Raw genomic sequence first — 144,179 nt, forward strand, 5'->3', positions numbered from 1 at the left:
TTGTAACTATTTCTCCTTAATCTGAACCTGCCATCCTATTTCCATTATCCTTTAATATCTCCTTTCCTCAAGGAAGATTTGGCAATTACTTCTGGATTTTCTAGGTTCACTTGACTAGTTTAGTTCCATTAATTTCACTTCTGCTGTGTTCATTTGCAAGAGGGAAAGATTAGTCTATATGTACCTTGTAAATATATCAATCACATCCCATAAGCATTCTCATCTCCAAGGAGTATATCCACATTTAAACAGTGATACATTGATTCACCATGGACATCTTCTCTGATGGTATTGGTATTGGTTTAATATTGTCACTTGTACAGAGGTACAGTGAAAAACTTGTCTTGCATATTGTTCGTACAGATCAATTCATTACACAGTGCATTGAGGTAGTACAGGGTAAAAACAATAACACAATACAGAGTAAAGTGTCACAGCTACAGAGAAGTGCATTGCAGGTAGACAAAAAGGTGCAAGACCATAACTAGGTAGATAGTGAGGTCAAGAGTCCATCTCATCATATAAGGGAACCATTCAATAGTCTTATCACGGTGGGATAGAAGCTGTCCTTGAGCCTGGTGGTATGTGCCCTCAGGCTCCTGTATCTCCTACCTGATGAAGAGAGAATGACCCAGGTGGGTGGGATCTTTGATTATGCTGGTTGCTTCACCAAGGCAGCGAGAGGTATAGACAGAGTCCATGGAGGGGAGGTTGGTTTCCATGATGTGCTGAGCTGTGTCCACAACTCTCTGCAGTTTCTTGCGGTCCTGGGCAGAGCAGTTGCTATACTAAGCCATGATGCATCCAGATAGGATGCTTTCTATGGTGCATCGATAAAAGTTGGTGAGTGCCAAAGAGGAGTGCCTAAGCCTTCTTCAAGCAGGATGGCCAAACCTGAAGGCACTGCTCTAAATACATCTGTCCGGAGCTCTGTACAACTGCATTTTTCATTTACCTACACAGTTCACATACTTACAATTTTTGCCAGTTAGTCCTTCAGCATTTGAAACTCTTCAATCTTGGCATTGGTGAAAGTGATTATACTTGATTCAGCAAATAAGTCTTGATGCTGCAGTAATTTTTAGAGCAGAATGGAGGTTTACTTTAGCAAATTACACTCTGGGAAGAGGTCACTTTTGTAGACAGGAAACAGAAAACTGCAGACTTTGGAAATCTGAAACAAAAACAGAAGCTGCTGGAAACCCTCAGCAGGTCAGGCAGCATCTGTGAAGAAAGAAATAAAGTTCTGGCAAAATGTCTTCAAGCTGAACAGTTAACTCTGTTTCGCTTACCACAGGTGCTACCTGACCTGCTGACTGTTTCAAGCATTTTCAGATTTTATTTCACTTTTGCATACTCTCACACCCTTTACCTCTTTATTCTGGCTCAGCTGCTGGGTGTGCAGTGAATTCTGACGACAATCCAAACTTGCATTACTCCAGGATCTCAATTTTATACCCACAATATAATACAATGACAATGTAGCCCTATTTCATAAACTATTAATTTTGCATTTAGCCTCACATCACCCAATACCATACGATTCATGTTAGTCTTGTCCTGTCCTGGTCCAGCCATGCAGATGCTATGGCCAAGAAAGCACACCATAACCTCTCCTTCCTCAGAACGGCAAGGAAATTCAGCATGTCCCGAATGACTGTCACCAATTTTCACAGATGCACCATCAAAAGCATCCTATCCAGATGCACTACAACCTGCTCTTATTTATTTTTGTGTTAAGGTTCTTAGAGTCTCTTATTCTGCAAAGATATCAGTTCACTCTCCCGTGCACTCATTCCATGAAGATTGACTGGATGAGCACAGCTACCTTCATCTCAGTTAACAACTCGGCTTTTAATTAATTTCATTTTCTTTTATCTTCCCTTTCCCATCTTTTGCACCATAAATCAGAAGCCATCTGGGTGGCCTAAAGGTTTCTGATACCCTGCACACGTAAGATTAAGTAAAATGTGGTTATCGAAATGTTCTCAAGGTGGATTCCTCTTAAGGCCAGCATTTATTGTCCCTCCCTATTTACCCTTGAGAAGGTAGTTGGGAGGCTGTCTTCCAGAACTGCTGTAGTTCTCCCTTGCATTGAATTATAACTGCACTGATTTTTTTTAATTATGCATAATCAACAGAAAATCAGGGGGGAAAAAAAGGATAATGCAAATTCTTAGGATTCTACACAATGAAGCCCTGAATTCCATTAGTCTTCTTGATAATTTTCTGTTGACTAGCTTTGAATGGCTCTGCATACAGAATTTCTTGAGTATCAAGCATATCACGGATATCAGCTGAATATCAAAAAGCTTGGGTTTTATATGCTCTGAAATTAAACCAGCCAGATTTATTTCAGAGATATCTTTATCCTCAGATTCCCAAAGGTAGAGTGAATTAAAGATAGAGTTGTGTCAAAGGAAAAATCCAGGTCAAAGTTTGCTGTTGCACTGAGAACACAGGGATGTAACTTGTTCTACCATATATGGCTCTGTGGTTGGATGAATTAAGCATACAGGTAAAAGCTATTAGACAACCTCGACCCATTTTCATAGATCAATCTTGCCTGTCCACCTTCTTATCAGAGTCCTCAATCTGCACCCCCCTCTGGAGATCCAATTGTTCATGTAATAACCTCACAAAAGTCATTGTGTAAAGTGCTTGGAGATGTTCCAAAGATGAAAAATTAATGCAAACACTCCTTTCTGCAAGTTCCATCCCCAAATGACAATGTAATATTTGAAAGATCCCCCCGGTGATTTATTCCAGAACTTTACTTTCTCTTCAGTGAAAAAGTTCTAGTTGATTTGCCTTCCGAACCTTCTTTGTAACTTACATACTTGAACTTTGCACAATATGCTCTGAAGAACTCAGTCAGAGTCGCATTGATACGGCTTGGCAACACACCCTTTGGTCCATCAAGGTCATTGTTAACTATCAAACACCACTGTTACACAAATCCCACCCTAACCCATTTTATGGTCTCCACATTCCCATCAACACACTTCCACATTCTATCACTCTTCTTCATAGTAGGGGAAATTTACAGTGGCAAATTACAGTGATAAACCTGTGCATTTTTAGGATGTACAAGGAACTGGACCATCTGAAGGAAACCCACATGGTCAAAGAGATAATGTGCAAATTCCACACTGACAGGACCAGAGGTCACAACTGAATTCTGAACACTGGAGTTGTGAGGAAACAACTCTATCAACTGCACCATTGTGTCCTCCTATACTGGTACCAAATGTATTGGTTGCCTTCAATTAACCAATATTTGCTAGTTCCCATTCATCTACAGGAAATTAGTTGAGCATATGAGGAAAAAAGAAAGAGAAGATGTTGATAGCATAAGATGTGAGGAGACCCATGTTGTGCAGTGTTGTATGGTTCTCATGTTTCTCGTATGTTTTGTGTATGATTGGTGCAGATAGTTATCCACTATTACTTGAAACAATGCAGAAACAACTAATAGTGCATGCACATGCAATAAGAACAGGCTACTGGGAGTAGGCTGCAAGCTTTGTGACAGCAGTGGTGGGTATGTGGAATGTACTGCTGGCAGAGGTTGGGGGGGGCAGATACATTAGGGACATTTAAGAGAATCCCAGATAACCACTTGAATGATAGAAAAATGGAGGGCTATGTGGGAGGGAAGGGTTAGATAGATATTAGAGCAGGATAAAATGTCAGCACAACATTGTGGGCTGAAGGGCCTGTACTGTGCTGTAATGTTCTATGCTCTATGTTCTATGTTCTAATATGTCAACTGTGGATAGATAAATTGGGACATGAGTAAGTCAGAGGAGAATGGGTGTATTTGTAAGATAAGATGGTCAAAGGATTGATCTGTTGGAATGGACTGAAGAAGAGTGAAGTGGTTGTAGTGCTGTCTAATTATTACATCATTGCTCTCATCCTCCCAGACTATCAGGAAAACCAGCCTCCCCTTCATTGACCCTGTCTACACTTCCTGCTGCATCAGGAAAGCAGCCAACATAATCAAGGACCCCTCCTACCTTAGACATTTTCTCTTCTCCCATCAGGCAGAAGATCTAGGCTCAAAGCTCCCACCAGGTTCAAGGACTGCATCTATCCCACTGTTATAAGACTCTTGAATGGACCTCTTGTACAACAAAGATGAACTCTTGATCTCACAATCTACTTCGTCATGGCCCTCGCACCTTATTTGTCCAGCTTGTCTGCACTTTCTCTGCAACTGCAACACTATATTCTGCATTCTGTTATTGTCTTTCCTTTTGCCCTACCTTGATGTACTTACGTATGGAATGATCTGTACGGATGGCACGCAAACAAAGTTTTTCACTGTATCTCGGTACACGTGACAATAATAAACTAATTATCTTGTTTAGGTCATTGAATTTCTTCCTGCATTAAATCCAAGGGTGCAGTAGCATGTGCCTGCGACATACTCCACAAACAACATCCAATCACAGTTTCTCAGCAGGCTTCATCCTTATGGAACCAGGGAATGTTATCTTCCTCTTGGACCTATGGTCCCCAGTAACACATTCAGGAAGAAATAGCTGAAGAGGTATGCACCTTTTGTCCTGAACAAGTCTTTTGTCTGTTCATGGCAGCACCAGCTTCTTCAACTTACATGTTTTTGGGTACCCCTTTAAATATTGGGGTTGTGAACACATAATAGGGTCATCAACACTAACCATTGCTGACTGGAGGGATGCAAAATGATAATGATCTGACAAGCCACTGAGGAGACACAATGTACTCCTGGTTTCCCATTTGCCCACCTCCTTCTTGCTCCAATGCTTCTGTGAGTTAAAATCTAGCTCTGACATTACTTACTTTGATTTGTTTTATCTGACTGCACAAACCACAAAGAAAGATGGCTGCTTGTATGTATTAAGCAGGTTTAATACAGAATGCATCTCTAAGGCAAAAATAAAACAGAAATATTTGTAAAATAAAGCATCCTGGAATGCATGGCCACAAACCCCAAAAGAGGGGCAGAAGAGGTGAATAATAACTGGTGAAGTCCTAACAGGGCATACAATCCTTCACTGGCTAAGCCATAAAGTATAAGAGTAGACATGTCAAACTAGAATGACATCAGGCTGTGATTAGGATACTGCTGCAGACTGTTCTGACTGCCATATTACAGGAAGGAGGTGATCGTATTGGAGAGAAGCACCCAGTGTATGCATACCAATGACAATAAAGTTGAACTTGAGGAAATTTAAGAGGATGTTGCAGAACTGGATAATTTCAGCAATGCAAAAACATTGGTTGGGTTGGAGTATTTTTTTTCAGGATTTGGGCTTCATTGGCAAGGCCCATTCCTAACTACTCCTGCACAAAGTGATGTGATTGGTTAATTAAGAGTCAATCGCATTGGTGTGGACCTGGGGTCACATATAGATCTGATTGGGGAGGAATGGCAGATATATTCTCTTCAAGTTCCATTTTTGTTATTTTCTGGTATAATTCAATTTGAGATTTCCATGACAATAATTTGATCATGTGTTTAATCCTTTCACCACAGATTGATTAAGTTGAAATGGCTGAAACATTTCTACAATGGAATCACTTCATACCCAACCCCCACCATCTAGAGAACTTTACTGAACCAAAGAAGCTTGCTCAACAATAAAAAGGGTTTTGCGAGATCAATTGCTTGAATTTACATTGTGTGTCTGAGATAACAGGAAATCAGATTCAGGCTAAAATCTCAAGGTCATTTTGGGCATAAAAAGCAGTGAGAGTAAAATTAACCAGAGGGGATAAACATACTTTCTTATCTTGGATTTTCCAACTTCTAAAGCTGTCACCGTCAGCAATTAAAACATTCCGCTCTCTGTCATTTCAGGATAAGTGATCAATGGTTCTCTAACTCAAGTAGGGCCAAGGCTAACTCATTACAAGCAGTATTGGCAGAAAATCAGCATTAAATCACTACACATTTTCACAGTTAACGTCGCATGAGAAAACAACTCCAACATTTCACTGCAAACCAAGCCTGATCTAATGGGTATTAGTGAGCTGTGATTCTGCATTCATTTCATTTCTTTCCTCTACTTTTTCACATTTTCAGTTGTTTCCTTTGTCACTCTCAGCAGTTGGTGAGAGTCACCAACATATGCTAGCAGCAACTTCAATTTGGCCCAGAATTGACCAATTAAGTTAGGACCTCATCAATCATCCAAGAAACAAGTCAATCAACTTGAATTGGTGAGTTTTTATACTGTGAAAAGAAGTCCAGCTTTTTGACCTTACCAAAGACATTTATAACAGATGCAGTGTGTTGGTTGGTGATAAAGTTATGACACTACTATTCAGAAGTCTGGGCCTTTGATCCAGAGCAATCAGGTCAGTTCAAGTCAAAGCAGCAGGGATTTACTTTAGGAGCTAAATAAATCTGTTATTTTTAATGCTAGTCTGAGTAATGAGTACTATGAGACAACTGGATTGTTGTGAAAGGGATTTGGTTCATAAATGGCCTTCAGTGAAGTAAATCTTTTATCCTTACCTGATCTGGGTAATGCATGACTACATTTAAGTCCATAAATGTAGATAATTCCTCAAGGTCGGGGACATGGATATGTACAAAAGTGACAACAATGTCCATACCCGATATAAAAATATTATGAACTGACCAAAATGAAATCCTGAATAAGCAAAATTAATGTCATTTTTTCCAGAATTCTGGTTCTGGTGTCCAAAACAATGCAATTGGATGAACCTTTGCAAATATTTACCACACTGTTATATAAAAAAAGAGTAGATTTATCCATCCCTAATGCAATATCTGGTCATTAATCCATTGTTGTGTTGAAATATTTGACAAATATCCGATATTACAATTGTGACATCTGAACGTGCATCAGAACATCCCCAGCTCATGGATGGAGTTATAAAAATGTAAATCCAGGATTCCCTAGCAATGTTCAACATAACAGAGAGCACACTTCGTAAGTACTTTCTGGTTTTGAGAAATCCTGACACTATGAAGGGCACTGCATAAATATTCTCTTTGTAATTTACCTGTTCTCTGTTTTCCTTGTCTTTCCCATGCCTTCTTTGAGTTGCAGATTAAAACCCCAAATACTTGGCACTTATTGTATAGTCCATGTATCTTGGTTATTTCTATTGGTCTTTTACAAAAGTTTGCATGATAAATTCAATGATTTGGATGCAGAGGGAGGTGGTCATTAAAAATATTGTTGGGTCTAAAACATATTGCAAACAAATTCAGTCTGCAGCTAACAATAGTTCTCTGTCCCTGAAGGACTCTTCAATGTTCCTCCATAAACACTGATCCATTATGTTCCTTTGGTGGGCAGCTCCCTATCAATACCCAGAATACTTTAAAGCACTAGAGAGACAAAGGACTGCAGATGCTGGAATCTAGATGAAAAACATGATGATGTTGGAGGAACTCAGCAGGACAGGCAGAATCCATAGAGAAAAGCAGTCCTGAAGAAGGGTCCTGACTCAAAACGTTGACTGCCTGCTTTTCTCTATGGATGCTACCTGGCCTGCTGAGTTCCTCCAATATCATTGTGTTTTTCATACTTTGAAGCACGTTGGTGAATTCTAGCTTTCTGCTTCCACTCACCAACTGCAAATGGAGTCAGCAAAGGATGAACATTGACTTCCAATTGCCCAGAAAATGTATCACAGCATTTATGGGGTGTTAATTCACTGTACAGTAGCAGCTGTAGGAGATGGACCAATCATACTGTCTGGTATTCCATCCCAGGCACTGACTGGCCAGTCACACCCTCTGGTGTCCTGTGTTACCAGCCTAACATTAACCTACCAGCATGTCTTTGGGATGTGGCAGGAAACCCATGCAGTTGCAGGGAGAATGTGCAAACTCCTCACAGCCCCTGAAGTAAATCTGGGTCTCTGGAGCTGTGAAGTAGCAGCTCTATCAGCTATGCACTGCGCTGTCTGTGATAACAAAGATCCCGCATGCGATAACGGGAAGGATGTGTAAACTCTATACAGATAGCACCCAAATCCAGGATTGAACCTGCGTTGCTGGAACCATGAGGCAGCTGCACTACCTACTGTGCCGTTGTGTCATCCATTGCTCTTGCCTACCCTTTTTTTATTTATTCATTTTTTCGGAATCAGGGAGTACTGGCATGGCCATCATTTATTGCCTGCACCTAATTGCCCTTGAGAAGTTGGTGGTGAGCCATCTCCCTGATAAGATGGTCTGTACTTCCTGAGAAAGAGTTCCATCTGATCAAGTCATTTTGTAGAATAGTTACGTTGGTTTAGTGAACGCAGCAGCATTAAGCCAATTGTTTTTGCAGCTGATAGTAATGGGCTGTCTTCTAAGTGAAGTATCTGGGCAGCTTCCTGAGCCAATTCACAGGGTAATTTATAATCAAGGTACAATCATGGTAAGGACACTATAATTCCTTCCCCAAGGAGCATTTGTAATATGTTTGTTTTTAGCTAATAGCATTTTTAAATAAAATTTAAAGAAAGATTATCATTGTCTGTTGCCTTACAAAATGTACAATATGGCATTGACTGCTTGCTGTAATCTAAAAATTGATTCATTGTCTCAATGGCAGTGAAGTATTCTCCTACATGAAGTATTTACATCAGAATATAAATGATAAGAGTAGGAGTAGATACTATGACATTTCAAGCCTTTTTCACTATTCAATAAGATCATGGCTGATCTAATGTTGGACTCATCTTTCTTCCCTGCTCCCACAATCTTTGACTCCCCATAGTCCAAAAATCCATTTACCTTAGTTCTGAATATATTCAATCATTCATCCTCTACAGCACTTGGACAGAAGAATGAGTCTGGCCCAAACTGGTCAATACTTTTTTCAAAGGACAATCCTTTCATCTCAGGGATTAACCTAGTGAACTTTCATTGAGCGACCTACAAGTATATCCCTCTTTAACAGTAGACAATAGTCCAAATGTGGTCTGTACAGTTGTAGCATGAAGTGACTGACAAAAAATTTCTACCCGTGGTGAACTCAAATTCTGCAGCTGTCATACCTGTAACTTGTAGAGTCATGGAGTCATACAGCATGGAAACAGGCCCTTCGGCCCAAATGGTCCATGCCAACCAAGATTCCCATATAAGCTAGTCGCATTTGCCTGCATTTGACCCATATCTTCTAAACCTTTCCTGTCCATGTACTTGTCCAAGTACCTTTTAAAAGTGGTTAATGTACCTGCCTCAAACGCTTCCTCTGGCAGCTCATTCCATTATACTGACACTCTCTGAATGTAAAAGTTCCCCCTTCAGGTTCCTACTAAATCTTTCTCCTCTTACTTTAAACCATTCTAGTTCTTCATTCCCCGACCCTGGGAAAAAGAGACTGTATGCATTCACCCTATCTATGCCCCTTATGATTTTATACACCTCTATAAGATCACCCCACATTTTGCTACACTCCAATGAAAAAAGTCCCAACCTGCTCAACCTCTCTCCTTGACTCAGTCCCTCGAGTCCCGGCAACATCTTCGTAAATCTCCACTGCACTCTTTCCAGCTTAATGGCATCTTTCCTATTGGAGGGTGACCAAAACTGAACACAATATTCTGAATGTAGCCTAACCGGCGTCTTTTACATCTGCCGCATAACATCTCAACTTCTATGCTCAGTGCCCTGACTGATGAAGGCCAGCGTGCCAAAAGCCTTCTTCATCGCCTTGTCTAGCTGCGACACCACTTTCAGGAAACCATGTACTTGTACTCTGAGGTCCATTTGTTCTACAACACTCCCCAGGGTCTTACCATTCACTGTGAAAGTCCTACCCTCATTCGTCTTCCCAAAATACAACACCTCGCTCTTATCTGAATTAAGCTCCATTTACCATTCTTCAACCCACTTATCTGGCTGATCAAGATCCCTCTGTAAATCCTGATAACCACCTTCACTGTCAATGACACCACCTACTTTACTGTCATCTGCAAACTTACTAACGATGCCTTGTACATTCTCATCCAAATCATTGAAAAGATAACAGATAGCAATGGGTTCAGCACCAAGCCTTGGTGCCAAGGCACTAGTCACGGGCCTCCAGTCCAAAATACAACCTTCCACCATCAGCCTCTGCTTCCTACCATCAAGCCAATTCTTTATCTAATTAACCAGCTCTCCCTGGATCCCATGCGATCCAATTTTCCATAGCAGCCTACCATGTAGACCCTTACAAAGGCCTTTCAGGTCTATATAGACCACTTCATCAACCTCCTTGGTTACTTATTCAAGAACCTCAAACAAATTTGTGAGACATGATCTCCCATGCACAAAGCCGTGCTGACTATCCCTAATCAACCCCTTTCTTTCTGTACTCACACTTTCTCCATTATTAGTGTAGATCCCGTAACATAAAAATGACAGAAGTTTGCTGGCAAGTACATGAGATTATGTGCTGTTGACTCTGAGGCACTTTAAACAAAGCTGAAGGAGTAGTAAACAGGTAGGAGGTACATCTGACCTCCTGCTCGTACCTGGACTCAACATTGAACCCAGTGCTAGTTCTATAACGTACTGAGCTGAGGCATCAGAAACATTTCATATCATCTTTCAGCTATCACCAGTATAAGGTTCTTTTGAGGGAGGAGGTCAGCTCCCCTAATTAAAAAATGAAGTGAATGTAAGGTTTTTTTTTTACTTAATGTTGGATTATCTTCTTATTTTTTTAGGTGAATGTGGTTTAAAATGAATTCCTTAATTTCCAATATATTTTATTATTAAATAATCCATCCCAAAGTCACATTCCAAAGATGTATGAGTTAGGAAGTTGTGGGCATGCCATGTTGGTGCCGGAAGCGTGGCGACACTTGCGGGCTGCCCCCAGAACACTCTACACAAAAAGATGCATTTCACTGTGTGGTTCAATGTACATGTAACTAATAAAGATATCGTATCTTATTTTAAATTATTGAAATGCATCTGAATGTTTTTGATTACCTGAGCAAAGACATTTTTCCTCGGTTTATTCCTAAGTGATAAACTAACAGCTAGTGTTGCAACAGGAAGGCTAACAGTATCGTCAGGGATGCCTGCCACCCTGGCCATTTCCTTTTCTCTCTTCTACTTTCTGGGAGAAGATACAGGAGCTTGAAAGCTCGGATGACCAGACTCAAGAACAGCTTCTTCCCCACTGCTATCAGACTTCTGAACTAATCACCTCTTTCACATCCCCTTCCCAGTGGTGCTGAACATTCTCAAACCCTGAACTCTTCCTCTTCCGTTATTGTCACTGTGGCATTTCTTTTGACACAACTTCAGATTGCACAACTATACTTTGCACCATTCCATTGTTTTGCGCTTATTGCTGTATCTATTGTTGTATTTATTATTACCATGTGCACTGTTTATGCTGTGAGCTTCATGTGAGCAAGTAATTTCATTGCACCCTGGTGTATATAACAATAAACTAATCTGAATCTGAATCTGATGGCTCCATGGAGGAGAAAATCTGTCAAAAAGTGGTCAAGGTAGCTTTGGTTAGCCTGGTTGCCACAGATGAAAGGTCATTGACCCGACATGTTAACTTTGCTCTGACTCTGCAGGTGTTGCCTGAGTTTCCAACATTTTCTTCTCTTACTTTTAAATGAGTTTTTACAGTGAGTTTTAACCTCTCTGACTGGTAATTCTCATCGGCAGTGGACACCAATCTTGCAGATGTTCACCAGAAAGATGGCAGGCAGCAATGGGATTAGTGAGAGTTGAATGAGGTAAATCAATATTTAAGAAAAAGATACCTGAATAGATGGAGCCCTTCTTCAGGGAAGAAAAACTCCAAATCCATTACTATTGCAGCATTAGCAGTACACTATTACTGGACTGATAAAAAATGGCACAGGTTGTTACTGACTGTTTGATTTGGATAGATGGACATGCAGGGCAGGAATTGAGAGTGCAGCTAATCCTTCCTCTTACTAACTTGCCTATCTCTTTTCCAAAGCCTTAATCCCTCCAATAGAAACTCTGAGATGTAGGAAACCAGATGATAACATTTTCTTTTTAATTAAGAATCCTGGGTTAAGGTGAAAACTTCTATAACCGAGGAAGAAGAGACAACTGCAGAGGACGAGGCACCAGGTTATTCTGTATTACACGTGGACTTTCCTGGCTGGGGTATACTGAAGCCTGATGCTCTGCAATCAACTTGAGAAGCATCTGTGACACAAAGGAGACACAAGAGACTGCAGATGTTGGAATCTGGAACAACAAACAATCTGCTGGAGGAGCTCAGCAGGTCGAGCAGCATCTGTGGGAGGATGCAGCATTTTGACCTGTAACGTCGACCGGTCCTGATGAAAGGTTTCAACCTCAAACATCTACATTTCCTTTCCCCCCACTGTTTGATCCTGTTGAGTTCCTGCAGCAGATTATTTGATGCTCCTGTGACATGTAGGAAGCCAAAGCTTCAAAAGAGCAACAAAGTCAAGCGATATCTCTGCATATGTTAATTTCGTGGGCATACCCGCACCTCAAAGACTGCAGCAGTTCATGAAGGCAGCTTACTACCACATTCTCAAGGGCAGCTAGGGATGTGCAGTTAAATGCTGGTTCAGCCTGTGAAACCCACATGCCCTGAATAAATATTAATATCAAGGAACCCTGAGCCCTATCACTTAGCCTGGAGAAGCTAGATGGAGGTTGATGTAATCATTGTGAGAAACCAGGAGAGAGCACAATCTGAGGCCCACAAGTAAGCCAGGAAACAGAGTACAAACTCTACCTAACTTTGGGCCTCAGGAGCACAGTGGCAAGGTTTACTGTTCATGGACAGTGTATTTCTCCAGCAACACTGCCAAGAACTATTGATTAACTTTGTTGTGTCTTCTTTCATCGGTCAGAATGTTAGATTAAGGAATCATAGAAAATTAAAGGCACAGGAGGAGCCCATCATGTCCTCATGAGTGAAAAAAAGAGTAATCCAGCCCAATCCCACTTCCTAACACTTGGTTTATAGCCATGCAAGTCATGGATTTTCATGTTGGCATCCATGTATCTCTTCCATATTATAAGGGTTTCTGCCTTTACCACCCTTCCAAACAGTGAGTTTCAGATTCCTGCCATTCACTAGCTATTTTTTTTCCATCTCTTTTTTAAGTTTTCTACAACTACTTCTAGAACATAGAACAGTACAACACAGGAACAGGCCCTTTGGCCCATGACGTTGTACCAAACTAATTAAGCTAATGATACCTAATCCCTTCTCCCTCCATTCTCTACATATTCATGTGTCTGTCTAAGAACCTCATTAACGCCTCTGTCGTATCTGCCTCTACCACAACCCCTGGCAACACATTCTGGGTACCCATCACTCTCTGTTATTGCGCCTCCCCAGAAACATTATCTCACTCTTCACCAGGTTGAATTCCATTTGCCAGTTTTCTGCCAAACTGACAAGACTCTCTTTGCCTTCTTACAGTCCACAGCTTCTGTCTTCACTGTTCAACACCTGGCCATTTTTTTCTCTAACTGCAAACTTCTTTATCATATCCTCTTTAATTAACTCTGCTCCATTAATACATAATGCAAAAAGCAAGGGGCCAAGTACTGATCCCTGTGAACCCCCACTGGGAACAGTCTTCCAGTCACAAAAATACTAGTCTAACATTATTCTTTCCTTCCTGGGACTGAACCAGTTGTGTTTCCATCTTGCCATTCTCACTTGGATGTTATGCTATCTGGGACCTTGTCAAAAGCCATGAGTCCATGTTAAATGCACTTCCCTCATCAACCCTTCTCACTATCCACTCAAAAACTCATTTCCAGCATAAACCATGACCTTCCCTTAACATAATCCGTGATGACCTTCCCTGATTAATCTCTGTCTTTCTACAAGAGGTTTTACATTTTCCCTCAGAATTGATTCCAGTAATTTGTCTGCCACTAACTGGCCTGTGTTTATTACTTACCTTTTTAAACAGAACAACAGGGATTATTTAAGAAGATTCTTGAGGTTCAGTGCAAAGCAGTCTCTCAACCCTTTGGCACCAGTCCTGAGGTCAGCCATGAGAGATGTTCAGAGCCTCTATGATTTTCTTTCCTGTTTTGTTTCAGCAGCCTGGGATATATTTCATCCAGGCAGGAATTTATCCACCTTCAATTATTCTAAGTACCATAACACTTCCTCTGTTAACAAGCATGGTTACCCTCTTTTATTGTCTAGTTTGATCCATATAGCTTCATTTGATGAGGTTTCTGACAAATGATTTCTTTTCAGAGCTGTGATTGTTTCTGTAACCAATATTACCACCCTTCCGCCTCTTCCACTGACCTCTTTTTTTATCCTCACTTGTCTCTTCCAGAAAGCTCTGTATCTAGTAACAGTAACCTGCTATCCTTGGTCCTCTTGAAGCCATTTTTCATGAATAGTTTAAATATCATACTTCCTATTGTCTATCAACACCTTCAGCCCATCTGTCTTGTTCTATATACTCCTTGCTCTGAAAGTCAGAATCCTTTTTGTCTATGTTCCAAACATTGATTGCTCTGCCTTCCAAACTCACACTACATTTTTTTTCTGCCTTCTGTTTCCAGTCCTACTTTTTTTCCTTCTGAATTATTTCTCAGTTTCCCATTCCTGAACCAAGCAAGTTTAATATGCCTTCTAACAGGTAAGGATGAAGGTTATTCAGTCCCTCGGCATTGTTCCCTCACTCATTGAAATCATGGCTGATTGGAAGCCAGATACAACCCTAAAAGATATTGCAAATGACTGGAGTGACTGAGGATACACAGCGCACTACAGGTTTGAAGTATTGGGGAGTAAGGAGTTCGAGTCACAGAGATTTCTATGGCTTGGACATCACAGTCAGAGACAAATATGACCGTACAGCAAAACCCTGATAATCTGGTATCTGATAGTTCAGAAATCCTGATGGTCCAATGCCTGTATCACTCACCAGTCTGGACTGTGAGCTGGGGCTTTGGACTACCAATGGAGCGTCAGTCAGAGCCAGGATGATGGGGTGGTAAAAAAGGTGTTTGGCATGCTTGCCTTTATTAGTCGAGGCACTGAGTTCAAGAGTCAGGAAGTTATGCTGCAGCTTTACAACACTGGTTAGGCTGCATATGGAGTATCACATTCAATTCTGGTTGCCTCATTATAGGAAGGATGTGGAGGCTTTGGAGAGGGTGCAGAAGTGGTTTACCAGGATGCTGCCTGGATCAGATGGTATGTGCTATAAGGAGAGGATAGACAAACTAGGGTTCTATGGAGTGGTGGACGCTGAGGGGAGACCTGATAGAAGTTTATAAGATTATGAGAGGCATAGATAGAGTAGACAGCCGGTATCTTTTTCCCAGGGTTGTAATATCTAATACTAGAGGGCATGCATTTGGAGTGAGGGGGGTAAGTTCAAATGAGATGTACAGGGCAAGTTTTTTATACTGAGAGTGATGGATGCCTGGAATGCACTGTCAGGGGTGGTAGTGGAGGCAGATACAATTGAGGCATTTAAGAGGCTCTTAGGTAGGCAGATGAAGATACAGAAAATGGAGGGATATGGACATTGTATAGGCAGAAGAGATTAGTTCAATTAGTCATTTAATTTCTAGTTTAATTAGTTTAGCACAACATCATGAGCCGAAGGGCTTGTTCCTGTGTTCTACTATGGGCTAGGTATGAGGTCAGAACCGATATTGGGATTGGGACCACTGAGAATCAGCAATGTGGGTAGGTTTGTGGCTGGATCAACCTGTCTGGTTTTGACAAGCTGAAACATACAAGCTGAAACTCACTGAGTTCACTGGAAATTTTATTAAACTACAGTGCAACATGTAAAAAAAAGAAATAAAATGTATTGGGGTATAGGAATAACATCCAATAATGCAAAAAATCTCCCTGTCCAGCAGCACCAATGTCCCAGTGGTGTCAGATTATTGGAGTTTTACTGCTTTTGGGATTTAGGTGTAATCTTCAAGGACAACATTACTCCTGATTACAACTGCAAGCATTCATTTCATGACAAGTACTTTCAAATGAGATGCCTAAAATAGAGTTAGCTGTTGTAGTTGTTGACAGTTCAGCAATGTTATACATACAATGAATTGTTTACGGAAACTGAAACACAAAAGAGCTATTAGGAACAGTTTGGGTTTGAGGACATAATCAATAGAACTCTGGTTGTGTTTTACTTATTGTAGGTGAATGTTCCAATTTTATTTTCATCGACTGGGATAACTGGTATGGACTGCATTTATAGCCCATCCCTTGCTGATATAAGGAGCTACCTTCTGAAACTTCTGGAGTCCTCTGAGTAAATGTGTTTCCCACAATCTTACTGGGCAAGCAGTGCTGTAGTTTTGACCCAGAAATTGTGAATCAGTGAGGAAATTGGTATATCGATAGGGTGAATGCACACATTCTTTTTCCCATGGTTGGGAAATCACAAACTAGAGGGCATAGGTTTAAGGTGAGAGGGGATAAATTTAATAGGGATCCGAGGAGCATGCAAAACAAAGTTTTTCACTGTACGTCAGTAAATGTGACAATAATACATCAATTACAATTCACGCAGAGGGTGATCCGTATTTGGAATGAGCTGCCAGAAGAAGGTGTACTAACAACATTTAAAATGAACTTGAACAGGTACAGGGGTAGGAAGGGTTTAGAGTGACATGGGCCAAACACAGGCAAATAGGATGATATCTTGGTCGCCATGGACAAGTTGGGCCATAGGGCTTGCTTCTGTGCTCTGTGACACTCTGATGGAATTCTTGTACACCTGCTGTCTTTTAGAACCTGATTATCTGATCTGTACTCAATGAAACCCACTGAATGTGTTGGGTATCATATTGAATCTTGACAGCTCCTTATAAATGCACTAAGGCTTAGTATTGTGGGACATAGTGGAGCTCCCTGCTCACAAGTAGCTGGGAGATCACATGGAAACAGTTCTTATTTCTCAATGAGTATTTACCTTGCAGCCCCTTCCCCTTCCTTTGTTGAAAGGAGCCAATGATAACTAGCTGGTACTGGGGGAATGGGACCAGCAATGCCCAAATTAACTTCAAACAGTTTGTTAATGTGTCTGAACTGCTCAGCTCCAAGTTACCTGCTCCAAGCTGACAGAAAAATGACACATTGAATCTGTGAAGTACAAAGTATATATGAATAGGCATAATTGGCTAGCCTTTAAAGGGCCCATTGATCCTGAATACAAAACTGTGCAATGTCCACTGTGTTAGTGCCCCAGATCTATTCCACTCTGCATATCGTCTGGGAGTTCGGGAATTCTAGGCCATAGTGTTTCATTCCTTCAAATTATAATTGCTGGGGTTTTAAGAGCAATGCATTTTTGTTCTTCCTTTATCTTTTGTTCATTTCTTTCTGGTTGCTTTAGTTCCTAAAGGGCTTTACAGGGGATTTTTGCTTTGACTAAGAAGTCTCACACCAGGGAGCACAGTTTGAGAATAAGAGAATAAGGGTAGGCTGTTTCAGGCTGTGGTGAGGAAAAAAATCCTTCATTAGAGGGTGATGAACTTTGGAATTTTCGACCCTGGAGGGTCAGTCATTGGGTCCATTCAAAATAAACATAACAGATTTCTGGGCAGTAAGGGAATCAAGGGTTACAGGGAAATGGAACTGAGATACATCAGCTATGATCTTGATGAATGGCACAGAAAGGCTCAAAGGGCTACCTCTGCTCCTGGTTTAGATATGGTGGAGTAGAAATTTATACTTTGTCAGTTGAGCTAAATATATTGGAGGCTGTAAATAGTACTCATCTCCAAAACTGGGCTTCATTGATTTGAATGAAGCTGCATTTTGGAGGCAAAATACAATATTGTGTTTTCAGTACAAGCAACATAAAGCAAACTTCGACCTGTGTGCTTTAGTAAAAATCTTCAGACAGATTGTTTGACACTGTTGCTTGCTCTGTTAACACAAACACAGATCCCCTGTAGAAAACGCCATGCTGTATTAGATTTCTAGTGACCAATAAATACTGAGGATATTCTGTTGGCAACATAAGTAGAGAGCATTTTTTGTTAGGTATTGACAGCAAAGCTTAAGATCAGCGTACATTCTTTTTCATTTACAAGATTAATGACCATCCTTAAATGACCTTGAAAATGTAGTGGTGAGCTGCTTTCTTGAAGCATTGCATTTGTTGTACTGAGGCTACTCACATCGTGCCTTATATAGGGAGTACTAAGGTTAAGAACCAGTGCTGATGAAGGAATAATGACATACTTCCAAATAAGAATGGTGTTGTGTTTAGGAGGAGAAATTGCAGATGGTGGCACTCCCATGCTGAGGGATGTAGAGACTCAGAGATATTTTTGGGAAGAAGAGATTAATGAACTGTCAGACCAGGACTGGAGTGAGTGTGAATGATCTCATTGCAATGAAGTTCATACAATTGTTCTCACGTTTGGACGGAATGTGTTTTCCAGAGTTCAAAGAAAGGTTTAGTTGTAAAAATAAATCTCAAGTGCAGTGGAGTCATACTTCTAAGATTTACAAAGCTTTTTTTCCCTGTGCTAACTTTCTAATATCAATTATATTGATACAGTTATTGTCCTGATGAGGCTTTTCCTTGATTCCTTAGTAGCTCTCCAACTCGGTTGAGAATTCTGATGCTGCTGAAAAAGCAGAATTATTTGTCCAAGGCAGGCTTTATAGAGGCTTTCTCAGTATATAATGCCTCTTTCAAAGATGTAAACTCATAAAGTGTACCTTTCTTTGAGTAGTCCTGGATATTCACCACTGACATTGATCTTTGTACTGACAAATGCAATGGTATTTGTCTCTTCAGTGAATAGTGACAGTGGAATTGGCAGTCAGAAAGCTTCTCAGGGTCAGAACATATGGACTACCTCCATGGCCCCAGCACGTGCCTGATCCAGTGGAGGCAAAAATGCCCAATTCTGCATAATATTTCAATGTTCAATACAAATGAGTGGGTTTCCAGTCATTTCAGAGAATATTGACTATTAACTACATATTGTAAGACTGGAATCATGTGTCAATGGCTCAAAGTTGAATTTATTGTCATATGCACAGATACATATATGCACAGGTGCAATGAAAAACTTACTTGCAGCAACATCACAGGCACATAGCTTTCGAGACACAACACTCACAAGAAAGAAACATAAATTAACTATAAATTATACAAAATTATACAAGAAAGAACACAATTAGAACAAAAAACAAAGTCCATTGTAGTGCAAAGTGCTCTAAATGGTCATAGTTGCTATACTGAGGTAGTGATTAGGGTTGTGCAGGTGTCAGGTGCCAGGTTTTTTTTCTGCAAAGGGTTTGGCAAACGAGTTGCTTTTTTTTAATGGAAATCTAGCAGCATTAATGATCATTATCTGTCAATACCCTACAAAGTACCAGATTTATTGAACACAACTTGCCAACTCATGCTCAACGTTGCAGACCACTGCTATAAACTTTAGACCACCATAACAATGAATGGAAGCCAATAACTTATCCATGGAGAGCATTAGATCCTTTTTATTTAACTACTCAAGTAGCTCATCAATACAACATGAAAGACATACAACTGCCTAATTGAAGCTTACTTCCAATGGATTTCATTAAATTCTATTGCTGTTGCAGTCGCAATTGCTGATAAAGAAATTATGCCTTAGAGCTAAAAGTGGTAATTCAGTGGAATAGCTGTCCATTCACCATTGACCTTAATGGTACTGTCAGGTGAATAAAAAGAGATCAAGAACATAGTACATATGAACACCACTTATGAACACCACTTTTGCGATGATATTTTTTGTTAGAAGTTCAATTTTTTTCCCCATTAACCTGTCTGTTTTATAGCCCTGTCATATGAATAATTTATAGGAATATTCAGTTTATAGCAACATTTTCTGATCGCTATCATCAAACTGTGGCTGTGTACACAAAATGCCATCACTTCCATCCACTGTGAGTAAATTATTTATCAGCTCTGCACATTTGTGCTGCTTCTATAATAAAAAATTTGCTTTTGGTGACAAAGGGATATGTCACCTCATCCCCTCACCATGGATTCCATCTCTCAGCTACTTCCCGTGCCCCCACTCTCCGGAGTGGTATCATCGGTGAGATCTGTGCGGGGATAAAATTTTAAAAATTCGTATATGTTCCCAAACTTGAACAGGACGGTAATAGACTGCAAGAGTCTGTAATAGTAAATAAGCTGGTGGAGACACAGGAGACAGCAGATGCTGGAATCTGGAGCAACAAACAATCCGCTAGAGGAACTCAGTAGATCGAGCAGCATCTGTGGGAGGAAAAGAATTGCTGACACTTCGGGTCAACAGGTTTCGGGTGGAGCCCTGCATCAGGACTCATGACCTGATTAGGACACGTCGCATCAGGACTCGCATAGGTTTAGATTAGATTTTTTAGATTTCTTTATTAATCACACATACATTGAAATACACAGTGAAATGCATCTTTGTGTGGAACGTTCTGGGGGCAGCCCACAAGTGTCACCACATAGCATGCCCACAACTTCCTAACCCGTACGTCTTTGGAATGTGGGAGGAAACCGGAGCACCCAAAGGAAACCCACGCAGACACGGGGAGAACATACAAACTCCTTACAAACAGCGGCCGGAATTGAACCTGGGTCGCTGGCACTGTAATAGCGTTACATTAACCACTACACCACTGTGTTAGTGGAATGGGCACACAGTGCCAGGTGAAGTTTAATGCAATGAAGTATGAAATGATGCACTTTAACAGAGAGAACAATGGGAGAGGATATGAATTAAATGGCACAACTCAAAAGGATTTTGCAGAAACAAAAGGCCCTGAGTGTTTATGCACATCAGCATTTGAAAGCGGCAGGGTATAGTGAGAGACGAATTAATAAATTATACCTGGGAATCATTATGAGAATCATTAACAGAGCTGTTGAGTAGAAAAGCAGAGAGGTGATAAAGAATCATTGCCACACACTGGTTCTGCCACAGCTGGAGTAGTACATCCAGATCAGGTCACCACAATTTAAGGATGATATGAAGGCCTTGGTAAGGTTCAGGAGGGGTTCACCAGAATGGTTTTAGAAATGGGGGATCGTAGCTGCAAAGTTAGACCAATGAAGCTGAGGTTATTCTCACTGGAGCACAGAGGTTCGACAGGAGATGTGAACATAGAACATAGAACAGTGTAGCACAGGAACAGGACCTTCAGTCTACAATGTCTGTGCCAAACATGATGCTGAATTAAACTAAATCTCTTATGCCTGCCCATGATCCATATCACTCCCCATCCCCTGCATATTCATGTGTTTATCTAGCAGCCTCTTAAACACCATAATCATATCTGTTTTCACTACTAACCCTGTTCTAGGCACCCACCACTCTCTGTGTAGAAAAAGCTGCCCTGCACATCACTTTGAAATTTTCCCATCTCACCTTAAATGCACGTCCTCTCGTATTTGACATTTCTACTTTGTGATAAAAATTCTGACTGTCCACCTTATCTATGTCTCTGATAATTTTATACATTTCTATTAGGTCTCCCTTCAGCTTCCAACACTCCAGAGAAAACGACCCAAGTTTGTCCACACTCTCCTTATAGCTCATACCCTCTAATCCAGACAGCATCCTGGTAAACCCCTTTTTCACATCTTTCCCGTAATGGGGTGATCTTTGAAGAAGTTGCTTTTCACCTGATTGTGTTACTGCTTCTCCCCAGGAGTACAATGGGAAGCCGAAGGCATTCTTTGAGACGTAATGTTAGTGACCACTTGTTCCTTAGAAAGAAATAAAGTCTGGTGATGGTCTGTCTCCCAAGTCAGACTGCAACTTAACTTACTTTCCAAAGCCTGAACTGCTGCTATAGCCTATGAGGCTCTTGGTCTTTGGGGCAATTCAGTCCCTGTTTTCTGTCCAGTTACCTCAACTAGAATTACAATGCTTGTGTTAAATATACCACTGCCTAGTGTTATGGAGTTTGAAGCTGCATCTCTGCAACTCCACAAAGACTTCAAAGGAATCAAAGTGATAAAAGAAGAAAATATTCTGTTTCTAAGGTTTTGAGAGCTTATTTGATCATGCCAAGGCATGTGACAACACAGACCTTCAGTATTCTTCAGTATTCAGGTCAGTAGCTCAAATGCTTAGTATTCATGTGACAATTCTTCGACTGTTGTCTTCCAGTCTTTGACTGCTGACCTTCCACAATAAAAGGTGTGAATATCCTGTACAAGGCCAATTATTGTCACACTTGGTCAGCAAGGAGCACCAATGGTGTGAGTGGGGCAGAATCAGGATCAGGTTTGTTATCGCTGTCTTATATGATGTGAAGTTTGTTGTTTTGCGGCAGCAGTACAGTGCTCTGTAAGGAGTTTGTACGTTCTTCCCATGTCTGCGTGGGTTTCCTCCAGGTGCTCTGGTTTCCTCCCACATTCTAAAAGACGTATGGGTTAGGAAGTTGTGGGCATGCTATGTTGGCGCCGGAAGCGTGGCGACACTTGCGGGCTGCCCCCAGAACACTCGATGTACATCTGACTAATAAAGATATCTTATCTTATCTTACCTCCAGACCCAACTATTCCAAGGAACTCCTGCTTCTTGTCTATTCCCCATAAACTTGTGATCATTCCAAGTTGCACCAACTCTCGTTCATCGACCACACCTTTTTTTACCGACTCATGGAAAGCATCTCCTCAATTTTGAAACATTCATCCCAGTTTTTAACCCTCTATTGTTTCTCTCTCTCCATTTCTGTAAACCCCAATAATTCTGCAACCCTCCAAGATATCTGTGCTCCTCCAGTTCTGGGCTCTTGTTCTCTCTGGAATGTAAGGGTTCCGATATTGGTGGCATTACCTTCAGCTATCAAAGCCCTCTGATCAGAATTCCTTTTTTCAATCCCCATATCTCCATCCCTCTCCTTTATGATGTTCCTTAAAGCTAGTGTCTTTGGTCACCAGCTCTAAAATGTTCTTCAGTCGTTCAGCATAAATTTTATTTGAAAATATATCCTGTTTTTTATTTTAATTGTAAAAATGCCATATAAATTAATTAATTGTTGTTCCTGTTCTTCTGATTTCCCATTCCTCTATTAACAGTTAGAGATCTGCTATTTTCTAATTGAATGTGGAGCAGGATTAAGGAGCCATATGGCCTATTCCTGCATCTATAGCTTATGTTTCTATGAATTACATAAACTAACTTACCCACTGTTAGGATAGATGAGCCAATGTTAGTGTCCAATGTAAAGCATATGTCTCCAACATCAAGGCTCTATTCACACTCTCCCAGCACTGATGAGCAAGCCACATTGTTCACACAATAGACACCAGACTCCCAAAGTAACAATCAGCTCTGAGCACTATCAAAGAAAGCAATTCCCTGGCAGATAGGGAAAAAACTTCAACACATCCTCAAAACCCCAAGTTCACATTCAAGTTTATTGTCATGGTCGTGGAAAACTACATCGTCCTCACTGACTCCAGAGACTCACATGCCCAAGAATGAATGGAAAGGCCTGATTCAATGCTGTGTAACTCCATAACTCTATGACTGCCTGAGGTGACAGGGGAACATCTGGGATGGTACCAAGCATTTTAAATTTCTCTGGTGGGTGTATGTGAAGCTCAAGCTCCAGTAGAAGATAAGATATCTTTATTAGTCACATGTACATCGAAACACACAGTGAGATGCATCTTTTTGCGTAGAGTGTTCTGGGGCAGCCCACAAGCGTCACCACGCTTCCGGCGTCAACATAGCATGCCCACAACTTCCTAACTTGTATGTCTTTGGAACGTGGGAGGAAACCGGCGCACCCGGAGGAAACCAACGCAGACGCAGTGAGAACGTACAAACTCCTTACAGACAGTGGCCAGAATTGAACCCGGGTTGCTGACATTGTAAAGCGTTACGCTAACCGCTACACTACCATGCCTGCCCTGCAAGGAGAGTGCAATCCACCCATCCGTCCCATTGAGCTCCACATCCTGTAACAGAGTCTGGGCATCAGTTGGTCACCTCAGAACCCACAGAACCATCCGTGATCCTGATGCACTGCCGACAAAGCCAAAAGAACTTAATGTGGCATTCAGCCATGAACATATCAAAATACAGAGCAGGCTCAAGGGGCTGAATAGCTCCTATTTTTTAAGTTTGCCATTTCAGTGACACTGTCAGATTTTTAAAATGCTTAAATTCCATGCTGTCCTCTGACAACCTGACTCTCAGCTGCCTTGCTCCCCCTCCCACTCCCAGCTGCACAGAATGACAAAATTCTGTGCCATTAGCAGGGAAGATAGAAAGCTTTGAAGGCTTGAGTGACTGTACCACAGCATGCCTCTGCAGCAGAGGTGGCTGTGTATCACGGTTCTCAGAAGCACGGATTTGCATAATGGAGTCACAGAACAAAACAAAAGTACTGTGTCGATTGTTTGCCCCCTGAGGGCCAACTGAAATTGGAGGAGATATTAGTCTAGCTGACTAATGGGCCACCACAGGCGGAGCATATCGGAAAGACAGCAAACAGCAGAGGCTGAGCAAGGTAGAGAAGATCATGGCATCTGAACATTGCTGGTTAACTCAACTCAAAAAGGTATTTTCTCTTGAGCTAATGCTGCCCCAACAAGACCCAATAAGCTTTTCAGATTTTTATCTTATTCAACAGGTAGGAGTCTTAATGAGGCTTAGGCAGCACTGTGGCATGGCTCATAGAGCTTCAGTCTCATAGTGCCAGAGACCACGACCTCAGCTTCTGTCTGTGTGGAGCTTGCAAGTTCTTCCTGTGTGGGTTTCCTCCAGGTGCTCCGGTTTCCTCCCCCATCCCAAGGGGATGCAGATCGGTAGGTTAATTAGCTGCAGTGAATTGTCCCTGGTGTGTAGGTGAGTAGTGGAATCTGGAGGGGAAGCTGATGAGAATGTGGGGAAAATAAAAAAAGAATGGGATTAATGTAGCATCGGGGCAAATGAGTGGTTGGTGATCGGTGTGGAATCAGTGGGCCAAAGGTCAAGTCAAGTCAAGTTTATTGTCATGTGCATAAGTATGGTGAGGTACAGAAATAATGAAAAACTTACTACAGCAGTATCACAGGCACACAGGTGCAGACAACATAGAGAATATAAATGATACATAAAACTATACTACACAACGAGAAAAGGACCTTAGTACAAAAAAAAAACACAATCAAAGAAATATCCATTGTGGTCCATAGTGTTCCATTGCTGAGGTAGGGTTAGGGTTGTGCAGGTAGGTTCAAGAACCTGATGGCTGTAGGAATGGACCTATTTCTATGTTGTACCTAGAACATAGAACATTACAGCACAGTACAGGCCAGCACAGTACAGTACTGCTCTCTATGACTCTGATAAGATGCCTTGCATCATCTTGGGTTTCACAGTGTCATGTATTTTCCTCAAAGCATCAAACTGGTGGCATTACCTTCTTGTCCAAATTTTCTATCAACATTTGCTTTGAGATTTTCTGATTGTGAAGTATTATTTTGACCATGGATGATCAATTCTTCAGTATTCTACAGTACCAATAAAATAAATTATTTAGAATTGTTATTTTGTTTTACTTTTGTGCATCCAACATTCATCCCTCATCCAACGGCACAGATCATCACCTGATTTATTTTTCCAGTCTCATGCTTGTGGGAAATGGTGTACAAACTTTTGTCTCTATGAAGTAATTACTTCACAGGTATACGTTGGATATTTGACACTTTGGGACATCGCAAGGGCCGCAGGATGATGCAGCACTCAATGTCAGAAGGATCCAGGTTCAGTTCTGACCTTGAGCGTTACCTGCCCCTCTGTAACTGTATAGCTTTCCTCCCAGTGCATTGTTTACTCCCACATCTCAAAGACATAGCAGTAATGCTATGTTGGCACCGGAAGAGTGACGACACTTGCGGGCTGCCCCCCAGCACATTCTACGCAAAGATGCATTTCACTGTGTGTTTCGATGTATATGTGACGAATAAAGAAATATTACCTTAACTTAATTAGATATTGCAAAGTACCCTTCATTGTAGGTTAATGATGAGTAAAGGGTGGGGGGAAGCATTGATGGGCATGTGTGAGAGCGAACAAGTTGCAGGGGTACAGGGAAATAAGGAGAGGGGGAATGAGACTAAAGGGACGGCTACCCTGAGAGCAGGCATGGACCCAATGGACCTAATCTGTTTCATTTTATGTATAAGTATATGCAACTAAAATAACTTGTACTGAATGGCCTGAGACTACAAAGATGTCAGAATTATATACGGGGATTAAAAATTTATAAAGAATGATCGTAAATAGAGTCATAGAGTCATACAACATGCCAACAGGTCAGTTGTCCCACCATGTCCGTGCCAACCAGTGGGCATCCATCCATATTAATCCCATTTTCCAGCACTTGGCCCGTAGCCGAGACAATTCTAGTGCATGTTTACACACTTCTCAGCGACTCTGCTTGCACCACTCTCTCAGGCAGTGTATTCCAGTTACTCACCACTCTCTGGGTGAAGAAGGTTCCTCTCAGATCCCCTCTAAATCTCTTCCCCCTTATTCTAACTCAGTGTCTTCTACTTTTATCACGGTAGCATAGTGGTTAGCATAATGCTTTACAGCGCCAGCGACCCAGGTTCAAATCCGGCCGCTGTCTGTAAGGAGTTTGTACGCTCTCCCTGTGTCTGTGTGAGTTTCCTCCAGGTACTCCGGTTTCCTCCCACATTCCAAAGACATACAGGTTAGGAAGTTATGGGCATGCTATGTTGGCACTGGAAACATGGCAACATTGGGGTGACACCCCCAGAACACTCTACTCAAAAGAGATGCATTTCACTGTGTGTTTCGATGTACATGTGATTAATAAATATCTTATCTTATCTTACATTATCTACCTGTGATATGGGGAAAACTTTACTGCACTCTACCCTTTCTACACCCCTTATAATTTTCTATACCTCAATCATCTCCCCTCTTAACCTCCTCCGCTCCAGGGAGACCCAGCCTCTCCAGTCTCTCTTCATAACTGAAGTATTCCATCCCAGGCAACATCCTGGGGGATCTCCTCTGCACCCTCTCCAGCAGTGTCACATCTTTCTGATAGTGTGGCGACCAGAACCGCACACACTACTCCAGCTGAGTTCTGACCAATGTTTTATAAAGTTGGAGCATAATCTCCCTACTCTTGTATTCAATGCCTTAACTAATAAAGGCTAGTATCCCATAAGACTTCTTAACCTAAGATAAGATATCTTTATCAGTTACACGTACATCGAAACACACAGTGAAATACATCTTTTGCGTAGAGTGCTCAGGGGGCAGCCCGCAAGTGTCGCTACGCTTCTGGCGCCAACATAACATGCCCACAACTTCCTAACCTGTATGTCTTTGGAATGCGGGAGGAAACCGGAGCACCTGGAGGAAACCCACGCAGACATGGGAAGAACGTACAAACTCCTTACAGACAGTGGCTGGAATTGAACCTGGGTCGCTGGTGCTGTAATAGCGTTATGCTAACCGCTACACTACCGTGCCTGCCCTTCAAAGATCTTTAGATTTGTGCACCAATGTCCCTCTGTTACCTAATACTCCCCAGGACCCTACCATTCCATGCGTATGTCTTTGCCTCAAAATGTATCACCTCACATTTGCCTGGATTAAACTCCACTCTTCTGCTACTATTCTGTTAGTTTAGTCTGGTCTGTTCATTTACATACAGTAATTTTAACTTTCGCCAACTGTGGGTCTTGTTGCTGAGCTGTGTGCTTGAACAGTGCAATGTTGAACAATGGTTGAATGACTGAGCTACAACTCAATAATGGATGCAAAATAGAGTGTGCAATAACCTGGGCAAACACCCCTTTCCACCTTTCCCTTCTCCCGCCAAAAGCAAAATAATTTAAATTTTTGTTACTTAGGAAGAAAATAGAAAGGAGCACTCTTAGGTACAAGATCTCCCAATCAGCTGTCCACCATTCTTCTTACCTCCAGTAAGGCTGACCAGCAGTCAGAATGGCCACAATGGGCTGGATCACACTATATCTGTCCCATCTCCTGCATTCACTCTGTGCTTTGCTCTTCGCCGTGACCCTATGGAACTGATTGAGTTGGAAGCCTGGATTCCTCTGCCATTCCGTGATGCAGAGTGGGGGTGCAAGGCCTCAGACAGAAGACCTTGTGTCCTGAAAACCAAATCCACGGCTGGCCCTTTGTGGCTGCTGAAGCCTTGCTAACTGTTTTCTGAATGTCTCTTACAATCAGAGACATCTAAAACCTGGAGACACAAGAGACTGCGGATGCTGGAATCTGGAGCAACAAGCAATCTGCCGGAGGAACTCAGTGGGTCGAGCAGCACCTGTTTTGGGTCGAAATTCTGGATCAGGTCTTGAATTGTTGATGTTTCAGGTCAAAACCCTGCATCTGGTCTGGATGCAGGGTCTTGACCTGAAATGTCGACTGTCCATTTCCCACACAGATGCTGCTCGACCCGCTGAGTTCTTCCAGTAGGTTGTTACATCTGAAACCTGTTCAAATAGAATCATATAATCAATAGTAAAAATTATTAAATATGCTTAATGGGATTAGAAAATAACTTTGAAAACCTCGAAAAATAAAATAAACAGCTTAATTAAAGTTGGTACCCCCTTACATCTAAATGACCAAATGAGAAGAGGAGCAACGCACAAAACACTTCAAGAACTCAATGGGTCATCCAGCATCTATGGAGGGAAATGGACAGTTGATGTTTGGGGTCGAGATCCTCATCTGTAGCCTCTTGTGTCTGCAAATGAGAAGTGGACATGTCTTCTCACCTCATCACGTCAGTGTTCTCCCGCTGAATTTAATGGTGATTCCAATGGCAGAGTGGGAATTCAGATCACTTCGCGCAGAAGTCCATGATGAGTTAACCAGTGAGGATATCGCCAGTGACTCTTTGTGGAATTGCTGGTCAGAGGGTAAGTATTTCATTTACTTCCATCTGCACAGGAAAGCAACGCAAGAAATTATGATTGGATGGTTCAGCCTCCACTGTTACTGTGTTTCACAGCCAAGTCAATTAGCTTTAATCAATAACAGAACAAACTCTACAGTCAAGTCCATGATGGTTCTTGACCTTATCACAGAGCAATTATTTATTGTCCAAGATTTTTCTGTGTGATTTTTTTTGAGCTTGACAAGATCTGTTATAATTATTTTCCTTCAAGCCTCTTTATCAGTCAAGGGCTGTGACCACCTCTTAAATATAACTTGCACTGTCTAATTATTACCTTTGCTTGAGTTTATCTGTAGCATGCACTGTTGCAAATATAAAACATTACTGACTTACTGCAACAAAGAAGGAAACCATTCAGCCCATCAGGTCTACGCCAGCTCCCAGCAGAAAAATTCTCTCAGTTCTATTCGTCCTCTTCTTTCATGTCTATTGCCCTGCAGCTTATTCTCTCTCACATGCCTCTTAGCTAATTTTTCTGTCTACACTGAATCTAAGTGCCCGTGATGCTGCTGCAAGCACGTTTTTCATTGTACCTGTAGCTCACTGTGTTTGTGCATACAACAATAAACTTGACTTGACTTGACAAGGGGTCATTTACAACAGTCAATTAACTACAAGCACATCTTTGAGATGTGGGAGAAAAACAGAACATCCAGGAGAAACTCACAGTCACAGGGTGAACATACAAACTCTATACAGACAGCGTCTGAGATCAGAACCAAGCCCAGGTTGTTGGAGCTGTATGGTGGTAGTATTAACTGCTACATCGTGCCGTCATGCATTATAAAAGAGCAAATAGAAGATTTATATAGCTGGTGATTGACCCTGAAACCTTTCAATATCATGAAAGAGGTTGGGAATGCTCTTTAATAACCTTCATCACAGATTTTTGTTTTGGCTAATCCAAGTCATTACATGTCTACCTTTGTGGTGATCAGGACTGGGAAAAGTGTGAAGTGTGTAGTCACGAGGAGGAAAAGAAAGATAATTATTCCAAATAGCACGTTACAAAATCAAAATAATTTTGCACTACTGTTATTGATTAACAAGCCTTCAGCATCCCAGTTTGCACAGCTGGAATACTTTTCACAGGATAGAAATGTCAAACACTAGAGGGCATAGCTTTAAAGTGGGTGGGGGGGGAGTTTAAAGGAGATGTGCGGGGCAGGTTTTTTTATACAGAGAGTGGTGGGTGCCTGGAATGTGCTGCTGGGGTGATGGTGAAAGCAGATACAATACAGGAATTCATGAGGCTTTTAGATAGACACATGAATATGCAGGAAATGGAGGGATATGGATCATGTACAGAAAGAAGGGATTAGTTTAATTTGGCGTCATGATTGGCACAGACACTGTGGGCTGATGGGCCTGTTCCTTTGCTTTATTGTTCCAATTTAATAGTTTCTTGTCTTGTCTCGTGATCCAGTAAAATCATTTCTCATTTTTCCAAACTCCAGTCTTTTCTCAAGAAACCCATTTTATCCCAGGAATCAACTTGGTGAACATTCTTTGAAGTGCCTCCAATGCAAATATATCCTTCCTTAAATAGTGAGACCAAAACTACATTCAACTTATGGATGCCCTCTGCATACGGACGAGCTCCTTTAATATTATTAAATTCAAAAGTCCAACGTATGTAAATGCATTCGTCAGCATAATCAAAGACCCCACCCACCCAGGTCATTCTCTCTTCTCTCCTCTCCCATCAGGCAGAAGATACAGGAGCCTGAGGGCACGTACCACCAGGTTCAAGGACAGCTTCTATCCCACTGTGATAAGACTATTGAACGGTTCCCTTATACGATGAGATGAACTCTGACCTCACGATCTACCTTGTTGTGACCTTGCACCTTATTGCACTGCACTTTCTCTGTAGCTGTGTCACTTTACTCTGTACTGTTATTGTTTTTACCTGTACCACATCAATGCACTCTGTACCAACTCAATGTATCTGCACTGTGTAATGAATTGATCGGTATGAACAGTATGCAAGGCAAGTTTTGCACTGTACCTCGGTACAAATGACAATAATAAATCAATACCAATACCAACACCAATACTGACAGCAAGGTCAGAGTGGGAGTTGAATGGTAAATTAAAGTGACAGGCAACTGGAAACTCAGGGTTACTCCTGTGGTCAAAACGCAGATAAGATAAGATTTCTTTATTGGTCACATGTACATCGAAACACACAGTGAAATGCACCTTTTGCATAGAGTGTTCTGGGGGCACAAGTGTCGCCACGCTTCCGGCGCCAACATAGCATGCTCACGACTTCCTAACCTGTACGTCTTTGGAATGTGGAGGAAACGGAGCACCCGGAGGAAACCCACGCAGACAAGGGGAGAAAACGTACTAACTCCTTACAGACAGTGGCCGGAATTGAACTCGGGTTGCTGGCACTGTAAAGTGTTTCGTTAACCGCTACACTACTGTGCCTGCCATCTAATGACAGAACATGATTAAGGGGCTTAAGCCACTCTTCTACTCTGCAATGTGATCACCCAGTCTGGGTTTGGTTGCTATAGTGTAGAGGAGGCCACGTTGTGAACACCAAATGCAGTTCACTAAGTTGGAAGAAATGCAAGTGATTTGTTGCTTCATCTGGAAAAGCTGCCTGCCCTACGGAGTGTTTCCAGCTTCCTCTGCTTTTATTTCAGACTTCTAGCATGAGTTTCTTTTATGTTTGTTCACTGATGTCAGGCTAACTGCTCTGCAGTTTTCTGGTTTCTTTCTTCTTTCTTAACAACGTTCAAAAGACATTTGGATAAGTATATGGATAGGTGTGGTTAAGAAGGATATGGGCCAAACGTGGGTAAATGCAGTTTGGTGGGCAGCATGGATGAGTTGGGCTGAAGGGCCTGTTTCCATGTTGTATTACTCTATGACTCCATAACCAGATTTGCTGCTCTTCAGTTTGTAGGGGCTATTCTAGAATCTATGGAATTTTGGAAGATGACAACAGGGTATCCAGTCCTGGACTTACAAGGAGTTCATGACCAGACTTGGTGTGTGGTGGGTATAACAGTAAGGAAGTTCAGGACTTTAGAGCACTCTTGCACAGAAGTCCCAAGCCTCCACACAGGAAGCCGAAGGCTAGCAGTGGAACTTTATAGGAGAAATTTCAGATGCTTTTTAGCAAATATGACAGTTTTTCACTTCTTGCTTCCCTGTGATGCCATCATAGTCAATAGCAAATCAAATATAAGTAATGTATGATCTTCTCTGAGACTTTTCCCTTCAGCCATGTGGTGGACAGATGGTGAAAAAAAACTGATTACGATGTGCAGACCCTGTAATGTTCCAACAGTTTGAAAAAAAATGCTTTGCCCTCAAATATTTACTGCAAGATTGACCAAAAGCAACAAAATTGTCCATCTCAGCATTTGTAATCTGTTGAGGACTGCAATATTCAACATTTTCTAGTACAATAGTTTTCATTTACTTGAGGAGACAGCTGTTTCTGCTCTACACAATGAAGAGTCAAGTACCCTCTCTGCCAAGGTGCAGGACAGCAACCCTGAATTAATTAGGTATGCAAAAAAATTCACAATGTTATTTTTCTGATGTGGTGTACTCATAGAATGACTGAAGCTGTAGTTTCATCTGCAGCTGTAGGTTTAACCTTGCTGAAAACACTGTGAATGGGAGAAAGAAATTTTAATGAGTGGGTCAGCACAGTGGTGCAGCTGTGAGTGGATCTCACTGGATCAGAGAGTATAAGCTATAAGGAGAGTTTGGACAAACTTGGGTTGTTTTCTCTGGAGCATCAGAAGCTGAGGGGAGACCTGATAGAAGTTTATAAAATTATGAGAAGCATAGATAGGGTTGACAGTCAATCTTCTTCCCAGGGTAGAAACGTCAAACACTAGAAGGCATGCATTTAAGGTGAGAGGGAAAAAGTTTAAGGGAGATGTGCGGGGCAAATTTTTTACACAGAGAGCGGTGGGCGTCCAGAAAGGGCCGACAGAGGTAATGGTGGAAGCAGATGCAATAGTGGCAATTAAGTGGCTTTTAGATAGACACATGACTATGCAGGGAATTTAGCGATATAGATCATGTGTGGGCAGAAGAGATTTAGTTTAATTTGGCATCGTGTTTGGCACAGACATTCTATGCTGCAGGACCTGTTCCTGTGATGTATTTTTCTATGTTCTATGTTTTATGTTCTCATAGCTCCACTGAACTGGGTTCAATATTGACCTCTGGTGCTGTCTGTTTGGAGTTTACATGTTCTCCCTGTGACCGTGAGGGTTTCTTCCAGACGCTCCAATTCCCTCCTACATTCCAAAAACGTGCTTGCTGGCAGTTTTATCGGCTACTGTAAATTTCCAGCAGTGTGTAGGTGAGTGGTCTAATCTGATGGGAGTTGATGAGGATGTGGGGAGAATAAAGAAATGCAATTTATGTAGGATTAATGTCAATGGATAGTTGATGGTTGGAACAGACTTGATGGGCCGAAGGGCCTATTTTCATGCTGTATGTGATGCAGCAGGTAGTGCTGTTATTTGTGTGGCACTTGCATGTTCTCCCTTGAATACGTGGCTTTCCTCTGGGTGCTTGGTTTCATCCCACGTCCCAAAGATGTGTTGGCTGGGGTTTATAAGCTCATATAGGTTGATGGGTCTGTGAGAGGGAATTGGTTACAGGGTAATGTGGGGAAATGGGATTGATCGGATTGCTCTGAGATCCAGCATAGAATCATTGGGCCAAACAGCCTCCTTCATATGTTGTAAGGAAATTTGAAACATGACAATAATCAATAATCTTATTGAGATCTCATTCTGAGAAACTATAGCTCTAATCACGAAACCTGCATATATGATAAATAGCAAATTCAAGGCAACCCCCCGAGCAACTGTACAAGATAAAACATATAAATGCTCCTTTATACTGGTTAGAGGGAATGCAATGTAATATCTTTAATGACCTTACATAAGTGTTCTAGATCAATGAATTGATACAGAAATATCATATTCTTCCCAATGCACCTCTGGCTTCAAACAATCCTCAGCTCAGCTCAGCACAACCCCATCATTCACCTAACTATCACATCACTCTCTCAATCAGTGCTTGTATTTAACATTCAACATTGCAGAAGGGGGAGTTCAGGATGAAGTCAGACATACTCAGCCTGTTACATTCAGGCTTAGACTACTGCCATCTTAAAGCGGATGTCATTGTTCAAAGGGGTTTGGAGAGTTCATTGCAGTCCAGCAATCAGCACTTCCAGCAGATTACAAGGACTGCTGACTTTCTTTCTTGGTTTACAGCAGTGGCTCTGTGGACCATAAAGCTGCTGTCCTGTCTCAGGATGAGAAGAATTTATGATCCTGCACTCTAACATGCTTAGCCCTGCTGCAATGCTCAGGCACACATCATGTGGCTAGCACAGTGCTCAACCATTGTGGATTAAACCATCTGTACTAACTCACTGCACTATCTAATATAGGACATAGTAGTGCAGAGCCAACATTACCAGGAGCTAAAACAACACAAAGAGTGCCCTAACTTCAGGGAAGAGAGGGTGCTAGCCATGACTGGAATGGCCATAGCCATCATAATACAGCAGTTAATGGGCATTGTTGAGGTGATTAACAGGAATCCTTGGACATAGTCTTCCTAACTAAACCTCACCCTACAAATTTATTCAGCTTGATTGAATTGAACTGTCCAATGCTCTGGTCGTAAATGGAATAAGTGATCTGAACCACAATAGGATTTTGATCCCAGTCAAGTTGCTGAAATGTGACCAATGGGAATCTGTCTATTAATGCTGCTGAAGACAATAAATCAGAAGAGAGGGACCTGATTGAAGTATTGTTACTCAAGACCCAAGTTACTTCAGAGACAACTAAGGATTCCATATAATTGGCATGGGTATATGATGTGGTCCCGTTAAGTCCATTTTTATTCACATGATTACAATAACAGCTAAAAAAAACTAACATTGGATGAAAATAAAAAGATTGGATTTTGGATGGAACTTTGTTTTTTTTCATTTGATCAGGTCAGACATCTGTGGGTGAAGTGGCAACTGGCTTTTACAAGTACATGGTGAAAGTTTGGGTGTACTGCAGTCCAAAGCAAATGTTGCATTATTCTGAACAAGACATTGACCTAAGTCCTTATCAGTGAACATGACACTATTTTGTAAAGAAGACAATGATTACTACTGTTATTTAAGTCAGGTAGATAAAGTATATGTGGTTTGTTCACCTGGTGAGGGCAGATATAGTGATGGCATTATGTGTTGCTTCATGACAACCATGCAGCAGTTCATAGTACTCTTGCGTCTGGTTGTGAATTCAACTCCCACTCAAGTACAAAAATTCTGTGTCAACATCCCAAAATTCTTGAGAACAGTTCAGACTTAGCAACACAAATTGCTTAAAATAAGTCGCTATGAAATGGGCTGGGACCCCTTTTCAGAGATGCACAGAAATTAATAGAAAGTTGCTACATCGAACACAGAATAGTATAGCACAGGAACTTCAGTCCCTGATGTCTGTGTCAACCATGATGCCAAATTAAACTAAACCTCTCTGCCTGCACATATCCATATCTCTCCATTCCCTGCATGTTCATGTGCGATCTAAATGCCTCTTCAATGCCACTATTATGTCTGCTTCCGCCACTATTGTGTCTGCTTCCACCACTACCCCTGGCAGTGTGCTCCAGATACCTACCACTCTCTGTGGAAAAAAAACTTTACTTCATTCATATTAAAGCTATATTTTCTAGTTTTTGACATTTCAACCCTAGGGAAAAAGACTCTATCTACTCATCAATGCCTCTCACAATTTTATAAAATAGCATGATCAAAAGCATTTCAATCAGGTCTCCCCTCAGTCTCCAACATTCCAGGGAAAACAGACCAAGTTTTTCCAACTTCTTCCTATAGCTAATACTCTCTAATCCAGGCAGCCTCCTGGTGAACCTCTTCTGCAGCATCGCCAAAGCCTCCACATCCTTCCTGTAATGTGGAGACCAGAACTGCACACAGTGCTCCAAATTCAATCTAACCAAAGTTTTATACTGCTGCAACATTATTTCCTGACTTCGACCTGGACGAATAACATTACACTAAAATCCAAGAGGAGATTTCAAATATATATGTGACAGCCTAAGAAAGGAAAGTGAAATAAAAAGTCCTGTGGTCCTCCAATTGCTAGAAAGAGTTACCAGTGTTGAGAACCATCACTAAACGTTAAAACATTTATCTCCTTTGTGACCCGATTCATTTATGACAAAGGCTGTGAGAAATTGGATCCACAATTTTGACACTATTTCTCAAATTGCCCTTCAAAGTGCAAGACCACAAAGGCTGATGACAGCAACTGAGAAAGTATCACCATCAGCATTATTTACTCAGCCTTCAAACACAATGGAGAGGTATTCAATGCTAATATTTCTCAAAGTAATAAATGTTCTTGAGGAATTCAATCTTGAAGAACTCCTCAACCGTGTCTGTGTCCTTGACACAAGTTTCCTTGACTCCTTTCCTGAACAAACTATCTGGTCCAGCCTCACTGGCATCTCAGATTGATAAAAGGTCCACATGTCAACTGAAAAAGAACAAGGTCTCAGGACCAGTCAGTTTTCCAACTGAACAGTTGAACCTTGGTGTGTCTTCCTGGGCATCTAACACTTCGGACGATCTGTCCTGGACCCAGCACGTGGATGCAATCTTGAAGAAGGTGCACTATAGCGTAGTAGACACAGCCCAGTCCTTCACAGGCACAGACCTCCCCACCATTGGCAATATCTGCAGGAGCCGCTACCTCAAGAAGGCAGCATCTATTATCAAGGATCCCCACCATCTATAAGTTTGCCAATGACACCACTGCTGTTGGCTGAATCATGGGTAGTTATGCATCAGCACACAGGAGTGGGATAGAACATTTGGTTATGAGGTGCCGCAAGAACAACCTCACATTTAACAAAGAGCTAGTTGTTGACTTTAAAATGGGGAAGTCGAGAAACCATGTGCCAGTTCTCATTGGTGGGTTAGAGGTGGACAGAGTAAGCAGCTTCAAATTTCTGAACATCAACTTCTTGGATGACCTATCCTGGCCCAGCACAAAGATGTAATCATAAAGAAGGTGCAACAGTGCCTCTACTTTCTTAGAAGCTTAAGGAGATTTGGCATGTAACCAAATACTCTTATAAACTTCTACAGATATACTGTTGAAAGTATCCTGACTGGTTGCATTATGGCCTGGTATGGCAATTCCAATACACAGGGATGCAAGAGGCTGGAGAGAGTAGTGGACACAGCCCGGTCCATCTCGGACGTTTCCCTTCCCAGTATTGACAGTATCGACAGGAGCACTGCCTCAAGAAGGTGACGTCAATAATCAAGTATGGCCAACATCCGGATCAAGCTCTCTTTTTGTTGCTACCATCAGGCAGGACATACAGAATTCTGAAGTCCCACATCACCAGGTTCAGGACCAGCTACTTTCCCACAACCATCAGGTTCTTGAACCGACCTGCACAACCCTAACCCTACCTCAGCAATGGAACACTGCAGAGCACCTCTTGCACTACCATGGACTTCTTTATAATTGTGGTTTTTATTTGCACTGAGGTATTGTTTCTGCACAGTCTTTTTTATCTCTCTCACTGTCCTGTATAACGTTCTGAACCTATGTGCTATTGATACTGCTGCAAGCAAGATATTCATTGCACGTGTACCTTACCATAACTGTGCATACGACAATAAACTTGGCTTGAAATTTCAGACAAAAATTTGAAGCCTCCTCTTTTACACCTAGGAAGAAGAGGACACATGGGAGGGAGGGTGGCAGAAGACTGAAGGGCCTGTTTTCATGCTGTATGACTCCATGACATGCCAGCAAAATCAGAAATCAAATCTGATTATGATAATTACAGAGGAGTTTCCCCACTGTAGGGAAAGTCATCATCAGGCTCCTCCTTAACTGCTTCCTATCAGTGACACAAGAGCTGCTCCCTAAATCGCAGTGTATATACCATCCACAAGAGGTGCCTAGAACATAAAACAATACGGCACAGGATCAGGCCCTTCAGCTCATGAAGTTGTGGTGCATTAATTGAGCTAATGATGACTAATTAAATTAATATCTTCTGCCTGCACATGGTCCATATCCCTCCATTCTCTGCTTATTCATGTGCCTATCTAAGAGCCTCTTAATCACCTCTATTGTATTTGCCTCCACTACCACTCCTGGCAGCACATTCTGGGCACCCACCACTCTCTGTGTAAAAAAAAACCTCCCGGTACATCTCCTTTGAACTTACCCCCTCTCACCTTAAATATATGCCCTCTAGTATTAGACATTTCGACCTTGGGGAAAAAGATACTGGCTGTTTATCTATGCCCTTCATAATTTTATGAGCTTCTATCAGGTCTCCCCTCAGCCTCCACCACTCCAGAGAAAACAATCCTTGTGTGTTCAACCTCTCCTTATAGCACATGCCCTCTAATCCAGGCAGCATCCTGGTAAACCATTTCTGTGCCCTCTCCAATTTCTTCCCATAATGGGGTGACCGGAACTGAATGCAAGACTCCAGATGCAGCCCAACCAGAGTTATACAAAGATAAGATAAAATAAGTTAAGATATCTTTATTAGTCACATGTACATCAAAACACACAGTGAAATGCATCTTTTGTGTAGAGTGTTCTGGGGGCAGCCCACAAATGTCATCATGCTTCCAGCGCTAACATAACATTCCTACAATTTTCTAACCCTTATGTCTTTGGAATGTGGGAGGAAACCAGAGCACCTGGAGGAAACCCATGCAGACACAGGGAGAACGTACAAACTCCTTCCTTGCAGACAGCGGCGGGAATTGAACCCGAGTCGCCGGCGCTGTGATAGTGTTACGCTAACCGCTACACTACCATTCCTGACCCTTGAACTCAGTGCCTCGATCATTAAAAGCAAGCATGGCATAAGCCGTCTTTTCTACTCGATCAACTTATGCTGCCACACCTGATTATGCCTGATATGATCTTCAAAAGAAATGCAGGGAGCCACATTACCCACCGTGGAGAATCCTTCTCATTTTTGACTGCCCTCAGTAATTTGCATCCTTCCTCCATCTGTGGCATGATGGTGTCAAGCAAGATAAGGTCATTGCCCCAACATTTTTTCTCACTGTAATTCTGCCTCTCACCTCCAACTGGAGTGGAGTTCATTCACAAGACAAGTGGGGAACTGACATCTCCTCCACTCCAGAATCAAGATTACCCGACTTTAGTCATCCAAGTGTGGTATACAGATGAAGTTTGCTTATATGTCTGATTGGAGACCAAGCTCAGGGTCATTGGAACATAGAACATAGAACATTACAGTACAGTACAGGCCCTTCAGTCCACAATGTTGTGCCAACATTTTATCCTGCTCTAAGATCTAGCTAACCCTTCCCTCCCACATATGCCCCCATTTCTCTATCATTCATGCATCTATCTATGAGTCTCTTAATTGTCCATTCATTTACTGAAACAGGGTCTTAGACTGAATGTCCATAAAATGATGGTCTTCAGCCAGCCAGCTCATCTGTATAATACCGTCCTCTGACAATAATGGTCCTCAATGAAACCCTTGGCCACTTCTCATATCCCAGGAGCCACGCCTCAGTGAAGACAGACATTAGTGGTGGTCACTATCGCTTTCATTGCACCAGCACAGATTTTGGCTTTCTGAAGAAAACAATGTTTGAAGATCAGGACCTCAAACCTGGTACAAAGTTCACGATCTACAGGGCAGGAATGATCCCTATTCTTCTGTGTGCTCCTGCAGCAATGACCATCTTGGAAGCACTTCAAAGCATTGGAGAAGTACCACTGAAACTGTCTGAAAAATCTTCTGAACCCACTGGCAAGTTCAAATTGTAGACTCTGACAATTCCTCATGGTTTAAAGACCCATAGAGTTAAGGATCGCTCACATCACTCCCTCACTTTGCCCAATATAAAGAACCACATAACTATCAGCATATGGCTTTCAATATCCTCAAGAAATGAAATATTCTGATTGAATACTGAAAATTTTGGAATGATCCACTGATTAGTACCTTAATTGAACAAGTTTTTTATGCAAGTGCAATTATATGTTACCAGATATAAATTAATCAGCAATGGTACAAAAGCTTCAACAATTGTATTTGTGTTTTCTTCATGCTCCACTCAATCATAGAACATAGAAACATAGAACATAGAAACATAGAACATAGAAAAGTGCAGCACGGGAACAGGACCTATGACCCACCATTTCTGCATTAACATGATGCCAGATTAAACAATCCCATCTGCCTGCACATGGTCAGTATCCCTTTATTCCTATGTCTATTGTCTCTGTCTATGTGCCAATAATGTGCCTATGCCAGCAAGTTTTGCAATGTACCTGTACCACACTGTACTTGTGCACATGACAATAAATTTGATTCGACTTTGACCTTGATATGAGATAAGGCCTCAGGCAGATCAGCAATGATCAAGTTGAATAGTGAGGCAGGCTTGAGGGGCGGAGTGGCCTACTTCGACTCCTAATCCCTGATGTTCTTCTCATTCTCAACATGAACTGTTAGGAAGGCCCAAATGTCAGAGAGCTGGAAAAGGCTGTTGTTATGAATTCCTGACAAATTCAAAGCTGATTAATGCAAAGATTCAATTGAAGCAGATCATAATGAGCAGTATTGTGGTTCAGCTGTTAATATTGCTTCCTCACAGCTTCAGTGACCTCAGATGCCATCAATGTGAAGTTTGTATGATGTGGGATTGGTGGTGGCAGCTTTAAATTCCTGGTTGTTAACATACTGCATGACCTGTCCTGTTCCCAGCACATAGATGCAATCATTAGAAAAGTGTACCAGTGCCGGTACTTTCTTAGGAGGTTAAAGAGGTTCTGCTTGTCACCGTACACTCCAACAGACTTCTACAGATGTACTGTTGATAGTATCCCGACTGATGGCGTCATGGTTTGGTACAGCAATTAGAATGCACAGGAACATAAGAAGCTGCAGAGAGTAGTGGACTCAGCCCAATACAATATGGGCACGTTCCTCCCCACCATCAGTAGTATCTACAGAAGGTGCTGCCTCAAGAAGGAGACATTCATCATCAAAGATCCCCACCATCCGGGCCATACCATCTTCTCACAGCTACTATCAGGCAGGAGGTACTAAAGCCTGAAGTCCCACACCACCAGGTTCAAGAACAGCTACTTCCCTTCAACCATTTGATCCTTGAACCAACCTGCACAACCCTAATCCAGTTTAACAACATGATGACCATTTTGATGACTTTGCATTAAAATGGACCTTGTTTTCTTTTTCTTTCTTTTATTTCTTTATCTGTCATTGTATTGTTGCAACAACAACACAATGAGATTACGATGGCACTCCCTTGCCTAATAAAAACCAAAACAGTAAATTGATAAGAGCAATTATAACTATAAAATAAAACAAACATACTTACACAAATATAAAGTATATAAAAAATATAAAAAGACAGTGTGCAAATGAACCATGATAATAATAATAATGATAATCATCAGCATATCAATATCAATATATTAAATAACACCATGATGAGTCCAGCCAGTAAAAGGGGGAAGATATAGTATGTGTATGTATGTATGTATGTATAGGAGGTGTCAGTCCATGTTCAACAATTTAACAGCTTTGGGAAAAAAGCTGTGTTTCAGTCTTGTAGTGTGTGCCTGTATTGTCCTGTATTGCCTACCAGAGGGGAGTAGTTTAAAAAGGTAGTGAGCAGGGTGAGCTGGTTCTCGAATGATGTTTAAAGCCCTGCTCTGACATCAAGCCTGATAGATGTCCTCCATTGCTGGTAACTCAGTCCCAATGATGTTTTGGGCCATCTTGATGACCCTCTGCAGAGCCTTCTGCTCCTTCCTAGTGCAGCTGGCATACCAAGCAGTAATGCTGTATGTCAGGATGGTCTCCACCGCACACCGGTAGAAGTTCACCAGAATGTTCTGAGACAGTCTGGCTCTCCTCAATTTCCTCAAAAAACAGAGGTGTTGCTGTGCCTTCCTAATGACAGCTGAGGTGTGTATCGCCCAGGAAAAGTCCTCGGTGATGTATGCCCCCAGGAATTTAAAACTGGAGACTCTCTTGTTCTAATTGTGTTCTTCTTTGTAAAAATTGTGAATAATTTATAGTGGCATGCAAAAGTTTGGGCACCTCTGTTCAAAATTTCTGTTACTGTGAATAGCTAAGCGAGTGAAAGATGACCTGATTTCCAAAAGGCATAAAGTTAAAAATTACTCATTTCTTTAATATTTTAAGCAAGATGACCATGCAGGATGCCCAAACTTTTGCTTTGGGCCCTTTTCCTTTTTTGTTATTTTGAAACTGTAAGGGATGGAAATAAAAAAATAATCTTGCTTAAAATATTAAAGAAATGTGGCATCTTTAACCTTATGCCTTTTGGAAATCAGGTCATCTTTTACTCGCTTAGCTATTCACAGTAACAGAAATTTTGACCAGCGGTGCCCAAACTTTTGCATGCTACTGTATGTTTAATTTATGTTTTTGTTGTGACTGCTGCTTATATGATACTATGTGCCTGTGATGCTGCTGCAAGTAAGTTTTTCACTACACCTGTGCATACATGTACCAGTGCATATGACGACAAACTAAACTTCGACTTTAACTTTGACATTCTCCCTGTGACCACATGGGTTTCCTCTGGGTAGTCCACTCATTCCCACATTCTGAGTATGTGGTTGTGATCAGTTAAATGGCATTTTTAAAATTCTCCAAGCATTGAAATGCGGCAGGAAAATCAGGGGGGAGTTGATGGGCATTTGAGAGAGAATAGGTTACAGGGAAGTATGTGGATGAATGCGATTTGTTTGACAGCTGGCATTTTGAGGGGCTAAATGGCCTTCTTTTCTATCATAAGAAAATATGAGAAATTTAATAAGGATGAATGTGTTCTGCCTTAAGTTCACTGACCTGAAAAGATAACCCTGGTTGACTCTGCACAGACATTGTCAGGCTGTCTGAGCATTTCCAATGTTTTGATTTAACATCATGAATTTAATCTCAGGAGAAATCAGCAAAGCCAGCTCGAATGGTGAAAGTGTGTGATAGAGGCAAGCATCACAACATCGCAGCAAGGTTCACTAACCCTTATGCTGACAATTTGTAAGAAGTCAAAAGGAAGAGTGGACCATCATCCACTCTTGGATAAAGAGAGAGAATGACCAACCCTAAAACAGTAACTCTGTCAACTCTAATCCTGTGGTCACTGCTAATGTATTCAGCTGTAGATCATGGTGACAACAAAACATAATCGACCACATGGTGCAAAGGAAAGAAACCAGACTGTACAGAGCCAGTATAAGAAGAATTTTATTGAATAAAAGTACAATACTTGTCATGTAATCAAATTTTGTTTCCTGTTTGAAGTGTTACGGGAATTGGAGATCAATGTTGTTTTATGTTTTCTTCTGTGCTATGATGAACTGGGGTTGTAAGCCAAGTGTAACTATGCTGTAGTTATTGTAGTTGGCTGATAGTCTAAGATTTAATACAACTAAATTTCTCAATATTTTATTTAAGGGAATAAACTTCCAATTGTTCCTCATAAATTGGCAAATCACTTCCAGCTTCTGCTCCCTTGCCACATGCACTGATTATCACAACATGTAGCTCCGAACACTTAAGAGAATCTGTAACCAGCATGAACATGACAATCATGAGATTAGGGAGCCCTAAATTCATTTGTCAATCTTATTGGGAGAAAAGGGTCTATGCAACACATTAACAATTATGAATTACATAGTTGGATTAATTCAAAGCCTTGATATTTATTCACGAAAGTAACAGCCGAACTGGTGAAGATCTTGAGGCTATACAAAGATATGAGAGCATTGTGTTTATGTCACAGGACTAATAATAGGCAGGTCTGGACTACTGATGCAGAAATTTGAATTCAAGTTCTATTATAGCAGTCTGGGTATTTTAATTAATGACATAACAATAAATCTGGAATGACAATGGTAGTGTTAAGCCCATCCAATTCATTATTGTCCTTCAGGAAGAAAATTTGTATGGTTTATATATGACTCCGTACTTATCAATGTGGTTGACGCTTGACTGTTCTCTGAAATGTCTCAGCAAGCCATTCAGTTCAAGGACAATTAGCAACTGACAATTAATACTGGCCTTGGCAACAGCATCAATGTCCCGAGGAAGAATATAAATAAAGCAAGTGTTAAATGTTATAAGACATGTTACTCAATGTCTGACATCAGGGATTGTTACAAAATATAATTCCAATGGAATCTAACAGAAAAGGCTGAAAGTACTCAGCAGGTCAAGCATCATCTGTGGCCAGGACTCGAGAGCTTAAGTTATAGGGAGAGGTTGGGCAGGATAGGACTTTATTTATTGTAGTTGAGGAGACTAAGGAGTGACCTTATAGTGGTGTCTAAAGTCATGAGGGACATAGATAGGGTGAGTGCGCACAGTCTTTATCCCAGAGAAAGTTAGGGGGGGCATAGGTTTAAGTTGAGAGGGTAAAGATTTAAAAGAGATTTGAGGGGCAACTTAATCATGCTGAGGGTGATGTGGATATGGAACGAGCTACCCGAGGAAGTAGTTGAGGCAAGTAAATAACAACATTTAAAACACTTGAACAGGTACATGGATAAGAAAGGTTTGGCGGGATCTGGGCCAAACATGGGAAAATGGGACTAGCTTAGATCAGCATCTTGGTTGACATGAACATGTTGGGTCTAAGGGCCTGTTGCCATGCTCTATTAATCTATGACTCTCTGACTAACTTTTCTGATTGAGAGACAAGGGTGCCATTAGTGAAGCTACAGCTGAGGTACATTGAAGCAAGCTGCTTGAAGTTCACCCTGCAGAAAGTATATTCTGCAACCTCAATGCACCAGTGGTAGAGCTGAGAACTACCAGCCATAATATGGGGGTGTTTTTCAAGTCAACTATTCCTGTGCCCTCATGCACCTGGTATATTTTCCATACAATTCATACACAATCTTTATGCATCTACTCCATCATATTAGATCACACCCCAGACTTCTTTCCTCCAAGGAAAATGACCCACCTTGCTCATTCTTTCCTGATATGCATACACTTGCATTCTCACTATCAGAAATTCAAGTGCTAATATGCATGAGCAGATGTGGGTGATTTCTTTCACCATGTCCAAAACAGAGGGACACTGAAGCTTATTCCAACATTCAGACTAATGGTCCAGATAATATAAGATGAACAAAGGTCCGAATGAACCACTTCCCATATCTTGAGAGCCACCCCTCAATGAAGGCTGGCACTGATGATGAAATTCCTCATCTTCAGTGCCAGCCCAGCTTTCGGTCATCTGATGAAAAGAATGTTTGAAGATCAAGCCCTCAGACCAGACACAAAGCTCAAATATCAGTGATCCTCTCTCTCCTGTGCACTTCAGGAGAAAGCACTGGAAAGGTGCCACCAATAATGTCTTCACAAAATCTTCAAATAAGAATTCATAGTTAGGTGAATTCATGGATTTTAACTTCTTTCACATTTTAGCATTTGGTTAGATTCCTTATATTAAAACGTTGAAATATTATATATTATAGAAACAGAAAATGCTGGAAATACTCAGCAGTTACACTCACAGTTGGAGAACAAATGAATATTTGATTCAATATTCTCTAAACCCCCAAAATTCCCATGTTAGCCTGTTAAATATGGCCAAGAAACAATCCTCCTGATTACCACCAGTTGTTCTACTTCAAGTAATTTATTCATTCACTGGCAATGTCAGGAATTTTTTCCATCCTTAATTAACCTTAAAATGAGGAGGCAGATAAGAGTCAGCCTCAATAAATTAATCAGTACTCTTCCAATCAATACTCTTCCTTGGGGTGGGAAACCTCAAAATTTGTAACCAAGAGCAACTCCACTGTCCCCAGACAGATTGAGTCACGAAGGGCCTAGTTGATAAACTGGGTTTAAGGTTGGTAATGAAACACCCAGAATAAGTTGATTTGATCATCAACTTTACAAACTTTAATACTTTTTGATTTCCTTTCTTTGCAGTACTGTTCTATTGGATTCATTTTTTTTTCATAAACATCATTCCAGCTACCTCATAACAATGTCAATCAACCTGAAATCTCTGCTTCACCTCCTGGGGAGGAACTTTTTTTTAATCATTGATCTCGAAAATTTTATAGATTTCTTGATTTCTTCAAATATTTGTATGAACTTCCTCACATCCAATGATCGTTACACAAGTTAAATATTTCAATCTATCAGTTGTTATTTTGTGTTCTTTCTCAAATGAAATGAAATCTGTGTGCTTGAACCTTGGCTCAAGATTGAATCCATTGGTTTGCATTGTCCTATTCAACTTTTTCAATCTGATACATCAGCATAGTGACAGCTAGATTAGCAGCTGGAATTCTAGACCATTGAAATCCCTCCATTACAACCAGGAAATGTAAAATCAGGTGATTAAATTGATCTAGAATTTAAAAGAAAGTTTATCTCAGTTTTGGTAGAACAAAGTTACCTCAATGTTGTAAAACCTGTTTAGCATACTAATGTGTAAAGTGGCAACACAAGTAGACAGGAGGCAGAAGGCATCTGGTATGCTTGCCTTCATCGGTCAAGGCATTGAGTACAAGAGTTGGGACTTCACATGTTACAACTGTACAAGTTGTTGGCGAGACCACACTTGGAGTATTGTGTTCAATCAATTCTGGTCACTGAGCTATAAGAAGGATGTCATTAAGCTGAAAAAAGGTGCAGAAAAGATGCACAAGGATGTTATTGGGACTGGAGGGCTTGAGTTATAAAGAGAGAATAGATAGGCTGTTTATTTTATCCCTGGAGTGAAGGAGACTGAGGAGTAATCTTGTATATAAAATCATGAGGGGCATAGATAGGGTGAATGGTCACAGTTTTTGTTTCACCCAGGGTAGGGGAGACTAAAACTAGAGGGCATAGATTTAAGGTGAAAGAGGAAAGATTTAAAGAGGACCCGAGGGACAAGTTTTTCACACAGAGGGTGGCGGATATGTGGAAAGAGCTGCCAGAGCAAGTGGTAGAGGTGGAGACAATTACAATGTTTAAAAGGGGTTTTGACTGGTACATGGATAGGAAAGGTTCAGCGGGACATAGGTCAAACACAGGCAAATGGGACGAGCTCAGGTTGGCAACTTCGTCGGCATGAATGAGTTGGATGGAAAAGTCTGTTTCCCTGCTGTCTAACTCTAATATCCCGCCGGAATGGAAATTCATCATCTTTACCTCTTTTACTTTGTATGTGATTTCAGACCCACCAATGTAGTTAATTCAGCCTCTTCTGTTCAGGGGTAATTAGGAATGGGTAACAAGTACTGGCAATGCTAACACACTGACTGAATAATTTTATTAAAAAGATTCTTTGAAACACACCTTAGTGTTGATAATAGTTTCACTCTGACATGACCTTAGGGAATACTAATCTTACTCAACCCCTTTGCTAATGATGACTGTTTGGTTTCTCCATGTATTACTTGAAATGTCAGGAATCATCTCCATGAACCATCCTAAATCTCTCTCAAGACAATCAGTCCCAGTTCGACTCACATGAGTGTGCATGATTGGGAGGCAGATGTCAAATTGGAATTTTCTTGTAAAGAATCAAACAAAATTGCTGATGCTAAAAATAAGCAATGAACATCAGAAAATTCTGGATGCAAGTAGCAAGTCAGGCAGAATATGTGGAAAGATTAGAATATTAGATACTATTTCAGATTATGATTTCAGGACATTTCAGATCTCAGGACATGGCTTTAGGGTGAAAGGGGAAAGGTTTAGGGGGAACGTTAGAGGGAACTTCTTCACTCAAAGAGTGGTGGGAGTGTGGAATGGGCTGCCATCTGATGTGGTAAATGCGGGATCGCTTTTAACTTTTAAGAGTAAATTGGATAGATACATGGACGAGAGAGGTCTGGAGGGGTATGGGCTGGAGGCAGGTAAATGGGACTAGCCGAATAATGTTTCGGCACAGACTAAAAGGACTGAATGGCCTGTTTTCTGTGCTGTAGTTTTTCTATGGTTTCTATGGTTCTATTGATAAACATCCCAGAATCTTCCTAATTTCCTGGCATGGCACAAAGGTGCATCTAGGTACTGCTGCCAATTTATAGGTCCAGGGTTCAGTCTTGACTTCTGGTGATGTCTGTGTGGAGTTTTCACATTCTCCCTGTGTCCTTGTGAGTTTTTCCTGGATGCTCTGGTTTCCTCATGCATCCCAAAGACATGCAACTTCATAACTTCATTGGCCACTGTAGGTGAGTGGAAGCATTTGGGAGGAATTGATGGGAATGTGGGGAAAATAATAGATTTCTTGATTTGCCACATGTACATCGAAACACACAGTGAAATGCACCTTTTGCGTAGAGTGTTCTGGGGGCAGCCCGCAAGTGTCGCCACGCTTCTGGCACCGACATAGCATGCCCACAACTTCCTAACCCCTACGTCTTTGGAATGTGGAAGGAAACCAGAGCACCCGGAGGAAACCCACGCAGACACAGGGAGAATGTACAAACTCCTTACAGACAACGGCCGGAATTGAACCCGGGTTGCTGGTGCTGTAATAATGTTACGCTAACCGACACATGGAAGGTTGATGTTTGGCATCGACATGGTGGGCCAACACCCTGATTCTGTGCTGTGTGCCTCTATGTCTATGACTCTAATATGTATCCCTTAAGTATGATCACTAATAATAAGGACACTAATTGGAAACATTAAATTTGTTTCTCTCTCTACACTGATTGTTTGAATTATTGAGAACTTCCAGCATTTACTTCATTAATTTCACCAAAAGTAGATGACTAGCCATTATCACATTTGTGTTTGTGGGGCCTCACTTACACAAGTTGATTTGACTGCTGTACTTTTCTACCCTACTGGTTTTTATTTATTTTATCACTTATTTTAGGACAAAACAAATTACTGTAAGGCACTGTGATTGAAAAAATTATTCATTTTATTGTACACAAAATCAAGAAAATCAAGAAGTTCTGATGATGCGCAGTTCAGGTGAGAGGGCTTCCTTGAAACATTTCATTTGCCTTTTCTTTCCACTTGCTAAGTGCTTTCCAAATGTTTTGCTATTATTTTCCAAATCCTCAGGTTTTGCACTAATACACAATTCTATCAGGACATACTGTAAACTTTTGTTAAATCACTCCAGTTGTATGTTTTAACATTCAGCTGACCCAGAATATATTTGAATTACAACTTGGATATTCTTATGTAAATATGTAAGTAAAAATAAATTCTGCAATGTTATGTCTTTGAAATTGACAATGACAGTGTTTCACTCGCTCTACAGACAATAACGGAAAAGATCCATCTATTTTTATCTCAATTACTTCAAGCCCATTTATATTCTTTGCAAATAAATGGTGCGAACTTTTTTAACCGCTGCCTGCACGATCCAATATGTTTCCTTTCATTCAGTACTGTTCTGTGTCTGTTCCTGAAATGTTGAGTCTTTCCAACTGTTCCATTCTTTCAATGCCTTCATGCTACCGTTTGCCTCTGTCCTTTAACAATCTCTGCCTATCTTTGACTTAGACCTTCACAATCCTTCCTGAAATAATTCCAACTTCACAACCTAATTAGAATCAGAATCAGGTTTATTATCACTGACATATGTCGTGAAATTTGTTGTTTTGCAGCAGCAGTACAGTGCAAGACATAAAGACATAAAAATGACTACAAGTTACAAAAATAAATAAATAGTGCAAAAGAGGAATAATGAGGTAGTGTTCATGGGTTCATGGACTGTTCAGAAATCTGATGGTAGAGGGGAAGAAGATGTTCCTGAATTGTTGAGTGTGGGTCTTCAGGCTCCTGTATCTCCTCACCAATGGTAGCAACATGAAGAGGGCATGTCCTGGATGGTGAGGAACCTTAATGATAGATTCTGCCTTCTTGAGGCAATGCCTCTTGAAGATGTCCTCCATGGCAGGGTGGGTTGTGCCCATGATGGAGCTGGCTGAGTCTACAAATTTCTGCAGCCTCTTTTGATCCTATACATTGGAGCCTCCATACCAGGCGGTGATGCAACCAGCCAGAATGCTCTCCACCTATATCTGTAGAAATTTGCAAGAGTCTTTGGTGACAGACCAAATCTCCTCAAACTCCTAATGGAAGTAGAGCCGCTGACGTGCCTTCTTCATGATTGCATTTATGTGTTGGGCCCAAGGTAAATCCTCTGAGATGTTGATGCCCAGGAACTTGAACCTGCTCACCCTTTCCACCGCTGACCCCTCAATGAGGGCTGGTTTGTGTTCTCTCAACTTCCCCTTCCTGAAGTCCACTATCAATTCCTTAGTCTTGCTGACGCTGAGTGCAAGGTTGTTGTTATGACACCACTCAACCAGCCGATCTGTCTCACTCCCGTACACCTCCTCATCGCCATCTGAGATTCTGCCAACAACAGTGGTGTCATCATCGAATTTACAGATGACATTTGAGCTGTGCCTCGCCACACAGCATAAGTGTAGAGACAGTAGAGCAGAACCTAAGTGGCGGAAACCAGAAATGCAATTGTTGAATGGAACTCAACTTAAAGAAAGAAGTATCTTACTTCAAGGGGCAGAATTTGTTGTCAAAGTAAATATGAAGATAATGGTACAGGTACTTGCTGAGGTAAATAGTACAGCAGCTTCAGGTGGGGAGCAAACGAACAGATAAATGTAAATAGCCACAAGTTGCTTCTTAAGTTTCACTGCTTCACCATTTCAGATGAACTGAAACTGCTCAAGGAGAAGCCTCACTGCGCCTTCCCGACAGCATTACAGATAAACATTAACTGCTGACAAGTGGCAGATGGAGTTCAATCTGGAGAAGTGTGAGGTGGTACACTTTGGAAGGACAAACTCCAGGGCAGAGTACAGGGTAAACGGCAAGGTACTTGCCAGTGTGGAGGAGCAGAGGGATCTGGGGGTTCATATTCACAGTTCGTTGAAAGTTGCCTCACAGGTGGAAAGAGCAGTTAAGAAGGCCAATGGGATGTTGGCTTTCATAAGTCATGGGATTGAGTCTAAGAGCTGCGAGGTTATGATTCAGCTTTACAAAACTCTAGTTAGGCCACACTTAGAGTACTGTGTTCAGTTCTGGTTGCCTCATTATAGGAAGGATGTGGAGGCATTGGAGAGGGTGCAGAGGAGATTTACCAGGATGCTGCCTGGATTGGAGGGTATTGAATATGAGGAGAGGCTTAAGGTGCTAGGGCTTTATTCACTGGAAAGGAGGAGGATGAGAGGAGACATGATAGAGGTATATAAAATATTGAGAAGAATAGATAGAGTAGACAGTCAGCGCCTCCTTCCCAGGGCACCAATGCTCAAGACGAGAGGTCATGGCTTTAAGGTTATGGGTGGGAGGTTCAGGGGAGATGTCAGAGGGAGGTTTTTCACCCAAAGAGTGGTTGGTGCATGGAATGCACTGCCTGGGGTGGTGGTGGAGGCAGATACATTGAACAGGTTCAAGAGCTTGTTGGATAGGCATATGCAGGAACGTGAGATAGACGGATATGCGGGAGGAAGGGGTTAGGTAGTGTGAGGGTGGTCTGATGGACGGCACGACATGGTGGGCCGAAGGGCCTTTTTTGTGCTGTATGGTTCTATGGTTCTATGGTTCTATGGTTAAATAAGTCTAACCTTCTGATATTTCATCCATTTCTTTTAGAACATTGCTTTATTTATCTACTATTATCACTGAAACATCACAGAAATTTAAATCTTCTCATTGACAGGTGAAATATCTCTTTAACCCTTTTAACAATGCAATGCATATTAATAAGATAAGATATCTTTATTAGTCACGTGTACATCGAAACACACAGTGAAATGCATTTTTGCGTAGAGTGTTCTGGGGGCAGCCCGTAAATGTCACCATTCTTCCGGCGCCAACATAATATGCCCACAACTTCCTAACCCGTATGTCTTTGGAATGTGGGAGGAAACCGGAGCACCCGGAGGAAACCCATGCAGTCACAGGGAGAACATACAGACTTCTTACAGACAGCGGCTGGAATTGAACCTGAGTCATTTGGCACTGTAATAGCGTTACGCTAACCGCTACATTACCCTGCCTGCCAAATGACAGTCAAACAGCTTCTCTGGCACAAAGAATGAATTATTATGTGTGAAGTTTCATGTTGTGAAGTTTGATACTTTTGGGGGAGTTGTTAATCTGACAAATTATTTATTTTCTTTCCATCAATGTTTTTATTCAATCTCTTCCTGGCATTCTATTTGCTCTTAGTCTTTCCCTCTATCTTGTCTTCTGTATCTAATTCATCATTTAATTCATCCTCTCTTTCAGCACATCCACCATTTATTTCCCACGTTGGGCTCACACCCTGGTCAAGTCCTGGACTATTGCAAACAGCTATTTCAAAGAGTTCTTTCAAACAGCTGTTATAGATATGATGGGTGGGAAGATTTTCCATCCTATCCTGGTGTCCTTCCTGTGATAAAGGCAGCATCTGTGGAGAGAAAAACAGAAAGCAAGAGTTAATGTTTCACTTAATGAACATGACCTCAGCAATTCCAAGGTACTGACGTTGCAAAGCACAATGGTTTTGAAGATGGACAGGGAGGAAATGTGTGCAGAGGAATAAATCTTTGATCTGAAATGTTAACTGTTTCTTTCCCCACAAATGCTGCCTGCCCTGCTGAGTGTTTCTATTTTGTTTAAAATTAGATTTCTAGCATATGCAGTTTTTAAAAAAAAAATCAGAATGTGCAGAATTTCCTGACAATCCTGGGAAATGTCTAAAGTGTGAAAAGCTAGTTTTTAAAGCAAAACACTTCTTATTAATAACAACAAACAATGAACTGGAGGAACTCAGCGGGTCAGGCAGCATCTGTGGAGGGAAATGGACAGTCGATGTTTTGGGTCAAGAGGCTTCATCTTGACTGAAAGATCTGGTCTGGAGGGGAGATAGCCAGCATAGAAAAGTGAAGGGAAGGGTTGGAGCAAGATCTGGCAAGCGATAGGTGGATCCAGGTGAGGATGGGTGATAATCAGATGGAGGAGGGAAGAGTGGAAGTAGTGACAGAGACTGGGAGGTGACAGATGGAGGCAAAAAAGGTGTATAATAGAAACAAAGATGGAGCATGGGACCGAATAAGGGAGGTGGAGTGGGCAGGTGGGAATAGTAGGGGGAGGGGACTCAGTGGGAAGGTAGGCGGATGGAGTGGGTGGAGGGAGGGAAAGAAACAGGGTGATGGGGTTTGGACTGTGTGTAGAAGGAACTGGATAGAGCAGGAGGAGAGAGAAAAGTGACAGAGAGGGAGCAGCTTACCTGAAATTGGAGAATTCAATGTTCATGCCATCGGGTTGTAGACTAACCAGCAAAAGTATGAGGTGCTGTTCTTCCAGTTTGCATTTAGCCTCACCCTGACAGTGGATGAGAGCATACTTCCAAAGTACATGCACCTGTCTACATCAATGGTGCTGAGGTCGAGAGGGCTGAGAGGTTCAAGTTCCTAGGAGTGAACATCACCAATAGCCTGTCCTGGTCCAACCACGTAGATGCCACGGCCATGAAAGCTCACCAGCGCCTCTACTTCCTCAAGAGGCTAAAGAAATTTGGCATGTCCCCTTCGACACTCATTAACTTTTATCAATGCATCATAGAAAGCACCCTATCTGGGTGCATCATGGCTTGGTATGGCAACTGCTCTTCCCAGGACCACAAGAAACTGCAGAGAGTTGTGGACACAACTCAGCACATCATGGAAACCAGCCTCCCCTCCATGGACTCTGTCTGTACCCCTCGCTGCCTTGGTGAAGCAGCCAGCGTAATCAAAGACCCCACCCACCCGGGTCATTCTCTCTTCTCCTCTCTCCCATCAGGCAGAAGATACAGGAGCCTGAGGGCACGTACCACCAGGCTCAAGGACAGCTTCTACCCCACTGTGATAAGACTATTGAATGGTTCCCTTGTACAATGAGATGGACTCCTGAGCTCACAATCTACCTTGTTATGACTTTGCACCTTATTGTCTTGTCTACCTGCAATGCACTTCCCTGTAGCTGTGACACTTTACTCTGTACTCTTTTAGTATTTTTACCTGTACTACTTCAATGCACTCTGTATTAACTCAATGTATCTGCACTGTGTAATGAATTGATCTGTACGAACGATATGCAAGACATGTTTTTCACTGTACCTTGGTACAAGTGACAATAATAAACCAAAACCAATACCAACACCAAGATAGGTTTACAGCTGAAGGGGCAGGGCAGGTTAAGAAAGTAGCTGAAGACCATATGGGATCCTATATTTATAAACAGAGACATAGAGTGCAGGGAAGTCATTAATGGTTCAGCCACGACTGAGTTTCAGTATTGAGCACCACACTTCAGAAAAGATATAAAGGTTTTGCAGAGGAACCCAACAGATCCATTGAAAGAAGGGCTTCAAGTGGATAGACTGGAGAAACTAAGATTTTTCTCTAGGAAGCAGAAGTGTTTGCAGGGGAATTTGATAGAGATATGTAAAATCATGAAGTGTCTGTGCAGAACAGATACAGAGAAGCTCTCCCCACTGGAGAACAGGTCAAAAGCTACAGGACATTCAATGAAGATTATTGGCAAAAGAACCATAAATCATGAGGGAATTTATTTTTAACCAGCAAGTATTTAGAGTCTGGAATACACTCCAGGGATCACTGTGAAGGCAGATTCATTGTTCACATAAACTGGACTGGAACAGTTCGTCCTTTTGAGCTCACTCTGCCATGTATAGGACTGAGGAGCTGAATGGATATCATCCATTTTGTAATTGTTTTGTGATTCCTTGATTCAGTCAAGTGGAATGCTTGCATCCCTTAGAGACTGAACACAAAAATATTTGTCTACTCTCTGCGAATAAACACTTACCTCTTCTGCACACCTCATCCTGCTACACCACACTGCCCACTGACTATAAAGGATCAATGCAATACATGGGAAAAAGTGAAACTTTTCCCTATTCTTCAGAGCCACCTCTCAGCCAACGATGATGAAATTCACCATTGTCCTGAATGTGGAAAAGAGTGCTTGAATATCAAGACCTTAGATGTGGTAGAAAACTCGCAAACATCTGGTCAGCAGTAATCCCTACCTTTCTGTATGTTTTGGAGTCATGGATTACACACAGATGCACTTCAAAACACTGGAAAACTGCCACCAATGCTGTCTCAGCAAAGTCCTCCAAATTCACTGGAAGAACAGGTGAACCAATGTCAACGTCCTCTTCCAGGCCAACATTCCCAGCACTGAGGCCCTAGTTACACACATTTTATTACACTGGGCAGACCACATCACTAGCATGCCTGAATCCAGACCCCTGAAGCTGACATTTAATTCAGAGTTCTGTCATGGGAAGAAATTACAAAGAAGGCAGCGGGAAAGATTCAAGGCTATGCTCAAACCTCCTTGAAGAAATACAACATTCTCACTCTCATTGAACAGTACAACACAGCAACAGGCCCTTCAGCACACAGTCTATGCTGACTCATAGAACATAGAACAGTACCGTGCAGGAAAAGGCCCTTCAGCCCACAATGCTGTGTCAAACCAATTAAGCTAATAGCACCTAGTTAAACTAATTACTTCTGGCTGCACATGGTCCATATCTTTCCATTCTCTGCATATTGGTCTGCCTGTCTAAGATCCTCTTAAATGCCTCCATCATATCTGCCTCCATCACCACCCTGGCAGCTCATTCCAGGCACCCACCACTCTCTGTGTAAAACACCTGCCCCACACTGAACTTTTCTCCTCTCACCTGAAATGCATGCCTTTGAGTATTAGTCACATCTTTATTAGTCACGTGTACATCAAAACACAGAGTGAAATGCATCTTTTGAATAAAATGTTCTGAGGGCAGCCCACAAGTGTAGTCACGCTTCCGGCGCCAACATAGCATGCCCACAACTTCCTAATCCGTACATCTTTGGATTGTGGGAGGAAACCGGAGCACCTGGAGGAAACGCACGCAGACACGGGGAGAACGTACAAACCCCTTATAGACAGCAGCCGGCATTGAACCCAGGTCGCTGGCGCAGTAATAGCGTTACGCTGACCGCTACACTACCATGACATTAGTATTGCCCCTGGGAAAAAGTTACTGACTATCTAGTCTATAGATGCCTCTCATAATTTAAAAAATTATGGCAATCTCCCAGCAAGCTTTGGCCTATCACTGTTGAAAGTGGAGCAAAAGTATTGAGAACTTTGACTCCATGTATTGGGAGCACATGGGAGCCTCATGTTAGCTGCAGAAGGAGAACATCGCCTCTCACTACCCGCCCCATTGGGCATCTCCTGCCCGACCTCTGGAAAAGCCTGTGATTCCTACATTAGCCTCATCTGCCACCTCAGAACCTGTTGAACTGGAGTGGAAGCAGGTCATCCTCGATCCCAAAGAACAGAAGAAGGTGTTCACTCTATCATTGCAGTGATGAAGGCATCACAAAGAGGAGGAAGATGGATGTTTGAGTTTATTATCATGATGGTCAAGGTTGTGGTAGGACAGTTCAAGTCACAAATGATCCTTAAGCTATATATAATCTAGGCTGACAATGTACTGGGCAAACTTATTTGATAAATACAGCAGCAAACAAGTTTCAGGCTACTTGCAAATACAGAGACACTAATTCTTGTTTAAGGATCAAATCATAGAGAGCCCTTTTGATAATTGTAATAAATTTAGTTTGTTAGATGTTAAATGTTCATCCCATGATATCACTCTTCACATTAACCATAAAACACCGACAAGCCTTCAGAACATCTGGAACACGTATATGCAGCTGACACAGACCTTCAAAGCTGCTGAACAAGCCAAACAGGAGATACATTACCTGCATCGTCAGGAGTTCAACAGTAAATAAACATGCCAGTCGAGCCTTTGTGCCAAACGAATACTGGGATCACTGGCCAGGATATTTAATCAAAGTGATAGAACCATATACAAAAAGGACAACCTCCACAGACTAAAGGACTATGACACACCAATCCTGCAAAAGCACAGCTGAAATTATCATTTCTAATTTTCATGCTGAGCTTTTTTTTTAATCACTAATCTTAACTTCACCCACCTTTGTTTTGAATGCTCCTTCATTAAAATTACAGGAAGCTATTACCATGATGATTTGAACAATGTTAAAAAAAACACATTGCACAGAAAAATCAGTAAGCAGCTTTCTATTTTTACATGAGGCTCTAACTGCCTGCAATTCCGAATAACGGTTGTCAGAAACTGGGCTGATGTGCTGATTCAGTTGGCAATGGCAGTGTGTGATTGACGTGAAAAGGTCCCCTCTTTAGGGGTCAGAACAAGGTGGGTGGGGGAAATTAGAATATGGTCCCTTCTTACCACAATGATCGTCCAAAACAAATATATAATGTAAGGTTATGCATGTGAGCAGATATTAATTACATAATAATGAGGATTCCAGTCATAGAGACATACAGCTTGGAAACAGGCCCTTTGGCCCTCTGAGTCAACACTGACCATCGAGCACCCACTGACACTAATTGTACACTATAATCTCAATTTTTATTCTCTCTACATTCCCATTAACTCTCCACAGATTCTACCACTCAGCTACATACTAGGAACAATCACCTACCGAATAGTACAGTACAGTAGTGTAACGGTTAGTGTGACACTATTACAGCATCAGTGACTCAAGTTCAATTCCGGCCACTGTCTGTAAGGAGTTTGTACGTTCTCCCTGTGTCTGCATGGATTTCCTCCGGGTGCTCCGGTTTCCTCCCACATTCCAAAAGACGTAAGGGTTAGGAAGTTGTGGGCATGCTATGTTGGCGCGGGAAGCATGACGACATTTGCGGCCTGCCCCAAAAACACTCTATGCAAAAGGTGCATTTCAATGTGTGTTTCGATGTACATGTGACTAATAAAGATATCTTATCTTATATTGAAAGGCCTGGATAGAGTGGAGGTCAAGAGGATGTTTCCAGTCCTGGGATAGTCTGGGACCAGAGGGCACAGCCTCAGAATTGAAGGACATCCTTTCAGAACAGAGATGAGGATGAATTTCTTTAGCCAGAGGGTGGTGAATCTGTGGAATTCATTGCCACAGAGGGTTGTGGAAGCCAAGTTATTGGGTTCATTTGAAGTGGAGGTTGATAGGTTCTTGATCAGTAATGGTGTCAAAGGTTACAGGGAGAAGGCAGGAGAATGGGGTTGAGAGGGAAAACTAAATCAGCCATGATCGAATGGTGGAGCAGACTCGATGGGCCGAATGGCCTAATTCTGCTCCTACGTCTTATGGTCTCATGGTCTTACTTACAGTGGTCGACTAACGCGCCAACCCACACATGTTTTGGATGTGGGATGAAACTAGAGTGCCTGGAGGAAACACACATGGTCACAGGGAGAACATGGAACCTCCACACAGACAATACTGGAGGTCAGCATTGGTATTGGCTTATTATTGTCACTTGTACTGAGGTACAGTGAAAAGCTTGTCTTATAAACTGATCGTACAGGTCAATTCATTACACAGTGCAGTTACATTGAGTTAGTACAGAGTGCATTGATGTAGTACAGGTAAAAACAATAACAGTACAGAGTAAAGTGTCACAGCTACAGAGAAAGTGCAGTGCAATAAGGCGCAAGGTCACAACAAGGTAGGTCGTGAGGTCAGCGTCCATCTCATTGTATAAGGGAACCATTCAATAGTCTTATCACAGTGGGGTAGAAGCTGTCTTTGAGTTTGGTGGTACGTGCCTTCAGGATCCTGTATCTTCTACCTTATGGAAGAGGAGAGAATGTCCCGGGTGGATGGGGTCTTTGATTATGCTGGCTGCTACACCAAGACAACGAGAGGTAAAGGCAGAGTCCAAGGAGGGGAGGCTGGTGTCCGTGATGCACTGGGCTGTGTCCACAACTCTCTGCAGCTTCTTGTGGTCTTGGGCAGAGCAGTTGCCATACCAGGCTGTGATACATCCAGATAGGATGCTTTCTATGGTGCATTGGTAAAAGTTGGTGAGCATCAAACCTGGATCACTGGAGTTATGAGGCAGCAGCTCTACTAGATGTTCCACTGTGTCCCACCTAAGGCAATTGAATTTAATACCCCGAGCATGTCCATATGTTCTCTCTGGTGATAAGCATGTGTCAATGTTTTGATGACAGTAAGATCTTGCACTGTTCATGGGCCTCTTCGAGGAGCGAGCAGACCAGAAGATGTTGTACGACCTTTTGCTTGCTGCAGTAGTAAGGCTTCGATCTGGTGGACTGTCCTCATTTTGCCATAGTGGCACATGAGCTGCTTTGTTCAAGGCTGAGTCAATTGTTTTAGCTGGAGTGGCAATGAAGATGCTGAGTTACCAACTAACTCATCACATTTGAGTTAAGGTAGCATCAGCTCTGGGCTCTCACTCTTGATCGATCTGACACCTCCTGTTCAAAGTTCACAGCTTCTACTGGGATCAATTTCATAACTGAAAACTGTCCATCCACCTGATCACTCAGGTGAAGGATAAAGATCCCACGGAATTATTTTGAAGAACAGGGAAGATCTCCTGTTACTACACCACAAAGAGTGCTTTAATAGAGAATGATTCCTGGACAAAGATTACATTTTATGATAAGATATTACCAACAAGTATTGAAATCCATGAAGGTTAGAAAGTTGTGGGGAGCTTTGACCATGTTTTCAAGGGAACAGATGGACCAGATATAAACCATTCATTTATTTCAAGAATAGAGGGCAGTCTAAAGCTTAGAGTTAAGTCTTTCAAGAACGATTTCTACTCGCAAAAGGCGGTGAAGTTTAGAAGAAATTCATGTTAAGGTAGATGTTAAATTTATACCTGAATTTGTTTTTTTTTGCTAATCAAAAATACTAAGAAATAAGGGGATACATGGAGTTGGTTCGCAGACAAATCATTGACTGGTAGAGCAGACTAGAGGGACAAAATGACCAGTCCTGTGTCTTGTTTCCCAATGTTGAACCGTCAATCCACTTCAATGTATCTAAGGACATGCGTTTAAGGTGAGCAGGGGGAATGTTTAAAGGTCATGTGTGGGGCAAGTTTTTTGCATAGAGAGTGGTAGGTACCTGGAACGAGCTGGCAGGGGTAGTATGGAAGCAGATACATTGGTGGCTTTTAGAGAGACACATGAATACGCAGGGAATGGAGAGATATGGATCATATACAGTTTAATTTGGCATTGTGTTTGGTGCAGACATCGTGGGCCAAAGGGCCTGTTCCTGTGCTACACTGTTCTATGTTCTCTGTTCCATTAGAACAGTTATCTAATCTTTGTGAGATACCTTGCTTGGTGTAAATTGATTGCAAGAATTTCCTGCTCTCAAGCACTAAGTATGCTGTTGAAATAATTCATTTAATAGAGAGTGCTTGAAGGTATTCTCAGGGTGTGAATGGCTGTGAGGAAGTACAAGTTTCAGCATGGGTAGAGGGGCCACTTCACTGGCAAATGGGCCACTTGTACAAGATACAGAGCTGCAACACAGCCTTAAGGGAAGAAAATGCATGAAGTATAATTAAAAAGGAGCTCATGTTGTTCAAATAATTAATGCATTACCTATCAAGTCAATTTGCAATCTCTTTGTTAGATAATCCTATGTGGAATAAGGATTTGACATTAGGGGAGCTGCAATTAACCTAAGTGGTTGAACTGATAAATGCTTGTTGGGCTCGGAAACTCTAACCTGATATGGGTTCAGCTGATAGGTTCCGGTTCTGTTTCACAAAGGAACCAAGGAGAGGGATGGAGTTAGTGATTCTGGGTCCAAGATGGTGTGTTACTTTTTCGGAAACGTGAAATTATTCTGTGTTCCAAATTACTCCATGAAATTAAATTGTATTGTCACAGCACAGTCTTTCAGCCTAATGATAATGATAATGCAACAAAAAGCATTTTAATTAGTTTATTATTCTTTGAGATTCACTTAAAAATGACAACTCTCCAGAAAGTTCACACAATTAAAATGGAACCAAAAATACCAGGAAGATCCTAAATCTTTTGCTCAGTTCAAAGTTAACAGCTTCTACTGGGATTAACGTCACAGCTGCAAACTGGCCATCTATCTGATCATTCAGGTGAAGGAATAAAGATCCCATGGGATTATGAGAAGAATAGGGAAACATCCCTTGGTGCTACATCAAAGAGAGTGCAAAATATTACCTGAACAAAGATAAGATTTTGAATCAATGCGATTGATACTTGGACCATATCATCGCATTCCACATCTGGATGAAGAGGGGAATTTTTTTCCTGCAGTTCATGTGTATAGATACATACAAACATAGAGTGCATGAGGAGGAGATTCAGTTCAGCAGTGATGACTTTCACAGTTGAATAGGCATTCAACTTTCACAGGCTGTCAATGACGAGCTTCAATCATAAGACAAATCTTGAAATTACAGACTAGCGTAGAAACATATCCAGAAAAGAGGAAGTATAGAAATTGGACAAAAGAGGAAAGCAAATAAATTGAAGTAATAAAATTGGTAGTTGAGAACTCAGTTTTTCCACCGCTGTTATTAAAATGCTGAGAATAAAATGTGTATTTCTGGAGCAGGATTACAATTTTGCTTTTTTTTTGTATTCATCACTATGAGAGATATCAGCACTGGGATATGGAAAACTTGATTGAGAATTCACAAGCCGAAATTATAGGCTGTTATTTTGGTCACAGGTATGGTACATTTGTGACGGTATTATCAAGCAGTTCTGATGTCAGTGTCAAATGTTTCCAGATCTAATGCAAAGTAATTCCACATCAATGTGAGGCCAGCAGCAAAGCTTGGTACCAACCTTTATTCTGGTGATAAGTGTGGTATCTTCCATTTTATGTATTAGTCATTCTTATGGGCACTCAACAAGAACAATTTGTATAGCTGGCCTTTAGTACTGGTATTGGTATTGGTTTATTATTGTCACTTGTACCGAGATACAGTGAAAAGCTTGTCTTACAAACCGATCGTACAGGTCAATTCATTACAGTGTAGTTACATTGAGTTAATACAAAGTGCATTGATATAGTATAGGTAAAAACAGTAACAGTACAGAGTAAAATGTCACAGCTACAGAGAAAGTGCAGTGCAATAAGGTGCAAGGTCACAACAAGGTAGATTGTGAGGTCATAGTCCATCTCATTGTATAAGGAAACTGTTCAATAGTCTTATCACAGTGGGGTAGAAGCTGTCCTTAAGTCTGGTGGTGTGTGCCCTCAGGCTCCTGTATCGATGGAAGAAGATACTGTGATATATCTAAGCCACTTTACATGAGCACAATCAGACTCCAAGTCAAAGAAAAAGATATTAGGGTATGTTTTCTTAATTCATTCAAGGGATGTGGGCTTTGCAAGCTGAGCCAGTATTTAATTGCCCATCCCTCATTGTGCTTGAGAAGGTGGTGGTGAGCTGCCTTCTTGAACCTCTGCGGTCCGTGAGGTGTGGGTATACCCGCAATGCTGTTTGGGAGAGAGTTCCAGGATTTTGACCCAGTGACGGTGAAGAAACGGTGATATATTTCCAAATCAGGATGGTGTGTGGATTGGAGGGCAACTTCACGCTGGTGGTGTTCCCCAGGCTTTTGCTGCCTTTGTTGTTCTAGCTGGTAGAGATCATGGGTCTGGAAGGTGTTGTCTTAGGAGTCCTGATAAGTTGCTGTCGTACATCCTGTAGATGGTACAAACTGCTGCTACTGTGCGTCAGTGGTGGAGTGAGTGAGTGGTTGTAGATGGGGTGTCTATCATGTTGCTGCGATATACTGTACGATGTTGAGTTTCTTGAGTGTTATTGAAGCTGCATTCATCCAGGTAAGTGGAGGGTATTGCATCAACCTCCTGACTTAAGCCTTGTAGATGCTGGACGGACTTTGGGGAGTTAATTGCCACAGGATTCCTAACCCCTTGATGAAGGATCTCAACCTGAAACTTTGACTGTCCATTTCCCTCCATAGATGCTGCCTGACCCATTGAGTCCCTCCAGCTTCTTGTATGTTGTTTGTAGCATATGACTTGCAGCCCCGCTGTATTTGTGGCTACTCCAGTTTTGTTTCTGGTCAGTAGTAACCCCCAAGATATTGGTAGTGGAAGATTGAATGATGGTGATGCTATTGAACGTCCGGGGATGATAACTGGATTTTCTTTTGTTGGATATCATCATTGCTCGGCATGAATGTTACTTGCCACCTCTCAGTCCAGGCCTGGGTATTGTCCAGGTCTTGTTGCATTTGGATGTGGACTGCTTCACTATCTCAGGAGTCATGAATGGTGTTGAACATTGTGCAATCAGCCAACGTCCCTTTTTCTGACTTGTGACTAACAGAATATCTTAAAATGCACCTTAAATATGCAGAAGGCGGCAAGGAGACTTAGGAAGGGAATTACAGAACTCATTTTCTAAATTAAATTTAAAATTTTTTTAAATTTAAATTTTTTTAGAATTTTATTTACAGCATGGCAACAGGACCTTTCGGCCTAACGAGTCCGCGCCGCCCATTTTAAACCCCAAATTAACCTACCTGTACATCTTTAGAATGTGGGAGGAAACCGGAGCACCCGGCGGAAACCCACGCAGACATGGGAGAACGTACAAGCTCCTTACAGACAGTGACGGGAGTCGAACCCTGATCGCTGGCGCTGTAATAACGTCGTGCTAACCGCTACGCTACCGTGCCAAACTCATGGTCTAGATAGATTAAAGAACAACAACCCATGACTGATTGAAATAAGGAGGGTGGTGGGAGAAGGGAAGGGAGCAGTGGGGGGAGTGTTGGTTGATGCAAAGGAGATCAGAAGTAGCAGTGAAGCACAGAGTTCTTGGAGGGTTTAGAGCTGGAAGAGCCATAAAGTCTTTGAGTAATACAGCACAGAACCTTGTTATGACTTTGTACCACTGTCCAGCTGCAATGCACTTCCCTGTAGCTGTGACACGTTACTCTGTATTCTGTTATTGTTTTTACCCTGAACTACCTCAATGCACTGTGTAATGAATAGACCTGTACGAATGGTGCGTAAAACAAGTTTTTCACTGTACGTCGGTACGTGGCAATAATAAACCAACACCAATACAGAAACAGGCCCTTCAACTCACCAAGTCTGTGCCAAACATCTTATATCCCCCTTCTCCCCCCCTTTGTTTTCCCTCATTCCTGTGGCCCCGTCACCCCTTCTCTTTCCCCTTCCCTGCCCTCATGACCTGCCCATCTGTTCCCCACCTTCCCTTTATTCCATGGCCTACTGCCCTTTCTTACTGGATTCCTTCTTCTTCAGCCCTTTGCCTCTTCTACCTATCACCTCTCAGCTTCTTACATCACTTCCTTTCCATCCGCCCTCCCCCACCCACCTACCTTCCCCCTCTCACCTGGACTCACCTATCACCTGCCAGCCTGTGCTCTTCCCCCCTCCCCCAACCTTTTTACTCTGGTTTCTGCCCTTTTCCTTTCCAGTCCTGATGAAGGGTCCTGACCCGAAGAATTAACTGTTTATTTCCCTCCACAGATGCTGTCTGACCTGCTGAGTTCCTCCAGTATTTTGAGTGTGTTGCGCCAAACATCAAGCACTCATTTACACGAATCCTACTTTATTCCATTTTATTCCCCCAAATTCTCATTCATTCTTCCCAGATTCTACCATTCACCTGCACACTGGGGTCAATTTACAGTGCACAATTAATCCTTCAACTCACACGTCTTTGGGACTTGGGAGGAAGCTGGAACGCCCAAGGGAAACCTACATGCTCACAGGGACAATGTGCAAATTCCACATGGACACCACCGGAGGTCAGGATTGAACCTGGATTTCTGGAGCGATAAGGCAGCAGCTCAACTAGCCGTGCCACTGTGCTACTCTAGGATGATACAGAGAGTGGTCCATTGAGGGATTTGAATAGGAAGATAAGATGCAAACATTTGCTGAGGTTTGTCCGAGGAAGGTAGAATGTTAAAAGCAGAATCTATGAGACATGAAGGAAACCAGGTGAACATAACTTTTTAGAAAAAATATATGAAGAGTAAGAAGACACCACAGTATTATGTTTGAGAGCGAAACAGCCTTGTTCTCATTCATGTCTAGATCCATTCCATACTGGAGGAGGAGCGCCTCATCTCCAGTTTAGGTATGCTGAAGACATCAGACTCAATACTGAATTTAACATGGAGGTACAAGAGACTGCAGATAATGAAATCTGGAGCAACAAACAATGTACTGGAGGAACTCGGCGGGTTGATAAACATCTGTGGAGGGGAGGGAGGTGAAGGATTGTTGACATTTCAGGTTAAAACCCTGCATCAGGACTAAGAGAGGAGAGGGAACATAGCCAGTATAAAGAGGAATCCTTTTCATTTTCTCTCTGCATAGAAGTGGTTGTACCTTCCTATTTTAATTTGTTTCTTTTTCTTTCTTTACTCTCTCCAGCTGATAATGTTCCTCTACACCCTATCACAGACATTCCCCTCATCGTCTCCAAGCCTCCCAAGCTCTGCAACTTAACATAAGATATAATAAAGATATCTTAGAACATAGAGCACTACAGCACAGTACAGGCACTTCAGACCACAATGTTGTGCCGATATTTTATCTTGCTCTAAGATCTATCTGACCCTTCCCTCCCACATAGCTCCCCATTTCCTTATCATTCATGTGTCTATCTAAGAGTCTCTTAAATGTCCCTAATGTATCTGCCCCCACAACCTCTGCAGGCAATGCATTCCATGCACCCACCACTCTCTGTGTAAAAAACTTACCTCTGACATCCCCCTTATAACTTCCTCCAATCACCTTTAAATTATGTCCCCTCGTGTTAGCCATTGTCGCTCTGGGAAGAAGTCTGCCTGTCCACTTGATCTATGCCTCTTATCATCTTGTACACCTCTATCAAGTCGCCTCTCATCCTCCTTCTCTCCAAAGAGAAAAGCCCTAGCTCTGTCAACGTATCCTCATAAGACATGCTCTCCAATCCAGGCAGCATCCTGGTAAATCTCCTCTGCACCCCCTCTAAAGCTTCCAAATCCTTCCTATAATTGGGCAACCAGAACTAAACACAATACTCCAAGTGTGGTCTAACCAGAGTTCTACAGAGCTGCAACATCACCTCACAGCTCTTGATCTCAATACCCCATCTAATGAAGGCCAACACTCCATAAGCCTTCTTATCAGCCCTATTGACCTGTGCAGCAACCTTGAGGGATCTATGGATGTGGATCCTGAGATTCCTCTGTTCCTCCACACTGCTAAGAGTCCTGCCATTAACCTTGTATTCTGCCTTCAAATTTGGTCTTCCAAAGTGTATCATTTCACACTTATCCGGGTTGAACTCCATCTGCCAATTCTCAGCCCAGGTCTGCATTCTATGAATATCTTCTTGTAATCTACAGAAACCTTCCACACTATCCACTGCACCACCAACCTTTGTATCATCGGCAAACTTACTAACCCACCCTTCCACATCCTCATCCGAGTCATTTATAAAAATCACAAAGAGCAGGGGTCCCAGAACAGATTCCTGAGGAACACCACTGGTCACCGACCTCTAGGCAGAATATGCTCCATCTGCCACCACCCTCTGTCTTCTATGGGCGAGCCAATTCTGAATCCACACAGCCAAGTTTCCCTGGATCCCATGCCTCCAGACTTTTTGAACGAGCCTTCCATGAGGAACCTTATCAAACGTCTTACTGAAACCCATGTACACCACATCCACTGCTCTACCTTCATCAATATGCTTTGTCACATCCTCAAAGAATATCTTATCTTCTTACATCTTTATTAGTCACATGTACATTGAAACATATAGTGAAATGCACCTTCTGCATTGAGTGTTCTGGGGGCAGCCCACAAGTGTCGCCACACTTCTGGTGCCAACATAACATGCCCACAACTTCCTAACCCATACGTCTTTGGAATGTGGGAAGAAACCAGAGAATCTGGAGAAAGCCCATGCAGACACGAAGAGAACATACCAACTCCTTACAGACAGTGGCCAGAATTGAACCTGGGTCACTGGTGTTTTAATGGTGTTATGCTAACTGCTACACTACCGTGCCTGTTTTCTCATTTTTCCATTTCTGATGAAGGGTCTTTGACACAAAATGATGACTCTTTCTTTCCTCACAGTGGCCGCCTGATCTCCTGAGTTCTTCCAGCATTCTCAGTCTTTGTTTCTGATGTTCAGCGTCAGTAGTTATTTTGGCTCTGATTCATTCAATGTACACAGCTGACACAAAGAAAATACTGTTGGATACAAACCAGTTTCTTGAGGTGAAAGGTAAGTGCATCACAATCCAAATCTTTCTGCAGCATTTTTCTCTCTTTTACTTCGTCATTGCTGAGTCTAAATCCCGGAACTCCCTGCAGAGCAATACTGATGGACTTCATAGAGGCAACACAATTGGTTCAAGAAGGCAGCTGAAAACCACAGTCGCATGGACAATTAGTGGAGAGTGATAAAGGGATTAGGGGAATCAAGAGATATGGGGTAGTGCAGGAATGTGCCAGTGAAGTAAAAATCAGCCATGATCTTATTGAATGGTGGAGCAGGCACAAGGGATCAGATGGTTTACTCCTGCTGCTCTCTTTTTATGTTCTTATAAATACTGGCCTTTCCAGCAATGCCCACATCCATAATGAATATATGAACTGCACTATTCCCACATTGTACAACAGTTATATAAGGCATTTGTGAGACTGCACTTAGAGTTCTGTGTAGAGTTTTGGTCGTCCTGTTATAGTAAAAACATCATTAAACCAGAAAGATTGCAGAGAAGATTTACGAGGATGCTGCCAGGACTTGAGGGACTGAGTTATAGGGAGAGGTTGAGCAGGGTAGGACTTTATTTCTTGGAACGTAGGGGATAGAGGTGTATAAAATCATAAGCGACATAGATAGGGTAAATGCACACAGTCTTTTTCCCTTGGAAAGGGAACTAAAGACTAGAGGGCATAGGTTTAAGGTGAGTGGTGAAAGAGTTAAAATGGGCTTGAGGGTCAACTTCTTCACACAGAGGGTGGTGTGTATATGGAATGAGCTGCCAGAGGAAGTAGTTGAGGCAGGTACAATAACAACATTCAAAAGACATTTGGATAAGTACATGGATATGAGGGGTTTAGAGGGACATAGGCCAAATGCGGGCAAATAAGGTAAGAGATAAGATATCTTTATTAGTAACATGTACATCGAAACACACTGTGAAGTGCATCTTTTGCGCAGAGTGTTCTGGGGGCAGCCTGCAAGTGTCGCCACGTTTCTGGCGTCAACATAGCATGCCCACAACTTCCTAACCTGTATGTCTTTGGAATGTGGGAGGAAACTGGAGCACCCAGAGGAAACCCACGCAGACACAGGGAGAACGTACAAACTCCTTACAGACAGTGGCCGGATTTGAACCTGATTCGCTGGCGCTGTAAAGCGTTATGCTAATCGCTACACTATCGTGCCTGCCCACGGAACTAGCTTGGATGGGCATCATGGAAAAGCTGGGCTGAAGGGCCTGTTTCCATGCTGTATTACACAATGACTCTGTGATTCTATAAATAGGCAATGTTCCAGCTTCCTGGCTAAGAATAACAAATGGAGGCAGCAAATAACCTTGTGATTATTTATTTGTCATGGTTAGAATACCCTGTCAATGAACATCACAGTTTCATTGCCTTAATCAAGCTTCAGTTTAACCCTCCTAATTTAACCTTCTTTGGCATGGCATCCATTTTATTCGACACCGCTGTGACGTAAGTTGGGATGGTTCTCAGTGTAATATAAATGCAAATTTTGTTGTTGTTCAAACAAGATAAAAGAACAGTTTTCACTAAAGGTATAATTAAAATAATGGACATTGAACTAAAGGAAGAAAGATTAGAAGTGCTGATCGATACCTTGTTCAAAGAGATGGGATTTCAAAGGGTCTCTTTAAACAGGAGCAGGGCATGATAAGGTATAATCATAGAATCATGGAATTGTAATGACACTAAAGGAGACCATTGAGTACATGTCACAGCCCTGTAAGTTATTTCACTCAAGTGCCTATCCAATTGCTTTTAGAAAGCCCTGCTTGACTCTACATCCACAGTCTTCATTGGCCATGAGTTTCAGATCATCATCACTCACAGCAAAAAAAGATATTCTATATATCCTTCTTGTCTCTTTTGCCCTTCACTTTGAATCTACATCTACTGGACCTTGAACCATCCACTAAGAGAAACAATTGCTATCAGTTTAACCCATTTCAGTCCATCACGACCTTGTACACCTCAATCAAGGGAGGTTAGTTACAAAGTATAGGACTGTAACAGCCAAACGTGTGGATTATAGTGTCAGAGTGAAGAGATGGATGGACACCCAACAGGTCAGAGCCAGAGGAGAAGAGCTGTAGCATGTAAACACAAGGAAGGATATTTAATGTTTAATTTTGAGGTATTGGGGAACAAAGACATGGAACTGAGGCACAACGTGATTGGTTAGTGGTCAGAACTTGATGTGAGCAGCAGCTTTTTGTTTGTGTTGAGATACGTGGATAGCAAATAAGGAAAGCTGTCAAGAATAGCTGTGCCGGGGGGTGACAGATGAATGAATGATTGTTTTGCCAGGGCTGGAACATTATAGTGATCAGAAGAGACTGTTTAGGCTTTCTTTGGAGCAAAGAAAATTGAGGGGGGATTTCATTAAGGCATATAAAATTGTGAGAGACAGATAAACAGCAAGGACCGAGTTCTCTCAACAGAGAAGTGAGTAATCTGGTAATCTCAGATTGGTGTGAGAGAATTGGTTGAAGAATTTGAGAAAAGTTATATCGCTCAGTGAGCAAAAGGGTGGTAGAACAAAAATACTACATTTTTAAAAAATAGCTGAATGAGGACTTGAGAGCAGTAATCTGCAGGTCAATGGACCAAGAGTTGTCCATGTATATAATGAGCTTGATAGCTTCATTCTATGTCATAACTTTCTGTGACTTTATGAAGACTTTTGCAGAAGTCTGGCTGAGAAAGGTGGTAGGTGATAAAGGTGGTAGGTGGTAGGTACTGCACAGAAATAGGCCCTTTGACCCACCATGTTCATACTGATCATCAAATATCTATCTATACATCCCATTTCCCAACCCTTAGTCCATAGCCTGCTCTGCTCTGGTGATTCAAGTGATCTTATGGACATAAAAGTGAGACATTTTTGTTGTGGCATATGTGATTGAAAGCTCAGTAATAGAGTGAACACATCAGTAAAGCTGAGATCTAGTTATGTCTGAGGTTGTGGGCACGTGGAATATAAAGAAATTGGGTGTGGTTTGTGGGGGTCAAATAGAATCATTGGCAAAGCTGCAGTGCCAGAAACAATGGCTTTGGTGTTTCCCATGTTTATCTGGAGAATCATGATGTTCACCTAATACTGAACGTATGACAAACAATTGGGCAGCACAGAGAGAGGGCTGGTGCTGCTAATTCAGAGCTCTTATGAGAGGCTGACTGAGCTCGGGCTTTTCTCTTTTAGAGAAGGAGGATGAGAGGGGACTTGATAGAGGTGTACAAGATGATAAGAGGCATAGATCGAGTGGACAGTCAGAGACTTTTTCCCAGGGCGAAAATGGCTAACATCAGGGGGCATACTTTGAAGGTGATTGGAGGAAGGTATAAGGGGGATGTCAGAGGTAATTTTTTTACACAGGGAGTGGTGGGTGCGTGAAACACACTGCCAGCAGAGTTTGTGGGGGCAGATACATTAGGGACATTTGAGGGACTCTGAGATAGACACATGAATGATAGAAAAATAGGGGTCTATGTGGGAGGGAAGGGTTAGATAGATCTTAGAGCAGGATAAAATGTTGGCACAACATCATAGGTTGAAGGGCCTGTACTGTGCTGTAATGTTCTGTGTTCTATGTTTACGGGACCTGGGTTCGATCCTGGCCTCAGGTGCTGTCTGTGTGGAATTTACATGTTCTCTCTGTTATCACTTGGGTTTCCTTTTGGTGCTGTGGTTTCCTCTGACATCCCAAAGATATGTAGTAGGTTTATTGACTATTGTAACTTGCACTTCAGTGCAGGCTAATTGTAAAAAGAATCAAGGGGAAGCTAATTGTGAGAGAGAATAAATTGCAGAGAGATAGGGGAAAAGAAGACGAACAGGAAAAAGTGTAAACAGGACTAATAGGATTAGTCTCCTGGGAGTTGGCACAAACTCAATGGGCCAAATAGCCCCCTACTTTGTTGTTATAAGTGAAAAATGTAGAAGCAAGTCCTTGATTGTGAATGTTTTTGCTGAAGGCAACATCTAGAGGAAGGGAAAGGGGAAATCAGGGTGGGACTTATACAGTGAATGGTAGGACCCTGGGGAGTGTTATGGAACAGAGGGATCTAGGAGTGCAAATATGCTGAAAGTGGCATCTAGTTATATATATAGTTTTATATATATAGTTATAGTATATAGTTATATATATATATATATATATATAGATATATAGATATATAGATATATATATAGATATATAGTTATATATATGCAGTTATATATAGGGGCAGGCATGGTAGTGTGGCAGTTAGCATAACGTTATTATAGTGCCACCGACCCAGGTTCAATTCCCACTTCTGTATCTGTAAGGAGTTTGTACGTTCTCCCCGTGTCTGTGTGGGTTTCCTCCGGGTGCTCTGGTTTCCTTCCACATTCCAAAGACATACGGGTTAGGAAGTTGTGGGGATGCTATGTTGGCACTGGAAATGTGGTGGCACCTGTGGGCTGCCCCAGAACACTCTATGCAAAGGATATATTTCACTGCGTGTTTCAATGTACATGTCACGAATAAAGATATCTTATATAAGACTTTGGTGAGGCTGCACTGGGGGTATTGTGTATAGTTTTGGTCACCCTGTTGTGGGAAAAATGTTATTAAACTAGAAAGTGTGCAGAAAAAAATTACCAGGATCTTGCCCGGACATGGGGGGCCTGAGTTACAAGGAGAGATTGTGTAGACCCTGGAACATAAGAGATTGAGGGGTGACCTGGTCGAAGTATATAAGATCATGAGGGGCATAAACAGAGTGAAAGCACATAGTCTTTTTCCCAGGAAGGGGGTGTTAAAAACAAGAAGACATAGTTTAAGATCAGAGGCGAGAGATTTAAAAGGGACATCAGGGGCTGCTTCTTCACGCAAAGGTGGGGGGGGGGGTCGTATTTGGAATGAGCTGCCAAAAATAATGGTTTAAGCTGGCACATTAACAACATTTAAAAGCCATCTAGATAAGTACATGGATAGGAGAGATTCAGAGGCCTATGGGCCAAATGCAGGCAGATGGGACCAGCTCATAGGGCAACACAGTAGGCATGGATGAATTGGGCCAAAGGGCCTGTTTTTCGTGTTGTATGACTTTATGTCAAGTATATGTTCTTGTGGGGATCCAAGGTTAATGGCAGAAAGTCTGGAAGGGAGGACATTGCTGGACATGCTTTGGGGACAACTAGAATTGAACTGTGTCACTTGGCTACATTATAGATGAAGAATATTGAAGGATGATAATTCAATGGCCCATGTTAAATGATTGCAGAGAGGTTGCAGAGAAAATCATTATAATCATGGACATCATAGTTTGTGATTCAGTGATGCAGGAACCCCAACCAGACAGGCGTTTACATGGGAAACAACATGCTCAAGGACTTCACAGATAAGAAGTTGCCTCTGGTTCACAGGGATGGTGGAGGGATTTTGAGTGGGGGGAATGCCAGCAGACCTGAAAAAGAAGGGTAGGAGGAAAGAACTGAAATGTCACCTAGATGAAATGGAGGCAGGGCAGTTGGGTGTACAGCAGTTCAGTTTCACTGGGAGTAGGATAGATGGGATGGGCACAAAGAGATTGAAGTGAGAGAAATGACTGCTCAGAGCTAAGTCAGGAAGCAACACAGGAGAAGATTCAACTTGACAGATGCATAACAAGGTAATCTCCATCTCACTAACAAGTAAATCCATGCGCTCCTCACACCTATTTAAGGTGATGTTGGAGAAACAGAATTACCATTCCGTACTTTGAAGACATGTGGTGCGATAACACTCCATAAATGGGTCATATTGTGTTGATACCTCCATTTGTACAGGTAACATCTTTTAACTTTATTTATACAGCATGGTAACAGGTACTTCCTGCCCAATGAGCCCGCGCTGCCCAATTACACCCATGTTAACCTACTAACCCGTACATCTTTGGAATGTGGGAGGAAACCGGAGCACCCGGAGGAAACCCACACAGTCACGGGGAGAACGTACAATCTCCGTACGGACAGTGGCTGGAATTGAACCCCCGACTGCTGGCGCTGTAATAGCGTTAAGCTAACCACTATGCTACCGTGCCGCCCTGATAACTGAGAGGCCAACAGAACAGCCTTATTACATGAGACTTAGTTGAGAAAGAACTCAACATGATCCAACTTTGAAATTAATACAAGTTATAAATAAGGCATAACTGAAAAAGAACCAGCATGCTTAGAATTTATAAATTAAAATAATTTAACACTACTTGGTTCACAGTTATTCTAACAATCCTAACCTTTGGCTAAACAAATTAAATGCTTCAGAAGATTTTGAAAAACGTTCTCAATCACTGGCACTAAATGCTAAGGTCTGAAAGTTGCCATGGAAACAGAATATAATTTCCCTGGGAGTTACATTCCTGGCCACTATGTAAGTATCTCCCAGCTATGATTGATCAGCAGTGATGTGATAGTTTACCTGAGAATTTTCCAAAATAAGTCTTTATTTTCTTTTTTAAATGTTGCTGCATTTGTGGTCAAAAATTACAATGAATGTTTCAAGTCAGGGTTTAACTACATGTTGATTATGTCTTTTGAAATATCATTTAAATTGCTTTTTCAATAACTCTTACCTAGCAATGGCTGAGGTGAAGTATTTCTCTCAGGATTTGAAAAAAAAACTTCCTTGCCCTGCGTTGTGACTGGGCAGTCAGCTGGATATTGCTGTGTTCAACAAATAAAGGGAGTCTGAAAAGGGAAAACAGCTTTTTTGATATGGTTTTGGGTCCTCTAATGGGATTAAAAATCAAATGATAAGTAGATCTTTTTGTACAGACAATGTTAGGCAGGGTGATATCACAGCCAAGAATGTACTTATTGAGGGCATCACTTGACTGGGTTAGTTACAGTTGTTTGCTCAATCCCCACAATCTTTGTGCAAGTTGATAATGGTGTGAGGAGAAAAGTGGAACTTCTAGGACCTTAGTCAACAGGCAAGAACAACTATCCTTAACCAACCTTACTCACAATCTGTCACTCCCAGGAAACCACAGCAGGTGCAACATCTGCACTTTTAGTTCTCACCATCCAGAGACCCAAACATTCCTTTCAGGGATGATTCACATGCACCTCTCCAAAGTTAGTGCACTGCATTCAGTACTCATGACCACAGTATGAGATGGCAAAACCTGTCAATACATTCTGGGGTGTGAGAGGGGATATAGCTTCAAGATCTGTCACTCGAGGCTGACTCATTGTACAGAGCTACCTCCATCATGCAGATCACCTTCCCAGTACAAACGGTCAAATGGTTAGTGTAACAGTTAACGTAATGCTATTACAGCACCAGTGACCCAGGTTCAATTCCGGCCACTGTCTGTAAGGAGTTTGTGCGTTCTCCCCGTGGCTGCATGAGTTTCCTCCGGGTGCTCTGGTTCCCTCCCACATTCCAAAGACGTATGGGTTAGGAAGTTGTGGGCATGCTATGTTGGTGCCGGAAGCATGGTGACGCTTGCGGGCTGCCCCCAGTACACTCTACGCAGAAGATGTATTTCACTGTGTGTTTTGATGTACATGTGACTAATAAAGATATCTCTTAGCTTATCTCTTTGTATTGACAACAGTCTGGCTGTGATTGGGCACTGTGGCAGTGAGTTCAGACAGTGGAGAGGATTCAGGGCAATCCGGCCCACTGTTTCATTGTGAACCTAGGAAGGAATTGTTCATAGGTTCTTCGGCTCAACTTGTCTGATCAAAGTGCCCATCAAAGCCAGTCCCATTTGCCTGCATTTGGCCCATATCCCTTTAAACCTTTCCTATCCGTGTACGTGTCCAAGTACCTATTAAATGCTGTTAATGTACCTGCCTCAACCACTTCCTCTGGCAGCTCATTCCATTAATCTGACCATCCTCAAGGGTGAAAAAATTGGCCCTCAGATCCATTTTAAATCTCTCCCCTCTCACCTTAAACTTATGCCCTCTATTTTTTGATTCCCCTTCCCTGGACTTGTGTGCATTCACCCTGTCTATGCCCCTCGTGGCACGGTAGTGTAGCGGTTAACATAACGCTATTACAGCGCCAGCGACCCAGGTTCAATTCCGGCCACTGTCTGTAAGGAGTTTGTATGTTCTCCCCGTGTCTGCGTGGGTTTCCTCCGGGTGCTCCGGTTTCCTCCCACATTCCAAAGACATATGGGTTAGGAAGTTGTGGGCATGCTATGTTGGTGCCGGAAGCATGGCAAGCTTTGCAGGCTGCCCCAGAACACTCTACACAAAAGATACAATTCACTGTGTGTTTCGATATACATGTAACTAATAAAGATATCTTATCTTCTCTTATGATTTTATACACCTCTATAAGGTCACCCCTCAGTTTCCTGCACTCCAAGGAAAAAAGGCCTAACCTGCCCAACCTTTCTCTCGACCTCAGGCCCTCGAGTCCTGGTGTTGGCCAGAAAGGAACTAAAATCTGCAAAACAGCTAAGTGGAATGAGCCAAGGACAGTGGAAGCAGACAAACCAAATGGCTTTGTTCTTGTCATGTGATCGAAGGAAAAAAGGCTGCCATTTTGTGAGACTGTTTTGTGAACTGGTTCTTGGCTCAAGGATGGCTTGATCAGTGCAATTGAAAGTGGACAGAATAAGGCCTCTGCCGATGATCTGCGAAACCTGAGATCATTTCCAAATAACAAACTGTTTATTTTGTTAGGTAGAAGTGGTGGGCTTGTGGAATGAACAGCCTGTGACCTGAAGCAACCTGAGCCCAGTGTTTGGCTGACCTAGCTAAACTGGTTTGAACTGGTCTGCCTCAGGGAAAACAAAGAAAGTTACCTGAGGCACAATTCTGGAGGAAGAACAATAAAGTAATTCTGCCTGTAGCCTTGGGCCAGATCGAATGAGAAGCTGATTCAGGCTAGTCAGATGAGCCTGAGCCAATGAAATCAAAACACAACAGTTTGATCTGATAAGAAAGAGGATAAGAATGGAGAATTTTGGGTGTAGAAGCAGCGAAAACTCTGGAGATCAACCATTGAGGAAGTGGATGACCGCCACGACAGAAACGTGGCAATTACGTTGGGATCAAGAGGAACACCTGGCCAGTGTAAACTCCTATTCCTGGGTATTACCTTTTCTATTGATATGACATTCCTCGGCCTCCTCCACTGCCAGGAGAATTCCAAATGCAAACTGGAGGAACAGTGTCTCATTTTCCATATTGGAACCTTGCAGCCTAATGGCAAGTTGAATTCTCCCATTTTAGGTAATCCTGAACCCCCTTCCCCACAAACACCCGCTCCCCCCCACCATGTTTCTTCTCTTCTTCCCTTTCCGAGCCTCTTCTTTTTTCCTCTCACCTTTGACCTATCCCCCGGTGAATCTGCTCTCCCCTCCTTCCCCACACCTGCCTATCACTGTCTCTTACCTGCATCTACCTACCACCACCTTGTGCGCACCCCGCCTCCCCTCTTTTGCCCACCTATTACTGCACTGCATTTTCCTCCTGTATACTGGTCTTCCTCTTTTCCTATCTTCAGTCCTGAAGAAGAGTCCTGACCCAAAACGTTGACCGCCTGCTTTTCTCCACGGATGCTGCCTGGCCTGCTGAGTTCCTCCAGCATCATTGTGCTCTTCACCTTTTCTATTCTTTGACTGTTCAGGGAGAGTCAGCGAAACCTAGTTGGTGTTGTGCACATCTATTTAGTTTTGTCTGACTTGCATGCTTCAGAATCAGAATGAGAATCAGAATACTTGTACAGATTCTCTCTGTGCCTAATTATTGTTGAGGGTAGTTACGAGCAACACTGACATTATTCTCGTAAATCTTCTTTGCACTCTTTGCAGTTTAATGTCGACTTTCCTATAACAGGGTTACCAAAACTGTACACAACAATTCAAGTTTGGCCTCACCAAGGTCTTGTACAACCGAAATACAATGCCCTGACTGATGAAGGCCAATGTGCCAAAAGACTTCTTCACCACCCTATGTACCTGTGATTCTACTTTCAGGGAACTATGTACTTGGAGCCCTACATCCTTCTACAACACTCCCCAGGGCCCTACCATTCACTGTGAAAATCCTATCCTGGTTTAACATCTCAAAGTGCAAAACTTCATCATATCCGGATTGACCATCATTTGCCATTTCTCAGCTCATTAACTGAGCTGGTCAAGATATTTGATTCCTTTTTCACTGTCTCCGATAACACCTGTCTCATGTAAGAAGGTCTCACAAACACAAAGAATTAAATCGCTGTTTTTATGGCACAGGGCAATAGCTAGTGGAGTCACTGCCTCAAAGTGCCAGAGACCCGGTTCAATCCTGACCTCAGGTGCTGTTTTGTGGAGTTTTCACATTCTCCCTGTGACCATGTGGGTTTCCTCTGGGTGCTCCAGTTTCGCACATCCCAAAGATGAGATTTTCTTGTGGTCATATGGGAACACTCATATCGGTGATTTGGATAAGAACTAAGTCAGCATTTTAGCTGAAGTGTAATTCTGATTAGAAGGATTAAATCAAGGGTTCCTGGGTAAGACGGACACCTTCTTGGGATACACAGATTTTGGAGAGAAAATAAAGGTTGAAGAAGAGTGGTTGTTTTGTTCAGTGGAGCCAAAGGATTTATGGGAGAAATTGGTCATGAAGACAGCTATCGTGAACCACCTTCCTAATCCTCTGCAGTGAAAAACACATCTACCTCTTAATTCTTTGGGTTCAGTACATTTAGCAAGTATTTCCCAGCTAGATTTTGTGTCTTCCTGTTGTACAATGACCACACATGGCCCATTGTTTTTAACTTCACTGCCTCAATATGAATGGTTTGCTTCAGGAGGACGTTACACATTGCTCCCAAGTCAAGTTGAATTGTTGCTGGTCACCCTCACATCAACATCTTAACATAAATACTTCCAGCTGATGTTCCTTCCACAGAATTGATTTCAATTTGAACCAGGAATATTGTGCTCAACTTGTACTCCGTATCTGCCACTGTTTCACTCCCTGCACAGCTCATCCCAAACACTCAGTGGATTTTTAATGCCTGCTTCATCATGGAGAAGTAGTTTGCCAATCCACAATGTGTATAGTTTTTTTTCCCATTAGCAGGGCACTTCTTTTGCAATCGTTTATGTTACAATCCACAATATTGGAAACATCTAAGCCACCTTGACACTTTTCCTGTTTTGTCTTTTGTCTTATGTAATGTAATTCCTTCCGTTGGTCATCTATCATTTCCAACCTGTCTCTGGGAAGTTCTGGCCTTTGGCTTCAATACAGAGAGAAAAGTGTTCTCATCACTATTTTTGTTCTTTAGACTGGTTATGTATTGAAATCCAGTAGCTTGGATGTTTCTATTTGTTTCATTGTGTACTCTCTCAACCGAATCACACAGCTTGCTGTTCTCCAGGGGACATCCACATCTTGTCTTAATTGGAAGGTATCATGACTTGTGTTTGACATCCAGATCCAGGCTAAGTCTAAATTTCAAAGCTAACCAAAACTCCAGACATCATGTTTCAGTATCTCTATCTAAGGTATTGGAGGATAGCCGACAATTTAAAGTAATAAAGAATCAGAATCAGGTTTATTATCACTGACCTATGTAACGCGAAATTTGTTGATGTTATTACCGCTCTGTACTGACTGTGGTCTCCCGATGAGGAAGTCGAAAATCAATAAGACAAAGGTATTCACATAGATTAACTTACATTTTGTAAACCAACATTTCTTACAGAAACAATAAGATCCAAGAAACTTCAACGAAGGCAGCTAAACTTTCTATAGGCCTCGAGTCATAGGGTTATAGAGCGCAGGAACCTTTGATCCACTGAGTCTGCACATCATCAAGCATCCATTTATATTGATCCTACGATAATCCCATATATTTTTATTCTCCTCACGCTCCCATCAGTTCCCTATCTCCCACCAGATTATCCTCACACACTAACATGACTTGCACTACAAATCTGCACATGTTTGGGATGTGGGAGAATACAGGATTACCCAGAGGAAAACTGGCTAATGAGAGGGAGAATGTATAAACTGCACACAGAGAACACCAGAGATCAGGACTGAACCCAGATTGCTGGAGCTGTGAGGCAGCAACAGTATTAGTTCTGTCACTGTGCTGCCTCTACACTGAAACAATACCGCAAGTATTGTTACCGCAGTACAAACTGTCACATGCCACAGTTTGTACAAAGTATGTCAACCATTTTTACATATGGTGTACTGAACTTGTACATCTCTATCAAGTTTCCTTTCAATCTACTTTGCTCCAAGGAGAACAACCCCAGTCTCTCCAGTTTAACCTCATAGCTGAAGTCGCTTATCCTGGAACCATAGAACATGGAACAGTACAGCACTGGACAGGCCATTAGGCCCATGATCTTATGCTGATCTTGTGATGAATTTGTGCAATGAATTGATCTGTATGAATGGTATGGAAGCCAAGGTTTTCACTGTACCTTGGTACAAGTGACAATAATAAACCAATTCTAATTCCATTCGAGTTAATCTCTTCTGTACCATCTTGTGGACTTTGCATCCATCTTAAGATGTGGCAACTTAAAGCAGATAAAGCAGATGTGGTCTAACCATTATTTTGTACAGATTCAACATAACTTTCCTGCTATTGTACTCTGTGCCACTATTGATGACTCCAAAGATGCAAGAGCCAAGAAAACTTGGGTTGTTTTCTCTGGAGCATTGGAGCCTGAGGGGAGACCTGACAGAAGTTTATAACATTATGAGAGGCATTTGTAGGGTAGACAGTCAGAATCTTTTTCCCAGGGTAGAAATATCAAGTATTAGAGGGCATGCATTTAAGGTGAGAGGGGGAAAGTTTAAAGGAGCTATGTGGGGCGTTTTTTACACAGAGAGTAGAATGCACTGCCAGGGATGGTGGTGGAGACAAATACAATAGAGGCATTTCAGAAGCTCTTAGATAGTCACATGAATGAAGGGATATGTATATTGTGTAGGCAGAAAGATTAGTTTACTTAGATGTTTAATTACTAGTTTAATTAGTTCAGCACAACATTGTGGGCCCAGAGGGCCTGTTCCTATGCTGATCTGTTCTATGTTCTATGTTCTATATTCTGTTTTCTATGTTCTATATTCCTGCTTTCGCACTCTGTGCCACTATTGATGAATCCTAGAACCCGAGAGCCAAGAAAAGAATTGGGCTTTTAAGTAGTGTTCTGGCAGTAAGGTAGAGAGAGCAGGTGGTAGGACTTACAGGGAATAGGAGCTTGGAGAGAATACGGGGGAGTTGTGAGAGAGAAAGATGCAGGTTTCGGCCAATGCACCATAGAAAACATCCTATCTGGATGCATCACGGATTGGTATGGCAACTGCTCTGCCTGGGACTGCAAGAAACAGCAGAGAGTTGTGAACACGGCCCAGGACATTACGGAAACCAGCCTCCCCTCCATGGACTCTGTCTATACCTCTCACTGCCTTGCTGGAGCAGCCAGCATAATCAAAGACCCCAGCCACTTGGGTCATTCTCTCTTCTCTCTTCTCTCTTCTCCCATCAGGCAGAAGATACAGGAGCCGGAGGGCACATACCACCAGGCTCAAGGACAGCTTCTATCCCACTGTGATGACTATTGAACAGTTCCCTTATACGATGAGATGGACTCTCGACCTCACAATCTACCTTGCTATGATCTTGCACCTTTTTGTCTACCTGCAATGCACTTTCTCAATGACTGTGACACTTTACTCTGTATTCTGTTATTGTTTTTACCCTGTACTACCTGAATGCACTCTGTACTACTCAATGCACTGTGTAATGAATTGATCTGTATGAACGGTATGCAAGACAAGTTTTTCACTGTAAGATAAGATATCTTTATTAGTCACATGCACATCGAAACACACAGTGAAATGCATCTTTTGTGTAGTGTTCTGGGGGCAGCCCGCAAATGTCACCATGCTTCCAGTGCCAACATAGCATGCCCACAACTTCCTAACCTGTACATCTTTGGAATGTGGGAGGAAACTGGAGCACCCGGAGTAAACCCACGCAGACACGGGGAGAATATACAAACTCCATACAGACAGCGGCTGGAATTGAATCCGGATTGCCGGCGCTGTAGTAACATTATGCTAACCGCTACACTATCGTGCCTGCTCCAAGTGTCAGACTGGGTTCTACTTCAGAAGGCTCCCTTTATATTGCACCATGACATAACAAGCAACACCATGAAGAATGGTGTGGCTGTGGTGTCCAGTGACAGGGGAGTTTTAAAATATGGAACTTAATTTCTACTGGCAACCCTCAAAAAGAATGATCTACGATTGGAAGTGCACTGTCAAATTTCTGGAGTGGTACAATTCACTACAGCAATCATTATTATTGCAATCCACTCCAGGAAACATTGATTTCTGGCACGTTCTTCTCAAAAAGGCAGTGCTGTGCAACCAGATTACTAACCGAAGGTTTCTTCAATAGGTGAGGTAAGTCCTTATTATGAAGACATTGCACTAATAACACAGGGTCACAGTTCACATCATGCCATTGCCAGTGGTGAGAGCCAATGAAGTAAATCCGTGGATGTTTGTGAGACGGAACCAGGGAAAATTGACCATGGAGACTGTTGTATTGCTGTAAAACTGTAACTGACAGGCCAATGCCCCTTCTCGAAGTCAGTTTGCCTCCTCTACCCGATCCAGTTGATATACGCCTCAGTTGTTTTTTTATTCTTAATGCCCTCAAGGTGACAAGGGATGGCTAATGTATACTGCCTTCCCACTGGTGTCCTTATCTCAAGAACAAACACAATAAAAGTTCCATACCAGCAGAAATGAATTCTCTCAACGCATTTGATGAAACTCATTGAGAGCAACATTACATTAGAGTAAAAACTCGCACTTACCAACTCTGAGGTGAAAAGCAAACTGATTGACTTGTATGTGGTAAATACTGATCTTTGTTCAGATCAATTTTAGCTTTACTTTCTGCCCTTTTATTGTCTCTGTACCAAACTGCCTATTGTAACTCTGTTCTTTCCTTATTCGTAACTTTCTCTATGACTTCTGACTTCCCAGTAATAATTTGTTGTGACTGAATATTGTTACGTCCCACCCAACTGTTACACATAACCATTAGTAAGTGTAGATAGTGCACAACAATATGCTACTCTCAATGCAAGCATGATTCTGCCCTCAAATGGTTTATCACTCGTCCTCAGCCCAACACCCCTACTTCCCAACACTCCCAATCCCTTGCCTGGAGAAGCCAAGGATAATTATAAGGTCCTCACTATATCTCAGTTAATATTAGGAATCAAATATGGAATAATGGCTGCATGCACATGATTCATCCTTGCAATTATAGAACATAGAATAGTATTGCAGCAGAACAGGCCCTTCGGCCCACAAATTCTGTGCCAACCATATGCCAATTTAAACCGCACATGGTCTTTTTCCCTCAATTCCCTGTAAGTTCATGTGCCTGCTATAAATGCCTCTTACATGTTACTATCACATCTACTCCCCCCATCTCCACTGACAGCATGTTCTGGCTACCTACTGCTCTCTGTGTAAAAACCTTGCCACGTAAATCTCCTTTAAACCTTCCCATGAGGTTATGTTCTCTAGTATTTGCCAGTTCCATCCAGGGAAGAAGACCCTGACTATCTACCTGTCTAGTCCTCTCATAACTTTGTACACCGATCAGGTTACCCCCCTCTGCGTCCAATGCTCCAGAGAAAACAATCCAAGTTTGGCCAACCTCTCCTGGTATGTTAACCAAACAAGTGATCAATTAGATACTCAATAGAAAGACTGACAATCTTCTTTGAATAACGATGAACAATGCAATACCCAATGAATCATGATAAATTAGGCAAAAACAGAATCTGAACTAACTGAAATATATATTCTGCGGGGGCTTGACAGGCTGTGAAGGTGTTTGCCGTGGTGATTGCGCCTAAAACCAGGGGTGACAGAAGAACACGAGAAAGTAGGAGTAGGTGGGCCACTAGGCCCCCCAAGCCTGTCCCACTGATGATGATGGCTGACCTTTGCTGGACTAGTCTTCTGTACCATTCCCCTCTATTCCTCGATCTATCAAATATTTATCTGCTTCACTAAATACTTCAAGTGATCTAGCTTCCATCACTCACCAGGGCAGAGGATTCCAGAGACTCTCAACCTTTTGTTGGAAGAAATATTTAAGTACCTCAGTTTTAAGTGACTGACCCCTTATTTTATAGTTATGTCTCCCAGTAGGAGTGAAAACAAGGTCACAGTTTTCGGGTTTGGAGTCGCTCATTCAAGACCAAAATGAAGAGATATTTCTTCTCTCAGATTATAGTAAATATTTTGGAATTCTCTTCCCAAGATAGCTGTGGAGGCTTGAGATATTGCATGTTTAAGAAAACTCAGCAGCACCTCTGCTTCCTCAGAAGGCTAAGAAAACTTGGCATGTCCCCTTTGACTCTCACCAGTTTTTATCGATGCATTAGAGAAAGCATCCTACCCGGATACATCACAGCTTGGTATGGCAACTGCTCTGCCCGTGACTGTAAGAAACTGTAGAGAGTTCTGGACACAGCTCAGCACATCACAGAAATTAGTCTCCCCTCCATGGATTCTGTCTACATTTCTTGCTACCTCAGTAAAGAAGCCAACATCATCAAAGACCCCACCCACCTCCAACAAAAGCCTGAAAGCAAGTACCACCAGGCTCAAGGGCAGTTGTTATCCTGCTGCTATAAGACTATTGAACGATCCCCTAGTACGATAAGATGGACTCCTGACCTCACAATTTACCTCATTATGACCTTGCACCTTATTGCCTACTTACATGACACTTTCTCTGTAACCGTAACACTTTATTCTGCATTCCATTATTGTTTTCCCTTGTACTACCTAAAAGCACTGTTGTAATGAATTGATCTGTATGAACCGTATTCAAGACAAGTTTTTCACTGTACCTCGGTACATGTGACTAATAAACCAATTTACCAATTTACTAATTTTCTCAAGTGGGAGAGTCCCAAATGAGGGGAACTGTTACAAGGTAAAGGGGTGGTTATTTAAAACTGTGGTGCATAGAGATGAATGTCTGGAATTCTCTATCCTGGAGGATTGTAGAGGTTAGATCACTGGAGGGAATTTAAGGAGATGAATAAATATATATATATAAGATTGGGGAATTGGAGACGATGTGGACCTGGCACAGAAGAGGAATTGAGGCCTAAGGCAGATTAGCCATGATCTTATTGAATGGCAGAGCATGCTTCAAAATCAAAATCAGAATCAGGTTGATTATCACTGACATATATCATGACATTTGTTGTTTTGTGGCAGCAGTACAGTGCAAGACATGAAGACATAAAAACTACTTTCAGTTACCCAATAAATAAATAGTGCAAAAGAGGAATAACGAGGTAGTGTTCATGGGTTCATGGACAGTTCAGAAATCTGATGGGGAAGAAGCTGTTCCTGAAACATTGTGTGGGTCTTCAGGCTCCTGTACCTCCCCACTGATGGTAGTAATGTGAAGAGGGCAGGATGGTGGGGGTTCTTAATGATGGATGCTGCCTTCTCAAAGCATCACCTCTTAAAGATGTCTTCGATGGCGGGGAGGGTTGTGCCAGTGATGGAGCTGGCTGAGTCTACAACCCTCTGAGCCTCTTTCGATCCTGCACATTGGAACCTCCATACCGGGCAGTGATCCAACCAGTCAGAATGCTCTCCGCCGTACATCTATAGAAATTTGCAAGAGTCTTTGGTGTCATTCTAAATCTCCTCAAACTCCTAATGAAGTAGAGCCATTGTCATGCCTTCTCGCATCAATGTGTTGGGCCAAAGACAGTTTCTCTAAGATGTTGATGTCTAGGAACTTGAAGCTGCTCAGCCTTTCCACCACTGACCCCTCAATAAGGACTGGTGTGTCTTCTCCTGACTTACCATTCCTGAAGTCCACAATCAATTCCTTGCTCTTGCTGACATTGAGTGCAACATTGTTGTTGCAGCACCAATCAATCAGCTGATTTATCTCACTCCTGTACACCTCATTGCCTTGAGAGACTGAATGGCCTATTCTTGCTCCAATTTTCTTATGTTCTTGTGTATTCATGATTGCAATAGATCTTTGGAACACAGTTCAATCAATTGTCATGCCAATTAGCCAGGAAAAATAGTGTTGAGGCCAAAGATCAAATCAGCCAACATCTTATTGAATGGTGTAGCAGGCTCGAGGGGCCATATAGACTACATCTGCTTCCATCTATAATGATTTTTATGATTTCATAACAAGCCGGTGAATTTGCAAAGGGATGAGCTACAGTGGAGATAATGGCTTTTCCCCAACTCAACCTCCTTCACCTTCTTGTTTAAGTTCTGACGAAACATCATCAACTTGAAATAGTAATTCTGTAACCGTGGACGTTGAGTTTTCCAATTTTCGGTTTCTCTCCCCTATGGTGGGTTGTTCCCCCTTCCCCCCCTTCTCTCTCTCTCCTGATCCTCCTCCAGTCCTCCCATTTTTTGTCCCCTTTCCCTCAAACACCACACCCCCCCCCCCTCAGCCCCCATCACCCATTTTTGTACCACTCCCCTCCTGGTCCCATCCACCCATCACAGACACACAGTCACCCACAGCTCTTCCCCCTCCTCTATCTAGATTCCAGCATCTGCAGTCCTTTGTTTCTCTGGTTTTGCTCCCGTCTGCCATTCACCTTTCCTTTTACTTTGATAAGGAGATGATAATGGGAGTCCATCACCGGGAGCCCTTTGTGTTCCTGCTTATCTCCCTCCAGCAGTTGTCTCCAATGTTCACCCTCCCCTCCCCTCACATTGCTCCATCTGCCTTTCAAATTTTTCTCTCTGTCTCTTTGCCTCCATCTATTATCCACCTACCACTGTCTCCCAGCTCCTCACCCACTTCCTTCCCCTACCTGGTGCAACCTGCCTGTCATCTTGCACCCCTCCTCAGTCTCCCAATCACCTCGAACTCCTCCCTTCCCCCTCTATATAGGCCTCCTCCCCTCTCAGTCTTGATACAGGGTTTCGACCCAAAACATTGGTAGTTCCTTTTTTTCCACAGATGCTCCTCAATCCACTGAGTTTGTTGCTCCAGATTCCAGCATCTGCAGTCTCTTGTGTCTCAATTATGTGATCTTGTTTCACTCTCCACGGATCCTGCCTGAACTATTGAGTATTTCCAATATTTGCTGCCTTATTTCAGAGGTTCAACGTCTGCAACTCATTTGCTTTTCAATTCGTTCTCCTTGGTTTCTATCACATGTTTAATTTGTGGGTCAGGTCCTCCAAAAGAAGCAAAGAGAGGTCTTTAGTTAGATCTTTATTCATCACAAAAAATTGCACAATTTCAAGAATTCCTCACAGCTGAGAGACGCAGGAATCGAAGGGGTGAGGAGTTAATTGGGTCCATGTCCCTATCAAATGCTGCCTTCAAAATGTATTCAGTGGAAATGACATGGTGAGCTGGAGTCAAAGCACATGTGTTTTCTCTACCTGATGGCAAGTAGGTTTTGAAAGTACTGGTATATCCATATTTGAACATATTTTCCATGAATTGGGTGATTGAAGATGAGCCTTGGGGTTGCTGCTATGTGTTTGTATGTTATATTTTGTTTTATTCCAGTCTAGTTACTTCAAGCATTCATTTTGTCTGTTGTGATTCAGTGGTTAGTGTTCTTGCTTCTGCCTCAGAGTGTCATAACTTCAAGTCATACTCCGAAAGTCTAGGCTGACACTCCAGTTCGATACAGAACAGTTAGACGCACAGTCTTTTGGATGAGACATTAAACTGTGTCCAGTCTGCCCTCTCTGATGGGGGGAGAAAAGAAGCAAGGGAGTTATTGCCCAATGGTCCAGGTGAGATTTTCCCCCATTCGAAATCACAAAGAGATTATTATCACATTGTTGCTTATGGAAGCTTTCTGTATGCTCATCAACCGCAGTTTTCCCCAAATTACAAGATTGAACACGACTCTAAAGCACATTATTGGTAGTAAAATACATTGCGCCCTGGAATCTATCTTTTCTTTGAAGACACAAGAGACTGCAGATGCTGGAGAAATCTGGAGCAACAAGCAATCTGCTAGAGGAACTCAGCAGATCGAGCAGCATCTGTGGGAAGAAAGGAATTGTCAATGTTTCAGGTCGAAACCCTGCATCAGGACTCTTTCTTTCTTTCTTTATCTTTTCCTATATCACTACAGTTGCCTTTCTTACAAGGGGTGGTGTTTGGTGTGTCAGAACATATGGAAATAGTCTGGTAGGACAGGAGACTTTCAGAACCACCCAGTGTTTTCCAGATATCTTCACCTTGTCCAGTATATTGAAAGGCTTTACTTTGTATTGGATTCCAGCAAGTTAGTACCCTGTAAGCTGCACACCGAGTTGCCCACTCTCTACGTAACATCCACCTCATTGCCACACTGACATGTCTATCCATGGCTTCCTCTACTGCCACATTGAGGACAGACGCAGGTTGGAGGAGCAACACCTTACATTCTGTCTTGGGAGTCTCCAACCTGACGGCATCAACATTGATTTCTCCAACTTCCTGTAAACACTCCCTTCTGTTTTCCTCCCCCCCTTTTGTTTTGCCTCTAACCTGTGGCCTCTTCACCCCTTCTCTTTCCCTTCCCCACCCTCACAGCTTGCCCACCTCCTTCCCTTTATTCCATGGTCTACTATCCTCCCCGATTGGATTCCTTCTTCTTCAGCCCTTTGTCTTTTCCACCTATCACCTCCCAGTTTCTCACATCATTCACCTTCCCCCTCTAACAGAGACTCACCTTTCACCTGCCAGCTTGTGCTCCTCTCCCTCCTCCTACTCTTTAATTTTGGTTTCTGCTCTCTTCCTTTCCAGTCCTGATGAAGGGTCTCAGCCCGAAATGTTGACTGTTCATTTCCCTCCATAGATGCTGCCTGACTGGCTGAGTTCCTCGAGCATTTTGTGTTTGTTACATGTGAAATCTATTGCGGTTGGAAGTCCATCTCCAGTAAAGAGTGGATGGAAAAATAATGTCAGCACACTGAATCAACCTTTGAATGCGAAATATTCAGCTGGCAATGCATAATAATTTTACTCAACAGGATCTTGTATGAAGTTAGATTACCTGGATTGACATTATTTGATGTTTGAAGTACAGAAATAGTTTAATTAGATTTATACTTATCAAGAAACATAATGACATTACTAAAGAAACCAGTGAAGCACTAAATAGAAGGAAAGATAAGCTCTCCAGTGAATAGAAAATGGCTGCCATTCCTGCTGAATCCTCATCAAAAGTGTGAATTCCACTGAAATTTTACTAAAAGGTGACTTTCAATACAGCATTCAGTTAATATTCTCCTTGATCATCTCTATTACAAAACACTAAAGTATCCTAGCAACCTCTTGCAATACAGGCTTGACAGAATGCATTTTAGTGAAAAAAATGGAATCTTCTTTCATGCTTAGTCACCTTTTTAAGGTCATGCTGTTAAAATTTCAGATGACAATAGCCCACGCGCAAGAGAAATGATTGCTGTTCCTGTTCACTTGCCCTTCTTTTCCTCTGACAATGGAAATTACTGAATATAAATGTTTCGACCACTGGTTCTTGGATGAAACTTATAGAACTCTTCCAAAAACCTCTGTTCTTTTGATTCTGGCCTCCAGTTCAACCCCATCTACCTTTGGTGTACTTTCCTTCAGACATCTAAAGAATAGAATTCCTTTGCTAAACCACTCTAGCTCTCCTTTTAAACCTTCCTTAACACACATTTATCATGCTTTAAAACAATCATCCTTACATCCTCATTTGGTCTCAACATCTGTGAAAGCTCAGATATTTTAAATTTATTCTTCTTTTATCACATCTACCCACCAAGGCCACATATATTTCCACTGAGCAGTACAAGGAAAAGCTCGCAGGTTAGCCTCAACAACATTCTAACCCATTAGTGATAGTGGTTCTTGAGTTTTGACTGGACCAAATACCATGGTCTGCTCTTGTTGCAATTGTGAACCTCAGGTATTGTAGCATAGTTCCATTTTGCAGGGGCAGTTTAGAGCCTTTTGGGAGATTCACTTGTCACTGCTCCTGCTCATTTGCCCTAATGCCAGTACCAATTCCCACTGTCATGATCTGCAAGTTGCACTTGCCACTACCTTTCACAGCTGGTTACAGCAGTAAATGCAGGTTACCTGTGTTATTCTGAGAATACTTCTGTCTGACTCCAGAGGATTTTCTACAGCAGTGACAATCCAATAGTTTCAGGCATCATCTATTTCCATTCCCTTTAAAAACATAGAAAATGTTTGAGGATTAACTTTTTCATGCAGAGGCTGGTACATATATGAAATGAGTGGCCAGAGGAAATGGTTGAGACAGGTACAATAACAACATTTAAAAGACATTTGGACAGGTACATAGATAGGAAAGGTTTTGAGGGATATGGGTCAAACTCAGTCAAGTGGAACGAGTTTAGCTGGGCATATTGGTCAGGATGGACCAGTTGGGCCGAAGGGCCTTTATCCATCCTGTTTGACTCTAAATTGGTGCAAATGCAGGTCATTTGACTCTTTGAATATACTCCACCATTCAATATAGCTGATCATACGAATTCAGTATCCTCTTCCATCTTTCTCCCCCATATCTCTTGATCGTTCTAATGCTACGGAAAATGAAAATGCCCAATTCCCTTGCACTCTGGAGCAACACACAAAGCACTGGAGGAACTCAGTGGGTCAGGCAGCATCTATGGAAACTATTGATGTTTTGGATCGAGACCCTTCATCTAGACTGGTGTGAGTCTGGGTGAGTGCATGATTAGAGAGCAGCAGAGATCTCAGAAAGAAGCAGTGAGAAGGGATCTCATAGAACTCCCGTCGATGAGGAGAGTTCTGCAAAGTCGGCATACCTTGAAGAGACTTTGCAGTAGAGCAGCAAAATGGAAATACACAAAGGCCTCATCTTTGTATCTCTACACCCCCATCTCAACAAATTCCGAGCCAGGCACAACACCAAGCTGTTTTTCCTCCACCTCCATGCCTTCTTCTTCGGTAAGGAGTCCTCTCCCCATTCTACTGACCCATTCTCCCGCCTTCAGCCCTCTTCTTCCACCTGGACTCCCCCACCAGACCTGTTACCTTCCCTGGGCCTATTCATAACCAACTGTCAGCGCAATATCAGCCTCCTTGACTTTTCTGTCCCCCTCACCTACTCTAATCTCACCCTTTCTGAATGCTCTGCTCTCCATTCCCTTGCTCCCTATCTTCAGTCCTGAAGAAAAGTCCTGACCCGAAACGTTGACAACCTGCTTTTCTCCTGGGATGCTGCCTGGCCTGCTGAGCTCCTCCAGCATCATAGTGTTTTTCATCTAGATTCCAGCATCTGCAGTCCTTTATTTCTCTGGAGATACTGTGTGTTGCTCCAGATTCCAGCACCTTCAGTCTCTTGTGCCTCCTTTGCACTCTCAGTGCCTTGTGGTATTATTCTATAAGGTTGTCAAGCTGTTAGCACTCATTGGTTTTATCGTGACAGAGTCATTCAACACCAGGTCAATTATTTTTTTTGTGTGTGGACAGAACATTCCTGCACTGGGCAAGCAGGCTCAACACTGGAATAATAAAGTGAGCACAGAAGTTAAACTCATGCTGGGCTTGTCTCTATATTGAAGTCAAGATGTGATTATAAAATGCAAATTATTATTTTAAGCATACAATTACAGGAAGGCACAAAGACAGAGTTTGGAAGTTGCATATTTATTGAAGCAACAATCAGGAGTATTTTGCAAAATAACTTCTGTTTCCCAGCATCCAATCACAAGCAATAACCTCTTATGCTCAGCATCCATTTCTATCCAATCATGTCACTGCAAAATGCTTGGAGATTATTTTTTGACTTTAGGGGAAGGTATAATTACAAACTATTGTTATTTATAAGGCAGCCTCTGGCAGCCATTTTTTTCCCCTCTTATGAAGAATTTTTCTTTGCATCTGCTGTCTCAGATGAGAAAACCTCTCCAACAAAATGTTCCCTGTCTACGCTTCAGGCTCCAACTTTATTACTTGAACATATTTGGACTCTGAATTAAGTTAAAGCATAGCATTGGTCTGGAAGTTCCATTTTTCATTCAGTATACTTCAGCCTTTGCTGCACCCTTCATATTGCCTTCCAGCACAGGAGAGCCCGTAATATGTTTTACGATGGTATCAGACACATTAAAGTAGCTTTGATCCAAAATGCTAGCTCTTCAAGTGTAATGGAGCAGAGAATCATTGTCGACATTTAAAAAGGGTGGTCAAAGTTTTGTGAGGCTTCAATATAGTCGACAAGGACAAACAGGTAGAAATTTGTCCTTGGTCACATGCTAAACACCAGTGCAATAGCATACGTGCTTGATTCAATATTTCGAAAATTTTTTCTCCATTAATCTCAATGGAACTGAAATTCAAAAGCAGCTGATACTACATTGTCCAGAAAGGTGTTTGGCATGGGCAACTGAAGAGAAATTTCTGTTTCCACAGACAGGAAGATCAGCCACTGAAATTTAAAATAATTCATAAAAGAACCAGAGGTGAGATGAAAGGATTTTATTTTTCTCTGTAATAAACTGAGCTGTTATGATGTGATTCATCTTTACAGCACTGGCTGGAAGGATGGAGAAGCAGATTCAGTCGCAGCTTTCAAAAGGGAATTGGAAAGATATTTCAACAGGCAATGTTTGCCGAGTTATGAGTAAAGAGGAGGGAAGTGGGACTTCTTGGATGGTTCTTTCACAAGTAATAGACACAATGATCCAAATGATCTCCGTTATTGTACAGTTCCAAGAATCAATGAGCTTTACTCTGACAGAAATGAATAGAGCTGTTCCCTGTATCTAGAATTCCTTCTGATATTAATCCAACTGAATCAGGGTGGCTTTCATTCATTCACCTGTGACTTGGTTACTGATTTATATTCAGGACTAGCTAATGCAGATTGAAGAGGATAGAAGTGTACTTGTGTGGGTGTGGAGGTGGGTGTGGGGCGGGAGTGCACAGCAGGAAACACAATTACTTTTAAATTCTTCTTTGAATCCCATAACCCACATTGTTTCATAAAATCCAGAGAGAAGTCACTGAGTTACATGAGTTAGTGTTCTGACATTCGTTGCTGCAATGCCCTCTTCTTTGCCAATGAATAGTGCTGTTCCCTGTATCTAGAATTCCTTCTGATATTAATCCAACTGGCATTACCTAGCCAGGCAAGTCTCATGACATTGAGTGACCAGTGGGTGGACACTGACTGCTGCTATTTCTGTTTAAATTTGTTTTTGTGATTCATGCCAATAGCATTTATCGCCCATTCCTAATCCCTTGGATTAGCCTGGCTGGAAAGTTGAGTCAACCCTCAAGGCACGTTAAGACTAGGCACTAGATTTCTAACCTTAAATAGCATTTGCTTTCTTTGCGCAATGACAATGCGGTGACTTTGCGGACACCATTATCGGTTTAATTTTTGACTTATTTAGTTAACTGAATGCAAATTGTTTGCCATTATCGAGTCATAGAATCATACAGCATGGAAACAGGCCCTTTTGTCCATCAAGTCTGTACTGACCATCAAGCACACACCTGCACTAATCCTACAGTAACCCAACACTAATCCCGTCAGCTTCCCTCAGACAACGGACAATTTACCGTGGTCGATTCATTTACGAACCCACGTGTCTTTGGGATGTGGGAGGAAACCGGAGCATCTGGAGGAAACCCACATGGTCACAGTGAGAACATGCAAAGCCCTTTTGCACAGCACTGGAGGTCAGAATTGAACCCAGGTTGCTCAAACTGTGAGACAGCAGCATGACTGAGCTGCACCACTGTGCCACCTAGCCATTGCATGGTTCAGACTCTGCATCCCACCCTCGGGTAGGAGGTACAAAAGCCTGAAGTCCACAGCACCAGGTTCAAGAACAGCTACGTCCCTTCAACCATTCAGTTCTTGAACCAACCTGCACACCCCTAATCTCTGCCTCAGTATACCAACACCATGACCACTTTGACCACAACAATGGACTTGGTTTTTTTCTGTGTTCTTTCTTGTATGATTTTGCATAATTTATGTTTCATTTATGTTTTGGTATTGGTATTGGTTTATTGTTGTCACTTGTACCGAGGCACAGTGAAAAACTTGTCTTGAATACTGATCGTACAGGTCAATTCATTACACAGTGCAGTTACATTGAGTTAGTATTCAATGTTAGCTGAGTTAGTTTATTGTGAATGTTGTGTCTCTAATGCTCTGTGCCTGTGATGCTGATGCAGGTAATATTTTCATTGCACCTGTGCATACTTGAGCTTGTGCCTATGACAATAAACTTGAAACTCAAACTCGAAACTTATTTGTCTCAGTAGTTTAGATCTACTATGCCCTGCACACCAGCGTTCTAACCAAAGACAGCAATATCAAAAAGACACAAAATAGGTCCAAATCTCACCCTCAAACCTCATTAACATCCTTTGTACAACTTGCCAGCTCCTGTCATGCTTCCACAGGCAGCTTGCATGTTCTATTATGATGTATATCCATCTACTTGATTTACTGGTGGCAATCTTCAGTTCGGGTTGCTGTTACATCTTGCACTGTTTGTTATTTAGATTTGCAGATTGAAGTCTGTGAATTGACAATATGTTTGTTCTTTCACCTCAAGCCATGGGACCAGAACCTCATATTATGCAGGTTGCCCTCCAAGTCATGCATTGTCCTGATTTGGAAACGCATCACTGGCCTTTCTTCCTCACTGTGTCTAATTCCTGGAACTCTTCCCCTAGCAATACTGTTGTAGTACCTTCATTGGGAGGTCTGCCTGTTCAAGAATGCATCTCACCACCACTTTCAAGAGGGCAGTTGGGGATGGGCAAGCAAGGCTCGGATTCTGGAAAAACAAAACAATAATAACAAAAGAACATGAGAAGTAGGAGCAGCAGTGGACCATTTGGCACTTTGAGCTTTGCCCACCATACATCAAGATCATAACATCTACTACCTCATGCCATTTTCCAGCACTTTCTTATATCCCTCAATGTCCTTAATATCCAGAAATCTATTAATGTCTGTTTTGAACAAAGTCAGTGACTTGAGTTTCCACAGCCTTCCAAGGGCAGGGAATTCCGAAGATTCACTGCCCTCTGTGTAAAGCAATTTCTCCATGTTACCCCTTATTCTGAGTGACCCCTGGTTCTACGTTTCTCAGCCAAGGGAAACATCCTCCTTGCATTCAGCTGAGCCCTGTAAAAATGTTATAAATTTCAATACCATCTCCACTAATTCTTCTATGCTGTCAAGGATACATACCCATCATCAGTGGAACCAGTTATTGCGTCTGTGTTGCACTCCTTCTATAGGCAAGAATATATTTCTTTAAGGAAGAAGGTATATGATACTCCAGGTGTGATTCACCAAGGACCTTTATGTTTGAAGTAAGACATCTTTGCTTCTTTACTCAAAGCCTCTCATGATAAAAAAAAATGTTCCATTGGCCTTCCAATTGCTTGTCGTACCTACATGTTGGCTTTCAGTGATTTTTTTTTCTCTGCAAGAACAGATAGGGCAGCTGTCTCAGAGCTGCAGTGATCTGGGTTCGATTCAGACTTCCAGGGCTGCCAGTATGTCTTTGTACATCCTCCCTATGACAATGCGGGTTTTCCACAGTGCTGTCACATCCCAATCCAGCGCTGGTTGTTGGGTTAACTGGCCTCTGTGACCAACTGGCTCACACATCTCCTACTCTAGATGGTAGGGTGGTAGGAGATGTGTGAGCAAGTTGGTCACAGAGAAATAACTAGGGGAATTGAATTGATGCGATTGCTCTGAAAACTAGATTTAACTCAATGGGCCAAATGGTGTCCTTCTCTGTTGTAAGGAAGTATCAGAAAACACTGAGGTTCCTTTGTACATTAATATTTCCCAATCTCACTATTAAAAAATAAAAATCTGCTTTTCTATCTTGTTCACCAAATGGGATAACTTCACATTATTTCACATAATTTTTCATTTGTCATGCTCTTGTCAATCCATTCAAATCTCCCGAAGCCTTTCTACACCTTTATCAGGTCACCCCTCAGCTTCCTCCAGTGAGGAAAACTAACTCAGCTTATCCAGTCTTGCTTTGTAATTGAAATGCTCCAAACTAGGCAACATCCTGGTGAATCGCCTCTGTACCTCTCCAAGGCAATTGCAACCTTTCTATAGCGTGGCCAACACAATACTCCATTTAGCATGGTGGTTGTGATCATAGACTCATACAGCATGGACAAAGGCCTTTCAGCCCACTGTGTCCACACTGACCATCAAGGGGCTAGCTGTGCTGATCCCACTTTCCAGCACTCAACCTTCAATGCCATGACAATTCAAGTTCTCTAAATACTTCCACACGTTTTGTGAAAGGACTTGCTTCACCCTCAGAAAGTGTATTCCATCTTTCAAGTGATTTCCCTCTAAACCTCCTACCCCTTTTCTTAAACCCATGCCATCTGGTAATAGGAGAAGTTTCTCCCGATCTACCGACCTATCCCCCTTGTAATCTTGTAAACCCCTCTCAGGTCCCTCTTTTGCTCCAAGGAAAACAAACCAAGCTGAGACAGTCTTTCCTCACCACTGAAAATTCCATCCTAGGCAACATCCTGGTGAATCTTTTCTGTACTCTCTCTAGTCCAATCATGCCCTTCCTAGAGTGTGACTAACGGAATTTTTGTTTTCAGATTTTCATCATTTGCAGTTTTTTTTTATTTTCACAGTACTCCTGCTGTAGCATAACTAATGTTTATATACATGCACCATAACTTCCCTGTTGTTTTATTCTATGACCCAGCTAATGAAGGCAAGTATCTTGTATGGCTCCTTAACCACCTCATCTTTAGCCAAGCTGAAACCTTACAAGCTAAAACTCATTGGGTTCTATTTCCTGCTCCTTTTAAACTCATTCATTCACTGGAAAATGTATTATACTACCACGTAACAAGTTAAAAAAAAAGTGGTCAGTGGTGCTGCCACATTCTTGAATCCTTATTTCTATCTCTTCCATTGTATGGTTTTAAATGAATTTCTTAATTTCTAATGTCTTTTATTAATTAATCCCTTTTAACATCGATATGTGTCTAAATATTTCTGGTTATCTGAGCAAAGAAATTTTTCCTTAGTTTATTCCTAAATAATAAACCAATAGCCAGCATTGCAACAGGAAGACTAACAGTATCACTGAGGATGCCTGTCACCCTGGCCATTTCCTTTTCTTTCTTCTACCTTCTTGGAAAAGATACAGGAACTTGAAAGCCCGGATGACCAGACTCAAGAACAGCTTCTTCCCCACTGCTGTCAGACTTCTGAACCCATCACCTCTTTTGCTTCCCCTTCCCAGTGGTGCTGCCAAGTTCTCAAACCCCGAATTCTTCCACTTCCATTATTGTCACTGTGGCATTTCCTTTTGCACTACCTCAGTTTGTACTACTGTACTTCGCACCATTGCATTGTTTTGCGCTCATCACTGCATTTATTGTTGCATTTATCATTACCATGTGTGCTATTTACTCTATGAGTTTCACGTGAGCAAGGAATTTCATTGCACTCTGGTGTATGTGACAATAAACTAATCTGAATGTTTGGGTAGTAATGAGGCTAACATCCAAAAGTCCAGGAAATCTGCTAGTCCATTGCCATGGACTTTCGGAGTTTTACTGTAGATTACTGTTGACTAGTTAGATTTCCTGACTAATATCTGTGGCTCATCAACTTGTTTATTCTTCGTTCAAGCCATGTGTTCTGATGAATAATGCAATATCTTAATAATGTTCTATCTTGTCTGTACAAAATTCAGTGCACCAATGAGTGATGTGGTGCATGTACAAAAAAAATATACTTACGCCAAACAATATTGTTCTCTATTTATTCTTACAATATATAACTGTGGGGGAGGTTGGAGCAGCACTGAGTTGGTGATTGAGAGGATTGTAGGATCACAAAAGCATACCTGTTCCTTGTGGCAGTCTCAGTTTATTATGAAGCTAATGTCGTGACCATTTGCAAGCTCTGAAGATCAGGCTCAATGCCCGGCCTGTTCTTTGGAAAACCTATTCCCAGAGGAATCTTAAACAAGCAGAAAAGCATCTCAAAAACATGGCAAGGGACCTAATGCCAACTTTAGGAAACCACAAGGGTACATGAAAAATAGGCCTAATAAATTCACACAAGGGCTGTTTGGCCCTTAGTGTTTTCACGGCTGAATTCATCATCGCTGCCTCCATTTAACTGGAATGAAATCTGCTTTTGCTCTTCACATTCCAAGCTTCAGACCACAGAAGACAAAGCACCTTGATACCAATTAGATCTAGCAAAATTCTTCACAGACCGAAACAGATCAAAATGAGCCTGAATGCTCAAAAATAACCATTTTTTAATCCAAATGTTTTCTGCTTTCAACAGTGAGCTGCATTTAATGGCAGCGCCATTACCATGCTGATTTAAATCCAAATGGCAACAGTTCAACAAATGGCAATAATAAGTTCACTCCCTCTGAGGGACACGTAAGCTATTACACATTTTTACAAAGGGGAAGGCAAAAAGACAGACTGAAATTTTGCAAAAGGCTTTTCAAAATTTGGGTTAGATATTGGCACTGTCAATGAGACAGAGGAGGGAGTGTCATGGTGTTTTGGCCTGGACTTTTGTTCGGGAGATACAAGTTATACACCACTGTATTTGGGGAATTTAAATTAAAACAATTTAAGCATAAGGAATACAAATCTGTTGTCAGTAAATATAACATGAACCTGTTGCATTTTTTGTGAAATCCACCTGACTTATCAATCTCTTGACCAATGTAGTTGACTTTTAAAAGACCTTTGAAATGACCCAGTGAAACAGTTCAGGGCATAGTTAGAGATGCACAATAAATGTTGGCCTTGTTAACAACATCAATATTCCAAGGATGAAAAGCAAGTAGACAAAAGCTTTGGGAGAACCCCCCAGCTTTTCCTTAAATGTTGCATGTGAGAACTTCATTTTAATATCACTTCTTTTAATCCACTTCATTTTAACATCACATTTGAATGAATGAGAATAGTACTGGAGGTTTGGTTACTGGAGTGGGACTTGAACTCTCAACTGCTTGATCTAAATGCCAGAGTGGACTAAGGCTAGCACCTTCAACCGAAAGAAGGTGTTACTTCTTTAAGATGTACTGCAACAAATTAAAGGTACTGTGGATCCATGCCCAATATAACTGGAATGAAATGCCAATAGTTATTGGAGAAACAAAGGACTGCAGATGCTGGAATCTAGATGAAAAACACGATAACACTGGAGGAACTCAGCAGGCCAGGCAGCATCCATGGAGAAAAAGCCCCAGCTATGCCTGCCTCTTCGTTGGCTACGTTGAACAGTGTCTGTTCCAAGCCTACTCTGGCCCCATTCCTCACCTCTTGTACCCATGCAGAACTCAACAGTTTCCTATATTTTGCCACTAATTTTCACCCAACACCCCAATTCAGTTGGACCATCTCTGACACCTCCCTCTCCTTCCTCGGTCTTTCCGTCTCCATCTCAGGAGATTCCTTATCCACCAACATCTTCTACAAACCCACTGATGCCCACAGCTACCTTGATTACAGCTCCTCCCACCCTGTCCCTTGCAAGGATGCTATCCCTTTCTCTCAATTTCTCCGCCTCCGCTTCATCTGCTCTCATGATGATGCTTTCCACTCCAGGACATCCGAGATGTCCAACTTCTTTTCTAACCAGGGCTTCCTCCTGACTGTGGTCGAGAGAGCTCGCATCTGCATGTCTGCCATTTCCCGCACCTCCGCTCTCATCCCCACCCTTCCCAGACCCAACAGGGATAGGGTCCCCCTTGTCGTCACATTTCATCCCACCAGCCTACGTATCCAACACATCATTCTCTGCCACTTCTGCCATCTCCAACGGGACCCCACCACCGTGCATATCTTCCCCTCCCCACCACTTCCTGCCTTTAGCAAGGATCACTCTCTCTGCAACTCCCTCGTTCACTCCTCCCCACCCCCCCAACACATCTCGCTCCCACTCCAGGAACTTTCCACTGCCCCCGCCATAGGTGAAACACCTGCCCCTATACCACCTCCATCAGCTCCATCCAGGGACCACACAGTTCTTTCAGGTAAGACAGAGATTACCTGCACCTTCCTCAATATCATCTACTGCATTCAGTGCTCCAAGTGTGGCCTTCTCTACATTGGTGAGACCAAACACAAACTAGGTGACCATTTCGCAGAACTCCTGTGCTCTGTCCATAACCGCGATCTGCATCTCACCGTTGCCAGTCACTTCAACTCCACCTCCCACACTATCACCGATATGTCAGTCCTTGGCTTCCTCCACTGCCGGGAGAATTCCAAGCGCAAACTGGAGGAACAGCACCTCATTTTATGTCTTTGAATTCTCCCACTTTGGATAATTCCCCCTCCCCACTTCCCCACAACCCACTTCCCCCCCCTCACGATGCTTCTTCCCTTTCCTAGTGTCTTTTTTTCTCTTTTTTTCCCTCTCTCTCCTTACCTTTGACCCATCCCCCAGTGGATCTGCTCTCCCCTCCTCCCCTGCACCTGCCTATCACTATCTCTTACCTGCATCTACCTATCACCACCCTGTGCCCATCCCACCTCCCCCTTTTGTCCACCTATCACTGCTCTGCTTTTCCCTCCTATATATTGGGCTTCCCCTTTTCCTATCTTCAGTCCTGAAGAAGGGTCCTGACCCGAAACATTGACCACCTGCTTTTCTCTACAGGTGCTGCCTGGCCTGCTGAGTTCCTCCAGTATCATCCTGTTTTTCATGCTAATAGTTATTTTAAGGTAAAGTTGTTACATCCAACAAGCAGACTTTCCTGCATTCAGTCCCTTTCTGGTGCTAAGAAACTACTGAATTACTTTTAATTAGAAGTATTGGTCTGAAAGGCTTACTGACTTAACATGACCTGTCCAGAGACACTAGAGACTGCAGATGCTGGAATCTGGATCCACAAACAATCTGCTGGAGGAACTCAGCGGGTCAAGCAGCATCTGCAGAGGGAAAGGAATTGTCGATGTTTCAGGTCGAAACCTTGCACCAGAACTTGTCCACTTTTGTGTTAATATCTGCTTCTTCATTGAACTATACTCAGCTCTCTTTATCTTGTCCGCTCTAGTTTCTCCTTAAAAACAACACTCACACCAATCTAATCATTATTGTTATCAAAGTAGGAAAGGCAAGGGTCTACAAATTGCGATCTGAAAATTTTACACTAGATTTAAAAATCTACCTCAGTCTGCCTGAAAAATATTCCAAGACTCTGCTTCCACAGGTCTTTGAAGAATAGAGTTCCAAAGACTCATCCTCTGAGAGAAAACGCTTCACCTCATCTCTGTCTGAAAGGGGCAACCACTGAATTGTAAACAGTGACTCTAGTTCTAGGTTCTCCCACACATGGAAATAATTTCTCCACATCCACCCTGTCAAGAACTCTCAGGATCGTATGTATTTCAATCAAGTTCCCTCTCACCTTTGTAAACTCCAGCAGATACAAGCCTAGCCTATCTAAACTTTTCTCATGATTATCAGCTTATTCCAGGTATTAGACTAGTAAACCTTCTCTGAACTGTTTTCAACACATTGACATTCTTTGTTCAATAAGGAGGCTAATGCCATAAATAACAATCCATATGGGGACTCACCAATTTCTGTATAACTGAAGCATAACAAACCTACATTTTTATTCAATTCCCCCCCAAAAAATATATAATTTTGTTGGCTTTCCTAATTACAATATGTGACTCTCCGAGTGCAGATTAATCTTGTTTCTCAGAGTTGTTCCAGTAATTTTTTGACCACTGATCTTATTACAGTGCCAGCGACCCGTGTCACTGTCTGTAAGGAGTTTGTATGTTCTCCCCATGTCTGCATGGGTTTCCTCTGGGTGCTCCGGTTTCCTCTCACATTCCAAAGACGTACGGGTTAGGAAGTCATGGGCATGCTATGTTGGTGCCAGAAGCGTGGTGACACCTGCGGGCTTCCCCCAGAACACTCTACGCAAAAGATGCATTTGACTGTGTGTTTCGATGTACATGCAACTAATAAAGAAATCTGATCTCATCTCATCTCTTACAGTGGGAGTTCCTATTTTCTGTAATAATCTTTGATGTGGTATCTTACTAAATATCTTCAGTAAACCTAAATATTTTACATCCACCAGTTCCCCTTTATTCACACTCTATGTTACTATTTCAAATAAATAAACTAAATTTGGTCAAACATGATTTTCTTTTCATGAAGCTATATTGACTTTGCTTGACAATGTAGAATTGTTTTTAGTCCCTACTATAACATCTTTAACTTCACACATTTCCCTGTGACAAGTGACTGACTATGTAAAATGAATTATGAAGGTGAAGTTTCCTCTTAAAGCAAACACGTGCAAGTAAGTGAATGTGAAACAAAGCTGCCTGGAGTCAGTACCTCATGTCACTGGGTACCTGAGTCAGCAGAAGCTGGAAATCAGAAATTAAACACAAAATCTTGAGTTTACTCAGCAGACCAAGTGGCATCTGTGGAGAGAATACCGGAGTTAACATTTCAGTTTGATGACTTTTCAACTCTGTCTCTCTGGATCAATGGACAGCACATTTATTGCTGGATTAAAAGATTTGGAGCTCTATTTCCTACCATGGGACTTCAAATCCCCATCTAAATGCAAAATACTACAGATTTTCAGCAACCAGTTTTTTTTCAACAAAATTCGACAGATGCTGGAAAACCAAGAGCTCACTAACCTCAAGCATTAAATTTGATCTTCTCTCCCCAGGTGCCTGATTTGCTGAGTTTTATTTCAAACTTCAGGTGTTATTTCAGAGAACAGCAGGGAAGTTCATCCCAGGTCCAACATTTATAAGCAGCTTATCAACTTGTTATCATATTGTTGCTGAAGGTTGTCGATGCACCATTTTGCCACCACATTTGCTGAATTACAACTCAAAAATGACTTCAAAATTGACTTATTTGGCTAGAAAATCCTTTGGGATACCCTAATGTCACGTAAAGTGGTACATAAATGACGCTCTTAAAGATAATGTTCCCTGAGAATCAGAATCAGGTTTATTATCACTGACATATGTCGTGAAATTTGTTGTTTTGCAGCAGCAGTACAGTGCAAGACATAAAGACATAAAAATTACTATAAGTTACAAAAATAAATAAATAGTGCAAAAGAGGAATAACGAGGTAGTGTTCATGGGTTCATGGGCCATTCAGAAATTTGATGGTGGAAGGGAAGAAGCTGTTCCTGAAATGTTGAGTGTGGGGCTTCAGGCTCCTGTACCTCTTTCCTGATGGTAGTAACATTAAAGGGACATGTCCTGGGAGGTTAGGGTCCTTAATGATGGGTGCCGCCTTCTTGAGACACTGCCTGTTGAAGATGTCCTCAATGGCGAGGAGGGTTGTGCCCATAATGGAGCTGGCTGAGTCTACAACCCTCTGCAGCCTCTTTCAATCCTGCACATTGGAGCCTCCACACCAGGCGGTGATGCAACCAATCAGAATGCTCTCCACTGTACATTTGGAGAAATCTGTAAGAGTGTTTGGTGACATAGCAAATCTCCTCAAACTCCAAATGAAGTACAACCATGGGCATGCCTGTGTCATGATTGTATCAATATGTTGGGCCCAAGATAGGTCCTCTGAGATGTTGACACCCAGGAACTTGAAGCTGCTCACTCTTTCCACCACTGACCCCTCAATGAAGACTGGCGTGTGTTCTCCTGACTTCCCTTTCCTGAAGTCCACAATCAATTCCTTGGTCTTGCTGATGTTGAGTGCAAGGTTGTTGTTGTGAAATCCTCGAGCAGCTGATCTCTCTCACTCCTGTACGCCTCCTCATAACCATCTGAAATTCTGCAAATAACAGTCGTGTCATCGATGATTTTATAGATGGCATTTGAGTTGTATCTAGCCACACAGTCATGAGTGTAGAGGGAGTAGAGCAGTGGGCTAAGCACGCATCCTTGAGGTGTGCCTGTGTTGATTGTCAGCAAGGAAGAAATATTACTACCGATCCGCACTGACTGTGGTCTCCCGTCGAGGAAGTTGAGGAAGAGGGAGGGACAGAGGCCCAGGTTTTGAAGCTTGTTGATTAGTACTGAGTGGATGATGGTGTTGAGCGCCAAGCTCTAATCGATAAACAGCTGTTGTCTAAGTGCTCCAAAGCCGAGTAGAGAGCCAGTGAGACTGCGTCCCCTGTAGACCTGCTGTGGCAGGAGGCAAATTGTAGTGGGTGCAGGTCCTTGCTCAGGCAGGAGTTACTTTGGGCCATGATCAACCTCTCAAAGCACTTCATCACAGTCGAGTGAGTGCTACCAGGCGATAGTCGTTGAGGAAGCTCACCCTGTCCTGTTCTTCTTGAGAAAGAAAAACGAGTGGTTGAAAATTTGTTTGGAAATGTGTTTTGTTGAAGCCTGTACTCGATAGAGTTCAGAAGGATGAGGGGGGATTTCATTGAAATCTACCAAATAATTAAAGTCCTGGATAGAGTGGTCATGGAGAGGATGTTTCCATTAGTAGGAGAGTCCAGAATCCGAGGGCACAGACTCAGAACAAAGGAACATCCCTTTAGAACTGAGGTGAGGAAGAATTTCTTCAGCTAGAGCGTGCTGAATCTGTGGAATTCTTTGCCACAGAGGGTTGTGGAGGCCAAGTCATTGGGTGTATTTAAGGCAGAGATTGATAGGTTCTTGGTTGGTGTGTTAAGGGTTATGGGGAAAAGGTGAGAGAAAAAAAATCAACCATGATTGAATGGTGGAGCAGACTTGATGGGCTGAATGGCCTAATTCTGCTCCTATGTATTATGGTCTTATCTTATGCGGGGCATTCAGTTCTGATGAGAACATAGGAACAGGAGCAGGTCTAGGTCATCTGGTCCTTTGAGTCTGCTCTGCTATTCATCAAGATCATGGATGATCTACCTCCATTCCATTCACCTGCACCATCCCATATTTCCCAATTCCATTAACATCTTTTGATGTCTGTTCGAAATGAACTCAATGATTGAGTCTCCACAGCCCTCTGAGTGGAGAGAATTTTAATGTTTTTTCAGTCCTCTAAATGAAGAAATTTCTCCATATCTCAGTCGTAAATAGCCTACCCCTTATTCTGAGAATATGGCCCCATCTTCCTTGATCCGTCAGCCAAGGGACCCATTCTTCATTCATTCAGCCTGTCAAGTTCTCCAAGAATATTGTATGTTTCAGGTTTAACTCTATGACTCTATATTTCAATGTAGGTTTCACCTTAACTCTGATTACCTCCTATTTGCAGATGAATCAAGGAAGAGAGACCACAAATTTAAAATCTTGGGCAAGAGATACAAAGGGGATGTGAGAGTAAGCTGTCTTAGAGCAGTTAGAGTCATCGAATCATAGTTATACAGCATGGAAACAGGCCCTTTGGCCCAACTCGTCCATGCCAACCAAGTTGTCTACTTGTGCTAGTCCTATTTCCCAGTGTTTGGCCCAAATCCCTCTAAACTTTTCCTGTCCATGCTCCTGTCTCAATGCCTTTTGAACATTGTAATTGTAACCACCTCTTCCGTTTCTTCTACAAGCTCATTCCATATACCCACCACCCTCTGTGTGAAAAAGTTGCCCCTCAGATCCCTTTAAAATTTTTCCCCTCTCACTTTAAGCCTATGCCCTCTACTTTTAGACTCCCCTAGCCTGAGAAAACGACTGTGATCATTTACCTTATTTATTTGATGATTTTGTTAAAATCTATTCTAAGGTTCTGTTAAATGGATTTAACAATTTAGTACAGTATTCATATTCCACAATGTAAGACAACAAAATTGAAAACGTGTCTAACAGAAGATGAAGACATTCAAGCAATGGTTTAGTTACAATAAAACACGTGTGAATCAGCAAATCAGACCATAATACTTAATGGAAATAATGTTTCCTGTATTGCTCAGAGAACGTAAGTGCTTTGCACAGAATACAGGGTTGCATTACACTGATGATATGATTAACTATATTATCCTGGATATCATTTGCCTTACATCAGGATTTAAGGTACAAATTTAATCTTTTTTGTAAGACATACTGAGGCTTAGTTATTTTCTCAAAGGATTTGAGAAAAATGGAGTGAGTCAATCATTGAGCAGATTATAATCGCTGTTGAAGATGTTGGCTTGATGGGCTGCATAGCCTTTTCTTTATCCTGTAATTTTTATGCCCTTTGCACAGATTGTGCATTGTGTTTTACAAAGAACCTATCTGCACACTTTATACGTCAAGGACATTTTTTTTGGAATTACAATAAAACAAAATGCAAGCAAAGATGCAAAGGCAATTGTACGGGTTACCATTGATCTTAGAAGAAACTGGGTAACTCTAGAAGGACTTAAGCCTAGGCTTTAACAGCCTGAGGACTGTAGAGTCAAGGGAAGACTTGAAACTAGTGAGTTGCACACAACTGTTGTGATAGAGGGAGGGATAGTAGAAAAGGAGAAACAAAGGAGCAGAAATGGTGAACTGGTTAAATTGTTGTATTCGTCATAGAGTCACAGTCATACAACATAGAAACAGACTCAAAGGGACTAAGTAGTGGTGTTGGCTGGGAGAAGGGGATAAAGACTTGTTAATCACAGGCTAATCTTGAGCAGATGTAAATAATAAGGGTTAAATCAGAACAGATGATCAAGAAAAATTGCTGGAACTGTAAAATAATATGTGAAGGCGAGAAGTGATGTTGTCCTATGTGTTGAGTCTTTCACAGAAGATATGTTGTAATTCTAAATTATAGAGTTTTAATGTTGTTACAGCAACTATTTATTACATTCACAATCACAGTACTTGCAATTTTTACAGCATATCACCAACATATTGACAATCAAAATCCTGTTGCAACGTTGAAAGAACCTGCTGTAAATTAATTTACAAATCTCAATTTATTCCGATCTATTCCTAGATCATTTAAAAGCACTTGGATAATCATTGGAAGGCACCTAGTCCTCGTTATCAGTCTTTGCAACATGCAACATTTCATGTTAGTACACCACTTTCAGATAAAATTCCAGTACAATCAGGAGAAACTTTATTAATCTATTTTTGAAGGAAAGAAAAAAGGGAATAAAAGGGGCACGGTTCAAGAGATATACAACTTTTGTATTGGACTTGAAACTGTAATCCAAAGTCATTATTCGATTGACCTTAGACACAATGTCAGTCATTTATCCTGCAAAAACTTGCCATTATGTTCCGCATATTTCATTCAAAGCTCTGCCTATTGGTTTCCTTTATTTTAAGAATTTCCATGGACTTTCTCACCTACTCCGGTTAAGCCTTTTCAGACCATATCAGATCACCAAATTGTCACTTCCGTTAGTTAAGAACAGACCTTGTGCAATGGCACAAGGGAAGATTATAATCCATCAGGCCTATCCATTCTCATTGGCCTTGCTGGAATAATTGTGAATTGTACATCAAGAGAAGCTTTGTGAAACAGAGACAAACAATACGTTACAGATGATTAAGTCAGAAGCTGGTAAGAGATCAGAAGGATACAGCATTTCTGCTAGATACAGGCTTCACAATACTTACATAACATCCACAATACTTTGGAAGCCTTCAATTACAGGTAAAACAAAAAAGATCATCTATTCTGATTTAACCCCTAATATTTACATCTGTTCAAGATTAGCCTGTGATTAACAAGGCTTTAACCCCTTCTCCTGGCCAAAATCACAATTTACGTCATTCAGTCCCTCTTAGTCTGTTTCTGTGCTGTACGACAGTGACTCGATAACAAATCCAACAATTTAACCAGTTCACCATTCCTGCTTATTTGTTTCTCCTTTTCTACTATCCCTCCCTCCATCATAACAGTTGTGTGCAACTCACTGGTTTCAAGTCTTCCCTTGCCTCTGCAATTCTTAGGCTTTTAAAGCCTAGGCTTAACTCTTTCTAGAGCTGGGGAGCTAGGTAGGAAGCTGAAAAGCAGGACCTCAAGGGTGGTGATCTGTGGATTGCTGCCTGTGCCATGAACCAGTGAGGGTGAGAATAGGTTGATTTGGCAAATGAATGCGTGGCTGAGGAGTTGGTGCAGAGGGCAGGGTTTCAGATTTGTTGATCATTGGGATCTCTTCTGGGGAAGGTATGACCTGTACAAAAGGGATGGGTTACAACTGAACTGGAGGTGGACCAATATCCTTGCGGGCAGGTTTGCTAGAGCTGTTGGGGAGGGTTTAAACTAGTCCGGCGGGGGGACAGGAACCAGAGTGACAGATCAGAAGTTTGTGCATCTAGTGTACAAGTAGATGCAGAATATAGAAAGACTGTGAGGAAGGATAGGCAGTTGAAAGGGCAAAATTGCAATCAGTTGGATGGACTGAAGTGTGTCCACTTTAATGAAGAAGTATCAGGAACAAGGGTGATGAACTTAGAGCATGGGTAAGTACATGGAACTATGACGTGGTGGCCATTACAGAGACTTGGCTGTCACAAGGGCAGGAATGGCTGCTGGATATCATGGGCTGAAGGGCCTGTACTGTGCTGTAGTGTTCTATGTTCTATGTTCTATTTCAGATGCCTAAAATTTGGCATCAATCATCTGAGACATGTGCAAATTGACCTTCAATATTTGCATAACATCACCACATTCTCTTGTTGTCCACCTGATCTCTTTCTACACTAGTAGTTTAATGAGTTATACAGCAAAGAAATTTGTTAAGGTACTTAGGAAAAAAGGAAGCTGTTTCTGTTAGCAGTTGACTCAAGGAAATGGGAGCACAGATGTAAAATCTTGGGCAAGAGATATGAGGGGCATGTGAGAGTAATGCAACACAGATACAGACCCTTTAGCCCAACTCGCCTATACCAACCAAGATGTCTATCTGAGCTAGTTCCATTTGCTTGCATTTGATCTATATCCCTCTCTTTCCTATCCATGTACCTGTCCAAATGTATTTTAAACATTATAATTGTACCCGTCTGTACAGCTTCCTCTGATAGCTCATTCCATATACTTACCATGTTCTGTGTGAAAACGTTGTCCCTCAGGGCCCCTTTAAATTTTTCTTCTCTCACCTTAAATACTGTCATTTAGTCATGGAGTTATGCAGCACAGAAACAGGCTCTTCAGTCCAACCCATCCATGCCAACCAAGTTGCCTAACCAAGCACGTCCTATTTGTCTGCATCTGGCTCATATCCCTCTAAACCTTTTCTGTCCATGTAACTGTCCAAATGTCTTTTAACTGTCATAATCGTACCTGCCTCTTTCACTTTCTCTGGCAGCTCACTCAATATACTCACCACTCTGTGTGTGAAAGTTTCCCTTCAGGTCCCTTTTAATTATTTCCCCTCTCACTTTAAATTTATGCCCTTTAGTTTTGGACTCCCCTACCTTGGGGAAAAGCCTTTGGCTATTCATCTTATCTGTGCCCCTCACCATTTTGTAAATCACAGCTTCCGACACTTCAAGGAAAAACTGATCTCAGGTAACTTCACTGATTACATCCCTCCAGCCTGAAAAAGACCCATTTATTCCAACTCTTTGTTTTCTATCTGATGATCAGTTTTCAATCCATGCTAACACACTTCTTTCAATATTTTGGGCTCTTAATTGATGCACCGGCCTCTTATATGGCACTTTGCTAAATGCCTTCTGGAAATCAAGGTACGTTATATCTATAGGTTCTCCTCAAAGTATTTGAGCAACTTTGTCAAATGTAATTTACATTTCTTAAAATGCTGACTGGATTTGATTGTATTCAACTTTCCTAAAGAATATGGAACATAGAACAGCACAGCACAGGAACAGGCCCTTCAGCCCATGATGTTGTGCTGAACTAATTAAATGAGTAATCAAATGCCCAACTAAACTAGTCCCTTCTGCCTACACAATGTCTATATCCCTCCACTCTCTACACATTCATGTGCCTGTCTAAGAGCCTTTTAAATGCCTGTATCGTATTTTCCTCCACTACCATCCTTGGCAGCTCATTCCAGGCACCCACTACTCTCTGTGTAAATACTTGTCCCGCATATCCCCTTTGAACTTACCCTCTCTCACCCTAAATGTATGCCCTCTAGTATTAGACGTTTTGACCTTGGGAAAAAGATACTGACTCACTACCCCATCTACCCTATCAATGTCTCTCATAATCTTTTAAACTTCTGTAATCTTCCAACTAAATGATTGGTTATTTCCTCTTTGATTATTGACTCCAGCGTCTTTCCAACAATAGATGTTAAGCTAACTGGCCTATAGTTCCCCACCTTCTGTCTTCCTCTCTTTTTGACTGAGGGAGTCATATTGGCTGTTTTCCAATCTCCTGGTATCCTCCCTGTAATTAGTTTGAGTTTTGAAAATTTTCAAACAATGGACCCACTACCTCTGCAGCCAGTTCCTTTAAAACCCTTGGGTGCAGGTCATCGGATCCCAGTGATTTGTCTGCCTTTAGCCCCATGAGTTTCTCTAACAATTGATCTGACATCATTGCAATTTTTACAAATTCCTCCATGCTATTTGACCTTAGCCCACCTGTTATTTGCAGTGTCCTCCATGGTGAAGACTGATGCCAAAAATTGATTTAACATATTTTCTGTTTCTTTATTTCCTGTTATTAATTCACCAAGCTAGTTCTCTAGGTATCTCACACTTACCTTAGCTGTCTTCCTCCTATGTATAGATCCACAGATACTCTTACTGTTTGTTTTGATATTACATGCAAGTTTTCTCTCAAAATTAATTTTCTCCTTTCTTATCAGTGTTTTAGTCATTCACTGCTTTCTAGTCCTCTGGCCTGTTCTAAAAAGCAATCCCTGATGTGCTATACAAGTTCTTTTTCTACGAGACCCTTGCCACTTTGTATGCCCTACCTTTCAGTGTAACATTATCCTTTACCTCCTCTGTTAACCACAGATTGAGTCTACCTCTCAAGGAATCCTTCTTTCTCACTGGGATAATTGATGAGCATTATGAACCTGCTGTTTGAATATCTATCATTATTCATCTACTGACCTGTTTCTTAGCTTATCTTCTAGTCTTGTTATCTTGGACAACACCACCTTCATACAATTATAACTGCACTTATTTAAGTTGAAGTTAGTGGTTTTGGTCCAATGGATTCACCCTCAAAATGCATCTGTAAATTCCATCATACCGCTACTTCCGAAGGGATCTTTAACCAGAAGGTCTCTTAGTTCTTTCTCATTTCTCATGGCCAAATTTAAAATAGCTCATTCTCGGGTAGTTTTCATAACATCCTGTCCTAAAAAGCAATCCTTGATGTGCTCTACAAGTTCTTTTTCTATGAGACCCTTGCAATTGAGTTTGTCTAATCAACATGTAGATTAAAATCTCCCATGACAATTGCACTTGCTTTCAGACATGCCCTAGGTATTTCCCCACTTGTGCTCCACCCTATCGAGAGGTTGCATTCTGGGAGTCTAGTAGGCCATCCCCAGGTAACCAAACAGTAAATTGGTAAATTGGCTTATTATTGTCACATGTACTGATGTACAGTGAAAATCTTGTCTTGCATACCATTCATACAGATCAATTTATTACACAGTGCATTGAGGTAGTACAAGGTAAGACAATAACAGAGTGCAAAATAAAGTGTTACAGTTACAGAGAAAGTGAAGTTCAGGTAGACAATAAGGCACAACATCATAACGAGGTAGATTGTGAGGTTGAGTCCATCTTATTGCACTAAGGAACTGTTCAATAGTCTTATAACGGTGGGATAGAAGCTGTCCTTGAGCCTAGTGGTATGTGCTTTCAGGATTTTGTATCTTCTGCCTGATGGGAGAGGGGAAAAGAGAGGATGTCCGGTGTGGGTGGGCTCTTTGATAACTCTGGCTGTTTTACCAAGGCAGAGAGAAGTGTAGACAGAGTCCATGGAGGGGAGGCTGGTTTCCGTGATGTGCTGAGCTGTGTTCACAACTGTCTGCAGTTTATTGCAGTCCCGGGCAGAGCAGTTACCATACCAAGCTGTGATGCATTCAGATAGGATACTTTCTTGGACGTCCTGAAGTTGCTCTTGTCCATGAGTCAGAAAATACACAAAAATCGTTCGATATGGTAATCATACTTCCACTGAATTCTAATGAATGGCATCAAAGGCACAAAAGACTGTTGAGAAAGAACCATTACAAAAAATGGAGAAAGAAAGAAAACTAGTTCTGCCTTTTGTAGGAATGGTCGTATATATGTACATTGGGGTTTTGAATTTAATAATATTGTGGGAGCTTTTTTGTATGGATGAGGCGTCCACAATGGCTGTGGAGGCCAAGTCATTGGGTATATTTAAAACAGAAGTTGACAGGTTGTTGATTAGTAAGGGTGTCAAAGGTTACGGGGAGAAGGCAGGAGAATGGGGTTGAGAAGGAAAAATAAATCAGCCATGATCAAATAGTGGTGCAGACTCGATGGGCTGAATGGCCTAATTCTGCTCTTATGTCTCATGGCCTTATGGTCTTAGGTCCATAAGTCAGGCATTTGTAACCCGGGACAGCCTGTGGAATACACTTACCCAAGTCTTCCTTCCACTCTATTCATGATCTCAACCCAAACTGATGCATTACTATCCCCTCTCTTTTCTTCCTCACTTCTGAACGAGTTCTGAATGGTCCATGAACCCATAAACTCGACCTCATTATTCCTTTGTTTCTCACACTGTTTGTTTATTTATTTATTTTTGCAATTTATAGTCATTTTATATCTTTGCACTGTATTGCTGCTACAAAACAACAAATTTCACATGATATAAATCAGTGATAATAAATCTGATTCTGCTTCTGATCCACTCCTCTATATTCTGACTCAACACCGCTCTGATTAACAACACTATTCTGCCTCCTTTTCCTCTTGGCCACTTCTTTTGGAACATCATGTAATGTGAAAAGTTGAGCATCCAGTTTTAGTCAACTTTGAGCCAAGTTGATGTAACAGCTGTTAGATCATAATCATATGCTGTCAGCATGTTCTGGCCCAAAAGCGACCCGGGTTTAATTCTGGCCACTGTCTGTGAGGAGTTTGTACATTCCCCCCTATGTCTGCATGGGTTTCCTTCAGGTGCTCCTGTTTCCTCACACGTTCCAAAGATGTATAGGTTAGGAAGTTGTGAAAATTGGGGCTGGAGTAATGAAAATTGTCCTTGTCCACCTTCACTGCTGCTGCAAACTAACTTGTTTTCCCTCTTTCCTCGTTCTTTGACAGTTCTTTGATCTGAAACATTAACTCTGTCTTCTTTTTCCACAGATGCTGCCTGGCCTGCTGAGTGTTTCCAGCATTTTCTGCTTTTTATGCCAGAACAAAGATCGGAGATATGACTTTGAGTCCTGCCATGGCAGATGGGGAGTTTAAATACAATACTTGAATAAATCTGATATTAACAAGCTTGGCAGCCTTAATCGTGACTAAGAAGCCACCAGATTGTCATAAAACCCCAACTATATCACTGATGCATTTTAGAGAGGGAAATCTGTTGTCCTTAACTGGTATGGTCTATATGTGGCTCCACACAAAGCATTTGGCTTGTCAATGCCTTCTGAAATAGCTTAGCTTGTCACTTAGTCCATGAGAAATTAAGGATGGCAACCTTGCTAATTAAGGAAAAACCTTGCTAATTAAGGAAACTAGTTGAAGTTGGAGGATGTGGAAGAATAACGCTGTCTGGAAGGTAAATTGAGTTTCAAGAAGGCTTTGCAGTGCTATTAAACCTAACCCAACAACTGGAAACAATAGAAAGTAAATGACAGTAAAATTCTGATAATACGGCACTTTGGGAACTTTGGTGTCAGACTGGCAGATTTTCCAGACTGTTAGACTTTACTTCAGAATCAGGTTTATTATCACTGACATATGATGTGAAATTTGTTGTTTTGCGGCAGCAGTACAATGCAAAAATATAAAAATCTATAAATTACAAAAATAAATAAATAGAACAAAGAAAAGGAATAACAAGATTATGTTTATGGGCTCATGGACCATTCAGAAATCTGATGGTAGAGGGGAAGAAGCTGTTCCTGAAATGTTGAGTGCAGGTGTTCAGCCTCCTGTACCTCCTCACTGACAGTAGTATTAAGAAGAGGGCATATCCTGGACGGTGAGGGTCCTTAATGATGAATGCTGCCTTCTTGAGGCAGAGCCTCTTGAAGGCATCCTTGATACTGGGGGAGGGTTGTGTCCATGATGGAGTCTTCAACCCTCTGCAGCCTCTTCTGATCCTGCACATTGGAGCCTCCATACCAGGCGGTGATGCAACCAGTCAGAATGCTCTCCACCGTACATCCATAGAAATTTGCAAGAGTCTTTGGTGACGTACTAAATTTCCTCAAGGTCCTAACGAAGTAGAGCCACTGGCGTGCCTTCTTCGTGATTGCATCAATGTGTTGGTTCTAGAATAGATTCTCTGAGGTGTTGATGCCAAATTCTACTGACACACAAAGACACTTTAACTTTGCATTTTTAAAGATATTAAAGAGTGCTATAGAATTTTTTCCAGTAAGGCAGCTGTGTTTGGGAATTCGAGAAACAGGGCCCCAGTGAGTTTAAATAAAGCATTGCAATGGTGCCGAAATGACTTTAAAGGGAGTGTGAGAATGGAGCCCCAGTGAATTTAAAGGGAGTGTTGGGAATGTGACCTCCATGAGTTTGAAAGGATTGTGGGAACGGTGCCCGGTGAGGTTAGGAGTGCGGGAATGGGGCCCAATGAGTTTAAAGGAAGGCGAAGGAAACAGAACCAGGTGAACCAGATTCCAACCCATCAAATATCCAAACAATCGAATAGAGGATTTGCACAACTGGGGAAAAAGAAAAGATTGAACATCATGATATCCAAAGTAACTTGGTTCTAATTCGAGGATTTGTGCCTGTTTCCGGTTTCCTTATTGAACTCCATATTCCATTGTCACGAACCAGCAACAAAAGAAACACACTGAGCATGATTCAGTGTTAAAAACTATTTTATTAATCACTACTTATGATAATACGTAAAATAAAAGTAAAAATGTTAGTATGTTAGAATTCAAAAATGTTAAACCTCGAACGTTAACCCCAAAACTAAACTCTTCGTGTGTGTGTGTGTGTGACAAAGTCCAAAACTCCCAGTTCCGGAATGGTTCTTAAAGTTCAGTTCCGCAAGCCATAAGGTGAAACATGAGCAAGGGCTTCTTCAACAACCACCGTTGTCTGAAGATAAGACGTAGGTGTAGAAAAACATAGAGAGAGTACATACGAAATCCAAATGTTCCACGATGGAACCCAAACGACACTTCAGTGTTTACTCGGTAGTGACTTCCTCACCCTGAAAAGCATCCGAACCGTGGTTGTCCACACACAAATACCTGTTTCCTTCTACAGGTCAGCAACAAAGTGAACTCCACCAGATTACTTCCAACTTCCATACATGGATTTCAGTGGCAAACACAGTTATTGTTTCTCATCCATCGATAGAGAAAACAAGCAGGCTGGTGTCTCTCTCCCTTCTCTCTCTCTCTTTCTTCTTCTTCTGACTTCTTCAACAACGTCATTACGTCCTTTATCTTCTATTGACGTAAGCACGCCCCACACACACATACACACACACTCTCTATCTTAAAGGGACTTTCACTGAGTCCATAACACCATATTAAAATGATGAGTCAAGACACCAGACCAATCAACATTCAGGTTGTCTGAAGCACAGCATGCAGAACAGCTGTTACAAAATACCTTTGGGTAACTGAATCAAACTTTCAATATTGGAAGGACATTTTTAACATTATTTCAACTGTATTGAATATTGATTTACAACCTCACCCTATCACTGCAATTCTTGGGTTACCAATGATGGAATCTGGCCACCTGTCTGCTGCTGCTTGTCATATGATCGCCTTTGTTACATTAATGGCCAAGTGATACATTTTGTTTAAATGGAAGGATCCAATGCCTCCCATCACTTTTCAATGGTTTTCTCAAACTATATCATGTTTGAACTTAGAAAAAATTAGGAGTGGCACTGTTGATTCTTCGCTTAAATTTGAGGAAGTTTGGAGTCCATTCATTCAATATTTTCATATGATACAGATCCCTTTCCAATAACCTTTGAATTTAGAGGAGTGGATTTGATGACACAATAATGCTCTTTGTTCATCGAGAAATATCAGTCCAGTTTTGTTTTCTTTTGAAATTTTTTTTAGTTTGGTTTGTTTTATTACTTACAATTTTGTTTTTGATTTGGGTTTTTTTTATATAATAAATCTTTTTCTTTCTCCTTTTGATTTTTTTTGTAATATATTCGTTTACCAAGAAACCATGGGGCCTAGAATATATTTTTTATTCTTTACGACTATATATGTCATAATTGTCCTCCTGATCTCTTTGTATTACGTGTATAATTACCGATGTTATATGTATTAATCTGTATCAATTTGAAAATTAATAAAAAGATTGAAAAAGAAAGAAAGAAACTTTCAATATTTCATCAAGTCATTTAAATTCCAACTCAACAATGCCTTCTAAGGTTTAAATACCAGGGTGCGGCTCTGTTACTTTGGAACTTCTTCACACCAGAATTATACACTTGACTGTCAGTGTACATGGGATATGTTACAGTATCACCATCCTTTCTCAGTCTTCAAATGCACTTCATTAGCTGTAAGCCCTGAGGTTGTAAAAGATGTTATATAAATTCTTGAGAAAGTTGTATGCTCTGAGTGGCAGAACAACCTTAAAGGGTGATATGCCTCACTCCTTTTTTTTGTTTATAAATTTTCATGTTCTTAATTACTGTTTTTGTTAGCATTTCACTACCAATTAATTTGAATAATATTTAGAAAAAAAATGATTTGCATGTATACCAACAGCTCTGGAAAGGATGACAGTTATTGTTCATCCTTGCTTCTCTGTAACAGGGTGCTGCTTCTTTGAACAACCACAGAACCCCACAGTGCTGTTAAGAAGGGAGTTCCAGGATTTAGACCCAGTGTTGATGAAGAAATTGTGATATTCTTTTTAAAGTTGGAGTGGTGTGTAACTTGGAAAAGATAATTTCTTTCTCAGACCTGTTTGTCAGTTAGCTTCAGAATGCATCTGCAAAACTCATTTCACATTTGCTTCAGTTGCTTTATGTCCATTTAGATTAATCTCTGTGACAATTAAACGCCTCTGGGAGTGCAGATAAGTAATCTACTGGTGCTACATACATAAAGACATGTAAGTTTGATGATAATAATAATGGTACTCTTTGCATATTTATGCAGGAAGAATATGAACTTAGAGAAACTAGAATGTGCTCATTATCAAATTATTTTATTGCCTTGCCCATTCACTGACTGTCAATTTAACTCAGGCTTAACTTGTTGTATGTATAACATAGAAAGAAAGAGATGGACATACTGTATATTAAGTGAGTTTCATAACCTCAAGTTTACACCTAATTAAGTGTTTTTGAAGAGTAATCAGCATTGCTATATAAGAATGTTGTAATGTAATCTGTGGTATCTATGGGCAGTGCTTCAGGACATTCACAGTGGCAGAGAATGCATCCATTGAAAGAGATGGTAACTCATAGAGTTGTACAGCACAGAAATAGGCCCTTCACCCCATCATGCCCATGCTGATCTTTTTGCCCACTTGAGATGTTAATGTCCAAAATCAGTCATGTGGGCAATGTTTTTGTATGCTAAGCGACAAAATTTAATCAAAAGCTGTATTGCTTTGTACTGAATAAGCTGCAGGGTTCCCACAGAGCTTATCTCCTACTGCACACCAATAGTCTGAAAAGCAGTCAATGTGCAACTCCCACTTAAATAGAATAAGTTTGCTTATTGAAATCTATGAATCCTAGCTGAGGCTTGCTTCTGGTCTTCTTAAAGAAGAACTGCATCATGTTCCACTGTGTGGATCCTCTGACAGATAGATCTCACAACACCCTAAACCCTCTTGACTACTGATGCCCCTCACACTCCATCATCACCATTGGACCCTGACCCATTCAAAGCCCTAACCCTGCGAATCCAACCTGACCACTTCCCGAGCCCTCTTGCACTGAAGCAATTAAAGGTGCTGAAATGATTAAACCCACCAAGTCCTGACCATTCTTCTGTGTTCACTGATCCTCTCTCAACCCTCACCCTATTTACTCCGACAGATGACCTGCAACTTACCTCCACAATAGCCGAGCTATTGGAGGAAATACCTTTTAACATATTTACACATGAAAGGAAGATTCTATTGCTTATTATATCTTGGGTCTCAAGTAGGATAGAGTATTGTACAACAGTGGAGTGACCATCCACCAATCAGGTGAGGTCCACAGGTATCAATGATATAACCAGGCTTTTGAGACAGAGAAGTTTTCTGGTCTCTGTCTGCCCATTCAGGTGAAGATCAAAGCCCATTTTCTTTTAGAAAAGTAGTTCAGGGAGATCACTGGGATTCTGGGCCACATCTTTCAATCATAACAATAAAAAATATCACAAAACTGGCATTCAATAGACATTGTGGACCATCAGTGGGTGCAGAAATGTTCACCACCACGATATGGTCCTTCACGAAGTAATGATGCAGCTTTACAAAACTCTAGTTAGACCACACTTAGAGTACTGTGTCCAGTTCTGGTCGCCTCATTATAGGAAGGATGTGGAGGCATTGGAGAGGGTGCAGAGGAGATTTACCAGGATGCTGCCTGGATTAGAGAGTATGGATTATGAGGAGAGACCAAAGGAGCTAGGGCTTTACTCATTGGAGAGAAGAACAATGAGGGGAGACATGATAGATGTATATAAAATATTATGAGGAATAGATAGAGTGGACAGCCAGTGCCTCTTTAGTAGGGCACCAGTGCTCAATACAAGAGGGCATGGCTTTAAGGTAATGGGGGGAAGTTCAAGGGAGACGTCAGAGGGAGGTTTTTCACCCAGAGAGTGAGTGGTTGGTGCATGGAATATGCTGCTTGGGGTGGTGGTGGAGGCTGATATGTTGGTTAAGTTCAAGAGATTGTTAGATAAGCATATGGAGGAATTTAAGATAGAGGGATATGTGGGAGGAAGGGGTTAGATAGTCTTAGCAGTGGTTTGAAGGTCGGCACAACATGGTGGGCCGAAGGGCCTGTATTGTGCTGTACTGTTCTACGGTCTAATGTTCACAGTCTGGTATGTCCCTCAATCTACCACAAACATCAAACCAATGATGAGCATTTTGGTGTCAGTCTCAGGGTTTGCTGAATCTTGGTAGCCAGTGGTGATATTCACTTCTTGTTTAATAGGTTATTGGCAGCCTTGAAGAACATGCAATAAAGGGAGGCAAGCAATCCCACAACTAGCAGATCAAAGCTATACAATCCTGCTTCCTTCCCTCATCCCTTTTGGTAGTAGGTGTGGTGAGTTAGGGAGGTGTTGTCAGAATAACCTGGGTGAGTTAGTGCAGTGTATTTTGTAAAGGGTCCACACTTCCTGGTGTGCCAATGGTGGAGGGAATGAATGTTTAGGGTTGTTGTAGGATGACAATCAAACAGACAGTTTGGCCCTGGATGTTGTCGAGCTCTGTGAGAGTTGTTGGAGCTGTACTCATCCAGGCAAATGATGAGTGACTCACCTCCTGACACCCCAAAGCATCTCCACAATCTACAAGGTATGTCAGGAGCATTATGCTAGCTACTGACCTGCCATGGAGTTTAAGTTCCTGTCAATGGTCGGCGTCAACTCATTTTGCACGCTGTGGTTAATCATCCCATTCCCAGGATATTAATTTGGGAGGCGGACGAGGATGGGAGTGGGAGGTTGGTCCTCAGGGCAATCTCATAACCACACATCTTTTTAGTTGTTTCTCCAAAGATGTTCAATCTCTCACAAAGTCAGGAATAGGAATAATTTCTGATGTTTAATTTCAGCTTGGCCAAGTGCCCGATGTTTATTTACATTCATAAACAATGTAATTCATGCATATATACTAAAGGATAAACATAATATTCAGGCATGGGCTGATAAGTGGCAGATAACATGTCTGACACAAAACTACAAGACAGTAGCAATCTCCAACAATGAACCTGCTTAATGATCTCAAAACACTGAAACTTCTCACATCTCACATCTGCAAACTTTCACTATTTATATTTACCACAAAATTAACTACTATCTCTCGGCTTACCTTATGATTTTTCTCTTTTGCTATTGAACTATTACTATTTATTGAGGCTTCCAAACAATAAATTAAACATTTTAATTTTGAGGAACAAATTAAGAGCACAAATTTTACATGGGCAATAAACGCTAACCTTATATGCAAAGCCTACCTCCCGCCAAAAAAACGAATAAATGAAGGAAAGTAGATTATCTGGTCATTGACCTCATTGTTGCTTGGCAACTTACAATGTGCCAATTGGCTGCTGCAGTTAAGCAAGTATAGTTTATCATTGGCTGTCAAATGCCATTATCCAATCCAACGCTGAGAGTGTCACCGTACATTCTCTCTGCTTTCATCTATTGTATGTACGATACAATTTGAAAATCAAGTTAACAATGTCTGCATTTAATTCAATCTAATGCAACTACTCAAGTGTCCACTCTGTCATCTGGTCATGTTCTTTCTGCCAACACTTCTCTTCTGATGAATGACTCGTTCTGCCTCTCTCCTGAGTAGATCATCTTACCAGCTCTTTTCACTTTCTATCTATTGACAGTTGTCATCACAGCTGACTGACCTCTCCTAAACCTGGTCAAAGATCCCAAAACAACGAAACTTCTGTTGTAAAATAACTACTTCATAAAATGAGGTTCAAATCCAAGCAATATGTTTGAGGAATTATTTTAAAAGTTAAATGAAGTAATACAGAAAAAAGATGTGTATCACAGTAACACATCTAAAAGATTAATAAGAAAGAAATGCCAGTTCTCATGAGAACTAACACAATGGTTCTCAGAAAAAGTAACTCCACTCTCCTTTAGATTACACTATCAGAGAAAACAACAAGGTTCTACACTATAGAGAAATATACACAGATCTCTCAATGCCTCTGCTTTCTGAGACCCCTCAATGGCAGCAAATTTAAGAATGTCTTATCTCCAGTGGCTCATGGCAACCCTCACTTTCCTAGTATGAAGGTGCAGTCTGCTTAATCTATTCAGAAACTAGAGAAAATAAACATTTTTCAAGAGAAATCAAGATGTGCTCACACATCCCTTCTGCTGTTTGGGTACCGTTTAGGCACATTGAATGTAGTCTTACCTTCCCTTTTAGCTCTTGGAGCCACTTGCACCCCTGGTTCAAGGATGAGATCTAACTTTCAGTGTAAAATCCCCTTTTATATGCAGGACCAAACAGCTCCTGATCACATAACAAACCACTCTAATAACCAACCTGTTTCAAGCTGTTTATTGAATTATTGAATGGTCACCTCTACAACAGTGAATTTTTTACAATGCTGTATCCAAAGATTCACAAAATTCTAATAAACTAGGTAGAATGTACAATATTACTCTTCCAAGCTCATGACAAAGTTCCTGCTGTCTTCTGCGTCATGTTCCAATTTCTCACCTCCCTAATCCATAGAATTCCACAATTCATGTTCATAAAAATTTAACCAAATATATATTTTGTTTCTCTTTCTCTATTGATGATGAAGTGCAAATATTTATTGAGATTTCCCAGTAATGGACACAACATTTTATTTTCAGGTGGCTAATTCAGAATTCAAATCTTGGGAATCACTCCTCTTGACAATAATGCAGTTGAATAGCAAATAAGTAATTGCAGCTTCACTAAAACTACCCGTACAAAATGTGTTACTTCACCATTTTCTCCATGAAACTGGGACATGTCTCTCAAACTTAAATATTCTGCATTGCATAATTTGTCCTCTGCAGTGTTTTAATGTACAGTATACTTGTTGAAGAGAAATTTGCTCCCATTGAACTGGGTCGATTTCAGTGCACTAACACACCATCTTTAACATAGAACATAGAACATAGAACACTACAGCACAGTACAGGCCCTTCAGCCCACAATGTTGTGTCGACATTTTATCCTGCTCTAAGATCTATCTAACCCTTCCTTCCCTCATAGCCCCCTATTTTTCTATCATTCATGTGTCTATCTAAGAGTCTCTTGTACCTGCCCCCACAACCTCTGCAGGCAGTGTATTCCATGCACTCGCCACTCTCTGTGTAAAAAAACTTACCCTGACACCCCCTTAACAAAGGCTAAATTTTTAACCTGCCTCCATTCAGTTCACATTTAATTATTTTGTTTACTTGGTCTTTATATTTCATTAGTATTAGTAAATATTCTCATTTTTATCTGGGAGATATGTGCAAAAAATATTTCTGCTCTGGCAAATTCTGAGATCATTAAATGCCTGCTCTACTTCTGCCAAGCTATGCAGCAAGAAGCTTAGACGGACAATCTGTCTGAGGCTTCTGCCAAGGTCTAACAGTTCACTAGGAGATATGAGTATCCATTTATGCACAAGTTACGTTGCAAGCCCTGCCAGTCTTTGGACAATATAGCACATGAGTCCGTGTGTGATAGCACCCAACATTAATGCTTTCCAGGAGAGGTAACTGGACAGTAGTTTGGAGCTTGAAGATTGGATAAATTTTCCTCTTTCTCAAAGCCTGAATATCCTGACAGAGATTAAACAACCAATCACAGGCATCACTTCAGTCCCTAACCAGATGGTGCACTTTCCTTTCAGCTTTCCAAGGATTTCTGTGATATTTATTTTCAACATCATCAACCATGTCTTTCTGTTTTTATGGGCTCCCTATCAACAAGGAATATAAATTCAAGCCATTTTTATCCAGAGCCTGATGAGAAGGTAACTTATCAATGGCAGTAATTAAGTACATGTCTGCAGCAGTCAATATCAAAGACTCAATAATAAATAAATGTCTTAAGAAGTTTTAAAACAATACCTACCTTAATAACCTCACCAAAATGGATCTACTTCTGAAATCCTCATCCATGCCTTTCTAACTTACTGATGTAATAATTCTAAATCTCTTCTTGCCAGCCTCCTTCACTAAAACTCTGTTGCCTTGAAGACCCAATTCTAATGTCCTAGTCCTAACTTGCATCAATTCCGTTTCACCCATGCATTGCTGGCATGGACTGCCTCCGAGTTAAGCAATGTCACAGGTTTAAAATTCCCATGCTTGTTCTCAAATTTTTGTTCTAAGGAACTGACTGAGGAAAGGCTTTGAGGGGGTGAAATTGTAAAATGCACACAGGAGAGCTTTCCATGCTGCTAGATGGATAATCCCACTGAAGAAGGGTTAGTACTCATAGAACATAGAACACTACAGCACAGTGCAGGCCCTTCAGCCCACAATGTTATGCCGACATTTTATCCTGCTCTAAGATCTATCTAACCCTTCCCTCCCACATAGACCTCCATTTTTCTATCATTCATGTGTCTATCTAAGAGTCTCTTAAATGTCCCTAATGTATCTGCCCCCACAACCTCTGCAGGCAGTGTGTTCCACGCACCCACCACCCTCTGTGTAAAAAACTTACCCCTGACATCCCCCTTATACCTTCCTTCAATCACCTTAAAATTATGTCCCCTTGTGTTAGCCATTGTCGCCCTGGGAAAAAGTCTCTGATTGCCTCTTATCATCTTGTACACCTCTATCAAGTCACCTCTCATCCTCCTTCTCTCCAAAGAGAAAAGCCCCAGCTTGTTTGACCTATCCTCGTAAGACACACTCTCCAATCCAGGCAACATCCTGGCAAATCTCCTCTGCACCCTCTCTAAAGCTTCTGCACCCTCTCTAAAGCTTCCACATCCTTTTCATAATGAGGTGACCAGAACTGAACACTATACTCCAAGTGTGGTCTGACCAGAGTTCTAAAGAGCTCGCCGTCATCTTGGGGAATGTAGCCAGACAACTGGCTGAAGTGTTACTTGAGTGCAATTTTGACATAATGACCATAACTCTACAAGCTTCAAGGTAGTTAGGGAAAGGGATAAAGATGGTCCGGAAAGTAAGGTCCTATTTCAATGTCATGACAGGACCTGGAAAAAGTAGACTTGTAGGTAGGTCCACATCCGACTAGTGAGAGTTATTTGAAAATGAAATAATGACCAATATTTTCCCTTAAGCATGAAAGGTACCACATGCCTTCATCAGTCGCAATATTGAGTATAAAAGGAAGACAGATTGCATTTGTGTAAAACTTTAGTTAGGCCGTATTTAGAGTATTGTGTGCAGTTCTGGCTGCCACAATACAGGGAGGATGTGGAGGCACTGAAGAGGGTGCAGAAGAGGTTCACCAAGATGTTGTGGGGGTTTTGTTATAAGGGAAGTTTGGAGAGACTTGGATTGTTTTCTGTGGAGCATTGGAGGCTAAGGGGCGACCTGATAGAAGTATATAAAATTATGAAAGACATAGATAGGGTAGATAGTCTTTTTCACATGGTGGAAATGTCAAATACTAGAGGGCATAGTTTTAGTATGAGAGGGAAAAGTTTAAAGGAGATTTGAAAAGTGCCAAGCACAGTTCAAACACCATCTATAAATTCGTCACTGTTGTTGGTAGAATCTCAGATGGCGTACAGGAGTGAGATAGATTGGCTGGTTGAGTGGTGTCGCAACAACAACCCTGCACTCAACATCAGCAAGACCAAGGAACTGATTGTGGACTTCAGGGGAAGGGGAAGCCAGAAGAACACACACAAGTCCTCATTGAGGGTCTGTGGTGGAAAGGGTGAGCAGCTTCAAGTACCTGGGTGTCAACATCTCAGAGGATCTATCCTGGGCCCAACTCATTGATGCAATCACAAAGAAGGCATGCCAGCTGCTCTACTTCATTAGGAGTTTGAAGAGATTTGGTATGTTGCATTCTGACTGGATGCATCACAGCCTGGTATGGAGGCTCCAATACGCAGGATCGCAAGAGGTTGCAGAAGGCTGTAGACTCAGCCAGCTCCATCACGGGCGCAAACCTCCCCACCATCGAGGACATCTTCGAGAGGTGGTGCCTCAAGAAGGCGGCATCCATCATTAAGGATCTTTTATTTGCACTATTTATTAATTTTGTAACTTATAGTAATGTAATGTCTCTGCACGGTACTGTTTGCCGCAAAACAACAAATTTCATAACACATTAGTCAGTGATAATAAATCTGATTCTGATTCTGCTTTTTTTTAAAGAGAGTGGGGTAGATGCCTGGAACGTGCTGCCAGGGGAGGTGGTAAAAGCAGATACAATAATGGAATTTAAGAGGCATTTAGACAGATACACGAACAAGCAGCAAATGGAGGGATAGAGACCATGTGCAGGCAAATGGGGTTAGTTAGATTGGCATCATGGTCAATTCAGACATAGTGGCCTGTTCCTGTGCTGTACTTTTCTGTGTCTATCTATGTCAAAGGATATTGAGAACGGTCTTAAAAATGAAGCTCTAAGGAAAATGTAAAATCCAATGGGACATTCTGTGACTGAAGTCAGAGGATGCAGGTGAAGTGTTAAATGAATATTTTGTGTGTGTACTCACTGGGAAAAATCATAGTTGGAGAATTCACAGAAGTCAGTGATATTCTCGAACATGTTATCATTAAAAAGGAGGTATTAGAGGATCTAGCAGACTTAAAGGTGAATAAATTGCCAGGGTCTGATAAGTTGTATTCCAGATTGCTATGAGACGGAAGGGAGGAAAATGTTGGGTCCCTGACAGAGATTGTTTAATATTTGCTGGCTATAAGTGAGGTGCCAGATGACTGGATGACAACTAATGTGGTACCTTAATTCATGAAGAGCAGCAGGAATAAGCCAGGTAATTACAGGCCTGAGTGCAAAAACTTTGGAGCAAGATTAATACCTCAGAGATGCGAGTATTAATCTCAGATAGTCAACATATCTTTGTTAGGGGGAGATTCTGTCTGATCAATTTGATTGATTTTTTTGGAAGAAGTAACAAAATGTATTGCTGAGGGCAGTAAAGTTGATATAGACTGGTCTTTGACAAGTTCCTACATGGGATAATGATCCAAAAGGTTAGAGTCCGTTGAATGCAAGGCGAGATGGCAATTGTATCCAAAACTGACTTGGTAATAGGAAGCAGAAGATGATGAGATGATCAGTTTTAGTGACTGGAAGCCTGTGAGCAGTGGCGTACCACAGGGATTAACATTTGGGACCCTTAGTGTTAGTTAATGCAGATGACATGAACATTGGTGGTGTTGATTGAGAGAGAGGAGGATAGTCAGGAGACAGGATGATATTGATCAGTTGTTAAGATGGAGAGTACATGGAGTCATACAGCACAGAAACAGACCCTTTGGCCCAACTCAGCCATGCTGACCAAGATGCCTATCTGAGCTGGCAATGACAGATAAAAATTAATCCTGATAAGATGATACACTTTGGGGTGACTAATGAGGTAAGATCTTTATTAGTCACATGTACATCGAAACACACAGTGAAATACATCTTTTGCGTAGAGTGTTCTGGGGGCAGCCCACAAGTGTCGCCATGCTTCCGGTGCCAACACAGCATGTCCACAACTTCCTAACCCGTACACCTTTGGGAGGAAACCGGGGGACCCGGAGGAAACCCACACAGACAGCGGGAGAACGTACAAACTCCTTACAGACAGTGGCCGGAATTGAACCCGGGTCGCTGGCGCTGCAATAGCGTTACGCTAACTGCTACACTACCATGTAAATAGATAATAGTAGGGCCCGAGGGTAAAATGAGGAACAGAGGGACCCAGGTGTACACGTCCAAGGATCCCTGAAGATAGATAAGGTGTTGCAGAAGGCACAAAGGATATTTGCATTCAATAGATGAGCAGGGAGGTTATGGTACAATTTCATGAAACATTGTTAGGCCACAGCTGGCGTACTCTGTACAGTTCAGGTCAGAGGTGGTCTTGTAACTGCTCCTTTATTATAGGCCAAACATTCCTTACAATTTGCAACAAATCGCTTGCAATCAGTCAACGTGTAAGGCCACCAGGATAACATGGCTAACTTTGCACGAGTGACCTGTCCACCACCATGATTGTGTCCAAATCCTTGGTGGGCTTCTCGAATTCATTCTTCCTGCTTATGAGCAGGAGGTATTTGCTTCTTGTCTTTTTTAGTGCGACATACCCAAACCTTTCCTTCACCATCAGTTTCGTACTTGTACTGTGTTGGAAATCCTCTAGGAATGGGTTGAGTTGCATCTAGGAGTATTCTTAATACATCAACTTGATTACTTTTTATTTGTTGCTTAGTTACTACTATAGTTTCTCCACCTGCTGAGTTCCTCCAGCATCATAGTGTTTTTCATCTAAGGTTCCAGCATCTGCAGTCCTTTGAAGTCTCCGGCACTTGAGTGGGAGATCCAAAGCCCCTAAAAGCTTTACAATCAATTTTAGGCTTATTCAATTATACCAGAGCTTTTGTTCTTGACTATGCCCAATTAACAAAACTATTGTATGAAAGATGTACTCCAAAGAATAAAAAACCTTTTGTCTTTACTCTAGGTGATTATGAGGCACTAGTAAAATTGATGAATGCTGTTCAGTTAGAAATAGACCTCTGGACAAGAGAGCTCACAAGAGGGCTCTCCGGCCTCCCTTACCATAGTAAGGTCCATTCTGACAGCTTGTTTGGCTTGTTCATTGGCTAATTTATTACCATAGCTGTGTAGACAGCCTACAGTATGTCCCGGCATATGTAACACCTGTACTTATGCATGAGTAAATAATAATTCAGAGATATCTTTCCACGTGGACAAGTGTGAACGTTGCTTTCCTCTGTGTGTTCTCCATCCGGTAGTTGACCAGATGGAGAGATCTCTTTCTACTGCATTCCTGACATAGTTAGAGTCAGTGCAGATCAGGACTGGTTCAGTGCATTTACTTGTCTCAAGCATATCTCTAGAGCTTTAGCCTCAACAAGTTGCGCTTTATGGTTCCCTAAAGGATGAGCTTGTAACTCATAAGGTTCAAATTCTGTTTCAGACAAAAATTTTCCTTTTATAATCCCTACTCCTGCTTGTAACCAAGTAGATTTATTTCTATGGACTCTCATTGCTGACCCATCACAGTACCAAATTTCAGAGTTGTGTGCACCAGTAACCTGGGTTCAATTTCAGCTGCTGTCTGTAAGGAATTTGTATGTTCTACCCATGACTGCGTGGGTTTCCTCCGGGTGCTCCAGTTTCCTCCCACATTCCAAAGACGTATGGTTAGGAAGTTGTGGGCATATTATGTTGGCGCCAGAAGCGTGGCGACACTTGCGGGCTGCCCCCAGAACACTCTACGCAAAATGATGCATTTCACTGTGTGTTTCAATGTACATGTGACTAATAAAGATCTTGTCTTGTCTTGTCTTAAAGGATGTTGTGCCACACGAGGCTGTGGATGAGATGGTTCTCCATCGTCCATGACTGGTAAGGATTGTAAGTCATAGTTCTCAAGAAGATATTCCCATTATAAAGTGTAAAAGTGTTTGTCATTTCCCATACCCAGCTGCAGTAGCTCTCCGTTCATTGGTTGGTAATTTGTTGCCATTTTTTAGAGATGTAAATTCTGTTTGTGTGATAATCGGTTTGATTCCCTGCAGTGGTCTTACTGCAACAAGTGTCTAAAACACCACAGTGAGACATCGGTCTAAAGAGGTAAATTTCTGTTCTGTTGGGGTGAAATTATATGAGGCATAGTGTACGGGGGCTTGTGTTTCTTCCCCCGCATTATAGCAGATGGCTATAGCAGATGTAGGAGAAACACGAATAGTGGAACATGAGATTTTGTGAGCTCTCTTGTCCGGAGGTCTATTGCTAACTGAACTGCATTCATCAATTTTACTAGTGCCTCATAATCGTCTGGAGTAAAGACAAAAGGTTTTTTATTCTTTGGAGTACATCTTTCATACAATGGTTTTGCTAATCGGGCATAGTCAGGAACGAAAGCTCTGGTATAATTGAATAAGCCTAAAGTTGATTGTAAAGCTTTTAGGGACTTTGGATATCCCACTCAAGTGCCTTCTGTCTAAATTCAGGGCTTAAGCCATGTCCTTCATTGGTAATTGACATGACTAGGAAATCTACTTCTGTTCTGCAGAGTTGAGAATTTTTAATGTCAATTACATAGCCTCCGTCCGTCAATTTCTTAATGACAGTCTCAATTTGTGTTAAATGCTCTTCCAATGTATCTGCTGTCCAGTACACATCATCTACTTATGCACAAATATCTGGTATTCCCTGTGGTGTCTGAATAACTCCCACTGAAAATATTTGTGGACGATTCCAAAAACCTTGTGGAAGTCTGGTCAACTGATACTGTGAACCAGCAGGAGTTGTAAAGGCTGTATAATGTCTATCACTGTCACCAGAAGCCATTAGCTAGGACTATGCATGGTTTCTACTTTTTGAGAGTTAACCCTTGCAACATTTGTTGTAATGACTGCTGTTGGGCCAAATTAGGCTCTGAATGTTTATTTAGGATGATACAATGGATGACCAATCACCACCATCCGTCAGGTTTTCCTACACCAAACATGGGTGAGTTAAATCGGGAAGGTTCTTTTATCAATACTCCTTGCTTAGAGAGGGAGTCTGCAGTCTCTTGTAGAGATTGTTTTCCCCTATGGTTGGGGATATACCAGGGTTTCTGATGCAGAAATGGACTGCATCCTAATTTAGTTGGTTCAATATTGATCGACCCACAGTGGTTGGGGTGTTGTTGTAGGTGGTGATAGTATTTGTACAAGACATTTTTAAATTTTGCTCTGATAATTTTATCCTGGTGATAGTTTAACTGTTTCTGGATATGAACATCTCGTTCATCCGGTACAGTCGAATCAGTTTTTGGTTTGATAATGGTACGAATCCAGTACAAAACATTGGGTGTTCCTATTAGAAGGGCTAGTTTTGCAGGATTTGGGACAAGTTGGTGTAGAGACTTTACAGCTACTTCTATCGTTCATTTAATCCTGTATATCTTTATGAGCACTTCATAGGTTGGGTATTCTACCTGGTTTCCATGTATGCCTGCAATTTTAATTCTCCCCGTCGGCTCCCCTAATTCATCTCCATTAATAATATCTGCATTCAGCATTGAGATGTCTGCACCTGTGTCAAAATGACAGGGTCGAATTTTCCCCAAAATACAGGCTTTGGCACATGGAAAGGCGAGACGAGGTGTGCCTGTATATTCTGTTCCTTAGATAGGGCATTTTGGTCAGGGTTATCACTGAAATTCTCCTGTTCTGCTTCAGTCACATTAACATTGGCTTTTCCTCTCTTTACATTCTGTTCTCCCTGAGTTCCACTCCCTGAGTGGACGTTTGAGGTGAGCCTTGTCCTTTTGCATGTTTTGATCATTGTGAATGATGAGCTGTACCCCGTGGTGCCTCTTCAGTTTCATGCTCATCTCCATAATATCGATAGGGTCTCTGAATGTTATTTCTGTCTTGAAGGGAGTATCTTGGTCTAAAACTTTGTTCCTCAAAGAATGGGGGTGGGGCTAAAGGTCTCAGTGTATACCTCGTGTCCAGCCATCTAGTCTGTGGGCGAATGTCACCAGCTAAGGCAGGTATTCCCCAAGACATTTGTCTAAGTTATTAGGCGGCAAGGTACCGTAGCGGTTAGCGTAACGATACTACAGCGCCAGTGACCGGGGTTCAATTCCTACCGCGGTTAGTAAGGCATTTGTACGTTCTTCCCCTGTCTACGTGGGTTTCCTCCAGGTGCTTCGTTTTCCTCCCACATTCCAAAGACATATGGGTTAGGAGCTGTGGGCATGTTATGTTGGCGCCAGAAGCATGGCGACACTTGCGGGCTGCCCCCAGAACATTCTATGCAAAGATGCATTTCACTGTGTGTTTCGATGTACATGTGACTAATAAAGATATCTTATCTTATCTTATTACCTCATCCCTGCTGAAGAGCTGGGGTATAGGGATGCTGTGATTATGAGCAACCCAAAGGTTGAGCGTGATTTGATGATTTTGCTACTGATCCTGAATTCTCTGCAGGAGGAAATGGGGAGGATCCTCCGCTGGCACTTCGCTGCCCATATGTGGGAACGAGTGATAATCCAGCTGCGACTACGTGGGCCCGTCGGATTTCCTCGACAACCTGAAATCTTTGTTGTATCAGGTATTGAGTAAGATCCATTCTGCACATGGTACGAAGGTGCTGACTAGGATAAAGGGGTAATATTATTGAATGAACTAAGTCCCAGTCTGCTCGTGTTATTTGTTCTCCTATCTTATACGCTGTCACTGAGCCCTGATTTTTGACTATATTGGCCAGTATGGTGTGGTGTCCTCTGTGGACATCACGACCACATACAGTATTTGTTTATAAATCCAGCATATATTTGATATGGATTTCCCAGAAGGCCTGTAACTTTCTAGAATTTTGAAGTAACCACTTTAGAATTCCTTCAGCATCAGTTGGAGGTGCAGCACATACTGCTTGTAAACTTTGTACAGCCAATGGTCAAAAACGTGATGGGGAGTTTGAACTGGGGAAGCCGCTGTGGCTCCCTGTACGGGAGCATGTCCCTGCACTTTTCTTCTATTTCCTAAATTCAGTCTCATTAGTATGTCCCCTACATGTTCCCAAGCCTCTGTTCTCCAGGCTTCATTCGTATCTAAAGGGTTTTCTGAGTGGGGGACTATTTGATCTAATTTGGGAAGAAATACATGATGTCCCCATGCATCAGGATTTACATACGGGTCACCTGGTTCTATTACATGGGCCTGCAGTCCCCACTCAGGAGCTTGATTTCTATCCAGAAATAGGCCAATTTGTTGTCTCCAGGCACAAATTATTGCTGCATTATTGGGATCTGGTACACATTGCGAAGGTCTGAGTCCAGTAGGTATTAAAGCAGGATTCGGTGTATCTAGTCTACACCCTACTCTATGTTCTACCACCCCCCCCCCCCCGCCCCCACGCCCCCCATCGTTCCAGTATCTGACTCTTTTAAAAAAAAGTAACAGGCCATTCAAGCCCAACGAGTCCGTGCTGCCCATTTAAACCCATGTTAACCTAACCCGTAGGTCTTTGGAATGTGGGAGGAAATTGGAGCACTCAGAGGAAACCCACACAGACACGGGAGAACATACCAACTCCTTACAGACAGTGGCTGGAATTGAACCCGGGTCGCTGGCGCTGTAATAGCGTTATGCTAACCGCTACACTACTGTATTTATCATGCGCAATTTGAGGAGCATTGGGTGTATCATCCCATATCTCTGTTATACTAATTACATATTCATAATATTGACCAGCATTTGTTTTGCAACTACTGGATCTAGGATATCAGCCATTATAGTACCAAGTGGTGTGCCTTTACACTTTTCGAGCTCTCTGAGTTGGACTACTGCTAAATAATAATTCTTTCTATTTGATTTTATTAAAAGTAAACGTGACCATGTTGGACGCTAACTGTGATGATATTGAATGTACCGTCCGAGAGCTCTAAACCAAGTCAAGATTTTAAGTTCTATCTGGCATAAGTATTTATGAGTACCCTCACTATAGGTAGATTATACTGTATTAACCTACACTTCAAGGACTAACTTCATTACTTTAGTCTCTATGGAAAGGTCTAGCTGTCTATAATTGCTATTTCAAGCAGTGGGTCCCTCCTCCCAACCCAGGAGAAGATACTTCCAGCTAACGAAGCAGTTTAAACACTGTTTATTGCATTTTAAGTGAGACATGTTTAATTCTACTAAATAATTCTTAATAATGACTTGTAACTTACAAAGGATTTCAAAACACAAGTACAATTCTTACAGGTTAAAAAGTCATACCAACAAGTTGCAGACGAACAAATCGTCCTTCACAAAAACCAAAGGCTGAGGAAGGAATTCTAGGTCTTCTTTCTGTAACCCCTTCTCTCTGTCATTCCTCCATACCCTGACTGCTTTCTAACTTTTATACTGTTTTTTCACTTAGTTGACATCATTGGCATGTGATGCTTTTTTAACCATATCTTCAGGCCAGGTGACTGGAGTGTTTAATTCAGTAAAAGTGGATCCCATTGTTCTCTTGTTGATGTTAAGAGGCTGAGCAGGGAATATTGGTTAGAAGTTTAACTTAGCAAACAACAAACATCTTGAGCCGTGGACAATTTCTGCTGTTTTAGCAAAAGGGATTTTTAGCTTAATGAGCAACCACTTCTTGACCTTTGGACAGGTCATGCTGCTGTGCTAAAAAGCTGAAGTTAGCAACAAACCTTTCTTGGGCCTGGAAAATGAATATCCATCACACAGTAAGGACATGCTATTGGAGAGAGTGCCGAGGAAATTCACAAGAGGGTTGCCTAGGATGGAGTCCTTCATTTATGAGAAGACAGTGCATAGGCCAGGTTTGTTTACCTTCATACAGAAGAGGCTGAGGGGTGACCCAACTGAGCTACACAAATTTATGAGGGGCAAACATCGGGTAAAATCTTTTCCCCATGGCAGAGGTGTTTAAAACTAGAAATGGTAAGTATAGGATAAGGGGTAAATGGTTAAGTGGAGATCTGGGGAAGTTTTTTTTTTCACCCAGAGGATGATTGGAATCTTGAATGCACTGCCTGAGAAAGTGGTGGAGATGTAGAACATAGAACACTACAGCACAGTATAGGCACTTCAGCCCACAATGTTGTGCTGACATTTTATCCTGCTCTAAGATCTATCTAACCCTTCCCTCCCACATAGACCCCCATTTCTCTATCATTCATGTGTCTACCTAAGAGTCTCTTAAATGTTCCTAATTAAATGTCCCTAAATGTCACTGCCCCCACAACCTCTGCTGGCAGTGCGTTCCATGCACCCACCACTCTCTGTGTAAAAAACTTACTCCTGACATCCCCCTTATACCTTCCTCCAATCACCTTAAAATTATGTCCCCTCGTGTTAGCCATTGTCACACTGGGAAAAAGTCTCTCACTCTGTACTCGATCTATGCCTGTTATTATCTTGTACACCTCTATCAAGTCCCCTCTAATCCTCCTTCTCTCCAAAGAGAAAAGCCTGAGCTCACTCAACCTACCCTCATAAGACATGGTCTCCAATCCAGGCAACATCCTGGTAAATCTCCTCTGCACCCTATCTAAAGCTTCCACATCCTTCCTATAATGAGGCCACCAGAACTGAACACAATACTCCAAGTGTGATCTGACCGGAGAGTTTTTGAGCTGCAACATCACCTTGAGGCTCTCGAACTCAATACCCTGTCTAATGAAGGCCAACACTCCAAATGCCTTAACAACCCTATCGATCTGCGTGGCAACCTTGAGGGATCTATGTTCATGGACCCCAAGATCTCTCTCTTCTTCCACACTGCTAAGTGTCCTGCCATTAACCTTATATTCTCCCTTCAAATTTGATCTCGCGATGTATATCACTTCGCACTTATCTGGGTTGAACTCCATCTGCCACTTCTCAGCCCAGCTCTGCATTCGATCAATATCCTGTTATAATCTACACCACCTCCTGACTTTCTGAATGAGCCTTACTAAAATCCATGTACACCACATCCATTGCTCTACTTTCATCAATGTGCTTTGTCACATCCTCAAAGAATTCAATCAGACTCGTGAGGCATGACTTGCCCCTCACAAAGCCATGCTGACTGTCCCTAATCAGCTTATTCTTCTCTAAATGTCCATAAATCCTGTCTCTAAGAATCTTCTCCAGTAATTTGCCCACCACTAAAGTAAGACTCACTGGTCTGTAATTCCCAGGGTTATCCCTACTTCCTTTCTTAAACAATTCACAACAATTCAGAACTATCTGGATGAGCAGTAGAATCACCAAGTCACTGAAGGGTATAGATCAAAGGTTGTTTAATGAGATAATATGGATGAGAACTTGATCAATGTAGTGGGCCGAAGAGTCTGCTTCTATGCTTTGACCGTATGAGTAATCTTTCATGGTCTCAGACTTACTATTCCTATAATCTCTCCTGGCACACTATCTTTGAACTTCCTGCTCTCCTCTAATTCTGGTCTCTCAGTCATCCCTGAATTGAATTATTCCAGTATCAGTGGCATTGACTTCAACAACCAAATCTCTGAGGGGTGATCTTATAGAGGTGTATATAATCCTGAGGGGTATAGATAGGGTGAACGCACATTGTCTTTTTCCCAGGGAAAGGGAACAAAAACTAGAGGCCATGGGTTTAAGGTGAAAGAGTTAAAAAAGGACATGAGGGGCAACTTCTTCACACAGGGAGCAGTGCATATGTGGAATGAGCTGCCAGAGAAAGTGGCTGAGGTAGGTACAATAACAAAATTTAAAAGACATTTGGACAGGTAATTGGACAGAAGAGATATCGGCCAAACACTGGCAAATGGGGCGAGCTTGGTATCAGCACCATGATTGGCATGGATGAGTTGGGAGGAAGGACCTGCTTCCAGGTTGTATTCATCTACTGCTCCATGACTCTATGTGTAGCTCAGCATCTTTTATATTCTGATCATTCCACTGTGAAGCATCTTAGAACATTCTTATAATTGTACAGGCACTACTTTAAAGAAAGTTGTTTCTGTGTTGCATTCACTGGTCTGAGGAGACAATTAAGAAATCTTAAACACCAGTATTTTCTTTATCACAATGCAAAATATGTAGCCTTGAACCCATTCTCAACCATTTCGAATAAGCCTCACTTCTTATAGCCTTCCCCCTTTTAGTTTCTGTATTATGGTACTTAGGCAGTTTTTGCCATCCTTGACCAAAGTTTTGATAGCATTATCATTGAAGGAATACGTAATAATTCACTTGAAAGATTGCAGATCAGTAAGTGAATGTCATAAATTGTAAGCTGTTCTTAGTTGTCAAACGTTCTGAAAAAGTGCCTTGAATCACTTCCAATTTGTTGACATCTGTCTCCTTGATCTCACTCTCTCAAAATCATTGGGAGTCCATATTGATTATCACATCCCGCTAATTACATTGGACATGGACCAGCCAGCTCTTATCTGACACAGATGCTGTTTGGCAAAACTACTAAGAAAAAAAAGTACAAATATGAACTATAAGAGCAAATGCTGTCAGATCTTGGATTTTGTAAAGAATGGAAAATCTACTGAAATTTGGATTTCATCCACTTTTGGTGCTCTAAATGGTTGCTATTTCTTGCCCTAACACCAGGGTGTCACCAAACAAAAACACACAACTGGGATCTCTTTAATAGAATGGTTTCCATAGTTTCCTCATGCTAAGATGCATTTGAAGCAGGCTTGCACAATAAAACAGGAAGCTGCCACCTCATTTGTGCACTTGGTGCTGCTGAAGAGAACCATAGTTGTCATCGAGATGGGAGAAAAGTAAGGGGGCAGAATGCCAAAAATGGGTGAAGAAGGAAAAGGGAGTAGGGTAATGGTGCACAATCCCTGACACATGGGTAACCCTAAGCCATTGAGATATCTGGGACCTGAAGATATTGGAGTCATAGAGTCATACAGTACTGAAACAGGCCCTTCGATCCAACTAGTCCATGCCAACCAAGATTCCCATCTAAGCCAGTCCCACTTGTCCGTGTTTGGCCAATATCCCTCTAAACCTTTCCTACCCATGTACCTGTCCAAGTACCTTTTAAATGCCATTAATGTACCTGCCTCAACCATTTCCTCTGGCAGCTCATTCCATATACTCACCATCCTTAAAGGTGAAAAAATTGCCCTGCGAGTTCCTATTAAATTTCTCCCCTCTCACCTTAAATCTATGCCTCTAGTTCTTGATTCCACAACCCTGGGAAAAAGGATGTGTGCATTGACCTTATCTATGCCCCTGATGATTTTATGCACCTCTATAAGGTCACCCCCTGTCTCCGACTTCCATACTGGCATATGGAGTTTCAAACCATGCTCAACACTGCCAGTGATGATATTTTTATTACATTGAATAAATCACTACACTTTAAATCAAGCTTGAATCATTACTTTCAACCTGATGTATTCCTTGTTTTCTGGATAGTTAAGAATGAAAGTTGAGGTTTGTGACCACTCCACCCAATTTCAGCTCTGGCAAATTTAAAGTTCATAAAATGTCTGGTCTGTTGATGCCAAGCCAAAGAGCAAGGAGTAAGTAAGTAATCAATGGGTAGTGTGCACGTTTGATGATGTCATAGAGTCATACAGCATGGAAACAGGCCCTTCAGCCCATCTCATCCATGCCGACCAAGATGCCCATCTAAGCTAGCCCCATTTGCTCATGTTTGACCCATATCCCTATAAACCTTTCCTATCCATGTACCTGTCCAAATGTTTTTTAAATGCTATTTCTGTTCCTGCCTCAGCCACTTCATCTGGCAGCTCATTCCATAGTTATCATTTCTGCAAAATACAACAAGAGGATAACAGTCAACAAATTTAATGACATATACGTCAGTGATAATAAACCTGATTCTGATTCTGATTCATGAAAGGAAGTGTCTGGTCCAATTTCTGAATGGATGGGACTCCAACAGAAAATGGACACAGCCACTTTAAATCTTGCATAAGCATGATTTTTTGTATAACTTACCCATAATGATTAAAAAAAACAGCACTAATGGGTCCAGTTGCTTGAAAATAGAGAACAAAATACAGATGTTTATGATGAAGCATTCGTTGGACTTCATCTAGAACTTTGCATTTAGTTCTGATCACCCCTGTCCAGGAAGGATGTGAAGGTCCTAGATAGGGTAGAAAAGATATTGATGAATGTTGCTGGGGCTGAGACACTAATAATTGGGTGGACTGGAGAAGCCTGGATTGGTTACGTAACCTGTGGGATTCCCTACATGAAAAGATGGTGGAATTAGTTTGAATCATTATTCGTAAAAGGAATTGTATAGATCCTCGAAAGGGAACAAAAAAAGTGTAGCTCGACCGGGAAGAGCTGGGCTATGGGATTGGCTTGATTGCTCTTGCTGAGAGGAGGTAGGCTCAATGAATTGAATAGTCTCTTCCCATTCTCTAACAATTCAATGATTTATTTTATAATTCTATTTGTTGAACCTTTAGCTTAGAACCATTTCATAGGCCTTTTTTGGGATAATAATACAGCTTCCAGCTTGAATCAAAAATGGGAGGTGTGAAGGCTAATAGAAATTGGACTTGACACATGCACAGTAGTGTAGCGGTTAACATAACGCTATTACAGCACCAGCAACTTGGGTTCAATTCCCGCCGCTGTCTGTAAGGAGTTTGAACGTTCTCCCCCTGTCTGAGTGGGTTTCCTCCGGGTGCCCCGGTTTCCTCCCACATTCCAAAGACGTACGGGTTAGGAAGTTGTGGGCATGCTATGTTGGCGCCGGAAGAATTGCGACACTTGCGGGCTACCCCCAGAACACTCTACACAAAAGATGCATTTCACTGTGTGTTTCGATGTACATGTGACTAATAAAGATCTTATCGCAGTATATATAAGTCTGCCATGCCTCCAATTATAGATTGCCTTTCACATCCATTTTAGTTCATCCCCATGCAATTTGCAACCGGAAGAGTACTTCTGAGAGTCGTACTTGTGTTGTGGAACCTCCAGCTGCCATTTATTCTGCAACAAGCTCTCATATACATTAATGTGAAAATGACTAAGTAATCTGCTATTTTAATATTGATTGAGGGAGAAAAATTGACCAATAGACTTGGGCAAAGTCTCCTGATTTTTTTCTAAATGGTGATGTGTGGACTTTTACAGTGCCCAAGAGAGTGGGCTGGGTCTCAGTTTATCATCTCTTCTGGTTATGTTCATCTAATAAAATTATACTGGGTAGAATTTGAAGTTCATTTTTCAAATACTATGGTGTTGATGTCTGTATTTTCAAGTTTGTTCATATTTCATCAAACTTCACTTGAAGCAATGAATTGTAACAACACACTACAGAACTGGAACAAGTAGGGTTTCAAAAATCGAATTCACTACTTTTTCATTATTGACCTGAAACCCCTTAAGGAAAAGCTAAATATATTTTAAACCCAAACTGAGATCCCCAAAAATGTGCATGCATTTTATGTACTAGAGGAATTGGAATTGGTTTATTATTGTCACATATACTGAGATACAGTGAAAAACTTAGTTTTGAAAGCCATCCATACAGATAATTTCAAAACGTTAATACATTGAGGTAGTACAAGGGAAAAGCAATAACAGAATGCAGAGTAATACTTAAAGTCTGAGAATTTAGATTTAAAAGAACAGAATGATTTTAATAGATGTAATGAATGGATCTGCTGGCAGAATCTTGCAAAGAGTCACCACATTCCTTTGCCATCTCTGTCTTGAATAGCTGATGCACCAAGTTTTATGGTATGCATGTACCTGGTTATGCTGCTTTAGTTGATCCACTCCGTGGTGCTGCAAGCATTTTCAAGAGGATTCTTATGTCTGTTTCAGATGTCGTCATAACCTCAAGATGTCAATCTACAACAGTCCAACAACACCTATGACACAGATGCACAGTCATGTTGGCCAATATAATTACAACCTTCAACCCCCACAATTCTTACTAGTTCCTAATAATTCTAATGATTTTCTTCTCAAACGTTGACTGAACGGTTGTCTTGACACAGAAATATTCAGATAATTCAACCTATATTTAAAAGTTCATTGCTGAACAAGGAACTAGAAATAACAAATCCATTTTATTGAACTGAATGGAATATACATTTTGCTGCACAATAAAATGCGATGAAATGATGTTATTGATTTTACTTTTCTGCCGCAAAGGAGCTACACAGTCAGAATTTTTTCTCAAATATAATAGAATGTAGAGTAAGAATAAAATTAGTTTTGCACAATATAATGGCTAACTTTCCACAAAAGCAACATGCAAATCAGTTGCCACACAAAGCATTATCTTCTAGAAGATTGCAGATCAAGGTTTGTGACTCTGAAGAATAGCAACATTCTTTATTGAGTTTGTGGTTACAAAACTGAACTGTTCTACATAGTAATTGCTTTTTCCCTTTTTTTTAACTCGTTGATTTATGAATAGAAAAGAGGTCGTAGGGGCAGGCTAATGTCTTATTGGACCTCGTGTTCCAATGATGAATTTTTGACTGGAGTATTTACTTATGATGTTAAATATGTCTTGTAGGTTAATAAAACATATATACAGGAAGAGCCTATTTAGTCCCATAGACTTGTCAGTCATTCACTGAGGAGACAATCTCCTGATCAAACTCCAGGTGTTGACCTTTTCCACATATCCGTCAGACTGCTAAATTTTGGTTGGATTTGGAATCTCCTAATGGTGGGGAAGTTTAAAGTTCAACAGCTTTTTTAATCAAATGATTATTATATTCAATGCGCAATGCCTGGAACAAATATTCTCTTCGTCTCACATTTATATTAGAACGATTTTGTCCTTTTGTTCAACTTTTTCCCAGAATGTTAGGCTATCTACATACATGAATTTCCCTTGCATTTTTTAACACCTGTCCTTAAATTAGCTAACCAAGCCTTCTGATTCACTCACCTTCTCTTTCACTCTATGCTCATTGCCTTTGGATCTTGGCCTTTCATTAAGATTTACAAGTAAAACATAATCATATTTATGGTTAAAAAACAACTAATTGTTGAGAGGTTTCTCTCAATCTTCCACTATACATCTACTGAAGTTAACAAAGGTAACAGGATAACCCCACAAAGATGCATCCTCCAGTTACTTTTTTTTTTGCTTGTGGACATATTGAACCTCTGCACTAAAGTTGTATGTGTGCAGCAAAAGAATCACTTTCACTTCTGTCACATCTCTTACATAGTAAAACAAAATATTCTCAAAGGGTTTAGCAGGAGTGTTAGGATCCAAAAGTATGATGTCAAATTGATGGTTAAAAATTTAGACAAAATGAAGAAGAGTTATAAAGTGCTGGAAGTATGGAACAATTCAGATTTCCAGCATCTGTAGTCTATGCCATCATCCTGTGTGTTTCTTATACATCAGAAATGGGAGTGATATGGCATACTGGATTCGATGTCCCAAAGTCTGTGACTCTCACATAGTGACTGAGCATTAAAGATATCAAAGGAAATGTATTGATTTTCAATTATACAGCATTCATAAAAACCAGTTGATTCAATTTCAAGGAAGTTTGATTTATACGTAGTGTTAACTGTACCTCAGTGAGCAATACTCACCTCTGAATCAGAAATGTTCAGGTTTAGGACCTTCTCCAGGGACTTGAGAGCAAAAATTAAGGCTAATACTTCAGTTTAATATTGAGAGACTGATGAACTGTCTATCAAGTGAAACCATGCTAAAAGACACCATCGCACTATATTTGTGAAGAGCAGGGGAAATCTTCCCAATAAACTGGCCAATATTTTTCCTTCACTTCACAAAGTTGTTCCTTGAATGTTAAAGTCTGTGGGAACTTTCTGTGTGTGGATTGGTTGCTCTGCTTTTAGCACTACAATAATGATTGCATGCTAAACAATTGCCTGTGAAATGTTCTGGGATTTCATGAGTTACCATATAAAACACATCATTTTCTTTTTTGTTGTTACTAACTGGTCTTCTTCATTTTCAGTGTTTTCTGATAGAATATGAAGCTTTTTATGAGATACATAAAATTAACTCTTCAATATTATGAAGTGAAAAAAGAGACAGGGATGTTCATATCCATAAAAGCTAAAACATACTTCAAACTCATAAAACTTAACTGTGTAACCAGAATATATTATTTTACTTCTTCAGGCTGGGGATAACTTTTCTTAGTGTTTAGCAAAATTGGGTATTTTCAGTAATTTATAAAAAACCTTAGCCAAGAAAGACAAAAACTTTCAATCTCTACAAAGTGCAATTAAATTGAATATGGTAACAATTGTATGTACATATTCAAAGTCACAGTATCTTATTAAAATTTGTCACCTACCAATTCACTATCTTGAGACCTCTGCGCTGACATTCCACAAACAAATGGGATTGGTTGGTAGTCTATGCATTTTTCAAAAGACATGTGCAGCATTCTTAAAGCAAAATGAACGAAAATATAAATTCTGCAGTGTTAACCTTGGAAGAAAATAACTTTCCCTAGTAAATCTTTGCTGTTCTTTCAGTTTCTATCAATTTAAACTAAAAAAAACAAGCCAGAGCCACAGCTACCTTTTTTTTAAGTTCACTGTTTTCTATTTTAAAAGGGTTTCCTCTTTTTTTCTAGTTTTCCTTATCTCCTGAATCTTGCACATCTGACAAGGAGGGTATTGCCTTTGACTTCTTGCCAGTGTCATTCAAACAGAAACCTTCATGAAGCACACAGATGAGGGAGAGATGGGGTAATTTATGGCATCTGGGGACACACTGGCAATTTTGACAGGAGTAAGACGACAAGAATTTTCTGATGCACCCATTACAATGAGGGAAATATTTCCATGCAACAGATGCTTTTATTATGCTTTTATTTACAGAAAGAATTGTGTGTTTTTCTATCTGGAAATACTGAGGTTGTTACCATAAGGCTTTACAATGTTAGCAGACTAAGTATATGGAGGAAACCTGTAAATATATATATTTTAACAACAATCCCATTCAAAATAAATGAAGCCCCTATTTGATGTAAAACCGTGTCCAGTCTCTCTCCTCAGTACAGTGGTGCTTCTAGTGTCAGGGTAAGAGGTCAAACATGCTGGCAACCTCCAGTTGGTCTGGAATTTCCACATTTATCTAAGAAAACCCATGATGGGCTGTGGTCCTAACAACTGACAACTGTCAGCTCACCATCAGCCACTTGATTATCCAGATTCAGATCCAGGTTAGTTTATTGTCATATACACCAGGGTTCCTTGCTCATGTGAAGCTCACAGAGTAAAGAGTGCACATGGTAATAATAAATACAACAACAAATGCAATGATGTGCGCAAAACAAGAGGATGGTGTAAAGATTGTCGTGCAATCTGAAGTAATGCAAAAAGAAATGCTAAAGTGATCATAACAGAACGACTGAGAGAGGTAGAATTAAGAGTCCAAGAACGTGGCAGCACCACTGGGAAGGGGGTGTGAAAGAGGGGATTGTTTCAGAAGTCTGATGGCAGTATGTTCCCATTTGATGTTACTGCAAAAATTCTTCTTTGGCTAGTATGTGCTTTGGGGCATCCTGAGGATAAAAGTAATTGTTTAAAGTTAAATCTTCTTTCTCCATTTCCACGGAATCTTTCTTCAGTGTGTTTTCCATATGTTTATCTTCCCTCCTCCCCAATAAAACATCATTAAGTTCTAAACTATCTGTAGACTCTCTCTTCCAAGCTTTAGCTTTTATCGCTGGGGCAAAAGTATAATTGGGGTGCAATTCATCTTGAATAGTGGCGTCTGAATCTTCTCTCAGGTAAATAGCAGTGGGATAAATGGAGTGGAAAATGAGAGACTAATAGATATGTTTCTGTAGCTCCTATACTGAGAAAAAGAGACAAAGCAGTGAGCTGTGAAATACAGGATGACAATTGTACCAGCTGCAAAGTGTAATTGACATATGCAACAGTCACCATTAGCCTGAGATCTCTATTTTCATTCATTTGGTTAACAGGATCAGGTCTTCGCTTTTTTTATATATATATTTCCTTATGGGATGTCCTCATCATTCACAAGAACAGAATATATAGTCCACACTTAATTGCCCTTGAATCGAGTGGATTGAGGTTTAGTGGGCTATGTTGGTGAATCTGGAGTTATATATCAGTCAACTAGGCTAACCATAGCAGATTCATTTCCCTGATCGACATTAGCAACCCAATTTCAACAACTTCAGCTATCGCGCTTTCTCAGTTTGTGTCAGAACTGGCTAGTTCTTCGGTCCATCATCCATAAATAATATTGGCTCAGTTTTTTTCTGTCTCCACCAGCAAGGCTGAGCCTGCTAGACATTCCCTGCAGCTTTGGGGAAGACCTGACCTGAGGTGTCGAGATCCATTAATCACAGCATAAGGGATATGTATAGAAACAAAATAGCTGTTTTTAAAAAGGAAAGGATTTTGAGAATTGTTACATCAGTTACTCTTGTTTGAGAGAATATAGAGTCTTGCATCGCCCTTGCATTCTTAGTCTATCACTTTGAATCTGGATCCTTTGAACCATCAACTAATAGGAACTGCTTCTCTCTCTTTCCCCTATCTGAGCCAGTCATGACCTTGTACACTTCCATCCAATTTCTACTCAACCTTCATTGCTCCAAAATAGGGAGCCCTAGCTTCTCCTGTCTAACCTCGGAGCTGGAGCTCTCTTTTCTGGACCCATTCTAGTAAACCCTTTCTGCATCCTCTGTAGGAACAACCAGATTTGGATCAAATGTTCCAGTTGTATATTAACCATAATAGTAACAAAAGAAAACACGGAGGATTTAAATACCAAAACAAATTGCTTAGCCATTCAATCCTGTTCATGTATGTTTCTCCATGATTTCAGTTGCACTTTTAATATGTTCAAATAAATATTTAATTTCTTTGAGAGAATACAAGGACTTTTGTGAACAACAGTTAGTGGCAGAATAAAACAAAAACTGTGCATGCTTTATTTGAACAATGTTTTTCATAGCCTGTTCCTTATTTTTAAATCCACACAATCTCATTACTGTCCCATTGCTCAGTGGGAGCAATCTATCATGATTTATCACATAATAACTCGTGAAAATCTCTATCCATTCACTATTCACAATTCTCAGCTTGGCTTCAGTCACTCAATTTTTTTTTCCTGAACTATGATCCCTTCATATATAGATAAACACTGTTGGACATATTCAACAAGTCAGGTAGCATCTGTAGAAATAAAAGCTGAGTTAACATTTCAGTTGATGAGTTTCCATCAGAACGAGGTAAAATTAGAAAACAAGCTTGTTTTAGGCTGCAAATTAAGATAAGCTTACTCATTATCTTTTCTAGGTTTTACTAGTACTAGTGAAAGGTTAAGAGACTTGAAATGTTAACTCTGTTTCCTCTCATAGAAGAGAGACAGGCACTTTGGCCCCTCTGAGTCCGTACTGACCATCAACACCCATTTACACGAGTCCTACAGTAATACCATTTTCATTCTCCCCAAGTTCTGATGCACTCTTCCCTGATTCTACTACA

This window comes from Pristis pectinata, chromosome 1, assembly GCF_009764475.1.
Source record: "Pristis pectinata isolate sPriPec2 chromosome 1, sPriPec2.1.pri, whole genome shotgun sequence".
Lineage (NCBI taxonomy): Eukaryota > Metazoa > Chordata > Chondrichthyes > Rhinopristiformes > Pristidae > Pristis > Pristis pectinata.